At 43.0% G+C, this 144,179-nt stretch overlaps 1 protein-coding gene across 1 annotated transcript; it reads right to left on the bottom strand.

Annotated features, from left to right (window-relative positions):
* Positions 1-43,000: 43,000 nt before the first annotated feature.
* jmy (junction mediating and regulatory protein, p53 cofactor) lies at positions 43,001-142,157 on the bottom strand. The gene is made up of 10 exons (XM_078214974.1): positions 140,910-142,157; positions 130,327-130,500; positions 85,449-85,599; positions 69,884-70,053; positions 68,997-69,162; positions 65,150-65,337; positions 51,437-51,520; positions 49,848-49,940; positions 46,538-47,096; positions 43,001-45,635 (listed from the first exon to the last, which is right to left on the bottom strand). Exons 1-10 carry the CDS (start codon positions 141,813-141,815, stop codon positions 45,325-45,327), a joined length of 2,802 nt encoding a protein of 933 aa, XP_078071100.1. The 5' UTR covers positions 141,816-142,157; the 3' UTR covers positions 43,001-45,324.
* Positions 142,158-144,179: the final 2,022 nt, after the last annotated feature.

Raw genomic sequence — 144,179 nt, 5'->3', positions numbered from 1 at the left:
GAACGAGCTCCTACAGCTAGCCAGGGGCTGTAACTGCAAAGCAGTGTCGGCAGACCAGAACATGAACGACCTCGCTCGAGATGCGTTTGTGGCGGGAATCGGATCATCTTCTATCCGACTCAGACTGTTGGAGCAAGGTAATCTTGATCTCACTAAGTCGATAGAACTAGCGGATACGTTGGAGACGGCCTCCAAAAGCCTAGTATTGTATCCCGAAGATCACGTGGAGACAACGTGGCAGGAGCAGTCGCTGATCCCTCTTCGTCCCTCGGGTTCGAAAAGCTGCGTGATGGCGTGCCCACACTCGGGCCTGACGACGGCAGCAGCTCCGGGCGGCCCGCGGTGTTACTTCTGTGGGGGAGTGAAGCACACTCGGCAGCGATGTCCCGCTAAAGCTGTGTTGTGCTCCGCCTGCGGTAAGAAGGGGCACTATTCGAAGGTATGCCGATCCAAACTTACTTCCAGGAACAGCAGTGCGGCCTGCGACTCCCTGGAGCCCGGTTCTTCGTTGTCGGCATCGTCGAGGGTTTCGTCCACGTGCGAGGCCAGGACGCCGCCATTACAGTCGACGGAGTCGCAAGAGATGCGCGACCACCAGGGGTCACTGATTTTGGCGCCATCACCCACGTGTGACCTATGGGAGCAGCCATGTTGGTCGGCACCGACCGCGAACGACCAGCAGGGGTCATCTTCATCTATCTCAGCTGCCTGCAGTGGCACTCACGAACCAATGGTGGCGTCGATCATCCTGGACCAGGCCAAGCCTCACAGACTCGACAAGTCTATGATGGACATTCAGGTAAACAAACACTTGATTTATTGTCTGTTTGACAGCGGGAGCACTGAGTTTTATTCACCCAGACGCTGTGAAGCGGTGTGGCCTCCAGATCCAACCTGTCAAACAGACGATTTCGATGGCATCAAGGTCCCGGTCTGTCACCGTGCTAGGGAGTTGCGTGGTAAATTTAACGGTGCAGGACACGGTTTACGAGCGCTTCAAGTTCCTGGTGTTACCGCACCTTTGCGCGCCAATATTCCTCGGACTAAATTTCATGGTCCACTTGAAGAGTGTAACCCTACAGTACGGTGGGCCAATCCCTCCGCTTTCAGTGGGAGAACAGCAGCTTCCAAATTGCCCAACGCGCCCCGCCTGTAGCCTCTCGACGCTGAAGATTACCACACCCTCCCTGTTCCAGAATCTTGTGCCAGGCTGCAAGCCCATCGTGACTAAGAGTAGGCGTTACAGCGCTGAGGATCGGATCTTCATTCGATCTGAAGTTCAGCGGCTCCTCAAGGAAGGGATCATACAATCTAGCGCTAGTCCATGGAGAGCGCAGGTCGTGGTGGTCAAGAGTGGGAACAAACCCCGGATGGTCATTAATAGATACACGCAGCTGGATGCGTATCCCCTCCCGCGCATATCTGACATGGTCAACCAGATTGCGCAGTACCGGGTGTTCTCCACCATAGACCTCAAGTCTGCCTACCACCAACTCCCCATTCGCCCAGAGGACCGACAATACACGGCTTTTGAGGCGGATGGTCACTTGTATCACTTTCTCAGGGTTCCTTTTGGTGTCACCAATGGGGTCTCGGTCTTCCAGCGTGCTATGGACCGAATGGTGGACCGTAACGGACTGCGGGCTACCTTCCCGTACCTGGATAACGTCACCATCTGCGGCCATGACCAGCAGGACCACGACACAAATCTCCTTAAGTTCCTACGCACTGCATCTCGCCTGAATCTGACCTACAACAGGGAGAAGTGTGTATTTCGTACGCGCCGTTTAGCCATCCTCGGATACGTGGTGGAAAATGGGGTCATTGGCCCTGATCCAGACCGTATGCGTCCCCTCCTTGAACTTCCCCTGCCCACTAGCGCAAAAGCACTGAGAAGATGCTTAGGCTTCTTCTCTTACTATGCACAGTGGGTTCCCAATTACGCGGACATAGCCCGTCCGCTCATCAAGTCCACCTCTTTTCCCCTAACACCAGAGGCTCGATTGGCCTTTGATAAACTAAAAGCCAACATCGCGAAAGCCACGATGCACGCTATCGATGAGTCCATCCCCTTTCAGGTGGAGAGCGATGCATCTGATTTCGCTCTGGCCGCCACACTTAACCAGGCGGGCAGGCCCGTCACCTTTTTTTCCCGCACCCTCCAAGGCCCCGAAATTCGACATTCAGCGGTGGAAAAGGAGGCCCAGGCCATTGTGGAGGCTGTCAGGCATTGGCGCCATTACTTGGCGGGAAAACGGTTCACCCTGATCACGGACCAGCAGTCCGTGGCGTTCATGTTCAATAACACGCTGTGGGGCAAGATCAAGAACGACAAGATCTTGAGGTGGAGAATCGAACTCTCCACCTATAATTACGACATCATGTATCGTCCAGGGAAACTCAACGAGCCCTCAGATGCCCTGTCGCGTGGAACATGCGCCAGTATACAGGAGGACCGTTTGCAGGCTCTCCATAATGACCTATGCCATCCTGGGGTCACTCGGCTCTACCACTTCGTAAAAGCCCGCAATCTGCCCTACTCGGTGGAGGATGTCAGGTCCATAACGAGAAGTTGTCGGGTATGCGCGGAATGCAAACCGCACTTTTACCGACCTGACCGGGCACAACTAGTCAAGGCCACTCGTCCCTTCGAAAGACTGAGTGTCGACTTTAAGAACAAAGAACAATACAGCACAGGAACAGGCCCTTCGGCCCTCCAAGCCCGCGCCGCTCCCCGGTCCAGGATTGAATCCTGAATCCAGGATCCCCGCCCAATTTTCCAGCCTATCTACATACCAATATCCTATCCACCGAGCTGTCCCCCACAGCTACGATGCTTTGTTCATTACAACCTATTAACTCACCCCCACCCCCCCATTCCAGACCATGTGATCTCCAGGGAGAGGCGAAAACCCAGAGTGAAAAACCCCAGGGCCCCCTTCCCTCGACAGATCGGAATGTGTACTTCCTCAACATCATTGATGAGTACTCAAGATTCCCTTTTGTTATTCCCTGCTCTGATACATCCGCTGCCACGGTTATCAAGGCATTCCGTGATCTTTTTACTCTGTTCGGGTACCCCTGCTACATTCACAGCGATAGGGGCTCGTCGTTCATGAGCGATGACTTGAGGCAATACCTGCTCTCATACGGGATTGCCTCTTGTAGAACCATGAGCTACAACCCTAGGGGTAACGGACAGGTGGAATGTGAGAATGCTACAGTCTGGAAGGCTGTCTTACTGGCGTTGAAGTCAAAAAGCCTTCCAGTCTCCCGTTGGCAAGAGGTGCTCCCTGATGCGCTCCATTCCATACGCTCACTCCTGTGTACGGCAACCAACGCTACTCCTCATGAGAGGCTGTTTTCATTCCCTCGGAAGTCTTCCTCTGGGACCTCATTACCGTCTTGGTTGACGTACTCAGGACTAGTCCTCCTGCAGCGACATGTAAGGGCCCGCAAGTCCGACCTGTTGGTCGAACAGGTCCATCTCCTCCACGCCAACCCTCAGTATGCCTATGTGGCATACCCTGACGGGCGAGAGGACACGGTCTCAATTCGAGACCTGGCGCCAGCAGGGGACGTAGAAACCCCTGTCGCTCCCATACCTCCTGTTAGAGACCCCCCAACTATTGTTACCCCTCCTGACACGGCGCGGGCAGCATCGGGACCATTACTTAACCCTTTTACTCCCGTGTACAGCTTGCCTGAGTCCAGGAGATGGTCACCACTTCAGGGCGTGTCGGAACTCAACGGATTATCATCACCTCGGGGTCAGCCGGCCTGTGAGACTGTGGAGGAACCGTTGGACATCGCCTTGGGGAGAACGCCACCCCGAGTGCCTACTCCAGTGTCATCACCGGTGTTGAGGAGGTCACAACGACGGTGCGGTCCCCCTGACCGTCTGAACTTATAGACTGATGACAAATTATTCTGTTTTTTTTGTACCCCGCCGGCCTTTGTCTTCAAAGGAGGGGTGAATGTGGTGAACCATCGTTGGTTCCCACTAGGTAGTACTGAGCCAGGGTCTGGCCAGTACTACGAGTATGTATATATGTTGCTGTTGGGGTTAGGAATGGGTTGTTCTACTTGTTGCTGTTGGGGTTAGGGTTGGGCTGTTACACCTGTATTATAGTTATTATGGTACATCCCAGTCGGGCTCCGCCTCCTGGGAGAGGTATAAAGGTCACTGCTCTGTCTGGGACCCCTCAGTCTGGGATCGTGTACTATACATGGTAGCTTCGTTGTAATAGTAAATAAAAGCCTTTATTCCCTTGAGCATCTCAAGCCTCGTGTGTGATAACGCGCATCAGTCCCCACATGCAAATCGTTGATAAAGATTGTGAATAGCTGCTGCCCAAGCATTGATCCTTGCAGTATCCCACTTGTTACAGTCTGCCAACCTGAGAATGACTCATTTATTCCTATTCTCTATTTTCTGCCTGTTCACTGATTCTTAATCCATGCAAGTATATTACCCCCAATCTCATGTGCTCTAATCTTGTTTACTAACCTCCTGTGAAAGCCTTCTGAAAATACAGATACACCACATCCATTGGATCCCCTTATCCCACTCGTTACATTCTCAAACATCTCCAACAGGTTTGTCAAATATGATTTCCCTTTCATAAGTCCATGTTGACTCTGCCCAATTCTACCCATTCCCAATTATCACATCCTTTATTGTAAATTCAACGATTTTCCTACTTCTGTTGTCAGGCTGACAGGTCTGTAGATTTGTATTTTCTCTCTCCCTCCTTTCTTAAATAGCGGGGTTATGTTTGCTAGCTTCCAATCTGCAGAAATCTACAGACGTTTGAAAGATGATCACTAATGCGTCCATTATCATTGCAGCCACCCACTTTAACACACTAGGATGCAGATCATCAGATCAAGGGGATCTACCAACTTTCAGGAGTGACCTAATAGAGATCTTAGAAAAATTATGAAAAATTTTGATAGAGTGGACACGGGAAGAAAAGTAAAGTTAAAAGTTTATTTATTAGTCACAAGTAAGGCTTACATTAACACTGCAATGAAGTTACTGTGAAATTCCCCTAGTCACCACAGTCCAGCACCTGTTTGGGTCAATGAACCTAACCAGCATGTCTTTCAGACTGAGAGAGGAAACCGGAGCACCCGGAGGAAACCCACACAGATACGGGGAGAACATGTGAACTCCACACACAGACAATGACCCCAAGCTGAGAATCGAACCCAGGTCCCTAGCGCTGTGAGGCAGCAGTGCTAACCACTCTGCCACCATGCCACCCAGGAGTATAAATACAGGCTATAAATATAAGCTAGTCACTAAGAAATCCATTAGGTGTTTCAGAAAAAACTTATTTTACCCAAATAATGCTGAGAGTGGAACTCACTACTGCAGGAAATGGTTAAAGTGAATAGTATGGATGTATTTAAATGCAACTGGACAAGTATATGACGGAGAAGGGAATAGAGAGTAACAAATATATATTTGGATGAGGAAAGATCAGAGGGAGGCTAAAGTGGAGCATAAATGCCAGCATAGATTGGGTGGGCAAAATGGCCTCTTTCTTAACACACCACAAATCCTATGCAATCTTATGATGGTAATTATTGTAGTACAAAGTATTGCTATACTTGGTTCAGTTTTGAAAATGTCTGAGAAGTGAAGAAACATGATGCATTGAAAAGCCAGACAATACGGTTATTGTGAGCATATATTTCCCCAAAGACACACTGGAGCAATACAACCAAGCAAAGGTCCATTTTTAAACATAATTGTTTACACTATTCCATTAGTTTTAGACTGTGTGGTAGATGGAATATAGAGAAGAATAAAATAGTGCTTAGTTAGGGGATACTTCGAAAGTCTAATCTGTGCCATGTTATGTAATTCAGTCTAGGACTCATTGTAGAATATCTGCTATTGAAGTTTAAGGTTTACCTTTATTTTACTTCCTATAAAAAAGTGATCACTTTAAAAGCTGTTAATGCTTTCAATGCAATTGCCACACAATGGAGATTTTTGCCTGATAATGAACACATTTTAAAAATTCATTCATGGGATGTGGGTGTCGTTGGCTAGGCCATCATTTATTACCCACCCCTAATTGCCCTCAAGAAGATGGTGGTGAGCTGCCTTCTTAAGTTGCTGCAGTCCATGCAGTGTAGGTACACCCACAGTGCTGTTAGGGAGAGAATTCCAGCAACAGTAATAGAACGGCAGTTCAAGTCAGATGTGTGTGGCTTGGATGATGTGATGGCGATGTTCCTATACTATCCTTGTTCTTCTGATGGTAGCAGTCATGCGTTTAGAAGGTGCTGTCTAAAAAGGCTTGGTAAGTTCCTGCAGTGCATCTTGTAGATGGTTAACACTGCTGCCACTGTGCAGCATTGCTACACTTGGTTCAGTTTCAAAATATCTGATAAGTAAAGAAACACCTGGAGTATTGTGTGCAGTTTTGGTGTCCTTTATCTGAGGAAGGATGTCCTTGCTATTGAGGGAGTACAGCGCAGGTTTACCAGGCTGATTCTTGGGATGGCAGGTCTGTCATATGAGGAGAGACTAAGCTGGTTAGAATTATATTTACTGGAATTTAGAAGTGAGAGAGGGGATCTCATAAAAACTTATAAAATTCTAACAGAGTTAGACAGGGTAGATTCAGAAAGAATGTTCCCAATGATTTGATTTGATTTATTATTGTCACATGTATTAACATACAGTGAAAAGTATTGTTTCTTGCGCGCTATACAGACAAAGCATACCGTTCATATAGAAAGAAACGAGAGAGTGCAGAATGTAGTGTTAACAGTAATCGAATCATAGAGTTTTACAGCATAGAAACAGGCCCTTCGACCCAACTTGTCCATGCCGCCCTTTTTTTTAAAAACCCCTGAGCTAGTCCCAATTGCCTGCAATTGGCCCATATCCCTCTATACCCATCTTACCCATGTAATTGTCTAAATGCTTTTTAAAAGACAAAATTGAATCCGTCTCTACCACTACCGCTGGCAACTTGTTCCAGACACTCACCACCCTCTGTGAAAAAAATGCCCTTCTGCACTTTTGTATCTCTCCCCTCTCACCTTAAACCTATGCCCTCTAGTTTTAGACTCCCCTATCTTTGGGAAAAGATATTGACTATCTAGCTGATCTATGCCCCTCATTATTTTATAGACCTCTATAAGATCACCCCTCAGCTTTCTACCCTCCAGAGAAAAAAGTCTCAGTCTATCCAGCCTCTCCTTATAACTCAAACCATCAAGTCCCGGTAGCATCCTAGTAAATCTTTTCTGCACTCTTTCTAGTTTAATAATATCCTTTCTATAATAGGATGACTAGAACTGTACACACAGTGTGGCCTTACCAATGTCTTGTACAGCTTCAACAAGACGCGCCAACTCTTGTATTCAATGTTCTGACAAATGAAACCAAGCATGCTGAATGCCTTCACTACTCTGTCCACCTGTGACTCCACTTTCAAGGAGCTATGAACCTGTACCCCTAGATCTCTTTGCTCTGTAACTTTCCCCAACAACCTACCATTAACTGAGTAAGTCCTGCCCTGGTTCAATCTACCAAATTAAAGGTAATGCATTTTGGAAGGTCTAATACAGATGGGAAATATACAGTAAATGGCAGAACCCTTAGAGTATTGATAGGCAAAGGGATCTAGGGATACAGGTACACAGGTCATTGAAAGTGGCAATGCAGGTGGAGAAAGCAGTCAAGAAGTCATACGGCATGCTTGCCTTCATCGGCCGGGGTATTGGGTTTAAAAATTGGCAAGTAATGTTGCAGCTTTATAGAACCTTAGTTAGGCCGCACTTGGAATATAGTGTTCAATTGTGATTGCCACACTACCAGAAGGATGTGGAGGCTTTGGAGAGAGTACAGAAATATTTACCAGGATGTTGCCTGATATGGAGGGCGTTAACTATGAGGAGAGGTTGGAGAAACTTGGTTTGTTCTCACTAGAGCGACGGAGGTTGAGGGGCGACCTGATCGAAGTCTACAAGATTAAGAGAGGCATGGATAGAGTGGATAGTCAGAAGCTTTTTCCCAGGGTGGAAGAGTCAATTACTAGGGGGCATAAGTTTAAGGTGCGAGGGGCAAGGTTTAACAGAGATGTACGAGGCAGATCTTTTACACACACAGTGGTGGGTGCCTGGAACCCGTTGCCGGGGGAGGTAGTGGAAGCAGATATAATAGTGACTTTTAAGGGGCGTCTTGACAAATACATGAATAGGATGGGAATAGAGGGATATGGTCCCCGGAAGGGTAGTGGGTTTTAGTTCAGTCAGGCAGAATGGTTGGTGCAGGCTTGGAGAGCCGAAGGGCCTGATCCTGTGCTGTAATTTTCTTTATTCTTTGTAAACTCCATCTGCAATTCATCAGCCACTGGCCCGATTGATCAAGATCCTATTGCAATCTTGCAGGTGGAGGCTACCTCGCTGAATATGTTTAAAGCGCGGATGGATGGATTCCTGATCGGTAAGGGAATTAAGGGTTATGGGGATCAGGCGGGTAAGTGGTACTGATCCACGTCAGATCAGCCATGATCTTATTGAATGGCGGGGCAGGCTCGAGGGGCTAGATGGCCTACTCCTGCTCCTATTTCTTATGTTCTTATGTTCTTATAATCCGAGATAACCTTCACTGTCCACTATGCCACCAATCTTGGTGTCATCTGCAAACTTACTAACCATGCCTCCTATATTCTCATCTAAATCATTAATATAAATGATAAATAACAGTGGACCCAGCACTGATCCCTGAAGCACACCGCTGGTCACAGGCCTCCAGTTTGAAAAACAACCCTCTACAACCACCCTCTGGCTTCTGTCAAGAAGCCAATTTTGTATCCATTTAGCTACCTCACCCTGGATCCCATGAGATTTAACCTTGTGCAACAACCTACCATGCGATACCTTATCAAAGGCCTTGCTAAAGTCCATGTAGACAACATCAACTGCACTGCCCTCATCTACCTTCTTGGTTACCCCTTCAAAAAACTCAATCAAATTTGTGAGACATGATTTTCCACTCACAAAGCCATGCTGACTGTCCCTAATCAGTCCTTGCATCTCTAAATGCCTGTAGATCCTGTCTCTCAAAATACCTTCCAACAACCTACCCACCACAGATGTGAGGCTCACTGGCCTATAGTTCCCAGGCTTTTCCCCTGCAGTCCTTTTTAAACAAGGCACAACATTTGCCACCCTCCAATCTTCAGGCACCTCACCTGTGACTATCGATGATTCAAATATCTCTGCTAGGGGACCCGTAATTTCCTCCCTAGCCTCCCACAATGTTCTGGGATACACTTCATCAGGTCCCGGGGATTTATCTACCTTGATGCGCTTTAAGACTTCCAGCACCTCCTTCTCTGTAATATATACACTCCTCAAGACATCACTATTTATTTCCTCAAGTTCCCTAACATCCATGCTTTTCTCAGCAGTAAATACTGATGAGAAATATTCATTTAGGATCTCACCCATCTTTTGTGGATCCGCATGTAGATGACCTTGTTGATCCTTAAGAGGCCCTACTCTCTCCCTTGTTACTCTTTTGGCCTTTATGTATTTGTAGAAATCATAGCTCGTCATAGAGAAAGATCAACGTAATGCAAAGTAAGTCATTTGTTCCAGAGGAGCAGCTAGAGTGGTGGTTCAAGTCATGAGAGCTAGTAGGTAAGAGGTATTTTTAACTTACTCTTTTTTTTGTGTCCCTGACAACGACACCTGCAGGAGGTGCATCCAGCTGCAGCTCCTAACAAACCGCGTTAGGGAACTGGAGCAGGAGCTGGATGACCTCCGGATCATTCGGGAGAATGAGGAGTTTATAGATAGTAGCTTCAGGGAGGCAGTTACGCCAAAGGCACAGAGCACAGGTAATTGGGTTACTGTCAAGCGAGGGAAAGGGCAGGCAGAGCAGGGTTCCCCTGTGGCCATTCCCCTCCACAACAGGTATACCGATTTGGATACTGTTGTGAGGGATGCCTTACCTGGGACAAGCTGCGGCAGCTGGATCTCTGGCACCGAGTCTGGTTCTGCAGCACAGAGAGGTGGGTGGAAGAAGAGGAGAGCGGCAGTGATAGGGGACTCTATAGTCAGAGGTACAGACAGGAGGTTCTGTGGTCGTGACAGAGACTCCCGGATGGTTTGTTGCCTCCCAGGTGCCAGGGTCAGGGATGTCTCTGATCGGGTGCACAGCATTCTGAAGTGGGAGGGTGATCAGCCAGATGTCATGGAACACATTGGTACCAATGACGTAGGAAGGAAGAGTGAGGAGGTCCTGAAGAGTGAGTATAGAGAGCTTGGTAGGAAGTTAAAAAGCAGGACCCCGAGGGTAGGAATCTCAGGATTGCTACCTGTGCCACGTGCCAGTGAGGGTAAGAGTAGGATGCTCAGGCGGATGAACACGTGGCTGAGGAACTGGTGTAGGGGGCAGGGTTTCAGATTTCTAGATCCTTGGGACCTCTTCTGGGGCAGGTGGGGCCTGTACAAGAGAGACGGGTTACACCTGAACTACAAGGGGACCAATATACTTGCAGGGAGGTTTGCTAGTGTTATTGCGGAGGGTTTAAACTAGATTTGCAGGGGGATGGGAACCAGAATGCCAGAGCAGATAGTGGAGCGGGGGTGAAAATAAATGATGTTAATAGTTCATGCAAAATCACAAATAGAAGGTTGTGTGTGGTGGTAATAATCTTCTGAGGTGTGTCTATTTCAATGCCAGGAGTATTGTGGGGAAGGCAGACGAGCTGAGGGTGTGGATTGACACATGGAATTATGACATTATAGCCATTAGTGAAACTTGGCTACAGGAGGGGCAGGACTGGCAGCTCAATGTTCCAGGGTTCCGATGTTCCAGACGTGATAGAGGCAGAGGGACGAAGGGTGGGGGAGGTGTGGCATTGCTAGTCAGGGAAAATGTTACAGCAGTGCTCAGGCAGGACAGATTAGAGGGCTTGTCTACCGAGGCCATATGGGTGGAGCTGAGAAACAGAAAAGGTATGACCACATTAATGGGGGTGTATTATAGACCACCCAATAGTCAGCGAGAATTGGAGGAGCAAATCTGCAGAGAGATAGCAGACAACTGCAGGAAACATAAAGTTGTGATAGTAGGGGATTTTATTTTTCCACATAAAGATTGGGACTCCCATACTGTTAAAGGTCTAGACGGGTTAGAGTTTGTAAAATATGTTCAGGAAAATTTCCTAAATCAATATATAGAGGTACCAACTAAAGAGGATGCAATATTAGATCTCCTATTAGGAAACGAGTTAGGACAAGTGACGGAAGTGTGTGTAGGGGAACACATTGGTTCCAGTGATCATAACGCCATTAGTTTCAACTTGATCATGGATAAAGATGGATCTGGTCCTCGGGTTGAGGTACTAACCTGGAAAAAGGCCAAGTTTGAAGAAATGAGAAAGGATCTATAAAGCGTGGATTGGGACAGGCTGTTCTCTGGCAAGGATGTGATTGGTAAGTGGGAGGCCTTCAAAGGAGAAATTTTGAGAGTGCAGAGTTTGTATGTTCCTGTCAGGATTAAAGGCAAAGTGGATAAGAATAAGGAACCTTGGTTCTCAAGGGATATTGGAATTCTGATAAAGAAGGAGAGAGAGATGTATGACATGTATTGGCAACAGGGAGCAAATAAGATGCTTGAAGAGTATAAAAAGTGCAAGAAACTACTTAAGAAAGAAATCAGGAGGGCTAAAAGACATGAGGTTGCTTTGGCAGACAAGGTGAAGGATAATCCTAAGAGCTTCGACAGGTATATTAAGAGCAAAAGGATAGTAAGGGATAAAATTGGTCCTCTTGAAGATCAGAGTGGTCGGCTACATATGGAACCAAAAGAAATGGGGGAAGATATTAAATGGGTTTTTTGCATCCGTATTTACTAAGGAAACTGGCATGGAGTCAATGGAAATAAGGCAAACAAGGAGGGAGATCATGGAACCTATACAGATTAAAGGGGAGGAGGTGCTTGCTGTCTTGAGGCAAATCAGCGTAGATAAATCCCCAGGACTGGACAGGGTATTCCCTCGGACCTTGAAGGAGACTAGTGTTAAAATTGCAGAGGCCCTGGCAGATATATTTAAAATGTCAGTATCCACGGGCGAGGTGCTGGATGATTGGAGGATAGCTCATGTTGTTCCGTTGTTTAAAAAAGGCTCAAAAAGTAATGCGGGAAATTATAGGCCGGTAAGTTTGACGTCAGTAGTAGGTAAATTATTGGAAGGAGTACTAAGAGATAGGATCTACAAATATTTGGATGGACAGGGACTTATTAGGGAGAGTCAACATGGCTTTGTGCGTGGTAGGTCATGTTGAACCAATCTATTAGAGTTTTTCGAGGAGGTTACCAGGAAAGTGGATGAAGGGAAGGCAGTGGACGTTGTCTACAAAGACTTCAGTAAGGCCTTTGACAAGGTCCCGCATGGAAGGTTAGTTAGGAAGGTTCAGTCGCTAGGTCTACATGGAGAGGTAGTAAATTGGATTAGACATTGGCTCAATGGAAGAAGCCAGAGAGTGGTAGTGGAGGATTGCTTCTCTGAGTGGAGACCTGTGACTAGTGGTGTGCCACAGGGATCAGTGCTGGGTCCATTGTTGTTTGTCATCTATATCAATGATCTGGATGATAAAGTGGTAAATTGGCTCAGCAAATTTGCTGATGGTACAAAGATTGGAAGTGGAGTGGACAGTGAGGAAGGTTTTCAAAGCTTGCAGAGGGATTTGGACCAGCTAGAAAAATGGGCTGAAAAATGGCAGATGGAGTTTAATGCAGACAAGTGTGAGGTATTGCACTTTGGAAGGACAAACCAAGGTAGAGCATACAAAGTAAATGGTAGGACACTGAAGAGTGCAGTAGAACAGAGGGATCTAGGAATACAGATACATAATTCCCTAAAAGTGGCGTCACAGGTAGATAGGGTCATAAAGAGTACTTTTGGTACATTGGCCTTTATAAATCAAAGTATTGAGTATAAGAGTTGGAATGTTACGGTGAGGTTGTATAAGACATTGGTGAGGCCGAATTTAGAGTATTGTGTGCAATTTTGGTCACCTAATTACAGGAAGGATATTAATAAGGTCGAAAGAGTGCAGAGAAGGTTTACAAGGATGTTGCCGGGACCTGAGAAACTGAGTTACAGAGAAAGGTTGAATAGGTTAGGACTTTATCCCCTGGAGCGTAGAAGAATGAGGGGAGATTTGATAGAGGTGTATAAAATTAAGATGGGTATAGATAGAGTGAATGCAAGCAGGCTTTTTCCATTGTGGCTCGGGGAGAAAAAAACTAGAGGACATGGGTTAAGGGTGAAGGGGGAAAAGTTTAAAGGGAATATTAGGGGGGGGCTTCACATGGAGAGTGGTGGGAGTGTGGAATGAGCTGCCAGATGAAGTGGTGAATGCGGGCTCACTTTTAACATTTAAGAAAAACTTAGACAGGTACATGGATGAGAGGGGTGTGGAGGGAGATGGTCCAGGTGCAGGTCAGTGGGACTAGGCAGAAAAATAGTTTGGCACAGCCAAGAAGGGCCAAAAGGCCTGTTTCTGTGCTGTAATGGTCTATGGTTCTATGGTAATTCAAAAGTCTGACAGCAGCAGAGAAGAAGCTGTTCTTGAGTCAGTTGGTTCGTGACCTCAGACTTTTGTATCTTTTCCCCAATGGAAGAAGATGGAAGAGAGAATGTCCGGGGCGTGTGGGGTCCTTAATTATGCTGGCTGCTTTGCCGAGGCAACGAGAAGTGTAAACATAGTCAATGGATGGGAGACTGGTTTGCGTGATGGATTGAAGTTTCAATAGTGGGAGAGTCCAAAACTAGGTGTCATAGTTTGAGGATAAGGGGTAAACCTTTTAGAACTGAGGTCAGAAGAAATTTCTTTGACCAGAGGGTGGAATTCACTACCACAGAAAGTAGTTGAGGCCAAAACGTTGTCTGATTTCGAGAAGAAATTAGATATAGCTCTGGGGGCTAAAGGGATCAAGGGATATGGGGGGAAGGGGAGATCAGGATATTGAGATCGATGATCAACCATGATCCAAATGAATGGCGGAGCCAGCTTGACGGGTCCATCAGTTTCTGGTCAATGGTAACCCCCAGGATGTTGATAGTGGGGGATTCAGCGATGGTAATTCTATTTAATGTCAAAGGATGATCATAAGATTCTGTTTTGTTGGAGATGGTCATTGAGTGGCATGAATGTTACTTGACACTTGCCAACCCAAATCTGTAGTGCCACATCATAATGGAGGATATCCTCAATAAGAAGCTGGGACATCATCTCAATAAAGACTGTTCAGTGGTCACTCCTACCAATACTGTCATGGATCGATGCAGCTGTTGTAGGCAAATTGGTGAGGATGAGGTTGAGTATGTTTTTCCCTCTTGGTTCCCTCATCACCTGCTGCAGACACAGTCTAGCAACTCTGTCCTTTAGGACTCCGCCAGCTCAGTCTCTAGTAATGCTACTGAGCCATATTGAAGTCCCTCACCCAAGGTTATTCTGTGCCCTTACCCATCAAGTGTTTCTTCCAAGTGGTGTTCAATATGGAGGAGTACTGATTCATCAGCTGAGGAGGCAGTACGTGGTAATCCGTGGGAGTTTTCCTTTCCTGTGTTCAGCCTGATCCCATTAGATTTCATGGGGTCCAGAATTGATGTTGAGGTTTCCTCAGCAACTTCTTCCCAACTGGCAAGTGTCAAGTAACATTCATGCCACTCAAGTACCAGTTGTGTCGCCACTTCTGCTACGTCTGTCCTGCCTATGGGACAGGCTGTACCTAGGCATTGTGATGCTAATGTCTGGGACATTGCCTATAAGGTATGATTCCCTGAGTATGAATATGTCAGGCTCTTGCTTGACCAGTCTGTGGGACAGCTCTCCCAATTTTGGCACATGCCCCCAGATGTTAATAAGGAGGACTTTGCAGGATTGACCAGACTGAGTGTGCCATTGTTGTTTCTGTTGCCAAGCACCAAGATATAACTAACATATATCATTATATAATTATCATTATATATTACCATGTAGCTAACATAAGCATTTTACATTTGAACATAAATATTCAATCACAGGCGATTGTGATATTTGCATTATATAATACCTTAATCCATTAAAACACATCTCCAAGTGCTTCATGCAAATTACTTTTGAAATAAAGTGTCTGCCAAATAATAATATTCAACACGTTTCAATGCCAGCAACATCCCACAAATAGCCTTGAAATTAATTCTATAGTCTATTTTTTAAAAACATCCTCCATGGTATTCATTAAAAGAGGAATGCTGTCTTGTTGAGCAGAAAATTCCTTCATCCTTAAATTCAATGGAGTATTCACTATCCACTAGAACGGGTGGAGAGGTCATTTTGACTTCATTCAACAAATGTCACCTCACCAAGGTCACCTTCCCAAATCAGTCTAAACTATGAACTCAAATTAAAACCATTGGTTCATCTGTCCCTGAACCTACAATCTGTTGAAAGGATGTAATTCGGATAACTACTGGGTGAGGAGTACAATACTGTCTGGCTGATTTTTTTTCAGCTGGAAAAGTTTGGGCATTGTTTTTGCTTTCTTGGCATTTCTGTGCAATATTGGAACATGCCAATTGTTATGATCTCAGCTGATGTTACTACTGGACAAGTCAGACCCCCGAGTGAAACCTGGCTTGGTAAGATCCTAAATTTCTTTTGAAACCCTGGAGGAAAGTTACTGAACAAATTCACAGGAGTCTGGTGATGAAAGTTTAACACACAAAATGAAGCATTTATTAAACAAAGAAAATAAACTATGTTACACTAGACATAACAGTTGGAAAAATCTCAATAGAAACATAAAAATATTATACAAATATTTGCTCTTCCTTCACCCCACCCATATCTTTATAGACACATACAAATTTGGGAACATAAAGCAATTTACCATATCTATCTTATATTCTTACCATTCAGGGTAGATATACAGTACATGTGAACAAACTGGCAAACAGTGGTCAGACACACCACACTTCAAAGTAAGTGACGGACGTGACCAAAGCCGATCCTTTGGATTTCTCAATAACCCACCCAGACACTTCACATTGTGAGCCAGTCTCACTGAAACACTTGTCCTTCTCATGAGGATTTCCAATCACCACATTTGAAGAACTTGCCTTGAAACTTTCTCCAAAAGTCACTCCCACTCAATGGCTTTAACAAGAATCCACCTCCAGGGTTTCAGTCTCACCTTCTGTGATTTATTTCTCCTTGATCTCTGAATACACTCATGTTTCATCTTCTTTCACGCATTCAAATCTTTGGCTGTGCCAAGAAGAACATCACTACTCCAAAAAGGTACCTTTTCCCTTACAGCCCGCAGCACAGAGTCCCCCTGTCTTTCAGCTGTCCTATCAGACCTTCTGGGCTTCTCTTGAACCCACTTTGCTCCATGTCTGCTTCCCAGAGCTCTTTATTTAACTTGGAGCTTTTATTCTCTGCTCCTGTCGTTTATCTTGACTCTGGGAATTATCTCTGACTTCTGTCTTTATCCCTGCCTGGAGCTTTCACCTGAGATCTCTTTTGTCCCACTCCCTGGTTTGAGATCTTTCGCTGACCTTCTCCCTGACCTCCCCCATCCCTTTGTCCTACTCCATAGGACACCTTCCTTGGAATTGCACTCTAGTTCAAATCAAACGACCTCCAGTTTTGCGCTGTTTAACTTCTTTTCCTCCTGCTCGTGTGCAGGCCTGGTTCCTGGTCTAAATAATCTAATGACAAACTGCACATCTGTGTCCAACTCCTGGCCTGTGCATGTGCAGGAGGCCCATTGGGAACTGGTTACTGGCATAAGTCGAGAAACTTCACAGTCGAGATGGAGAGCTTTAAAAAGGGAGATCCAGGGAATGGGATAAAGTAGTCGAAGAATCTCACCAATTGGCTGGCAAGGGGAACACACAGATGGCCAGAGTCAGAGGAACAAAGCATTCTGTCCAATAATTAGGTCAGAAACGCACAAAAATATAATGGGGGAAAAGTCATGGAGGGCTTTATAGGACAAGGATTTTGAATTTTAGTGCTGAAGGATGAGGAATTAGCGGTCAGTGATGATGAGAGTGGGGTGGTGGCTTTAGTGTAGAGCAGTGTATTTGGAGGTTATGGGGAGAGGTGGATGGGAGTTGAGTTAGAAGTTTTGGTTATGAAATTAATCTGCATAGCACTGTAAAGACCTAACTAATCACTTGCATGCAAAAATCCACTAGCTGCTTTGTGCTACATGACGTTATGGAGTGGAATTTGGTGTGGCTCCTGCATGTATCCACAGATATTAAAGATGCATAATCATGATGTAATTGCTGTGAATGGGCTGATACTACACCAAGAAACCAAGATTGGTCAACACTAGTGAAGACATCACCTTTTCTATTTACTCCTCAAATAACAAGTATAACGAGTGAACTGAAATCCTTGTACCCTTCCCCTTACAGTCCATAATCAAATAATTTTTTGGAGAGGAAGATGTGTGTGTTTCTTAGCCCTTGGATGTGTAGTCAATTTAATAACACGTTTTGTGAATCTAAATACCATGGACAGGACTTTCCAGCTGTACTCGCTTCAAAACCAGAAAATCTCGCCCAAGATCAATGGACCTTTGTATGATCTGTGTCCACCCCCCCACACCCCCTCTCCTCCCACTATCACACTCACACACAACACAAAATATAGTGAGAAAGAATAGTATACTGTTACAAGTTGTAAACAAATTAATAATTCATAGTCCACATGTCTGGCTTGTTATAGCAGAACAGTTGTTGCAGGCCCAATAAAGAAAGGAGTCTTCTTCACTCTTGATAGGTGAAGTCTTTTACAGATGCACTATACAAAACTTTTACAGATGCACCATAGAAAGCATTCTTTCTGATTGTATTATAGCTTGGTATGGCTCCTGCTCTGTCCAAGACCGCAAGAAACTACAAAAGGTCGTGCATGTAGCCCAATCCATCATGCAAACCTGCCTCCCATCCATTGACTCTGTTTACACTTCCAGCTGCCTCAGCAAAACAGCCAGCATAATTGAGGACCCAATGCACCCCCGACACTCTGTCTTCCACCTTCTTCTGTCGGGAAAAAGATACAAAAGTCTGGGGTCACTTACCGACTGACTCAAGAACAGTTTCTTTCCTGCTGCCATCACACTTTTAAATGGACCTTGCATTAAGTTGATCTTTCTCTACACCCTAGCTATGACTAACACTACATTCTGCACTCTCAGTTTCCTTCTCTATGAACGGTATGCTTTGTATAGCGTGCAAGAAACAATACTTTTCACTGTATACCAATAAATGTGACAATAATAAATCAAATCAAATCAAGTCAGTATGTGGATTGTTGCAGGATTCCTTCTGAGATGAATGTCAGCAGGTCTTGAAATTAGGCACTTGTGGTTTTCTTATCAGGTCATCCAATTTCTTTACAGATGAACTTGGATTTAGGAAATTGGATAGGTGGCTTTTTAGATTTTCCAGCCTCTTGTCTTTAACGGCAAAGCTGGCACTGCCTTTTCTGCAGCTGTTGTCTTGCAGTGTTCTCTGCAGACTGCCCAGGTCTCTCTGCGTCTTCAGATAAAACCTCATTATTTCCAGCCAGTTTTGGTCACTGGTCTACCCCAAATAGCTTCAAACTGAAAGCCATTGCTGTACAGTAGGGATGATGGATGAAATGGTTTCTGCCCAGTTCTCATTGCTACGGCTCTAACTTGAAGATATGGGGTGGAATTTTCCCTAAAAATGGCAGTGTGAGATGGCAGACAGGAAAATCAGCATTTAGCCCGCTGATGGTGATGGGTTTCTGCACTGTATTTTTAGCATAGGTTTCATGCTGCTTCTGCAGTGGGTGGCCTCTGATTCACCCACTCCGCTATAGGCAGGGCTTTCAATTTAAAGATCTTCCCAGCGCTCCCCTGCCATTTAGTCTAGGTCCAAGGCAGAGAAAGGCAACAAGGAAGTCAACGCCCAGATTCTCTGAAGCTTCTCTCACCAGACTGCACTATGCATTGGAGATATGAGGCACAGGAAGGAGCAGGGACACCAACCCAGCATTGGGAGGCGGTGGCAGGACTGGTAAACACCAACTCCCTGCAAAGGAGGACAGGAATCCAGCGTCGGAAAAGAATAAATGACCATCTCCATTTTACCAGGGTAGGTCACTCTTTTCATCACTCTCAACTCTCACACTCATTCATACACTCATCACACATCTACAGAGAGCTCATTCTCTGCTGGTTCAAGAGAAACCACTAGTCACTCCCCCCCACATATTCTCATTTCCCATGTGTTTCATCTCCTCATCACCATCCACACATGCCAGGCGCCCTAACCTTCTGCCCTGGCACACATCCTGCTTACACTGTCTCCATCTGTTTTCATAAGACCATAAGAAATAGGAACAGGTGTAGGCTGTTCGGCCCCTTGAGCCTGCTCCGCCATTCAATAGGATCATGGCTGATCTGACATTCCTCATATCCACTTTCCTGCCCTTTCCCAATAATCCTTGATTCCCTGACTGACAAATCTATATAAGCCTTAAATATACACACTATCTCTGCCCCCACAGCTCTTTGTGGCAAGGAATTCCAAAGACTCTCAACCCTCCAAGAAAAGAAATTCCTCCTCATCTCAGTCTTAAATTGGTGCCCCTTTATTCTGAGACTATGCCCTCTGGTCGTAGAAACTCCCATGAGGCGAAACATCCTCTTAGCATTTACTTTGTCAAGCCCCTTAAGAATCCCATATGTTTTATTGAGATCACCTCTCATTCTTCTAAATTCCAATGAGTCCCAACCTGTTTAACTTTTCTTCATAAGACAATCCTTCCACCCTGGGGATCATCCTAGCAAACCTTCTCTGAACTGCCTCTGATGAAATAACATATTTCCTTAAATAAGGGGACCAAAACTGCTCACCCTACTTCAGATGTGGTCTCACCAGGACCTTGCAAAACTTCCCTACTCTGATACTCCAACCCCCTTGAAATAAGGACCAATGTTCCATTAGCCTTCCTGATTACCTGCTGCACCTGTATGCTAGCTTTCTATATTTTGTGCACAAGTCCTTTTATGTTGCAGCTTTCTGCAGTTTTTCTTCATTTAAATAATACTCTGTTCTTTTCTTCTCCTTTCCAAAATCAACAACTTCACATTTTCCCACATTATACTCCAGTTGCCAACTTTTTGCCCACTTTACTTAATCTATCAATATCTCTTTGTAAACTGTTCGTATTTCTCTCGCAACTTGCCTTTCCACTTACTTTTGTGTCATCTGCAAATTTGGCTACAGTACATTCGCTTCCTTCCTCCAAGTCTTGTAAGCATTGCAGTCCCAGCACTGATCCCTGTGGAACTCCACTAGTAAGAAGATGCTCTCTCCACTCACATTGTTTTGTTTCTTAAAGACTTGATTAGTTGTAAGTATTCGCATTCCAACCATTATTCATGTAAATTGAGTTTGTGTCTTTATATGCTCTGTTTGTGAACAGAATTCCCAGTTATAGATGGCAGAGGGAAGTTATGTGTGGAACCGGAGGAGATTGGTGAAGCATTGAACCAATATTTCTCTTCGGTGTTCACGCAAGGGGACATGAATATAGCTGAGGAGGACACTGGGTTGCAAGGGAGTAGAATAGACAGTATTACAGTTGATAAGGAGGATGTGCAGGATATTCTGGAGGGTCTGAAAATAGATAAATCCCCTGGTCCGGATGGGATTTATCCAAGGATTCTCTGGGAGGCAAGAGAAGTGATTGCAGCGCCTCTGGCTCTGATCTTCAGGTCGTCGTTGGCCTCTGGTATAGTACCAGAAGATTGGAGGTTAGCGAATGTTGTCCCATTGTTTAAGAAGGGGAACAGAGACTTCCCCGGGAATTATAGACCGGTGAGTCTCACTTCTGTTGTCGGCAAGATGTTGGAAAAAATTATAAGGGATAGGATTTATAGTTATTTGGAGAGTAATGAATTGATAGGTGATAGTCAGCATGGTTTTGTGGCAGGTAGGTCGTGCCTTACTAACCTTATTGAGTTTTTTGAGAAAGTGACCAAGGAGGTGGATGGGGGCAAGGCAGTGGACGTGGTATATATGGATTTTAGTAAGGCGTTTGATAAGGTTCACCATGGTAGGCTTCTGCAGAAAATGCAGATGTATGGGATTGGGGGTGATCTAGGAAATTGGATCAGGAATTGGCTAGCGGATAGGAAACAGAGGGTGGTGGTTGATAGTAAATATTCATCATGGAGTGCGGTTACAAGTGGTGTACCTCAGGGATCTGTTTTGGGGCCACTGCTGTTTGTAATATTTATTAATGATCTGGATGAGGGTATAGTTGGGTGGATTAGCAAATTTGCTGATGACACCAAAGTCGGTGGTGTGGTAGACAGTGAGGAAGGGTGTCGTAGTCTGCAGGAAGACTTAGACAGGTTGCAAAGTTGGGCCGAGAGGTGGCGGATGGAGTTTAATGCGGAGAAGTGTGAGGTAATTCACTTTGGTAGGAATAACAGTTGTGTTGAGTATAGGGCTAACGGGAGGACTTTGAATAGTGTGGAGGAGCAGAGGGATCTAGGTGTATGTGTGCATAGATCCCTGAAAGTTGGGAATCAAGTAGATAAGGTTGTTAAGAAGGCATATGGTGTCTTGGCGTTTATTGGTAGGGGGATTGAATTTAGGAGTCGTAGCGTTATGTTGCAACTGTACACAACTCTGGTGCGGCCGCACTTGGAGTACTGTGTGCAGTTCTGGTCCCCACATTACAGGAAGGATGTGGAGGCTTTGGAGAGGGTGCAGAGGAGGTTTACCAGGATGTTGCCTGGTATGGAGGGGAGATCCTATGAGGAGAGGCTGAGGGATTTGGGATTGTTTTCGCTGGAAAGGCGGCGGCTAAGAGGGGATCTTATTGAAACATATAAGATGATTAGAGGTTTAGATAGGGTGGATAGTGATAGCCTTTTTCCTCTGATGGAGAAATCCAGCACGAGGGGGCATGGCTTTAAATTGAGGGGGGGTAGTTATAGAACCGATGTCAGGGGTAGGTTCTTTACCCAGAGGGTGGTGAGGGATTGGAATGCCCTGCCAGCATCAGTAGTAAATGCGCCTAGTTTGGGGGCGTTTAAGAGATCCGTAGATAGGTTCATGGACGAAAAGAAATTGGTTTAGGTTGGAGGGTCACAGTTTTTTTTTAACTGGTCGGTGCAACATCGTGGGCCGAAGGGCCTGTTCTGCGCTGTAATGTTCTATGTTCTATGTTCTATGAAGGGGCTTGCAGCTCCGAAAGCTTGTGTGGCTTTTGCTACCAAATAAACCTGTTGGACTTTAACCTGGTGTTGTTAAACTTCTTACTGTGTTTACCCCAGTCCAACGCCGGCATCTCCACATCAGAACTCCACTAGTTACAGGTTGTCAAGCTGAAAAAGAACCCCTTATCCACACTCACTGTTTCCTGCCCATTAGTCAATTCTCTATCCATGCCAATATATAACCTCCAATAGCATGGGCTCTTAACTTATGACTTAACCTTTTATGAGGTACCTTGTCGAACACTTTATGGAAGTCCAAATACAACACATCTACTGGTTCTCTTCTGTCCACTCTGATTGAGACTTCCTCGAAAAACTCAAATAAATTAGTCATGATTTCCCTTTCATGAAGCCCTGCTGACTCTGCTTGATTAGATTATGATTTTCTAAGTGTGCTGCTATTGCTTCCTTAATAATTAATTCCAACATTTTTTCCAACAATAGATTTTAGGCTAATCAGCCTATAATTACCTGCTTTTTGCCTCCCTCCCTTTTTGAATAGGCGTGTTACATCGGCAGTACATCTCCAGAATCCAAGGATTTTTGGAGAATTACAACCATTGCATCCACCATCTCTGTAGCTACTTCTTTTTTAGGATCCTAGGATGCAAGCCATCAGGGCCAGGGGACTTATCTTCTCTCATGATGGTGCCTAATTTCTCCCCCGTATTCTTTAGTGTTAATGGGATGTTCAAAGTATCTTCCACCGTAAAGGCTGATGCAAAATATCTGTTTAACTCCTCTGCTTTTCCTTGTTCCCCATAACTATCTCCCAGATTCATTTTCTAAGGGGCCGATGATCACTTTCACCTTTCTCTTCCTTTTTATATATTTAAAGAAGCTCTTATTGTCGGTTTTTATATTCCTCGCTGGTTTGCCCTCATAGTTCATTTTCTCTGTTTATTATCTTTTTAGTCCTCCTTTGCTGGATTCTGAATTTATCCCAGTCTTCAGGACTGTCACTGACTTTTACCTCCTAATATGCTCTGTCTTTCTTACTTGGTTAGCAATGGTTGGTTTATCCCTCTCTTAGAATCTTTCCTCCTTAGTTGATTATATTTTTGCTGAGAGTCATGAATTATCTCAAGTGTCCACCACTGCTTGGCAACAAATCCAGCGAGGATCCAAGACACCAAACTGATGAGTCATGTCTCCAGTATCTGTAGGCCCCTGCCATGCACTACTGACATCTCCCTCCTCTTGCAGGCACATGAGGCGAGCAACTCAGGGCCTCCGCAAACCTCCAGCTCAGCGACCAGCTGTTAAGATTTCTCAAAAATGGAGATTGAAGAGCCGTCACAGCTTTCACCACATCCACCACCAGCGCAGAGACACACATCTTGTTGTGACTTAGGTTTAGAGAGGCCTCAGGGTCACAATCAAGTGGCCACCTCATTATGTCTGATCCACAGGAGGTTGTCCCAGGGAGTTGGCACTCGGAGAATTGCTAGAGGCCAGGACTTTGCTGAGACCCAGTCAGATAACATCCCTCATGACTTGGTCATGCCTCAGTTGCTGGAGCTCCAAAGGCATAGTTGAGAACATCAGGAAGGGGTGTCAGCTACATTCCTTGGATTGAAAGGCTGAATGGAGGAATCCTACCACTTTCTGTCTGAGAAGATAGTGCAAGATATCCAAAGCAACCAGATCAATACAACAAGGGTGCCGGCAGCATCAGAGAGCTTGCTGCAGGACTCTGTCCTGCACTGGTGCAGGACATGCACTCAATAGACCAGTAAGCCTAACATCAAAAGTGGGGAAAATTCTCAAATCCATTATCAAGGACTTTATAGCAGAGTGTTTAGAAAGCAGTGGCAGGATCAGACAGAGTCAACATGGATTTATGAAGGGGAAATCATGCTTGACGAATCTGTTGGAATTCTTTGAAGATATAACTAGTAGAGTTGACAAGGGGAGCCAGTTGATTGTGGTATTTTGGACTTTCAGAAAGCATTTGACAAAGTCCTGCACAAGAGATTATCGTGCAAGGTTAAAGCACATGGAATTGGGGGAAGTGTATTGAGATGGATAGAAAACTGGTTGGCAGAGTGGAAACAAAGAGTAGGAATTAATGGGTCCTTTTCAAATTAGCATGCAGTAACTAGTGGGATGCCACAAGGATCGGTTCTGGGACTCCAGCTGTTCACAATATATATTAATGATTTAAGGATAAAGGGGGAGGTGGCTAGATGGGTGGAGAACTGGCTTGGTCACAGAAGACAGAGGGTGGTAGCGGAAGGGTCTTTTTCCGGCTGGAGGCCTGTGACTAGTGGTGTTCCGCAGGGCTCTGTATTGGGACCTCTGCTGTTTGTGATTTATATAAATGATCTGGAAGAAGGAGTAACTGGGGTGATCAGTAAGTTTGCGGACGACACAAAACTGGCAGGACTTGCAGATAGTGAGGAACATTGTCAGAGGCTACAGAAGGATATAGATAGGCTGGAAATTTGGGCAAAGAAATGGCAGATGGAGTTCAATCCTGATAAATGCGAAGTGATGCATTTTGGTGGGAATAATGTAGGGAGGAGCTACACGATAAATGGAAGAACCATAAAGGGTGTAGAGACGCAGAGGGACCTGGGTGTGCAAGTCCACAGATCTTTGAAGGTGACGTCACAGGTGGAGAAGGTGGTGAAGAAGGCATATGGCATGCTTGCCTTTATAGGACGGGGCATAGAGTATAAAAGTTGGGGTCTGATGTTGCAGATGTATAGAACGTTGGTTCGGCCGCATTTGGAATACTGCGTCCAGTTCTGGTCGCCACACTACCAGAAGGACGTGGAGGCTTTGGAGAGAGTACAGAGGAGGTTTACCAGGATGTTGCCTGGTATGGAGGGGCTTGGTTATGAGGAGAGATTGGGGAAACTGGGGTTGTTCTCCTTGGAAAGACGGAGGATGAGGGGAGACTTAATAGAGGTGTATAAAATTATGAAAGGCATAGATAGGGTGAACGGTGGGAAGCTTTTCCCCGGGTCGGTGGTGACGTTCACGAGGGGTCATAGGTTCAAGGTGAAGGGGGGGAGGTTTAACACAGATATCAGAAGGACATATTTTACACAGAGGGTCGTGGGGGCCTGGAATGTGTTGCCGGGCAAGGTGGTGGAGGCGGACACACTGGGAATGTTTAAGACTTATCTAGACAGCTATATGAACGGAGTGGGAATGGAGGGATACAAAAGAGTGGTCTAGTTTGGACCAGGGAGCGGCGCGGGCTAATTGTTCTTTGTTTCTCGTTTCAAGGCTTCATTCTATGATCATCTTGCTGGTGCCAGTACAGAGCGAGACTGCGGATAGTTGGGAACCTGTCTCGGGGGCAGGGAATTCAGATGGTGTTCGTAAAGCAGAAGTGGAAATGAATAGGGTTGGGAAGCATTTTCTGATCAGGGCCAGTGTGATCTCCTGGACTCGTTTCGATCGCCACAGGGGGTTGGAGAGGAATTTCCCAGATTTTTTTTTCCCCATATTGGCCCTGGGGTTTTCACTCTGGGTTTTCGCCTCTCCCTGGAGATCACATGGTCTGGAATGGGGGGGTGGGGGTGAGTTAATAGGTTGTGATGAACAAAGCATCGTAGCTGTGAGGGACAGCTCGGTGGATAGGATATTAGGATGTAGATAGGCTGGAAAATTGGGCGGGGATCCTGGATTCAGGATTCAATCCTGGACCGGGGAGCGGCGCGGGCTTGGAGGGCCGAAGGGCCTGTTCCTGTGCTGTATTGTTCTTTGTTCTTTGTTCTTTGATTTGGATGAAGGAACAAAATGTAACATCTCAAAGTTTGCAGATGATACCAAGTTGGGTGGGAGGGTGAACTGTGACGAGGATGCAGAGATCCTTCAGCATGATCTGGACAGGTTGGGGTGAGTAGGCAACTCAATGGCAGATGCAGTATAATTTGGATAAAGGTGAGGTTATTCACTTTGGAAGCAAAAACAAGAAGGCAGATTACTACCTGAATGGCTGTAAATTGGAAGAGGGGAGTGTGCAGCGGGACCTGGGTGTCCTTGTGCACGAGTCACTAAAGGTAAGCTTGCAGGTGCAGCAGGCAGTAAAGAAGGCAAATGGTATGTTGACCTTCATTGCGAGAGGTTTCAAGTACAGGAGCAGGGATATGTTGTCGCAATTACACAGGGCCTTGGTGAGGTCACACCTGGAGGATTGTGTGCAGTTTTGGTGTCCTTTTCTGAGGAAGGATGTTCTTGCTCCCGAGGGAGTGCAGCGAAGGTTTACCAGGCTGATCCCAGGGATGGCGGGACTGATGAATGAGGAGAGATTGACTAGGTTAGGATTGTTTTCGCTGGAGTTCAGACGAATGAAGGGGATCTCATAGAGACTCACAAAATTCTAACAGGTCTAGACAGGGGAAGATGTTCCCAATGTTGGGAGTGTCCAGAACCAGGGGTCACAGTCTGAGGATTTGGGGTAGACCATATAGGATGGAGATGAGACATTTCTTCACCCAAAGAGTGGTGAGCCTGTGAAATGCATTACCACAGGAAGTAGTTGATGCCAAAACATTGAATGTATTGAAGAGACAGCTGGATATAGCACTTGGGGTGAATGGGATGAAAGGTTATGGGAAAAAAGCAGGATTAGGCTATTGAGTTGGACAATCAGCCATGATCGTGATGAATGGCGGAGCAGGCTCGAAGGGCCAAATGGCCTCCTCTTGTTCCTATCTTCTATGTTTCAATGGCGCAGCCAATTGGATTCCCCTCTGCCTGTGACCACCTCAGCACCAGCACCATTGGCAGAAGAGGGTGACATTATCATACAAGGACCCCGAAAGCAAACCGAGGCTCTTCTCCAGGTCTTGGTTCTCCAGATGATGCCCACCAAGGTCATCATAGACAACAGGGAATAGCAGACAGCAGGCTGCCTCCACCTCCGCTGGGGATACACCAAGATATAGTAGCAGGGTTAGAAAGGGTAAGTCATTAGACTGAGTGGGCACGGGTGCCAGGCACTTATAGATAGTATCCATTTATGTAAATAAACTCTCATTTATTGCACCCGCTCTTTGGCAGCTTGTTCTGATGCAATGTCTTCCTGTAGTGCTGGCTAGACAACTGGATTCCTGCACCAAAGAACGGCTGGGTACTCATTCCAAAGCTTCCTTCATATGTTTTCTATAACATTGCCAGCACATTGGTGGCTTCCCCTCACAGAGACAGGACACATCAAACATGTGTGTTTCTCATTGAGAATGAGGACATCTCGCAGAATGTGCAGGGTTACCATCACTCGTTCCACTCATTGTCAATATATGCTTTCTGTACATGTTATCCTGCTGCTTGACTCCATAGAATGTTAGCCTCAGCCTCCGATGATGCTGAACCTCAGAGGCACAGATCACTAAGGAGGACTGTAGATCAGGAGAGGTGATATTCTCCACGCAACATCACCGTGATAGGACCCTGGTCATTGAGAGTAAGTGAGCTGTCTTCCAACAGTCGCAGAGGATCTATATACTGTCCCCAATGCAACATCTTCCTCCTGCAACATGGAGACCATGGGCAAACGTTCCCTCCCCATGACATGAACCTTATCATTGATTGCATGCACAGACAGGACAACCATGCTCGTGGAGAGGACATGAGGATGATGGATTGTGCTCAATGGTTCGCGTCATCAGCATCCATTAATCAGGTGGCTATCAGCGTGTCCCGCGTTCATCTGGCCATCGCACTGCCTCATTGCCGGCCTCCAGAACCACCAGCTCCTCACCCAGTTCAATGCCCTCTTCATCCAAGGAAATATGACACTACATCTCTATGTAATGTCCTGTTCCGCAATGGAGCCAGACTCCTAGCTGGTGGTGGCCATGGGAGATTTTCTGACAGGCCAACCAGTATGCCACGCATCCCAGTACGCATTATCAGTAGTCAGCGGTTTGTGTGTCAGTGTGGTTGGATACCTGTCTTGAATAGCTGTAGGTTTGGAGAAGCGTGTAGAGACGTGTGTGTAGCTGCCATGATTGGAAGTCGTGTGCAGGTCAGGTGTCATATAAAGATGTTTGAATGAGTCCTGAGTGTCAGGCCATTGGGTGAGTGATGAAGATGTGGGTGCATTGAGCTGTATGAGAGATAGGTCAAAGTTGTGATATGCAGATGCATTTACCTTGACCACCCGAGTGAGGTCATGAAACCTTTCCTGGCACTACAGCCAAGTTCTGGGTGCTGCACTCTGGGAATTAACTACCCTTGTCATTTGCACCCATTTCCTGCGGGAGAAGTTCACAGTCAGCCGGCTTGTTTCCAATGGGCAACTGTGGCCCCCACATTCAAAAACAAATTTCTAGTTCATTGTCTCTGGAGGTGAGAAAAACAAGCCATAAGCTTTCCAGTAGTGTAAGTAGGGGCTATTGTAAGACAGAGGTGAAAGTAAATGGACTTAATGTAAAATAAGATATGGAGTTTAAAGCTCAGATCATGATTGAACAAGACACCAAAATGTGAATTGGTCTACTTCCATCTGATTGTTGCTAAGAAGCAGATGGAATCAGTAGCAAGGGAGCAGAGTTTGCGGGGGAGATGGCTCGATACCAGTGACTACTCTCTGATGTTGAGCTGAAGAAAGATCTGACTCATTCAAGATTTAATGTTGAACAAGAAGTCTGAGAGTGTGAAGGTGTCTAGAACAGCAGTTCACAAGCTTTTTGGTTAAAGGACTGTTTCCCAAATTGATTAATAAACCTTCTTTCTAATATTCATTAGATGAAAATGCTTTGTGCAAAGAATGCTTCAATAATGCTTTTAACAAAACAGGCATTTGCAAACATACAGATTACTAATGAAGCAGTGATCTTCTTGCCTCCTGAATGCATGCATCTGTCTGGATATGTATCTTTGTGGAACACCTTTGCTCCGGCCACAAGCATGACCCCAACTTTCCTGTTGCTTGTCATTTCAACTGGCCTCTTTCCCTCATGCCCACATGTTCATCCTTGGCCTCCTGCAATGCTCCAATGAAGCCCAATGCAAACTGGAGGAACAACACCTCATTTTCCGATTAGGCACATTACAGACTTCTGGACTCAACATTGAGTTCAATAACTTTAGACTATGAACTTTTTCATCAATCTTGACCCCTCTTTTGTTTTTGTCCCAATGAAAAATCCCCTTCCCCACAAGGCCATCTTTTTAGTTTTGCTGTCACTTGAGTGCTAACCTTTGTTCTCCTATTAACACAATCTGCTATTTTACCTTAATGTTACTATCAGCACCTCCTTTAGTCTTTACTGTTACCGTTAACATTCCCATTGTCTTGTGTCCATGTTAATCTCTACTTAGCTCCCATCTATCCCTGACCTTCTATTCTGCTCCACCTTCTCCACCCCCCTCTCCAATGATATAATCCAGCACATTTCTCCCCTTCAACTCTGAAGAAGTCATAAAGACAAAATGTTAACTCTGTTTCTGTTTCCAAAGATGCTGCCAGACCTGCTGAGTTTATCCAGCATTTTCTATTTCATTTGTATGTCTCTGCCATGTCTTTATTAGGTTTACTTTGGCTACTTTCCTCCTTTTTACATACTTTTAAAAGCTTGTACAATCTGCTTTTATATTTCTTATAGTTTACTGTCATATTCTATTTTATCCCTTTATATCAGGAGCACTTTGCTAGTTTCTAAAACACTCTAATCCTCAGATACACTATTCTTGGTAACATTGTAAGCCATCTTGTTTAATTTAATACTATCCTTAACCTCCTTTTAGTAAGCCACAGATGGATTGTTCTTGCGGTGGTTTTGTTTTTTTAATCGAATGTAGTTTTGTTAAACATTTTGAATTGTTTCTTCAAATGTTTCCCACATTATTTATTGACTTAACTTTTAGTTTATTTGCCAATCAACTTTGGCTACTATCTCTCCATATCTATGTAGTTGGCTTTTTTTTTAAATTTGGGACCGGAGTTTGTCTTTTTCAAAGTTAATATGGAATTCAGTTGCATATTAACTTTGAAAAAGACAAATTCCGGTCCCAACACTAGATCTAAACTAGCTAAATCCCTAGTTGTTTTAACAATATATTACTACAGGAAATTGTCATAAAAGCACTCTTCAATCTCACCTTCCAAACTGTAGGGTGGCACGGTGGTTAGCACTACTGCCACTCAGTGCCAGGGACTCGGGTTCGATTCCCAGCTAGGGTGTGGAGTTTGCACACTCTCCCCATGTCTGCGTGGGTTTCCCCTGGGTACTCCGATTTCCTCCCACAGTCCAAAAAAACGTGCTGGTTAAGTGCACTGGCTATGCTAAATTCTCCCTCCGTGTACCTGAACAGGTGCCGGAGTGTGGCGACTAGGGGATTTTCACTAACTTCATTGCAGTGTTGATGTAAGCCTATTTGTGACACTAATAAATAAACTTAATTTAAACTTTGCCAATTTGGCTTGTCCAGTGAAGGTTAAGGTTTTCCACAATAATTACATAGCGCCAGTTACAACTCTAGTTATTTCTTGTTTAATGTTCCATCTGATGCTATAACTACTGATAAGAGACTTGTAAACTATTCATGGAATAATAGTGCAGAAGAGGCCCTTCAGCCCATCGATTCGGCACCATCAGTGTTTACTGACCGTTGCTATTCCTAATCTCCACCCATACTGATTCTATCTCTGGTTATCTGAGCCAAGAGCCTTTCTCACCAACATTTTTACATCATCCTATATTATCAGGGCGATACCTCCTTTCTATTCTGTCAGTCTTTTGATTTGTGTACACTGGAATATTTATTTCACAATCTTGGTTATTTTGTAACCATATCTGTAATTAGATCTAAACCATTTATCTTTACTTGTGCCACTTTTTCATCTTATTGTGGATGCTTCACGCTTTCAGATAAAGAATATTTTATTTTATTGCTACTATTCTCTGCCTTATTCACTGACACACCATTACCATTAAACGATCTGTTCCTACCTGTCCCACTCATCTTATCACTATACTGTTCAATTGTCTTGACTTTTCTTTCTGAATTTCTAATTCTCCCTTCACCTGAACCCTCCCCCTGTTGTTAAGAACATAAGAACATAAGAAATAGGAGCAGGAGTAGGCCATCTAGCCCCTCGAGCCTGCCCCGCCATTCAATAAGATCATGGCTGATCTGACGTGGATCAGTACCACTTACCCGCCTGATCCCCATAACCCTTAATTCCCTTACCGATCAGGAATCCATCCATCCGCGCTTTAAACATATTCAGCGAGGTAGCCTCCACCACCTCAGTGGGCAGAGAATTCCAGAGATTCACCACCCTCTGGGAGAAGAAGTTCCTCCTCAACTCTGTCTTAAACCGACCCCCCTTTATTTTGAGGCTGTGTCCTCTAGTTTTAACTTCCTTACTAAGTGGAAAGAATCTCTCCGCCTCCACCCTATCCAGCCCCCGCATTATCTTATAAGTCTCCATAAGATCCCCCCTCATCCTTCTAAACTCCAACGAGTACAAACCCAATCTCCTCAGCCTCTCCTCATAATCCAAACCCCTCATCTCCGGTATCAACCTGGTGAACCTTCTCTGCACTCCCTCCAATGCCAATATATCCTTCCTCATATAAGGGGACCAATACTGCACACAGTATTCCAGCTGCGGCCTCACCAATGCCCTGTACAGGTGCATCAAGACATCCCTGCTTTTATATTCTATCCCCTTCGCAATATAGGCCAACATCCCATTTGCCTTCTTGATCACCTGTTGTACCTGCAGACTGGGCTTTTGCGTCTCATGCACAAGGACCCCCAGGTCCCTTTGCACGGTAGCATGTTTTAATTTGTTTCCATTGAGATAGTAATCCCATTTGTTATTATTTCCTCCAAAGTGTATAACCTCGCATTTCTCAACGTTATACTCCATTTGCCATATCCTCGCCCACTCACTCAGCCTGTCCAAATCTCTCTGCAGATCTTCTCCGTCCTCCACACGATTCACTTTTCCACTTATCTTTGTGTCGTCTGCAAACTTCGTTACCCTACACTCCGTCCCCTCCTCCAGATCATCTATATAAATGGTAAATAGTTGCGGCCCGAGTACCGATCCCTGCGGCACGCCACTAGTTACCTTCCTCCACCCATTTATTCCGACTCTTTGCTTCCTGTCGGATAGCCAGTCCCCAATCCACTTTAACACACTACCCCCAACTCCGTGTGCCCTAATCTTCTTCAGTAGCCTTTTATGGGGCACCTTATCAAACGCCTTTTGGAAATCCAAAAACACCGCATCCACCGGTTCTCCTCCATCAACCGCCCTAGTCACATCTTCATAAAAATCCAACATGTTCGTCAAGCACGACTTTCCCCTCATGAATCCATGCTGCGTCTGATTGATCGAACCATTTCTATCCAGATGCCCTGCTATCTCCTCTTTAATAATGGATTCCAGCATTTTCCCTACTACAGACGTTAAGCTGACCGGCCTATAGTTACCCTATAGTTATTGTTGAAGGACTAACCATGGCCCTAGTTATATGATTCACCAGGACAGTGATTCCAGCCTGGTTTATATAAAGATTACATAAAGTTTATATACAGAACAGGTTCCTCTTTTCTCAGCATTGGTACCAGTGCCCCATGCATCAAACACCTTCTTCCCACACAAGTATTTCCAGATGACTGATGCCAGGATACCTGGTTCCATTTCCCATCTCCTTCCTTTCTTCTATAATTGTTACATTTAGTTCACTGAAACTGGTATAGAATCCAGGGAGTTTTTGGAAAATCACAACCAATGCATCCATTATCTCTGCAGCTATCTCTATGGATGTAGGGCAACAGATCATAGATATTTGATGGGTTTTAGTCTCTTAAATTTCTCCAATACTTTCCTCTGTTGTTATTAATTAATCTTCAATCTTATTAATCCCTTAATTACCATTTGTGTAACGTAACATGTGTATTCTACTATGAATGAAGACACCAAACATTTCTCAAATGTCTCTGCCATGCATTTTCTCATTTCCGGTCTCTCCTCCAAGGGACCAACATTTATTTTAGCTACTCTCCTTTTTTTGGGTACTTGTAGAAGCTCTTACAACCTGTTTGAATATTCTTAACTAGTTAATTCGCATATTTTGATATTTCTCCATTTTATCATGTTTTTGGTGACACTTCGCTTGTTTCTTAAACTTTTCCAATCCTCAGGCTATTATTTGCAACATTATAAACCTCTTAATCTAATACTGCTCTTAACTTCCCTATTAAGATATGATGGATTTTTTTATGGAATGTATTTTTGTTGAACAATTTGAATTGCTACACACTACATCTCAGCCTGCTTTCCCCTCATACCTATGCATCTGACTGAAGATGTTTTGAGACCAGAGTATGTCATTATGAAATTTAATGACCACTTTACTATGACTTTATTAATTAAATCTGCTTCAATGCACGATACTAGGAATGAAATAGCCTAATCCCTAGATGGTCCAATAATATATTATTCCTGGAAACGTGTTGCAAAAGCATTCCACAAACCTATCTTCCAGACCACGTTTGCCAATTTGTTTTTTCCAGTCTGTATGAAGATTGAAGTTCCCCATGAGTGTTACAGCCTTTGTTGCAAGTTCAAGTTATTAATTTCTTAATGTTCTGTCCAATTGTACCTGCCCTTGACTGTTTGGGGGTCTATAAACTATTCCCATCAGTCTTCCTGACCCATGTTATTCTTGATCTCCACCCATACTGATTCTACTTCCTGATCATCTAAACCAAAATCCTTTTCTCACTACCCATTCTCATATCATTCTCTAATGTCAAGGCTACTCCTCCATTTCCATTCTGCTTGTTATTTTTGAAAAGCTGTGCAGTCTGCAATATTTATTTCACAACCTCATCACCTGGTAACCATGATAGGTTTAGATGGCAACCATTTGCCACTAGCTCATCTATCTTTTTAAAGTCCTTTGTAAGGTCATATAGTCTAATTTTAGTTTACTACTCTTTGCATGAACATTATTTGCTGAAGCATTGTTACATTAAACTCTGTTCCTTCCTGTCCCATTCTTCTTGCTTTTATCTAAATTGATATACTGCTTTGATTTTTCCCTTTAGATTGCTAGATCTCCCTTCACCCAATCTCTGCCCCCCAGACCAACGCCATTCTTTCAGAGACCACTAAACATCTTCTCAGCCAAAGTTGCATCAAGTCTCCCTGAAACTAGGATGTGGCAAGTTTTTAACCCAGAGATATTTAATTCCCTCCTCTAAGGGAATTAAATGATAGATTCCATACTCACAAATCAATCCTGGAAATTTTAGTCTGGGACTTGAAGATTTGATGAGTTTTTAATTGTTCATGGGGTGTGGGCGACACTGGTAAGACTAGCATGTATTTGCCCTTGCAGATGATGATAAAACCACTTTTTTCAACTGCTGCAGTATAGGTACAGCCACAGAGCTATTACGGAAGGAGTTCCAGGATTTTGACGTGATGACAATGAAGGAGCAATGATACAATCCCAAATTTTGAATGTATCCCAATACATGTGAGAAGATAAAATGAAAAAGTGTTGTTTCTTACGAGCGGTTACAGACAAAACATACTGTTCATAGAGGAAAAGGATAGGGCGCAGAATATAGTGTTGCAATTATAGATAGGATGAAGAGAAAAATCAGCTTAATATATGAGAGGACCATTCAAAAGTCTGATGACAACAGGAAAGAAGCTGTTCTTGAGTTGGGTTGATATGTTTTTTCAGACTTCTGTATCTTTTTCCCAATGGAAGGCGGCGAGTGGGGGCAATTTTGACAAAAATAAACTAAGTGCTCAATGGGTGGGAAAACAGGAGATTTTCCTGCTTTTTTGGGGGGGAGGAGTAGGGCGCGAGGGAAACATGAGTGATCCCAGACGATATCACTTATGATATTGAAATGTCAATTTCAATATGGTACTCAGCCTGGAGCTGTTTTCTGGCATGAGGCTGGCATTTCCTGGCCCACTGCATTGCTCAGAAAAATCACACCAGAATGTCCAGGATGTATGGATAGTTTGATTATGCCGACTGCTTTCCCTAGGCAGCAGGAAGTGTAGATGGATTCAATGGGAGGATGGTGGTGTGTGATTAGAGGGGGATTTGCAGGTGGTGATATTTCCATGCATTTGCTGTCCTTGTTCTTCTAGGTGGTAGATGTCATTTGTTTGGGAGCTGCTGTTAAAAGAGCCTAGACAAGTTATGTACCATCTACATAACAGTGTGTGTGTTATGTATATGGTACCCACTGCTGCCACTGTGTATCAGCATTGCAAGTGTAAATATTTAAGGTGGTGGACAGGCTATTAAGTGGGCTGCATCATTCCAGATGCCATCAAGTTTCCAGGCAAGTATTCCATCATACTCTCAATTTGTGCCCTGACATTGGACAGACATTGGGGAGTCAGGTGAAGTACTTACCACAGAAATCCAACCCTCTGATTTGTGGCTGGTCCAGTTAAGTTTCTGCTCAATGGAATCCCTCAGGAAAGTGATGGTAAAATTCAATTAATGGAGGTTAATATAACACACGTTACTTGTCACTTATCAGTCCAAGCCTGATACTGCTTCAGTATCTGATGAGTTACAAATGGGACTGAACAGTGGGCAATCAGGAGTGAATGGGACCATTTCTAACCTAATGTAGCATCTGAAAATGGTTGGGACTAGGACACAAGTCTAATGGAAGTTTGAACATTTGACTTGAAACACATTCATTGTTCCTTCATTATCATTGGGTCAAAATCCTGAAATTCTCTTCCACGACAGTGGTTCAAGGCAGCTCCAGGGCAATTAGAGATGAGCAATCAATGCTCTTAAAATAATGTGTTAACACTTTTTCAATTGCTTCTCCACTTGGTCATGTAAACACCTTAAACGATGGTCCCTTTGTGGTGAAAGATGAAGCAGCTCTAGAAACAGTTAATTGATTTTAAAAATTCTTTGCTATCAAAGAACAAAGTACAGAAATTAGGGAAATTTGATTCAAGTATTTAAAGAACAGACTATAGTGTGTTCAAATGGATAAGTTATTTGAATTACTTACGTTAAGAGGACTTAACAGCCTTTTCTTTTTGCAATCACTCCACTGCCGAGTTAGTGTGTGGGATTTGATTCAAATATCCAAAAAGGAGCTGTGTGCTTTCCCAGAGGAAGCTGCTATCACAGCTTACAAAAATTAGGTGGTTATGTTGGGTGATGTTCGTCTCATCTCCTTGATTTTACTTTTGATCACTTTGAAATTAGAAAAAACTTCCCAGAATTATTTTTCTTTTCAAAAAAGGTTTTAGGCAAGTGGAAACAAACCTTCTACCTTTTCCATGAGATTAGTTAACTGTAAGCAACGGGGAACAATAGGCAAGGCTGGCTGGATGGACCAGCTTGCCTTTCTCATATGTTTGTATGACACTTATCTGCATTTTGGCCTTAGGTTTCACCCATTCAGTGCTTTCTGGTGCTGAGGACCGAGTTCATGACCATAATGTTCTGGAGCAAACCTTCATCGTACCTTCAAATCACTAGAAATCCTCTCCAACAAGTAACAGATGCACACCAAAAAAACAGGAAATAAATATCATACTTTATTGAATGAAACAAAAGTAATTTCTTTCAGCACCAAAACTGTGAATACAATGTTAAAAGAGGTGATTGCAGTACTTTTGAGGCTTTCAGCCTTCAATATGCCAGTAAAAATTAATAAAATAGAACATATCAAGATTACATGACAGAAGTCAGAGTCTTAAAGCATTGGATAAGCAAAATAAAACAGGAAAAGGAAAAAGTCAGAGCAAATATTTTACATTTTATAATATTGCTATATAAATGCTTAAGTTTAAAAATTCATTTATACTTATTTGTTGCTCAATAAATACTTTATTTCTGGATTATTATTAAAAGCAACTGTTTTGTGCAGTGGATGTCTTAATTATAACCAGAATACAGCTTTTTAAATATGATGTTAAAATATTGTGCTAGTGTGTTTCGTTGAGTGAGTTCAAATATTGCACAAAGCCAGTCACTCTGTCTTTTCTTCACTCCATTAGTATCTAAAAACTACAGAACTAAGCAGCTTCTCATTGGGTGGATTTGGAAATGCTGTACCTTAGGTATTACAAGCATGGTATGTAGTATGATACACAAGGGCTGTTATTTCATTTCTTGGAGATGTATAGCAGGTGCACACAAAAACATTAAATGATAGTAATAGGTAGTCTAATTCTGTGGTGAGGTCACACCACAAAAATACAGTACCTGCTTAATTGTGAACGTATCAGGAATAAACAGCACAGCACTAGAAAAGAATAAATAAAGCACACAGGCTGTCTATCCCAGCCACCCTTAAAAAGAAAAGAAATGCTTACTAGTGTTTTCAATAATGTCAAAAGGACAGTGCGGTAAAATAAATGGAAAAATACCACAATTTCAGCAGAATTACTGCATAAATGGTGGATGTTACCTAGGTTAATTGCTTACAAATTATTTTAATTGTCAGTGAAAGCACTTCACATTTTGTGCTTTGTTATCTGACAAGCCTTACAGAGCTTGATATGGACCAGAAAGCTTGATTATTTTCTAAACTATAAACCTACTTTTAAAGAATTAAGCTTGGATTTACTGGTCCTAACAGCCACACCAGCCCTTAAAAACTATTTAAATATTATGGCAAAATATCAAATTATTGTTCAGGAATGTTACTTCAAGTTTGAAATGAAGAAAAATCATTTATATACCTTTGCTTCTATGGAACTGAATTTTAAAATATCTTGGAATGTGAAAGGGGGAATAACATGGATCCATTGTTGCATAATATTCGAACAAATTAATTATTCTTCAACACCAAACTATCAACTTGGAAGAGTGTCAAGATGCGAAAACATCAAAAACGACCTCATCTACTATTGCAGTGTTCTTAGCATAAAACATATTCAATTTGCACTATATAAATGTGCATCCGCCAATCTTTCGTCGAAACTATTGCAGAGTATGCAAGATCCAGGTTTTAAGGTGCATGGCGTGAAGCATATAGTTTCAAACTACCTTTATCTCAACTCTCCCGCGATCAGTCTCAAGCAAATGCACAACTACCCTCAATGCCATAAAAATATTTCTGCATTAATCATATTGTGAAGCAAAATATTTCTATATTACCAATATATATTAAATTATTTTCACTCTGACAGGGCTAGGATTTATTTTTAAAAATACACCTGATTAATCTAAATTAAGATTCCAAAACATCATGAACTCCTAATTTGTCAGGCCAATTAGGAGACGAGCTATTTCAGCAAGTCAGAAGCTAGGGATCATTCAGGATGCCACAGAAGATCTCCACTTATTGATGGACTAATAAGAGCATTCCAATCACTGGCATCCTCACACTGGTCTTAATTTCTCATTAATTGCACAAAAGTTCTCACTTTAATTATCAGAACATTTAAAATGTCTGCCCGTACAGAATAAATAAATAAATTCTTGATTTTTATAGGAAGAAAATCTCTAATTCTTATACATTTTTGATGTGGTTCAGTTCAACAACTGATTGCCACACACAGCTGAATTACTTCACTCTTTGCGACAAAGTACTCTTCTCTGGAACCCTATTAATGTAATCCATGGCTTATTTTTGTAACTATAATTTCAACATACCAGTCCACACGAATTAAATAGCAATGATACTAATCAGTGCCTTTAAGCTTTAGTTTTAGGCAAAATTTACAATTTCTGTGACAAGCTTTAAAGAACACATGAACATAGTTCTACAGTAAAGTTTACTGTCTGGTAAAAAGGTAATACAGAATCTTCAGATGTAAAAACATCAAAAGCAGGCTCTATGAACTTTGTATAATTTCAAGCATTCCCTCTTTCTTGCCTCCACTGAAATATTACATGTTTACTTATGTCTTAGCAGAGAGGAGAAAATGACAGAATATTTTTCCATGGACAACAGATTCCCTCCATACTCTGCATATCCAATGCAGAAAAGTACAGATGTGAGCTATTAATTCTTTATATATAGTAACCTCCAATTAGTTTTACGGGTTTCTGATTCTGTGAAAGGCATTCATTCACAGTGGTTGCTAAGTAAGGTGACTTGGTGATAATTTTATTTTGTCCAATTTAGTAGTGATTCACAATGGGTTATTTCATGAAAAATTAACTAGATTAAAATCAAACATTTATTCAATTTTTACAACATAAATATTTCAGGACATAATTGATTGCTACCAAATGAGATTTGTGTAACTAAAAGAACCCACTTAACTTTGAAATAAAAAGACACCTTCATATAGGAAAAAGTGAAAATTCAAAAGCAGAGTAACTCAATCACCGAAACAAGGGACAAAGTATGTGTTCTGCAGGTTAAGATTTAATTAGATTCACTAACATTTGTGCATTAGGTGATGTTGTAAACTAGATCACCTAGTGAGGAATGCCATTTACCCTATCTTAGCTCATTAATCCATACAGTTCTGACCATCACTAAATTCAACCATTAAATGATTCCAAGTTTTCTGAATTCATTAAAGAACATCCACATCTGAACATTCCTTGTTTAAAAAAATGAATTTTCTGACATCAATCCTAAATTTAGTTCTTGCCAGCTTGAATCTATGCCCCTTTCTACTGGCCTAAATATGTATAGCATTAGGCTAAAAGCCCACGTTTTATCAGATTTTCTTCATAACTCAATCATTTGGTTGCTATGAAAGAACTTTGCAGCTCTTTGTTTTGCCATTAGGTTACAGACTATAATTAAATGAAGCACTTCTTTCCAAATTATTTTTAATGCAGAGCCCAAAACAAACACAACTAAACCAGCATCTGACAAAATAAACGTCAGTATCATTCAACTCAAACAGCTATACACTGAAACCAGACCATAATTGGGAATATACTAACATATGATGCAAGCATAATATTTACAAGGAATAGGAATTGTGTCCGACTCAAGACCTTGCCAGTTAAAGGCCCTGTAGCCATTACTATAAACATTAAACTTGCTTTTATTTCACATATACTCAAAATTCAGTCCTTTGTTTAAAAATAGGCTGCAAAGATTTAAAAAGAACCTGCCAAGTACAATTCTAAGAAAACCAGATCACACTGTATAATTTGATTTTTCCCTCGCCTCGATGGAAATATTTTTTCATATAGAAAAATGAATTATGAACTAGTCCAGCACATGAGAGATAGGACAATATTTGGAACCCCAATCCAGTTAGTTAACTTTGCTCATATCAATTGTTTGCTGGCTGAAGCTGAACTTGATTCATTTTTTTGTAAACATTGAATTGTAACTAATTTATATCACTGATCAAATCACATGCACAAACATTGGAACAAACTCCTTTCCCATCCATTTATAGATTTTCAAAGTTGGAACAATTCTATTATAATACTGTAACTTTTTAAATCAAATCAAAGAATTTACAAAAACAGCTTCCACTAGCAATGCTGTGTACAATTAACAGATTAGAAGACAGGTTTTCTACAGCCTGACCTGTTGACTAGCAATTATGATTTCAGAAAAAGCAAAGGAACAGCGAAGACAGAGATCCAAAAATTTGTAGAGACATGTACCTAAACTAGCCTGCACTTAAAGGGGGTATGTATATGTTTCTGCACTATAGGGATTCTATGAGTAATTTTTCAAGACAATATGTCAATGAAAGAATGATCAATGTGTGGAACAGGCTCCTTAAGGTGATGGTAGAGGCAGTTTGAATTTATGTATTCAAAAGCAAATTAGATAGATTTCCTTCAGAAAATGTTTGGGATATAGTATTGAGCAATTTGAGAAATGCCATGTGGAAGTGTAGAATACTTGGGAATAACAGGTGCTTTTGGACCTATGGTTTTCTAAACTTTCCACTCCTAGTGTTTTCCTTGTCATCATGGCTGGATCTGTTGAAGACTAGGGATTTATTTCTGTGATTAGTTACCAATTCTATTATTGGTGCATCATTCAACTACTAGGATGGTAGAATGCGAACTGGATAGATCTTGGCTTTTGTTCAGCAATTCCTATGCTGCCTTCGGTTAATTCTTCCACTTTTTATTTTTTCTATGAATTAAGCGAATCGGATAAATATTTGGAATTTTCCTTAAACAACTACATCGTTTCATGTTAAGTTTGAAATCTGTCTTTATCAGCATTTCAAAATGGGGAATGGATGTGAAACAAACACAAAGCTAACTGTAGCATTTACAAACTACAGCTCAAACAGTTCATAAACATAATCACTATTGGAAAAGTAAGCACTAACAGGAATAATATTAATTGAACAGCAATAACATTTATGTAAGCTTTTTCTTTCTGCAATTTGTTTTATTCTCCTACACACACCAGTTTACTACTGCAATCTAATTCTTGCATGTAATTAATATCAACACTTTGGGTTTAACAGGAAATAAACTCAAGTTTACATCAGTAATCAAAGAATAAATGATTACCAACCAGATAAAGGAATTGTAACTATTAAAAATGTCAGTCACACAATATCAGTTGACGTGCTGAGTAGCTCGGAGACAAAACATTCTAAAAGACTGCTTAATTTAAATTAAAGCAACCAATGAATACTGTACTGGAAAATATCATGCAAATGAACCACACCACTGCACAAGTTCCAAATGCTTGTAATTATTACATAAGCACCTGAAACTACAACCTAATTGCAAGGTTAACATTGTGCTGCCTGCAGTCACATTATGCTGTCATTAAAGTTAAGTCTGAATTTAGGAGGTCAGATAAAACATTCCAAGTTATTTAATGCATAATCAAGGCTTAATTATGGAATTTAATCTGATTTTCTTTCCCCCACCCCCTCCCCAAACTGTCTAAAGCAACATCTGTAAATTGCAAGCTGAAATTGTATTAGTCCCAAGTTTGGATGTCATTTCAAACACTGAAAGATTTTGTTACTTGTAACTCTAGATAATTGCAAACTCTTCGACTACATCTAGTATAGTATTACAAAGCATGCAAAAATTGCATAATGCTTTATGTTGATAGAACAAACAAAGCAACCTGCAGTTGTCATTTTATAAAATTGCTATGTTCATGCTGAATCTGCCAACTTGTGCTCACTTGGGTATTGTCAATTGACATCTAGAAACACGACTGAAACAAATTCATTATTTGGGAAACAATTCCATGCACAGTACTTACTCACCATCAACCTCAGAACTGAATCAGTTTATCTTAAAAAAAGATTGACCTGGGTTTAACTAAACAAGGGCTTAAACATGCAAAAAAAATCATCAGGTCCACCAGGAGGTTCTTTTTAAAAAATATATATAGGGGATACATTACTTACAGTCATCATAGTGTCAGGGACAGTTTAAAAATGTATAGTGTTTTTAAAATGCTTACTAAAAATTTAGACTGGCTTTGTCATTAACAATAAAATAAAACCTGATTAACAAGCAAGTCTATATAGTGTTTTTTTTCCTAATACATACAGAATGCCTGTGAAAATAAATAATTGCTCTTTTATAAGTCAGATTTATGCTAAATAAGCAAATGATTCACACATGCAGAAAAATATAAAACAAACCTAAAATGCACTCTCAGCACTAAAGCCTAGTTCAAAAAGCATATTATTAAATTATAAACATGTAAGAAGCTACAACATAGTAGATAAACTTAACAGCCAAAGCAATTGATACTTTGATATCCACATGCTGTTTCAGAAGTTAAAATTTTCTTCTTTTTCAGTTAAGGATGTTTGATCAGTGCACTAAAAGGTACAATGTGGCACAACAGTTAATGATGTTTAGATTCAGAATTCATAGCAATTCTGTTCAGCAACGTCCTGACAAGGTTTTACTTGCTTTCTTCCTCCCCAATTGGTTATTCATGCTATTTTAATTGATAATAGTCATTTATAAACACATTATTTTCTTCATAATTTTATGGGTATAACCAAGAGATACTTCTGGAATCATGCCTTTGGTTAGAAGTATAACAATATTTTAAACCAGCTGTGAAGCAGTTAATTTGCAGGAATGTCAGAGTTTCCTGTTCTTCATTGTTGAACACATCATGGTTCATGATCCACTATTGGTATGTGAATGCCTACATCAAACTCAGACGATCTTGATCCAAGGAAAAAGACAGCCAAGTTTGATTCCTAAAAGTTCCATTTGCCCAACACCGATCCCAGTTTCCTTCCTTAACAGCAAGTAGTTCTACAGTCTATGATACACATTTAATAAATAAAATAAATACAAATCTGTCAGTGTTACTTAAAACCTAGATTTTAGACCAGCAATTCCTATCGAGTCTAAATGAAATTTTCCTCTCATATACAAGTTTTCTGAAATGATTTAATTCTATGCTATTTGAATCAGGGCTATGACAAAGATTCCTCAAGGGTTTTTTTTTCAATTAATACAATTTTGATATTCATTGATTATAGAGGAAGCTTTAACCCCAACAATTTAAACATTCTCCTCTTCCTGGCCATGCCATGTCCTTGCTTCTTCGGGTTCCAAACTTAAAGGCAACAAAGCCATTCATATATGATCTGCCCACTGCTTCAGCCCTCAAATAGATGGGTTACACCCACAAGATGAATATCAAGAAGTAGCCCCCTGAATAGACATTTAGATGATTAAATCTATGCCAAGAAACTGATATTCTGAGTTAGTACTCATTTGTGCACAGGTGCGGTGCTATACTAGGTGCTATTTAAGTGCATTTCTTCACTGTAACACAGTCAGAACCAGAATTCTGCATTTAAAATATCCACATAAGCAGTGCATTTTGACTCCAGCCATGTAACAATGTTTCAGAGCCAAGCCTTTTCTTTTGTATAAAGCTAGAAGCCCAGGAGAAGGGCTAAAGCTCATAAAACAGGACATGGCCAATTTTTTAAAAAGTCAGAGAGAAAAAAATAAATCAAGATGTAGTGACTAAGTAGTACCAAGCTTCAGTTTTAAAAGGCTCGGGAATTAGCTGAATTTTGTCAGTCAAATTGGTTTGTTACTGTGAATAAAACTTCTTTAAAAAATCTTTCAGACATACATAAGGCAATCTGTTTATGCACGTATAGATAACCTAAACAAATTATAGATCAGTCAGCCCACAATTTAACAATCAAAATGACGTTACTATATAAATAGGTTTTAAAATCAATGTGCTGTATCATTTCACATAATCTTAAGTTCTGTAAAACTATTATTTTGCAGTGAATTATTTTAGCTCCTATCCCTATTGGCCCATTTTATTAATTACTAAACTTTCACAGTACCAAATACAGTAATTAATGACAGACGGTAGGCTATTCGTACAGGTATATTTTTGTAAAGATCAACTGAGGGGTACAAAGAAAACATGAATGCAAAAATGTTTAACTTTACAGCACACAAGATAAAATCCATTAATTTGTAGAACAAACAGCTAAAACTAACCTGCATGTATATTTTGTGTCTGTTTATTAAGGCAACTGAACTCTTATTCTTCCACAGTTTTGCTGGGTGTCTAGAAATCTTCAAAATCTTTTGGACTTTGATGAAAATGAAGGTATCGTGGTAGTAAAGGGAGCCTTTGAGGATAAAGTTACACTTAAACCATGTTTCCCAGGTCAAACTCTACCCTCCACTAATGTGCAGAAGAAAACTGGAGCTGTTTTTAATGAAACTGGTATTTTCTTTATCATGCTCAATGAACATATCAGATATTAATGGCAAAAATATCATGCTGATTATGTTAAAATGGGATCTGAATAAATTTACAGAGAATAGAACTCAACCATGATCACAGAACAGCAACTTTTGACTAGACAATTGTTCAGTGCCATTACACTTTTCAACAACTTGTGAAGAGGGATTGTGAAAAATGTTAAATGTTATATAGTATACACACTTATTAGTTTAGATATTAGAAGACTTCATTTTAGGCACAGCTTCAAAGGAAACATCTCTCTACCACTCAGTGACCACCAACCCTGCTACGGGACCACTAACAATTAATTGCACAATGGAAGGAAGGGCAAGGTTATGTTTACAACATGTAAGCCTTATAGCCTTGGCCTATAACAGTTAGCTCTCCCAATCAGTGTACGGTAAGCCTTCATCCTCATCATCGTCAGATTCTGGCGACGCCTCTTTAATTCTCCTTAAAGCTTCATGGATGCTGCGTGTTAGAGGATCAGCATCATGCAAATCTATGGAGGATTCCCTCAGAGCCTCTTTCCGAACCTTCTTCAACTTTACTCCTTTCCGAATTTGTGCAAGTATATTATTGCTGTCATCTTCATTTGGAAATGGAGGCAGAGAACGCAGGTCAACTTTTCGCAAGTGGAAACTGCCCCGCTTCAGAGAGGCTAGAACTTCATCCATCGGTGAGCTCACTGCAACAGGATCAAGTTCAGACATCAGCAGAGAAACAAAATTACTTAAAATTATATAAATGTCTTCTGAGATACAGCCTCACCGAGCAAGCATCTTTAAACAATCCTTAAAAAAGATGCAGTCTCTATGGGACATGGGCACTGCTGGCTGGCCAGCATTTATTGCCCATCCCTTGTTGCCCATGGAGGGCAGTTAAGCGTCAACCACATTGCTGTGGCTCTGGAGTCACATGTAGGCCAGACCAGGTAAGGATGGCAGATTTCCTTCCCTAAGGATATTAGCAAACCAGGTATGTTTCTCTGACAATCAGCAATGGTTTCATGGTCATCGTTATTTTAATACCAGATACTTTTTATTCAAAATTCCACCGTCTACTGTGGCGGGATTTGAACACGAGTCCCCAGAACATTAGCCGAGTTTCTGGATTAATAGTCTAGCAATAATACCACTAGGCCATCGCCTCCCCCATGGCCACAATTAATGGCCAGTGATCAAACATGCAACTATGCAGCTTTGCTGAGCAGAGATGGTGATAGATAATCTGCGTTTTGAGTTGGGAAGCATCTAGATATCCGGGCACTTTTCCTGTTAGCTCACTCTCTTTCAAAGAAAGGGCACCCCATACCAATCCATTACCCTCCTAAACTCTGTTTTGGTCAGTGTGCTACCTAATTCCAGCACCCAAGAAGCTTCCTGTCAGAAGCCAATTGACAAGAATGATCCCAGTCTTATCAGAATCTGGTCATTTTCAATGCATATTTGTGTAAGTCGCATATGGCCAACAACAATCCAAGTATTGTACCATGATCTAAGGAAGAATTTACTCTTTCTAAAGTAAGGAATAATTACAAAGGACCAAAGAAGGTTGTCAACATTTTAAACCGCAAAAACAAATATTTACCTCTTTGTTTTTTCAGCTCATCACTTGATGCAGTTTTCTTTAATTTTTTTCTGGCATTTAATAGCTGCTTGCTGTCAAATAAGTGAGGTGTGGGTGAACTGACAGATTGCAATATTTCTTTGCCATCACCTGACTGAGCAGATTTCTCTGCTTGTTGCTGGGCATCAGGTGATTCTTCATAAACTGGCATTGGTGGAGGAGGGGGGGGTAAAGGTGGTGGGGGTGGTGGCAGAACTACATCAATATTACTGAACTCTTCATTACAAGGGCTTGGAAGTGAAATAGGTTGCAACAGTTCAGGAGTGGCATCATCTCCTGACTGGAAAGAAACACATTCCTGTTCTTGTGCTGTGGAGCTCAATTCTGCTGCTCCAGTGAACTTTGTTTCCTTCTTTACAGGTGAGGTTCCTTCCTCAGCTGTTTCTTGTACTTGTAATGTTCCTGGAAGAGAGTGTGTTTGGTCTTTGCTAGCACAGGTCACTGAACCTGTATTACTTTTTCTTCTGACATTTGTGAAACGTAGTCTTGTGGATTTAAGCACAACTTGCCCAGGGTACTTCTGAAAGATGAATGAAAAGGATTCATGTAATAATTGTAATAGAGTATGATACAAAGGATATATATTTTTAAAACACCTTTAACGAAATAAAACTTGAATTCAAAAATCCTTCATTTTGCAGGACATTGAAAAGTGCTCTAGGAAACATGGAGTCACTGTTGCAACGTAGGTGAATGTAGTAGTCATTTTTCACATAGCAAGGTTTCAAAAACAGAAATCACAACAAGTTCGATGAACAGCAATGAATGTCCAGTTAAGCTAGCTCTATTTTATGGTGTTGATTAAGGGAAGACTATCTGGCCAGGACAATTATTGGTTCTTCTTTCTATAGTGCCATGGGGTCTTTTAATGTTAAACTAAGACTAGCTGAGGGAAATATACTTTGTGAACATGCTAATAAAAGTACAGGAAAAGACCAAACAATGCTGAAAATACTCAGCAGGGCAATCAGCACCCGTGGAGAGAGCAAAACAAAGTTATTGTTTCTGGTCTAACTGAAATGTTAACACCGTTGGCCTCTCCACAGATACCGCCCTGACCTACGTTTTTACAGCATTTTCTGTTTTTATTTTAATTTTCTGCAGCCAAAGTATTTTGCTTTTCTACAAGATCAGTTGGTCAATTAAACCAGTCACACCATGTACCTAAGCCCACCCATCACCCTTCCTGCCCTTACACAGTCGCACAATCTGGAAGAGGCAAAATACAAGAAAAGCATAGACCATTTTGGAAAAACTCTGGGAAATTTATCGCCTATCACCAAGAATCTGATATGATTCTTCTTCAGAACCCAAGGTTTCATATTCCTTTTACAGATATAATTGCTTGTCACTCAGCAGAACACATTCAGTTCTCCCTTGAATGCTTCCAGCAAATCCACTTTTGATGCGTGTTGAAAAGTCATTGAAGGTCAAGCACTTCCTGGCAAAGTAAATACCAAAACCTAACCCCATGTTTACTGAAATTATACTTGTAACTGCGGCCCTCCCTAAACTATCTAATTCAACCTTACTTACTGGAACCAAATCATGTTCTATTATTCTGAAGATTTCAATTACATCCACAGAATGTCTACCCTTCTGTGAAGTAAAAGAAGAACCCTATCTCCCCACTAAACCAGCCCAGATAATTTGGTATCAATCTGGTGGAATAAAAGAGAAACTGCTGAAAATACTCAGCAGGTCAAGCAGCATCTATGGATAGAAAGAGTTAATGTTTCAGGTTGTTGACCATTTCATTAAACTGATGACCATTTTCTAGGCCCTACGAGACCAGACCAAAATTGTGCTTAGGTAAGATGCTCTTTCGGAGAGTCAGTGCAGACGTGATGGGCCAAATGGCCTCCTTCTGCACGGTAGGGATTCTATGATTCTATTAATATATCAGGAAGGGCAGGTTCAAATAACAAAATAGTAGGAAATCCACTACAAACCTTCCTCCAGCCCGAAAAAACACCCATTAACCACTACACACTGTTTCCTGTCACTCACCCATGTTAACTATTGTCCCTTTGATGAGTTTATATACAAGTTTGCTCACAAGTCTGTTGTGCAGCCTGGCAAGTCTATGTACACCACATCAATAGCATTCCCCATCAACCCCCTCTGTTATCTCTTTGAAAGACTCCAACAACTTAAACATGATTTTCCCTTAAATACATGCTGGCTCTCCTTAATTAACAGACATTTGTCCATGTGACTATTAATTCCGTCCCAAATTACAGTTGTCCCACCACCAAAGTTAAACTGACTGCTTTGCACTTGCTGGGTATATCTATACGCCCTTTTTCAAACAAGGGTGTAACGTTTGCAATTTTCCAGTCCTCTGGAACCACCCGAATCTAAAGAAGACTGAAAAACTATGACCAGTGCCTCTGTAATTTCCACTTCCCTCATTATCCTTGGATACATCTCATCTGGCCCCAGTGCCTTGTCCACTTTAAATACAGACATCCCATCAAATAGCTCCTTCTCTTCAATTTTAAACCCTTCGCATGACTGAATTTCCTCCTCTCTCCATGGCCTGGATAGCATCTTCTTTCTTGGTAAAGTATTCATTTAAAATTTCAGCTATGCTCCCTTGCCTCTATGCACAAATTCCCCTTCCCAATTGACCCTACCTCTTTTTTAAAACTATTTATTCACCCAAAGAAGAGTTGGGGATTCCTTTTTATGTTAGCTGCCAGTCTCTTTTCATACTCTCTTTTTGAATCATAGAATCCCTACAGTTCAAAAGAGCCCATTCAGCCCATTGAGTCTGCACCAACTCTCTGACAGAGTATTTTACCCAGGCCCTCTCCCCTGACCTATCTCTGTAATCCCACACATTTACCATGTCTAATCTACTTAACCTACACATCTTGGGACATTAAGGGGCAAGTACACATGGCCAATCCACCTAATCTGCACATCTTTGGACTGTGGGAGAAAACTGGAGCACCCGGAGGAAACCCATGTAGACATAGGTAAAACGTGCAAACTCCACACAGTCACCCAAGGCTGGAATTGAATCCGGGTCCCTGGAGCTGTGATGCACCAGTACTAACCATTGTGCCACCGTGTCAAATTTTAATCTCAGATGAACAATGGCATTATGTTAGCCCATTTCAGTGGTGTGTGGAGAGAATACATGTTATACAAATTAAAAACTTTACATTTACCAACCATTATATTAGCTGTGTTGCAATTAGACGTGCTTTAGTGGAAGGCTGCAATATAGTCAAATGCTTCACCAAGTTCATGCTCTTCTCACCTGTTTAAAGTTACGAAGCCTATCCAAAGTTTTCTGCCTCTCCTGGCTGACCCATTTACTGTTTTTCTCTTCCTCCTGTTGTTGATTATGCATCTGAAACAAACCAACATACAATGTACAATATAGATCACACAGAACAAACAGATCTAAACTCGTCATTATATTTTGGAAGGAAGTTGTGCCCATATGGGGTGGAAAGTGCTCATTTCTGGCACACAATATTAGCATCGTGAAATCACAATTAACATGAAACATCACTGTATGTCGAGCAAAGCTTCCTCTGTCCTGCCCAATGAAATTGCTTCCGTCCAACTTCAGAAAGGCACCAATGAGACATTTTCCCCATTTTAGACACAGCCATACTCTGAAACCTTCTTGACTGAGATTGCCAATTTAGCACCATTAAGATTCAATTATGGGAATTCCTCTGCAAAACATTTTTTGTTAGTAGAGGAGATTTTGATTGCATCTGTCTGGGCTGAATTTGAATTCGGGGCATAGCGGTTATGTTACTGGATTATTAATCCAGTATGGTTGAATGAGTTCAAATGTCATGAAAGCTTGGGAATTCAAATTCAATTATATAAAGTCTGGAATAAAAACCTAGAATCGGTAATTATGCCTATAGTACTACTGGAGACTGTTGCAAAACCCCATCAGTAATATCCTTTAGGAAAGGGATCTACCATCCTTACCCAATCTGGTCTCCAGACCTAGAGCAATGCATGCTGAATATGAACTGCTCTCTGAAATGGCCAGGTTATTCAAGGTGACAGTTCATCATCACCTTATCAGGGGCAATTAGGGATGACCAATAAATACAAGAGGAACACTCTTGTATTATGAGGAACACTCACATCCCATGAATGAATTTTAAAAATCTAAGTTACAGATTCAAAATGTCAGTTTGATACCCGGTCCCATTAAAAACAAATAGATAGCAGTGTTTCAGTTTTTAAAACATTATTTTTGGAGCAAATTTAGTTTCTCATCCGTCTACGTGGGAATGGCAAGATTTCACACTCAGCATCAAAGGAGCCCCAGCAAGCATTAGTCTTTTGTCTTTCAAATTCTGATTAACTTTGTACTTGAGGAATTTGTTTATTTTATTTCAAGTAATATAGGACAAAACAGATTAAATGTGGTAATAAGACTCCACCTGCTCTTTTCTCCTCAATTCCAACCTTGGAACAACAATGTTGATTTTGCATCTTCAATGCAGTAAAATGGTCCAAGACAACATTTGGCACTGAGCCACATCAGATTCCCACACGATCAATGTGACATTTCCATTCCCATGTCAAATTTTGAGTAATTCTGCCAATTTCAAAATCGTAATTTACTGTAGCTTCAAGAATCAATCTGGAATGATCGATTCCAAAAAATTAATGCTGCAATGTTATAAAATTACGCAAGAATGTTGGGCCTGTTTTTAAGAAATGAGGATTCCTTTAATGGCATCCAAATGAGAGCATCTCTGCGTTCATGTTAATCTTTTCACCACATGACTACAGTACCAGGGGGCAGCAGTGAGAATAGTGCGACCTATCTACCACACAGAAAATATTATAAACAACAATTTCACACACCTTTCTAGCATGGTGGCTTCCGTACTCCTCTTCCTTTTGTTTGTGCTGCTTCATCTTGTCATTGTGACTTTCAATACAGATTTCCTATAGAAATAAGTAAACATGAAAACAAATAAAACTATAGAGCTGATCCTAACCAGTCTTAGCTGATCCTAACCAGTCTGAACTAATTTTGGGCAGTTCTGTTAGAAGGGTGATATGGACTCGAAACATTAACTCTGTTTCTCTCTCCACAGATGCTGCCAGACTTGCTGAGTTTATCCAGCATTTCTATTTTTATTTCAGTCTGAACCAATACCTTCAAAGGTATTCGGCTATGCAATCTTTAGACAAGGAAGAAGAATCTAATAAATAAAGCAGCAACTTTGCTGTGAAGCAATGGTCCTTATCTTCGCAGGAAAGAAGCATGAATATTGAGATGCATAGGGCAATCTTAAAACAGCAACGTTTAAAGCAATAAGTCAAAAAGGATGAACATTTACTTCTATGTAAACAAGTTTACAGCTTGTAAACCACTGCCGAGAACGCAGCAGCACAGACACAAAAGATACCAGTATCAACGCTCGTGAAACCCAACAGATTCAAGGTAAGGATTTAGTGGATTCAGAAAGCAAACCATACTCCCCCCACCCACCCACAAAAATCTCTGATATCAACACAACGCTTCCCCCAATTCCATTTCCAACAACCTGCCTTAAGATCTTTCATCTCCCTGACCATTATCTGGTATAGTCCCTGATCTCCAAGCTTCCAACCTCTCCCTGAGACTTCCCCTCCCAACTTTGCCTAGATGTGTAGCTCCAACAACACTCAAGAAGCTTGACATCATCCAGTACAAAGCGGCCTACCTGATTGGCAACCCAGCCACAAACACTCACCCTCCACAACCAACACACAGTGGCAGTAGTGTCATCTACAAGATGCACTGCAAAACTCAACAAGCCTCTTCAGACAGCACCTTTGAAGCCCACAATCACTACCACTAAAAGGACAAGTGCAACAGACACATGGAACACCAGCGGAAGTTCCCTTCCAAACCACCACCATCCTGACTAAGTATATCACCGTTCCTTCACTGTCACAGGATCAAAATCCTGGAACTCCCAACAGCACTGGACTGCAGCAATTCAAGAGGGCAGCTCAGCACCACCTTCTCTAGGAAAATTAGGGATGGACAGTAAATGTTGGCCTAGCCAGGGACACCCATACCTCAAGAAATGAATTTTTAAAAATTAAGGCACTCGAGTAATTTTCTTACACGACATCTCTGCATCCAATTCACTGTTTCTTAACCCCAATATCCCCACCCCAGCACAAAGCCTCCAACCTCCCTCACTCAAAATTGGAACTCACCTCTTCCCCACATAGGGCCCTGACCCACCCCTTGGGATCAGCAGTTCACCTGACTGACACTGCCCTCCTCCCATTTGAGGATGCCATCACTTCCTCCATCCCCAAACAGCACCGCCTCGCCCCCCCCGATTCTAGACTTGTCTGCTGCTGCACCCTTCACTCACTAGCTTCCTGCTGAATTGGAGGCCAGTTCTGTCCATCAAGCAGAGCTTACAGGCAGGGAATTGATCAGTGACCTCACAAACATGCTGCAGAGTTAAACCATCACAGCGTATGGAAGAATCTCGAATGACAGTTTCCTCAAGGCCTGAAGTTTCAGGATAGCGGACACTCAGCCCCCATCATCCAGAGAGTCGGCAAGGAACGCAGCCCTACCAGTTCTGATAGACCCATCGCCACCTCACCAGTTCTGATAGACCCATCGCCACCTCACCGGTTCTGATAGACCCATCGCCACCTCACCGGTTCTGACAGACCCATCGCCACCTCACGCTCCGATGAGCATTGATTGGCAGCCGGCAGGACTTCCTTCAGTACTTGGGATGAAAACCTGCTTTGGAGAGCTGTCGGCCAATCAAATCAGCCGACAGCTCTCAAGCCCAGCCAGGCACAGCACTGCAGTTGCTGGACAATTCCTGAGGCTAGTGTCATTCCTGAGGCTAAGTCCCAGGCACCACAGTGCTGGCGAGAGGATGGGGAATGCTCCAGGAGAGGTTATTGGGTGGCACAGTGGTTAGCACTACTACCTCGCAGCGCCAGTGACCCGGGTTCAATTCCTGGCTTGGGTCACTGTCTGTGTGGAGTCTGCACGTTCTCCCCGTGTCTGCATGGGTTTCCTCCGGGTGCTCCAGTTTCCCCTCACCCTCCAAAGAGGGCCATGCTAAATTGCCCCTTAGTGTCAGAGGGACTAGCTAGGGTAAAAGCATGGGGTTACGGGGATAGGGCCTGGGTGGGATTGTGGTTGGTGCAGACACGATGGGCCGAATGGCCTCCGACTGCAATGTAGGGATTCTATGATCCCATGATCGGGAAATAAGCTGGGGGGGGGTTTGGCAGAGATCCATGGTCCATGAGAAGAGGGCGCCCTCAGTCTGAAAAGGCCTTCTGATGGAGGCACAATGTATAAGAAAGTGAGGCAATGATAATGGGAGTAAATGTGATACTTAAGAGTGAAGAACTGCAGAACAGAGAATGTATTTCATAATGGAGAAAAACATAACGAATTCTGAAATATTTGAGAGATCTTTCAGGCATATTCAGGCGGCACGGTAGCACAGTGGTTAGCACTGCTGCTTCACAGCTCCAGGGACCTGGGTTCGATTCCCGGATTGGGTCACTGTCTGTGTGGAGTTTGCACATTCTCCTCGTGTCTGCGTGGGTTTTCGCCGGGTGCTCCGGTTTCCTCCCACAGTCCAAGGATGTGCGGGTTAGGTTGATTGGCCGTGGTAAAATTGCCCCTTAGTGTCCTGAGATGCGTAGGTTAGAGGGATTAGCGGGTAAATGTATAGGGATATGGGGTAGGGCCTGGGTGGGATTGCGGTCGGTGCAGACTCGATGAGCCGAATGGCCTCTTTCTGTACTGTAGGGTTTCTATGATTTCTATGAAACAATTGCTTCTTTAACTCCACGAATGTGACATTTCTATTTCTCTTCGAGAATTTCTTTGTTCGAACAAAAGAGATTATAGGTGGTGTTCAAAAGCTGACCATTCCAGTGATTGATGGGATTAGGAGGAGAGGACATAGATACAAGGTTAAATTACAGAAAATTAGGACAGAGACCTTTTTATTTAAACAATTAAGGTTGAAACACTCTGGAATGCATATGTGGCAACTGACACAGATCAAATCAGCAGTTCTAATTTTTTTTGGTTGAAGGAAAAGGGAATAAAAATTGAAACAGAGCAGACTAATGAAATGGGACTGCAGCACGTATGTAGGATAAACTCAAACATCGACTGGTTGGTCTAAACAGCCCGCCTTTGTGTTCTAATTTCTATGTAATTCCATGTCGTATTCCATCATTCGCAGCAGAATCTTCTAGTTACACAGTATGCGACTTAAAAAATAAATCTGTTTTCAATGAGGATTATCAGACATCAAAAAAATAATCTGAGCATTCTCTTTCACTGCTATCCAGCAAAAGCAACATTAATCTTGAGGAATGAATAATAAGATTCATAAGGCAGTCTCAAAATAGGAGAGATTTCCCTAATCCTGCGCCTGGGTGTACTGGATCAGCCTGGGTGCGGTAAACTCAATGTAATTGGGCAGGCTGGAGTGCGTAAGGAAGTTCACCCAAATTTTCCTTTCACTTAATGTAACGGCAGAAAATCAAACCGTCATCTTTATAACAGATACGCACTCTAAATTTTCCAATTGCAAAATTCAATCTCAGAATGTGGATGTTGCTGCCATTTTTGTCCATGGTGGTAGCCATTCCTGAACCAGTGAGAGGTTTGATAAACTCAGTGGCTTGCTATGCCATTTTAGAGTGCAGTTAAGAGACAACCGTTTTGGTGCTGCCCTGGAGTCAGTCACATATAGTCCACACTCAGCATGGACAGCAGGTTCTTTTCCTTCACTACAGGAAATTTAAAAAAACAGTTGACTTTTTATGACAATCCAACAACTCCATGGGACACGGTTACTGATAGTACCTTTTTATTTCCACTGTTCTGAAAGACTGAATTCAAATTTTTTAACTGCCGCGGTGGGATCTGAACTTGCTTTCGCTAGATTACAAGTCCAGGCCTCTTGATTATTAGTCTAGTAATATAACCACTACATCTCGATCTACTATCATTTTCATCAGACCAAATCACAAAGGAAAGTTTTTTTTTTAACAGCTGTACCTGTGCTGCATAGAGAAGGAACTTTATCAAATGTCTTTATTGGAAGACGTAATTCAAAATAGTTTCTTTCTACTTATTGCATTCAACAGTTTTTTTAAACAGGCAGTTAAATTCAATTGGTTAACGAATGGAGACTTTGTCAAGGATTCAAGTCCTGAAATACATACAGCTCCACAAAAGATTTATGTTTAAATTGCTTTTTGCAAACATGAATCTGTATTTAACGAAGCAGCAAAGAAAATACAACTTCAGTGACCAAGGATCTGACAAGTGGATGAGTTCAGTTGACTAAGAAGCCTCAGTACGGGCTTTCTTCAAGGGGAAAAACTACTCAAAATACCAAGCCTTCAAAACTGTTACATTTCCAGAGCATTTTACTTTCAGTTGCTATTTCTGATCAGCTAATTTTGCTCCCAGTCATGACTGACAGGGAAAAAAAATTCCAAGTACAAATTTAAAGGACATGCTGTTTGAGAAATTTCCATAGCTCTCCTGGTACTTCTCTATTGTCATAATGATTTGCACTTTAAATTGCCTTGAACTTGCCTTTTATAGAACAGCTTGTGCAAGACATTTCTGCTTCAAATCAAGGAAAACCTTTCAGTCTTTAATCACTTTAGCTTTCGTGGGGGCCTGGAATGTGTTGCCGGGCAAGGTGGTGGAGGCGGACACACTGGGAACGTTTAAGACTTATCTAGACAGCTATATGAACGGAGTGGGAATGGAGGGATACAAAAGAGTGGTCTAGTTTGGACCAGGGAGCGGCGTGGGCTAATTGTTCCTTGTTTCTCGTTTCAAGGCTTCATTCTATGATCATCTTGCTGGTGCCAGTACAGAGCGAGACTGCGGATAGTTGGGAACCTGTCTCGGGGGCAGGGAATTCATATGGTGTTCGTGGAAGTGGAAATGACTAGGGTTGGGAAGCATTTTCCGATCAGGGCCATTGTGATCTCCTGGACTCGTTTCGATCACCTCAGGGGGTCGGAGAGGAATTTCCCAGATTTTTTTTTCCCCATATTGGCCCTGGGGTTTTCACTCTGGGTTTTCGCCTCTCCCTGGAGATCACATGGTCTGGAATGGGGGTGTGGGGGTGAGTTAATGGGTTGTGATGAGCGAGGCATCGTGGCTGTGAGGGACAGCTCGGTGGATGGGATGTTGGTATGTGGATAGGCTGGAGAGTTGGGCGGGGATCCTGGATTCGGGGTTCGGTCCTGGACCGGGGAGCGGCGCAGGCTTGGAGGGCCGAAGGGCCTGTTCCTGTGCTGTATTGTTCTCTGTTCTTGTTCTTTGTTCTTTCCAATTGATTCAATATATTCACACAGTGCAAGGTAAACTTTAAATAGTTTCCAGGTTTGATCAGGAATGTTTTAAGCTTTACTTTTAAAATGTTTAGTGTTGGAAAAGAGTTCGCATTCACTAACAAATTTCAAACAGCACTTGAAATGCCAGTGAGTGAGTGCCTGTTACAATTTATTTGGCTAGAATCATAGAATCCTGATAGTACAGAAGGAGGCCTTTCAGCCCATCGAGCCTGCACCAACAACAATCCCACCCAGGCCCTATCCCCATAACCCCACATATTTACCCTGTTAATCCCCCTGACACTAAGGGACAATTTAGCATGGCCAATTCATGTAACCTACACAACTTTGGACTGTGGGAGGAAATCCACGCAGACATAGGGAGAACGTGCAAACTCCACACAGTCACCCATGGTCAGAATTGAACCCGAGTCCCTGGCGCTGTAAGGCAGCTGTGCTAACCATTGCACAGGTTAGAGCTAAATTTACACTGCAACTTGGCCCTGTCAGCTACGCAGAACTTTAAAAAGCTACTAGTCTCAAACCAGTACATGCAACAATTATTGAGGCATGGGTTCCATGATTTGGATGTTCAGGTTCTTTGCCATCAATTTACTTAATTAATTCTCATCAGCATTATGCTTTCCTGGCCATCTGTCCTGACACGTTCAAGGACTTGTGGACATGCACTTGAGTATTCTTTTGCTTTGTCTGCCTTTCCAAATGCATCATCTCTCACTTTTCAGGATTAAATTTCACTTGTTACTTCCCCACCCACTTGACCAAACCATTGATATAATTCTGGAGTCGACAGCTATCTTCTTGATATTTTGGAGTGGCCATTCCTCTCCCTGACCCACCCTATCAACGAACATCATACTCAATGACTCAGTCTGTTTGAATGTTTCTTTTGGATTTCACATCAGAATGGGAGCCTTTGGGGAGTCCTGTGGTATAACTTTCGTGACAGCAGTTCTTTGCCTCAGGTTACTGGATTTTTACAGTTAAAATCGTTAAGGGGACTTGTTGCCAAGAAGGCAGTTTACTTGTGCATTCTGACCAAGCACTTTTTTTGTGGTGGGAGTGTTGTTCTGTCAGATGTTTTAACTGTGAATCTTTAATCTTATGTGCTTATGCTTTTTCCTTGTTAATAAATCTTTTAATCTTTAAATTCCTAAAGATGTTACTGGAGCGCTATGTTTTTGGGATCAATAGCTTTTTCTCCTTGTTTTCAAGATATGTTTCCCTCTGGGATCTGGCTTGCTCAGCAGATAACATCTGCTGTGGTTGTAACAATCCAAGTAGAGCTCCAATGTTGTACAAGTACAAGTCCTGATGGTGCAGAACTGCCGAGCTGGGGCTGCTACAACCTTTCTGTCTTTAAAATGCTAAAAAACATGGATTGTACCAGCCCAGCTGGGCACTTCTGCACCATTGGGACCTGCACTCATACAACATAGAGCTCTTGCTCAGATTGGATCTGGATCTGCAATGGAAACTAAAGTCCAGGAGAGGGAAGCAGTGAGAGAGTGACTTGAAGTGGGAGGTTCAGTGAGAGGGCAGGTCAGTGAGCAGAGGTGCAGGAGGAAGCCACAACTCAGAGATCAAGGAGGGTTAGAATCTGCAGTGACCAGGAGGTTCAGGAAGCAGGGTCAGTGGCAAACTGGAGTTAGACTTTTCTTTATATCTTTAAATGTATTTTATTTTAAGAGTTATTTCATTTACCAATGCAGGAATTTAGTGATGTAAAATATTTCAACTTAAACAGTATGATGTTTTAATATGTGTTTTTCTGATAAGGCCCTACAGAATATAACTATCATTTTAACATGGATTCTTATGGGAACCAATGTTTCACTTAAAGTTGCGATTTTTCAGGAATGCAACCACAACTTTAAGTGAGGACTTACTGTATTAAAGATATCAAGGGAAATGGCTGTACTATGGGAAAATGGCATTGAGATGGAAAATCAACCATGATCTAGTTGAATGGCAGAGGAGGCTCGAGGGGGCTGAACTACCTATCCCTGCTTCTATGTTCTTAAAATAGTGTAATTATATAGCGTGTTAAATATGAAGCTCAGTTACTTTCTATATATATTGATAAAAAGCTGGCATTTACTGCTTTTAAGATAATTAGTTCACAACTTTAAAATCTTGTAATATCTTAGCACCTACATATCTAATGCTGCAAGCTTTCATACTGGTTTTGATTGGGTATCTGCAACTGAAAGAAAGAAGCTTTATATCGGCATGCTGCTCCTGACAAGAGCCAAGCTGTCAAATGGAAGCTCTGAGGAAGTTGTGCCACATCTGGTCCTCCATCTGTGCTAATCATTCCTGTCTGCATGGCAACTCCAATGGGTGATTATATGTATTAAATTGGGGTAGACAGGCCTTCTGGAGCTAGCAGCACCACAGTTGTCTCCTCTGTGCCGGCCTTTGAAGGAAAGTTGGAAAGACTATGGCGAACGTTGAATACATTCCTTTATCAGAGATTGGCAAATCAACTGGGTGGAACATTTAAGTTGCAAAGAGAGGTTGTGTAGACTTGGGTTGTTTTCGTTGGAACAGAGAAGACTGAGGGGCGACCTGATCGAGGTGTACAAGATTATGAGGGACATGGACAGAGTGGATAAGGAGCAGCTATTCCACTTAGTTGAAGGGTCAGTCACAGGGGGACATAGGTTCAAGGTGAGGGGCAGAAGATTTAGGGGGGATGTGAGGAAAAACCTGTGGGCCATATACAGACCATCAGGGTTCTGAGTGCGGCCCACGAAACATTTTGTTGACCACTGCCCATGCACAGAGTTGCCAGATTCTATTGGCTTCTATCTGTGTAGTTTTATTCCTACTGGTAATACTAGAGCGATGCACATGTAAAGCAAGGGCATGTGAGGTGCATACTGATTGCACAAAATGACTGAGAGCCATGTACGTCCAATCAAAGCACACTGTGTACAGTATAAGAGAAGCAGAAATATTTTTTTTTACCATTTGAAGTTGATGACAGTTCTATTAGTATGAATGAATGATTAACGGATTAAATGTATTTAATCTTATTCATGGGGTCAGTTAGTGCACGTGCCCCATTTCAATCTTACAGCCTATTGAGATGAAGGAGGTGCACTCATACAGCCCACTCAATAGCCTAGGTTGCCCTTCACTATCATAGAGAGGTTTAAACACAGGGATGAACATTCTAAAACTGAAACTGGGCTGGAAGCCAATACGTGTTAGCAGACACAGTGATGATGGGTCAATGCGACTTGTTCTGAGTTAGGGTATAGGCAGTAGCATTTTGGATGAGCTCAAGTTCAGAGAATTAAACGTGAGAGGCCAGTGAAGAAATTAAAATTGTTATGCATTGCTGAAAGGGAGCTGAATGTTGGTTCCAAAGTGAGTTTGAAAAGGAGTTTGGATCTATATTTGAAAAGGAAACATATTACAGGTTTATGGGGAAAGAGTAGGGAAACGTGATTAATTCAAATTCAAAGAACTGGTACAAACACCATGTATTCCCAATGACTGCCTCTTGTGCTGCTTGAGTCTATGATTCAAATACTCAATAACATTGGTAAGGCCACACTTGGAATAGTGTGTGCAATTCTGGACACCCTATTATAGAAAGGATATTAAACTAGAAAGAGTGCAGAAAAGATTTACTAGGATGCTACCGGGACTTGATGGATTGAGTTATAAGGAGAGGCTGGATAGACTGGGACTTTTTTCTCTGGAGCGTAGGAGGCTGAGGGGTGACCTTATAGAGGTCTATAAAATAATGAGGGGCACAGATCAGCTAGATAGGTCAATATCTTTTCCCAAAGGTGGGGGAGTCTAAAACTAGAGGGCATAGGCTTAAGATGAGAGGGGAGAGATACAGAAGTGTCCAGAGGGGCAATTTTTTCACAGAGGGTGATGAGTGTCTGGAACAAGCTGCCAGAGGTAGTAGTAGAGGCGGGTACAATTTTGTCTTTTAAAAAGCATTTAGTTACATGGATAAGATGGGTATAGAAGGATATGGGCCAAATGCGGGCAATTGGGATTAGCTTAGGGGTTTTTAAAAAAAAGGGCAGCATGGACAAGTTGGGCCGAAGGGCCTGTTTCCATGCTGTAAACCTTTATGACTCTATGACTGTCTTCAATCCCTGCCCTAAACTCTTTTCCCAAGCGATTGACTCCAATCCTCTTCCTAGCAACTGTCTGAGATGAAACCAGACTGTTTGCAACCTTGGTGTAATTTGACTCCGAGATTAGCTTCCCGGCACATATCCATACCATCTCTAATAACATCTATTTGTATGTCTGTGATATTGCCTAACTTCGCCCCCAGTCTCAGCTCATTCCTGCTACAATTCTTTTGAGTTCACAGACCTATACTTTCAAACAACCTTTGATTTTAAATTCTTACCCTTGTTTTCAAAACCCTCTCCAGCTCTGTAATCACTTTCAAACCCATAACCCTCAGATATCTGTCTTCTGGTTGGCCAGGCCTTCAGCTGCATAGCCCTAAGCTCTGCAAGTGCTTTCAATTAGAGTCATTGAGTCATAGAGGTTTACAGCATGGAAACAGGCCCTTCGGCCCAATTTGTCCATGCCACCCTTTTTTTAAAAAACCCCTAAGCTAATCCCAATTGCCCACATTTGGCCCATATCCCGCTATACCCATCATACCCATGTATCTATCTAAATGCTTTTTAAAAGATAAAATTGTACCCGCCTCTACTACTACCTTTGGCAGCTTGTTCCAGACACCACCCTCTGTGAAAAAAATGCCCCTCTGGACACTTTTGTATCTCTCCCCTCTCACCTTAAACCTACGCCCTCTAGTTTTAGACTTCCCTACCTTTGGGAAAAGATATTGACTTTGTCTGTGCCCCTCATTATTTTATAGACCTCCATAAGGTCACCCCTCAGCCTCCTACGCTCCAGAGAAAAAAGTCCCAGTCGACAACTCTTTCTTAAAGGTTCACCCTAAAAACTACCTCTTTAACCAATCTTTTAGCCATCTTCCCTCATATAATTTTACGTGGTATAATTTTGATTTATAGTGCTCCTGTGAAGCATCTTGAGACATTTCATTATGCTAACAGCGTTTTATAAATACAGGCTTTTTATCACTTAGCCAGTTTTGTGGACAGAGGTGGATGGTAATAAATCCTGAGTGTGTTATTGGTGAAGAGTCGGGCATAAAAAGTTAAAAGTCTTCGCGTTCAGTGCCAAGAATTTTGACTTGCCTTGGAAGCTGATCTTCCATGTCTGAAGAGGATTCGGTTTCAAAGATGCATAATTCGAACCCTTAACATCTACCATCTAGGACAGGGAGAGCAAGCTCGTGGGAACACTACCATCTGAAAGGTTCCCTCCAAGTCACAAACCATCCTGACTTGGAAATATATTAGCATTTCTTCATCATTGTTAGGTCAAAAATATGGAATTTTTCTACTTAAAGACACTGTGAGAGTATCTTCACCACATGGACTCCAGCAGTTCAAGAAGGCGATCAGCCACTATCTTCTTACGGGCAATAAATGTTGGGCTTGTCAATGACATCCACAGGACATGAATGACATTATCTTTATTTGAGTGGAACCATTGTCAATATCAACCTGGTTCAGACACTAGCGGCACAGTGAACCTTACTTTGACAAATTGCTTTAACTCAATCTCAGAAAAATGCTCCTTTCAAAACCAACTCAATGAAGTTACAGCTTTAGCAGCAATCAGTGCCACACTGATAACCAAGTTGAGACTGCCTAAGCCAGTTTGATGTGTGACCCTTAAAACCTGAGAGGAGTAGCCCATTAGTCTGGAATGGACAGCTTTAAATTCACATCTCAGAGATGAAAGCAGATGGTTCAAATCTAAAATTGCCAAGTTCCAGTATGTTTTTTTGTTACATGCAGAACATGTCAATTTTCATAAAAGCAAAACCTTTAATTCAATGATAAGACTCTAAGAGAAAAATGCACTGCTCTTGGCTATGAAGTTAAAAATAGTACAAATTAAAAGAAAAAGCATACAATTCTGCAAAGATTATTGGTTGCTCAGAGGATTGTACAGAATTTAAAAACTAGCAAAGAATGACAAAAAGAGGGAGAAATTACAGTACGAGACAAAGCTAGCTTGAAATATAAAATCAATAGCAAAGGTTTCTACAAGTATTCAAAAAGGAAAGTAGAAAATGGGAAATAATGGACGCATTGACCAGATATTATGTCTGTATTCACTGTACAAGACACAAATAACATCCCAGAAATACTTGTAAATCAAGAGATGAAAGGGAGTGTGAAATTATAATCACCAGGGAAAGGGTACTGAGAAAGCTACTGGAATTAAAGGCTGACATATCCCCACGACCTGATGGCCTGTATCCGAGGGTCTTAAAGAAAAACCATAGAACGGTTATGGTGCAGAAATACACCATTCTGCCCACTGTGTCTGCACAGCCAAGAAAAAAGAAACTAGCTGCTCATTTTAATCCCATTTTCCAGCACTAAGTCCGTAGCACTTCAGATGCAGGTCGAGGTACCTTTTAACTGAGTTAAGTGTTTCAGCCTCAACCACCAACTTAGGCAACTGCTGAGATAGTTGATAGCCATTGAGCTAGTAGTTAGTTATGATTTTTCAAAATTTGCTAGCTGCTGTTTCAAAAATGCAAAGATTAAATCTGAAAATAGTGAATGTAACCCTTCTCAAGAAAGGAAGGAGGGAGTCAGAAAGCAGGAAACTACAGGAGGACGTAGGTCACTTAGAAAATCTTAATGCAATCAAGCAGTGTCAACATGGCTTTGTGAAGGGGAAACTACGTTTGACTATTTTATCGTAAATCTTTGAGGAAGTAACACACGACATGGACAAAGAGAAACCTGTAGACATGATGTATATGGATTTCCAAAAAGGGATTTGATAAGGTGCCACACCAAAAGTTACTACACGAAGTAATAGATCAGTGTAGAGGATACTATATTAGCATGGATAAAAGATTGGTTAGTTAACAGGAAGCAGAGTTAAATGGGTCATTTTTGGATTTGCAAGCTGTATCTTGTGGAGTGACTCAGGGATCAGTGCTGGGATCTATTTAATATAATCTATATATCAATGATTTGGATGAAGAGATGGAATCTATGGTTGCTAAGTTTGCTGCTGACAAAGATTGGTAGGAGAATGAATTTTGAAGAGTACATAAGGAATCTGCAAAGGGACATAGATAGGTTAAGTGAGTTGGCAGATGAGAAAAAATGTGAAGCTGTCCACTTTGACAAGAACAGCAGAAAGGCACTATATTTAAAATGGAGAGAGATTGCAGAGGGAATTTGGTGTCCTGGGCTGAGTTAGATAGATTCTTCATTTCCAAGGGAATGAAAGGTTGTTTGGATAGACAGATGCGTCAAGGACACAATCAGATCAGCTGTGATCTTAACAAATGATGGAGTAGGCTCGAGGGGCTGAATGGCCTACTACTGCTCTTAATTTGCATGATCATAAAGTCAAAATACCTCATCTGGAAATTTGATGGTTAACCTTTTAATAACACTCGAGAGGTTAGGGTCCCACATGCAACAGAACATATATTCAGTTGGGTGTGATGAAGAGAGGATGTTAACTGAACTGCACTGTCCAAAATGGCAGATTGTTTGCCAAATGTGTGTTACAGATGGTTCGATGCCAAGAATTACCCATTTGGCATTTTTCCGGTATACTCAGGACCTGCCTATACTAACATCCTTGCAGTCAAGGCATGCTATGTGAGCTACACTGGAAGTGGCCAGATATGTTCGTGTGGCATTTCTGCAATTTCATGGCCCTAGTATCTTTTTCCTTTTAAAACCACCTTTAAAGTTTATTATTAGTCACAAGTAAGGCTTACATTAACACTGCAATGAAGTTACTGTGAAATTTCCCTAGTCGCCACATTCTGGCGCCTGTTCAGGTCAATGCACCTAACCAGCATGTCTTTCAGACTGTGGGAGGAAACTGGAGCACCCAGAGGAAACCCACCCAGATACGGGGAGAACGTACAAACTCCACACAGACAGTGACCCAAGCCGGGTTCCTGGAGCTGTGAAGCAGCAGTGCTAACCACTCTGCTACTGTGCCGCCCTTTAACAAATAAAAATATTAAACGAACGCTGGACTGTATTAAAACAATCAAATTCAATTTGCAGAGTGAGAAGCCAATGTTGCTCTAATTGGTATAATTACCTTCTTGTTTCTGAGGTAGGCTTTCTTGGCTGAGATGCGACTTCGTCGAGCCTCTAGTTGCCGAACTTTCTGCTGAAGCTTCAGCAGTTCCATTTTCTGTGGGATTATCGACGCTGCCGTATCTTCTGTTGCATGCATGGCTTCCATGCTTTCATAAGTGTCATAGTAAACAACTTCTTCTCTTTTTTCTTTAATCGAAAGCAAATAGTCAAGCCATTAAAAATGGTTTACTCTTTTAACCTGGGATAAGAACGCTAGAACTTTGAAGGGAAATTAATTAGCTACTATCCCCATATCTTTCTAAATCAACTTCTCCAAGAACCTACCCTCAAGCCCTCTTTCCCTGCATACTTGTAGTGTATCGCCAACCTCCTTTTACTCACCAAAGTCCTTAAACAGCTCATCAACTCCCAAATCAACATCCAATATTCCTGCAACTCATGTTTGAATATGCCCAATCAGGTTTTCACTCCTGCCACAGTACTGCCAGGCCTTAATCAAGTTCACAAATAACATTGATATGTGACTTCACCATTGTGAACACGCCCTCTTCTTGAACTCTCTGCAGCATTTGAAATGGTTAACTAACCATCCTCCTCCAATGCTCAGCTGAACGGTACTTTTTAGTTCCACTCTTACCTAACCAATCATATCCAGGGCATTTCTAACAATAGCTTTTCCTGCTGCCCTATGTACCATTATCTCTGGAAACTGCGAAGAATTTACCCTTAACTCCCTATTCCTCATCTACGTGCTACCCCTTTGCAATGCTATCCAAGGACAAGTTGTCAGTTTCATCATACATGCCGATGACACACGGCACTATTTTTCAACAGTCCCTCCACTGCTGTAGTGTTACCACATTGCTTCTCTGGCATCGATAGGGACATAGGATTTAGGAGGAGTCCAGTAATGGAGGAGAAATTTCATTGGGAACAGAAAACTAATATTCACCACAATAAACCAGCTCCTGCTTGCCAAACACAAAACATGATGCCTAACATTAGATACAAGCCCATGATTAGATAGCATTTGCTGAACAATCCTGTGTGCTACGAGTTACCCTCAAAGCCAAATCAAGCTCGTCAGTCAGGCTCGCAATGTGACTCATTTACGCTTGCTGGAAGCATACATGCAAATGCAGGGTACTGCCCCCTGCAGCCAAAAGAAAAATGTCCAATCATTGCACCTTTTTTGAATTAAGCAACAGCATTGGGCCAATAGTTTCCTGATGCATTTCCGTGGCAATCCCTCGATCAGAGTTAACTTGCCAGCCAATTGGAACCCTTTCTGTGACTGTCCTGGTGGGTTATGTGACCCCCCACTCCACAAAGGGACACATCACCAAAATATTCCTGTCGTGCTTTGTGTACAATTGTTTTATGGAAAGAGGAGGAAAAACTACAAAAGCTGATGGGAAATAGACCGGTCTTGGTAAGTTCAAGGCCATCAGGTATAACTGCCAAAGTTGCATAGTTACACAAGTAGGACTACTCTTTATAAAATTTGCCGTTGCCTGAAAACCAGATTCTAATACCAAAATTATAAAACCCCTTTGAGTATTGCTGAAAACGTGACAGTTTTTACGGAAGCTTTTCATCTTGCACTCATCAGGATATTTTACAAGATTACCAAATGTAAAGGGAACAACAACATAAACTATATAAAAGAGTGCTGATTGGTTAGCAAGTGGGCTCTGATTGGGAAAGGTGTTGCCATGGATAATGCACCAGTTGATGGTGACTGACAATTCACTGCCAAGCATTGTTTGAAGTTTAAACCGGGCCGCTGAATTCTGATTGATCAAGGCATTGCTATGAGGAATGAACCAGCAAACCAGTGTTACTTATTTTGTTGATCTGGAACAGGCACAATGTATGTACGTGTTCTTTCTGTCTGCAAAGAACAGGGCTTATGTGTAGCTTCCGGTACACGCAAATGTGCCAGACTGCAAACCTGACTGACAATCTTGAACTCATTGTCAGCGTAATTCTAAGCTCAATGAACAATTGTGGAATCACATTTAATGTAGGAAATTGTGTTTTCAGTTTTGCCAGCACGAGCTGGTTGGGTAAGGTCAGTACCTTGCTTGTTGTGAACAGCAAAAGGGAAATGCTGTTTGATATGATCTGTAAATCTTTGGGATGTACTGCCTACATTCCTACCATTGCACCAATATTGAAATTTATATACCACTATACTTATTTGCGTGTTAGGCAGAACATCCTTTTAGCTTAATGGCAGCATCCTGTTCTTGGCAAATACCACTTGTGTTACTACTGCACAGTATCAGCATGTAATAGCTAGCTTCACCTGTTGCTCAAATAGGTGACAGCCATTCGCTGGTTCATTCCTCAGGGCAATGCCTTGACCAGAGTTAAGCTGCCTGGTTTAAATTTCAAACAACATTTGGCAGTTAACTGTCAGTCACCATCCACTGGTGTATTCTCCATGCAAATTCCTCACCACTTGCCATTCAATCCTTTACAGTTGGTAATCTTGCAGATGAAAAGCAGATAAAGAATGTTTCTTTTTCCAGCAATACTCAAGCTCTGTAGTACCAAGCAACTACTTGAAAACTATTCTAGGGCCCTTATTTTTTGCTCAATCTTCCAATTCACTTTAGCTTCTTTTCACGTAAAATTTAAGTTAGAAAAAATATCTGTCTTAAAATGGTACCTCTGCAATACATTGAATACTCATAATACTTGTAAAACTGCAATTTATTTTAAATAATAAAAATATTAAAAGATACCAAGTGTAATGATTTTCTCAGGATCATGTATTTAGTTATATTGACCACCCATACTATTTAATGGAGATTGTGTGTTATAAATCATTAATTATACTCACTAATAGAGCATATATATAATTTTACATGTTCCATCCTCATTGTTACATTCACTACCACAAACAACTTTGTTTTTTCATGGTAGAAAAATGTTGCAATGTCCCTTTTTATCTTTCCATACATATCTTGCCAAGTCTGGTTTTTCCAGTGGATCAGCATAGCAGGCAAGCAGATTTCTCCCAAGCTTTTTCTAACGCTGGTCTCTAGGAGATGGGCAATAGAGCTGTGATAATTAGCTACTCCTCTTGTTTGCTTTTTGCAATAAGGTGTGGAAATTAAGTTACAACAACAAGGCAACTCTGTCAGCAAGGATGGAAAAAGCTTATTATCAAAGGCCTCGTTGAGGTCAGCGGTTGCATATTCAGGAAAGAGACTAATCTAATTTTGTGTCAGTTTCATAAACACTGCATTCCCAGCCTTGGTCACAGGATGAAACAAAGACAAGTTACCCCGACAAATATCAAAAAACAAGATATGTTGACATATTACGCTAATGAAGGAGACGGTTTTCTATTGGCTAAGGGCAAAAAGCTATGCTATGATTGGTGGACTATGCATGTAAATGAAGGATTAGAAAGAAGCTCATTTCTAATTTGCTATAATTAACTATAATTGCTAATTATCTGTCTGAATCGCGAGAACACCTAGCACTGCATTGCACTGAATATGTGTTCTCCTTGCTAGCAAGTAACAAGCTTGGAAAGACTGAGTGCTCACCATGCATTGTCTGGTTAATCCTCAAAGGGGAAGCACTTTCTCCATAGCAAAGCAACTTTAGTGAAAGATTTAGTGGTGTGGAGCTTTGAGAAAACAAACCCATGTCCTACACTTCACAAATTTTGTGCTTCATCATGTTTACTCAAAGTTAATATAATTATTAGAAAATGCAGTGCCAGAATGGAGAACCAAAGAATATACACCAAGATGACTCCCAACCTATTTGAATCATTCTTTTTCTACTGTACAAAACTAGGATAAATTAACTTTCCACCACACCTGCAATGAGTCTTTTAATGCTTTCAAGTTGTGCTGTTAACAGTAGCTCCTCGCATTTCAGGATCTCAAACTGCACCTCATACAACTGAAGCTGCATGTCATAATAGTCAGCCTCCAGCCGGTCCAGCCGTGCTATGGCATCTGTGCCACTCTGAAGGCTTTGCATCTATTTGAAAAAAGAATAAGTAAACAGGTAAGAACAGAAGTCCACTATACTGCAGCAGGGGGCGGCGGTGGGTGTTGCAAATAACATTGGTCCAACACTCATAGTAGTGTGCTCAACTGTATTAGCACAACTCAGCAAGTACAGGACTGTACTATAAATTTTCTGATGCAGATTTTGGGTGGAATTTAATGGAACTGTCAGTAGCCAGGTAATCAGGAAGAACATTTGGTGTGAGGGCAGGCACAGAGTGGAGTACCCATCGCCTTCCCTACACTATCAAATTCTCTCTACAGTGCAAAGGTACAGGAAGGCTTTCCTGCCCAGAGGCCCTTATGTAGGCAATTAAGGTTGCCTTGTCCCCACTGACACTAACAGCAGCAGGAAGGGAAAAAGGTCCTTCATGAGTAGGTTGCTAGATAAAACCTGATCGGGCATGCAATGCTCCAAGGAGAGCATCCCCAGTGGCAAAGGCCACTAACACAGTAAAACACACCCCTTCACCAAGGCTGGCCTGACTGGCCCTGGTGACCCTGAGCATACTTGACTAGATCCCAGGGCAGTCTAAGTGGCAGTGCTGCCAGACCTCCAACTGACTGCCACAGTGAGAATATAGAATCACTGACTATAGATCCCAGGAAAATCTAATTTACTGTCCCAATATTTTATGCACTATTTTCATTTAGTTTATATGTAGATCATTGCTGTAATGCTATAAACTTACTTCTTCTTTAAGTGCCCGTTTTCTCTGCTCCAGGCAGATCTCCTTTGCTCGCATTAACTGTAGTGTTTCCTTAGCAACTGCATACCGAAGTTTTTCCATCCTCTCTACTGCCACAGCCCAGGCTGCCTTCCCACATTTCTTCTGGTCGGCACGCATCCGATCGTACACAGCTTGAAGAAAAAATAAATAAGATCTTTTAAAATAAGACATCAAGGGGTAGTTAGGTTATCATTACTTGCGCATCTCTGTGGAGTGCTGCCTAAAATATCAGTTCTAATCTATTTTTGTGTTTGCCAGAATGCTCTTTGTATGACTATAGCTTCTTTGATGATTCTGGTATTCCTCCTGCAATCTTTCCTGTAGAATTTGTAGACTCCCACTCTGTTGCCTACCCCGGCTGGTTTACAAAGAACAGTTCAATCTTGTCTTTGAGCTATGAAATATTAATCACTTAACCAGTTTTGACAAGTTGTTTTATTAAATGCAGATATTGTAATTTTCTACACCCCATTTAATTCTCCTTTCAGAAAGGTCACTATCCAACATAAGTACAGCTATATGTTGGATTGTGGATTAAAAGTAATAAAGAAAGTCTCCTGCATCTGCTGGTCACACAAGGGCCAAAATATTCATTTGCTTTTATGCATTTCAATGTTGTAACACTATTTGACAGGTGGATGAAGTTAAGATAAACATCAGCTGTCATCTAACTGATTGGTAGTACAGGCTCAAGGGGCTTAAATGATCTATTTTCCTATCACAAGTTAGATTAGGAAGGGATTTTGATCCATCCTAGTTCATACATCCCAAAAAGGCTTTCGAAACCCCCCCATCATGGTATCCAAACTTTTTCTGTCAATCATCTTAACTGTGTTCTAAATGTTGATTGTTGTTCTTGTGCAAAAGAAATGTCTGCTTTTACTAGTTTTAAACTGCAGTCCTTGTCCTACTGACAGTTTAAACTTAATTTCCAAATCTACCTTTCCTATGTTTTAACTTGTATATCTGCACAATGTCACTTCTCAGTTGTCTCTTTCAAGGCTTAAAAGTTCAAGTTTATTCATTGTTTGCTTCCTCACACCATGATCTTTTGACATGCAAGAGGCTTTTCCTGAACTGCCTCTGGGACCTGAATGCCGCCTTTGTAACTTGGCAACCACAACTAATCACAGTACTTATTCAAGATGTGGTCCGAACAGAACAGTTGGTTTTGCTGAAACATTGTGTTCTATCTGCTTGTTGATTGCTGCTATGTAGTGATCAGACTGTTGCAAATTGAGTCTACTTTCAACTCCAAAGTACATTTTGCCAATTGATGACTGTTTACGTCACTCTTCTTTCCTTCCTTATTTCATCTGCCATTGTTACTTAGGCTACCTTGTCATTCTTGACCTGCCCCTTCAAATTCCATTGACTCTACAGGTTTAAAGAATCCCAATACCAATCTCTGCGCAAATAAAGAGAAAAATGGTGGATGTGTTGACATTTATTTTCTGAAATAGTTTTTCATGAGTGCACAGAACTACACATTCAAATTGTTGATCGCTTTTGTAGTGTTAGTTATTGGTAATTAGCCAGAATCCACAAAGGACCATAGGCATCTCCCTCTCCATAAGATAGACAATTGGTTATATAGCTTGAGGGTCACCACTCCACATTAAGGGCAAAGCAAGACGGCAAGCCTCGATGAACTAGCATAATCTTTGAGGTATGCATTACCCTGTCACTTTATCCTCCTACAATTTAAAATCATTTTCTGGATTTACTTCTACTCTACTATGAACTATCCTACTGGCCTCTATAATGTTACTTTTCAGACTCTTTTGGTACGGTAGTGTGTTATGTTAATAAACTAATATTCAAGCAGCCGGGGCTAACCATAGAAGATATTGGGTGGAATTTTACGTACTTGTTGCACCCGTTTTACGGCGGGAAAATGTTGTAAAATCAGGTGTAAAGTGGCTCGTGGGAATAGCACCCGTTTTCGTGTCCATTCCCATCTTCCCACAGAAAAAAAAAATCAGTGCAATCGGGAGCCCGCCCAAAATGGGCAAGACATCAACTTACATGTTTTTGCACGCATCATAATGTCATTAGTGAGCTTCACTCCCAATAATCCCAGCTCACCTGCCTTTACGACCTCGTTCACCGCAGTCGGATCGGTCTCGAAAATACCTCATCTGTAAAAGTCGGATTCTGGCTCTTGATCAGTGAGGGTGAGCGAGGAGGTAAGTGTCTGTGTTCAAACTGCTCTGTGCTGCTCAGATGCACAGAGGGGGTTGTTTTGTGGTGATCATGTTGCATTTCGGGTCCGGGGGAGGGGGGGCACGAGAGAGCGCACGTGTGGACTGTTGTTGCTTATGGGGTCCAACCTCAGAGCGGAGGTCAGGTCAGAGCGCTGACCTTTCTGGGTGTGTGTCTGTGAGTGGGGGCTGTGATGCCATTCTGGAAGCTGTGGGGAGGGGATGGGCAGTGTGTGTTGCTGGGGGGCTGTGTGCGCGTGGGGGGGGGGGGGTTATGGGCAGTGTGTTGCTGGGCTGGAGGCGAGCAGAATTCTTTACCCTCTCCATCTGTTGCTCCCCTTCTCCCAAATTTCACCTCCCCATTCAGATTGACGAGATGGCTTTTGCAATGCAACCCATTGATCTTGCTGTTCTTTTGGTTGCTGCTGGAGCTGAGGAGGAGGAGCAGGGGGATGAATTGCGGGCAGAGAAGGCCCAGGCCTTATCACTCGCAGGGGGAGATGAGGATGTGGCCACCACTCACCCGGCCGCCGGGGAGGGGGGGGGGGGGGGGTGCAGGAGAAGGAGGGAGAGGAGACCCCAGTAGTTCTGCATGTGAGTGGCCTTTGAACAGCTGTCGGACATCGCGTGCCGCCAACAGTTCCGAAATGAGACAGTGCAACACCTGTGCCGTTTGTTGCAGGACCTTGCACCTCGGGGCACGGGAGGGAGCACCCACTCCCAGTGGCTGTGAAAGTGACAGCTGCCTTACACTTTTAACTCCACTGGGTCTTCCAGTCTGCCAGTGGAGACCTTTGTGGCATTTCACAATCATCCATCCACAAAGTATGTGAAGGTGGTCACAGATGCCCTGTATGTCGAATTTGACCTGGTCAGGCCCAGCAGGAAGGCCAGGCTGCAGGATTTGCAGCCATCGTGGGGATGTCAAATGTGCAGGAGCTATAGACTGAACTCACGTCGCCCTCAAGGCCCCGGTCAAGAATCCAGGAAGATTCATGAATAGAAAGGGCTTCCATTCAATAAATGTGTAATTGGTGTGTGACCATCGGCTCAACATTATGCATGTCTGCGCCAGACGCCCTGGCAGCATGCATGACAGCTTCATATTGAGCAGTTCTGATGTCCTGGAGGTCTCTGAGGAGCAGCCAAGGGTGCAGGGATGGTTCATGGGGGACATGGGGTACCCCCTTGGGACTTGGCTGATGACGCCTCTGCTGAGGCCTGAGACGGAGACCCGATATAATGAGGCCCACGTTGCCACCATAGTGCAGCGGAGCATAGGGCTCCTCAAGATGCGATTCAAGTGCCTGGCGAGGCCCCACAATATAGACCCCACAATATAGTCCCCAATTTCTTTCCACGTTGTGGTGGTGTGCTATGCCTTGCACAACCTGGCACAGCAGCAAGGAGACCTTCTTGAGGAGGAGAACATGAAGGCCGACCAGCTGGGTGTCGCTGGGAGGCTGCCGCCAAATAGGAGGAGGAGGAGGATGACGACGACAAAGCGCAACACCACACAGGCGTGGAGGGCTAGTGGCAGCAAGGGTCAGGGATGCAGATGATAAGTGACAGCATGGTCAGGCTGGAGTCTAGAAGTGAGCATCTGCACCCCCTCTTCTCCAGCAAGCTCCAGCGCCTGCTTTTCAAAGGAGATGAGGATGCGGATGCCAGCCTCAACACCCTGTCTTTGCCCTCTCCTGGCAGTTATGGGGATTCTTCTCCTGTGGGGACAGGAGGAGGTAGGAAAAATCTTATGGCACAAGTCCTGCAGGGTATCAGGGTGTGAGCCCTCAGAGAGCAAGCACTGTGATACTCTGCGGGGGGGGGGGGGGGGGGGTCAGGGGCTAGAAGCATGCAGGGTGCTGGGAGTGGGGGTATCTGCTGGTTATTTATGGAAAAGATGCTAGATGAGCTAAACACTCAACCTTGCTGCCTGGATTAAGTCATTCATTGTTTTCCGGCACTGCTTCCCAGTTCCCCTGGCCAGTGCCTTGGCACCAACACATGCGGCTACAGCCTCCCAGGCTGCTTTTCCATTGCTTCCCCTGGGATGACATCCTGCTCGGGTGCAGAGGGTGTCCCGCCTTGCCTCCACCACCTCCAGCAACCTGGCCAGGTCAGATTCCGAAAATCTGGGTGCTGACTTCCTGGAGGCTATTTCTTCCTGCACTGCCTGCCTGTCTGTCCATCCTTGGGGTTTTTATGGAGCTGTCCCTTGTTAGGGCAAATCAGCTGCAGGCGGTTTGGGCAAGTCACGCGCCCATTAGAGCATTCCAGCGAATTTAGTTAAGTTTGCCTTGTTAGCGTGGCAGGGAAGCCAAGTCAGCACTTGCAGGTGTGCTGATGGGGCAGGTCGGGGGAAGGAATTTGTGTCTCTATGATGATCGGGGGCAGGGGAGAGAGGGGGTCACGTCAGGCAGTCATCAGGGCCAGGGGGTGATGAGGGGGCCATGTGCAAGTAGGTCAAGGGAGGGTGGTCAGTAATGTTGAGGGGGGCTCTGATGTCCACGGGGGGAGGGGGCTGTATCTGGCCTGGGCGGGTTCTGCCAGGACAGCTGCTTTATTTTTCGCTTTTTCTGCGCATGCGCAGTTTGTGGCTCTGATCTGAGCTGCTGGCTTTCTGGTGAGTTAAGCCCCGCCCACTGTCTCTTGTGGCCAGAAATGGTCTAGCCCAAAATTTCAAAGACAGAGTGCATAAGATTGGGAGAGAAAACTCGCCCAAAAAACAGATCAGCAACTCTCCCATTTTCACGCTAGCTGGGCACTTAGGAAAAAATCTCGTAAAATTCCACCCATTATGTTTTTCTCTTTCGAATGCAAATGTCATCTTGGCTCAGTGCCACACTTCCACCTCTGAATCAGAAGGTAGTCGGTTTAAAACCCACTTTAGAACTTCAGTACATTTTTTTTAAGTGAGCATGAACGCATGCCAGTGACATAACAAGAACATATGTATTTGACACTTTTAATGTAATACCATGTTCCTAGGTATTTCACAGAAGCATTATAAAACAGTACAACACTAAGCCACATAAGGAGATAGGAGGTCAGATCACCAAAAGCTTGATCAAAAAGACACATGTTAACAATTGTCTTCAAGGAGAAAAGCAAAGTAGAAAGGTGGAGAGATGCAAGATGGGATTTTCAGAGCTTGGGGCCTAGACATAGCCACCCATGATAGAGCAATTATAATTGAGAATTCACAAGAGGCCAGAATTAGAGGAGTGCAGGTATCTTGGAGAGCTGTGGGGCTGCAGGAGATTACAGGGTTAGAGGTAGGATTACATAAATAAGAATGGAACCATGAGAGTAGCTCTGTTCAGCTGGAGAACAGCAAATTAATCGGATGGAGATGGTGTGGTCAAAGGCCATCTATGACTCTATGAGATAGGCAGAGAAGGATGAGGTGGGACAGTTATTTGTTACTTCAATAAGACTGTTTTGGTATTGCTGCGGGGCAGAAGTTTGATTGGAGGGATTCAAAGATGGAGTTCTGGGAATGATGGGAAGAGTTTTGAGAAGTGTTCAAGGACTTGGGAGAGCAAATGGAGGTTGGAGATGGAACAGTAGTTTGCAAAGACAGTGGGGTCAAGGGTTGGTTTTCTGAGGAGAGGTGTGATGATGACAAATTTAAAGGCGAGAGGAAAACAGAAATTAATAAGCACCATCTTTCAAACAGATGTTAAACCAATGCAATGTCTGCCTGCTTCGGTGTACATATAAACTCCCAAATACTATTCAGAGGTGACAAATGGGTATCTTCTGGCATCCTGGCCAACATTAATCCTCCAATAAATATTATCAAAAGTCCCACTGATAATGAAACGTGCAAAGTGAATGCACATTTATCGACACGAGTGTTTGTACCTTAAAAATATTAATTGGTTGCAAAATGTATTTGGATGGGCTGAGGACCTGAAAGTAACACTTATAATAATATTACTGGACCAAGAAATCATTTAAACATATCTCGTACTGATTCTGTTTCTAGTCTGCATGCATCCTTTATGGTTATCACTTTCAGTTTGACTGCTGTCTTACTGTTGCAAAGTACTGAAAAAAAATCTTACTATCCTGTTGTACCTCTGTAGCTATGCTAGGGGGCCATCTTGTGTTTTGGATGTACATCAGTTGGGTGCTGGATACAAGGATAGCTCGATCCAGTCAACTGAACCTCAAGAAACCCAAGCTATTTTCGTGATCTTAGATCAGGGTTTCCCAAACTCTTCCAGCCACGGAACCTCCCAAGCGCACTGACAGAACCTCTAAGAAACATTCTTCTTAGGTTGACCAGTTAAACAATAAAAGAAAATTGTGCAATAGGTGTAAACATTCAAAATCAAGTCTGTACAAGTCTATTCTAATTCTTATGCAGGGCATTCTGGCCAGCTGTTGTGGTGCATATAGACACCAACGATATAGGTAAAAAATGGGATACGGTCCTACAAGCTGAATTTAGGCAGTTAGGAGTTAAACTAAAAAGTAGGACCTCAAAGGTAGTAATCTCAGAATTGCCACGTGTTAGTCAGAGTAAGAATGTCAGGATAGCCAAGATGAATACGTGACTTGAGGGATGGTGCAAGAGGGAGCGATTAAAATTCCTGGGACACTGGAACCAGTTCTGGGGGAGGTGGGACCAGTACAAATTGGAACGTCTGTACCTGGGCAGGACTGGGGGGAGTGTTTGCTGGTGCTGTTGGGGAGAGTTTAAACTAATGTGGCAGGGGGATGAGAACCGATGCAGGACATCAGAGGGAAGTAAAGTGGGGACAGAAACAAAAGGCAGTAAGGGGAAAAAGTGGTAGGCAGAGAAACTAAAGGCAAAATTCAAAAAGGGCAACAGTGCAGAGTACAGAGACTGTGGAGAAGTCAGTGAATTGGTCCAGTCAGGAAATAAAACAGTGTGTGTACAAAACATGACAGGACAGATGGTCTGAGGTGCCTGATAATCTATATCCCAGAGTACTTAAGGAAATGGCTCTAAAAATAGTGGATGCATTGGTGGTCATCTTCCAGGATTCTATAGACTCTGGAACAGTCCCTGCAGATTGGAGGGTAGCGAATGTCACTCCAATATTCAAAAAGGGAGGTAGAGAGAAAACAGGGAATTATAAACCAGTAAAGCTTAACATCGGTAGTGGGGAAAATTCTTGAATCCATTATTATCCATTATCCAACAGAACTGGAAGAAATAGCAGAGGTGCTTAGTGAATATTTTACCTCGGTATTCACGGTGGAAAAACACCTGGGTGGTTGTACTACAGGATTGAGGTGGACTGAAAAGATTGAGGATGTGGACATTAAGAAAGAGGATGTGTTGGAAATTTTGATTAGCATCAAGATAGATAAGTCGCCGGGACCGGATGGGATGTACCCCAGGTTACTGTGGGAGGCGAGGGAAGAGATTGCAAAGCCTCTGGCGATGATCTTTGCATTGTCGATGGAGACGGGAGAGGTTCCGGGGGATTGCGGATGTGGTTCCTATATTCAAGAAAGGGAATAGGGATAGCCCAGGAAATTACCGACCAGTGAGTCTAACCTCAGTGGTTGGTAAGTTGATGGAGAAGATCCTGAGGGACAGGATTTATGAACATTTAGAGAAGTTTAGTATGCTCAAAAGTAGTCAGCACGGCTTTGTCAAAGGCAAATCGTGCCTTACGAGCCTGGTGGAGTTCTTTAAAAATGTGACTAAACACATTGACAAAGGAAAAGCGGTAGATGTGGTTTACATGGACTTCAGCAAGGCGTTCGATAAGGTCCCCCATGCAAGACTTCTCGAGAAAGTGGGAGGGCATGGGATCCAAGGGGCTGCTGCCTTGTGGATCCAGAACAGGCTTGCCTGCAGAAGGCAGAGAGTGGTTGTAGATGGGTCTTTTTCTGAATGGAGGTCGGTCACCAGTGGAGTGCCCCAGGGATCTGTTCTGGGACCCTTGCTGTTTGTCATTTTCATAAATGACCTGGATGAGGAAGTGGAGGGATGGGTTGGTAAGTTTGCCGATGACACAAAGGTTGGTGGTGTTGTGGATAGGTTAGAGGGATGTCAGAAGCTGCAGCGTGACATAGATAGGATGCAAGACTGGGCGGAGAAGTGGCAGATGGACTTCAACCCGGATAAATGTGTAGTGGTCCATTTTGGCAGGTCAAATGGGATGATGGAGAATAATATCAAGGGTAACACTCTTAGCAGTGTAAAGGATCAGAAGGACCTTGGGATCCGGGTCCATAGGACTCTAAAATCGGCCTTGCAGGTAGAGGAGGTGGTTAAGAAGGCGTATGGTGTGCTGGCCTTCATCAATCGAGGGATTGAGTTTAGGAGTCAGGAAATAATGATGCAGCTTTATAAGACCCTCATCAGACCCCACTGAATACTGTGCTCAGTTCTGGTCGCCTCATTACAGGAGGGATGTGGAAATGATTGAAAGGGTGCAGAGAAGATTTACAAGGATGTTGCCTGAATTGGTTGGCATGCCTTATGAGGATAGGTTGAGGGAGCTCGGTCTTTTCTCCTTGGAGAGACGAAGGATGAGAGGTGACCTGATAGAGGTGTACAAGATGTTGAGAGGTATAGATCAGGTGGATTCTCGGAGGCTTTTTCCCAGGGCTGAAATGGCTGCTACGAGAGGACACAGGTTTAAGGTGCTGGGGAGTAGGTACAGAGGAGATGTCAGGGGTAAGTTTTTCACTCAGAGGGTGGTGGGTGAGTGGAATCGGCTGCCGTCAGTGGTGGTGGAGGCAAACTCGATAGGGTCTTTTAAGAGACTTGTGGATGAGTACATGGGACTTAATAGGATTGAGGGTTAACGGTAAGCCTATATATAAGCCTAGGTAGGTAGGGACATGACCGGTGCAACTTGTGGGCCGAAGGGCCTGTTTGTGCTGTATTTTTTCTATGTTCTATTATCAAGGACTTTATAGCAGAGCATTTAGAAAGCAGTGGCAGGATCAGACAGAGTCAGCATGGATTTATGAAGGGGAAAACATAGAACATAGAACATTACAGCGCAGTACAGGCCCTTCGGCCCTCGATGTTGCACCGACCAGTGGAACCAATCTAAAGCCCCTCTAATCTACACTATTCCAATATCATCCATATGTTTATCCAATAACCATTTGAATGCTCTTAATGTTGACGAGTCCACTACTGCTGCAGGCAGGGCATTCCACGCCCTTACTACTCTCTGAGTAAAGAACCTATCTCTAACATCTGTCCTATATCTCTCACCCCTCAATTTAAAGCTATGTCCCCTCGTGCTAGCCATCACCATCTGAGGAAAAAGGCTCTCACTATCCACCCTATCTAATCCTCTGATCATCTTGTATGCCTCTATTAAGTCACCTCTTAACCACCTTCTCTCTAACAAAAACAACCTCAAGCCCCTCAGCCTTTCCTCATACGATTTTCCCACCATACCAGGCAACATCCTGGTAAATCTCCTCTGCACCCTTTCCAACACTTCCACATCTTTCCTATAATACGGCGACCAGAACTGTACGCAATACTCCAAATGCGGCCACACCAGAGTTTTGTACAGTTGCAGCATGACCTCCTGGCTCCGAAACTCAATCCCTCTACCAATAAAAGCTAACACACCGTACGCCTTAACAACCCTATCAACCTGGGTGCCAACTTTCAGGGATCTATGCACATGGACACCCAGATCCCTCTGTCATCCACACTACCAAGTATCTTACCATTAGCCCAGTACTCTGTATTCTTGTTACTCCTTCCAAAGTGAATCACCTCACACTTTTCCGCATTAAACTCCATTTGCCACCTCTCAGCCCAGCTCTGCAGCTTATCTATGTCCCTCTGTAACCTGCCACTTCCCTCCGCACTGTCTACAACTCCACCGACTTTAGTGTCATCCGCAAATTTACTAATCCATCCTTCCACGCCCTCATCCAGGTCATTAATAAAAATGACAAACAGCAGTGGCCCCAAAACAGATCCTTGCGGTACACCACTAGTAACTGAACTCCAGGATGAATATTTCCCATCAACCACCACCCTGTTTTCTTACAGCTAGCCAATTGCTGATCCAAACCACTAAATCACCCTCAATCCCATGTGTCCGTATTTTCTGCAAAAGCTTACCATGGGGAACCTCATCAAACGCTTTGCTGAAATCCATATACACCACATCAACCGCTTTACCCTCATCCACCTCTTTGGTCACCTTCTCAAAGAACTCAATAAGGTTTGTGAGGCACGACCTACCCTTCACAAAACCGTGCTGACTATCCCTAATCAAATTATTCCTTTCTAGGTGATTATAAATGCTATCTCTTGCTTGACAAACCTGTTGGAATTCTTTGACGATGTAACCAGTGGAGTTGACAAGGGGGAGCCAGTCGATGTGATATATGTGGACTTTCAGAAAGCGTTTGACAAAGTCCCGCACAAGAGATTATCGTGTAAGGTTAAAGCGCATGGGATTGGAGGAAGTGTATTGAGATGGATAGAAAACTGGTTGGCAGTGAGGAAACAAAGAGTAGGAATTAATGGCTGCTTTTCGAATTGGCAGGATGTAACTAGTGGGATGCCACAAGGATCGGTGCTGGGACCCCAGCTATTCACAATACAAATGATTTGGATGAGGAAACAAAATGTAACATCTCAAAGTTTGCAGATGATACCAAGTTGGGTGGGAGGGTGGACTGTGACAAGGATGCAGAGGTCCTTCAGAATGATCTGGATAGGTTGGGTGAGTGGGCTAATCAATGGCAGATGCAGTATAATTTGGATAAGTGAGAGGTTATTCACTTTGGAAGCAAAAACAAGGCAGCAGATTACTACCTGAATGGCTGTAAGTTGGGAGAGGGGAGTGTGCAGTGGGACCTGGGAGTCCTTGTTCACCAGTCACTGAAGGTAAGCATGCAGGTGCAGCAGGTGGTAAAGGCTGCAAATGGCATGTTGGCCTTCATTGCTAGAGGTTTCCAGTACAGGAGCAGGGATGTGTTGTTGCAATTATACAGGGCCTTCGTGAGACCACACCTAGAGTATTGTGTGCGGTTTTGGTGTCCTTTTCTGAGGAAGGATGTTCTTGCTCTCAAGGGAGTGTAGCAATGGTTTACCAGGCTGAATCCAGGGATGGCAGGACTGATGAATGAGGAGAGATTGACTAGGTTACGATTGTTTTCGCTGGAGTTCAGACAAATGAGGGGGGGATCTCATAGAGACTTATAAATTCTAACAGGACTAGACAGGGTAGATGCAGAAAGGATGAACCAATAGTGGGGGAATCCAGAACCAGGGGTCACAGACTGAGGATTCAGAGTAGACCATTTAGGATGGCGGTGAGGAGACATTTCTTTACCCAAAGAATGGTGAGCCTTTGGAATTCATTACCACAGGAAGTAGTTGATGCCAAAACATTGAATTTATTCAAGAGGCGGCTGGATATAGCACTTGGGGCGAATGGGATCAAAGGTTATGCAGAAAAAGCAGGATTAGGCTATTGAGTTGGATGATCAGCCATGATTGTAGTGAATGGAGGAGCAGGCTCGAAGGGCCAAATGGCCTCCTCCTGCTCCTATCTTCTATGTTTCTATGTGTGTTTGCTTTAATGATGTGGAGATGCCAGTGTTGGACTGGGGTAAACACAGACGAAGGAGCAGCGCTCCGAAAGCTAATGGCATTTGCTACCAAATAAACCTGTTGGACTTTAACCTGGTGTTGTTAAAACTCTTACTGTGCTTGCTTTAACACAAGGGATATGACAGTTAAGGCGGATGAACTTAAAGCTTGGATTACTACATGGAACTATGATGTTGTGGCAATTACGGAGACTTAGATGAAAGAAGGGCAAGACTGGCAGCTTAGCATTCCAAGATTTAGATGCTTCAAGCAAGATAGAGAGGGTGACAAAAGAGGTTGGAGTGTTGCTTTACTGATTAGGAAGAATATCACAGCAATACAGAAGGAGGACACCTTGGTGGGATCAAGTAGTGAGGCCATGTGGGTCGAACTCAGGAAGAGGAGTGACGCAATCACACTGTTGGGGTTGTACTACAGACCTCCCAACAGCCAGCATGAGGTGAAGATTACGGACAGATGTAAAAATAACAGGGTTGTTGTGATGGGTGATTTTACCTTCCCCAACATGTATTGGGATTCCTTTAGTGCCAGGGGCTTGGATGGGGCAGAATTTGTTCAGTGTGTCCAAGAGTGCTTCGAGGCAATATGTAAATAGTCCAACTCCGGAAGGGGCTACCTTAGACCTGGTTCTAGTAAACAAGCCCGGACAGGTGATTGATATCTCAGTGGGGGACGTTTTGGGAACAGTGATCACAATTCTATAAGTTTCAAGATACTTGTAGAAAAGGTTAGAAGTAGTCCCAGAGTGAAAGTACCAAACGGGGCGGGGGTGGGGGGGCTAACTACCACAGTATTAGGCAGGAGCTAGGGCTTGTAGACTGGGGGCGGCTGTTTGAGGGCAAATTCACATCCGATATGTGGGAGTCTTTTAAAAGGCAGTTGTTAACAATTCAGGACAAGTATGTCCCTGTAAAAACGAAGGATAAAGATTGCAAGATTCGGAAACCCTGGATAACAAGAGAGATTGTGAGCTTAGAGAAAAAGAAGAAGGAGGCATACATAAATTTCAGGAAATTGAAAACGGATAAGGCTCTTGAGGAATACAAAGATAGCAGGAAAGAGCTTAAACAGGGACTTAGGAGGGCAAAAAGGGGCCATGAAATGAGCTTGGCAGGCAGGATTAAGGAGAATCCCAAGGCTTTTTATGCATGTATAAAGAGGAAGAGGGTAGCTAAGGAAGGGGTAGGAATTTGTGTGTAGATTAGCAGGGTAAATACATGGGGTTATGGGGATAGGGCCTCGGTGGGATTGTTGTTGGTGCAGGCTTGATGGGCCAAATGGCCTTCTTCAGCACTATAAGGATTCTATGATATGAGTATGGAGTAATGGGAGGTTGTCCACTTTGGTGGGAAGAATAGAAAAACAAAATATTATTTAAATGGTGAGAGACTACAGAATGCTACTATATAGAGGGAACATGGTGCCCTAGTACATGAAGCAGAAAATATTAACATGCAGGTACGATTTTAATTAGCAAAGCTAATGGAACATTTAATTTTAATGTAAGGGGATGGAACATTTTCACCTTCCCCCTATAAACTTTCACCTCCTTGTTCATTAAGAAGCCATCTATATCTGCCTTAAAAATATTCAAAGACTCTGATTCCACTGCCTTTGAAGGAAGAGAGTTCCAGACTCAGAAAAAATTCTCATCTCTTAAACAGATGACTGCATATTTTTCACCCCTAGCTCTAGATTTTTCCACAAGAGGAGACATCCTCTTCATATCCACCTTGTCCACATCCCTCAGGATCTTGTATGTTCCAATCAAATCACCTCTTACTCTTCTAAACTCCAGCAAATAGAAGTCTGTCCAACCTTTCCTCTTTCCAGATTAGTCCAGTACTTGCATTAGTCTATTGAACTGCTTCGAATGTATTTACACCTTTCTTTAAATAAAGAGATCAATACTGTACGCAGTACTCCAGATGTGGTCTGTATATAACTGAAGCATTAACTAGGGCAGCAAGGTGGCACAGTGGTTAGCACTGCTGCTTCACAGTGCCAGGGACCCGGGTTAGATTCCCCACTTGGGTCACTATGTGTGGAGTCTGCACGGTGGGTGGGTTTCCTCCGGGTGCTCCGGTTTCCTCCCACAGTCTGAAAGATGTGCTGGTTAGGTGCATTGGCCATGCTAAATTTTCCCTCAGTGTCGGAGTGTGACGACTAGGGGATTTTCACAGTAACTTCATTGCAATGTTAATGTCAGCCTACTTGTGACTAATAAATAAACTTTACATTTAATTTAGTGCCTAGCTCATGGTATTGTCACTAGACTAGTAATCCAGAGACCAAGGGTAATGACCTGGGATCCAGATTCAAATTCTACCCTGGGAGATAATGAAATTGGAACGAAATTTTAAAATCTGGATTTAAAAGTCTAATGGTGACAATGAAATCATTGTCAATAGTCAAAAAAAACATCTATTTCACTGATGAGCTTCAGGGAAGGAAAAATGCCATCCTTACCTGGTCTGGCTTACATATGACTCCAGATCCACAGCAGTGTGGCTAACTCTTAAATGCCCTCTTGAAGTGGCCTAGCAAGCCACTCAGTTCAAGGACAACTAGGGATGGGCAATAAGTGCTTGCCAGCGACGTCCTCATCCCATGAAAGAATTTTTAAAAAGCAAGAAAGTGGAGTTAAGGCCGTAATCAGATCAGCCATTATTTAACTGAATAGTGCAGAACACTCAAGGAATCAAATGACTATTGCTGCTCCATTTCTTATGTGAGGAAGTTATTCACTTTGGTTGCAAGAATAGAAAACCAAAATATTTTCTTAAAGGTGTGAAATTTATAAATGTTGATGTTCAAAGGGAATTGGGTATACTCTTATAAGGAAACAAAGTTAACATGAAGGTACAGCATGCAATTAGGAAATAAATGGCATATTAGCCTTTATTTCAAAGGGATTAAGAATGAGAATACTTACTTGCATTGTATTACATACTTGCATTGGAGGTGATACAGTGCAGGTTTGCTAAAATGGTCGCTGGGATGAGAGACTTGTGTAAATTGAGTCTATATTCTATGAAGTTTAGAAGAATGCAAGGTGATCTCATTGAAACACATGGAATTATGAAAGGCCTAATAAGGCAGCCACCAATAAGTTGATCCCCCTGGATGTGGAATCTAAAACACAGGGGCACAACCTACTTGTGACTAATAAATTTTTAAAAACCTCAGCGCTGGGGTTGATCACCCAGGACTGAGATGAAGAAGGATTTCTTCATTCAAAGGATTGTGAATCTTTGAAATTCTCTACCCCAGAGGGTTGCACATGCTCCATCGTTGAACATCTTTAAGGCCGAGACAGACAAATTTTTGGTCCCTTATGGAATCAAGGGACGTGAAGAGTCAGCAGGAAAGAAGAGTTGAAGCCAAAGATCAACCATGATCACAGTAAATGGTGGAGCAGGCTCGACAGACAGTATGGACTACTCCTACTTCTTATGCTCCTGTTATCCTCATCAATTCCCCTCTGTTACCTTATCAAAAGACTCAACCAATTTAGGGAAATATGATTTGCCTGTAACAGTGGAAGCAACATTTGTATTTCTCTAGTATTACATACCCAAATATCTAAAATCATTTAATATGCATCTAAAGTTTTGACATCCTGTTTCACCGCACAGTTTTACATTTCATTTACTTTCAGGTTAAACATGAGTATTTCTGCCGAAGGGCCTGCTATTGCTAAATGCAGAATCCAATACACTACCTTTTTGTGCTTTGGCTGTGATCTCAAAGTACTTCACTGTCAAATCCTGTATAGATAGTACAGCCCTGTGGGCTTTCCTTTGCCAATCGGAATCCTCTTTCTTCAGACTCTCAATTCTGCGTGGGCCAAGATAATCATTCTCCATTGAGATCTGCGTAACAAAACAAATATATTAAGTTTGTCATTTAAAATAGAAACAACATTGCCTGGAATAGATTGTCAGCATAATTTTTCCTTGAACTAAACAAGGATAAGCTAACGGTAACTTAAGAACCGCGATAAAATTCTAAAATGTTCACATGAACTTTGGCATTTCAAATCTGTATATATTCAAATTAGTAGCATATCAAATTGATTCCATCAATACCAACACCAGCTATAAGTCCTCTCATCAATGGTACCTCACCCTGGTGTCTTGTAGCTAAAATTACACCTTAAAAAACAGTTTAGCACGGTAAAATTTCAGATTGTGTTGCTGGATGTCTTTCAAAGTTCAAGTGGACTGAGTAGGAAACATTCCGGATTTGTACAATGTTAACCTTTACCTTCATCCAGGTGACAAAACTGCAAATGTTTAATTTATTCCATGGCCACAACTCAGAATCTACACTATTGAAAGAGAATTGGTAGGTCAGTAACAGAAGCATTTAAATTCCGATCACAAGATCAGGAGTTGGGAGTACCAAGTCAGCTTTGACTGATGTGAATGTTGCCAGCTCCCAAAATACTCAGTTCATCAACAGAAAAATTGATTTTCTTCAGTGATGATCAAATTTAAAAACAAGCCCAACCACCTCAAATGGCACTGCCTGCTAACTATTTTGGAATGGTAGTGACACCATACAAGCGATACTTACTCCTCAGATCTTCTGGGTTGAAAGAGAGCGCTTGATTGTAAATACTAAAGTTCCAAAAGAAGCAGGAAAGAAAGAAAAATAACTGGACACTTGGGAGTAGGTTACAAAACTATAATAGTGCATCATATGGAACAGAACTTATGTTCCTACAGTTTTAACTCTAGTAATCTTGCAACAAGTAAGATTGCCAAGACAAGTATAGACGAGGGAGGCTATTTGGCCCACCTACTTCATCCTACCACAGACGGATGCCACAATCTCCACCCCATCCCAATCACATCATCAGGCTACATTTTGAGTAAATATTATTGCTTCACTATCTCATCCATAAGATCACTGCAATTACTAATTATTCTGTTTCAATAAGTACTTCTTTACACTCATCTACTTTGTTTTAAACTAATTTGCATTCATTGTCCTGTAATCAAGAATTAGCGTTAAATAATGTTCAGGGTTAACATAGAACATAGAACAGTACAGCACAGAACAGGCCCTTTGGCCCACGATGTTGTGCCGACCTTCATATTGTGTCAGGAAACCCTCCTGCACACACTGCACAAAAAGTGCCCCATCCAAACTATTCGACCTACAAAGGTTCCAATCAATATTTGGAAAGTTAAAGTCCCCCATGACAACTACCCTGTGACCCCCACACGTATCCATAATCTGCTTAGCAATTTCTTCCTCCACATCTCTATTACTATTTGGGGGCCTATAGTAAACTCCTAACAACGTGACCGCTCCTTTCCTGTTTCTAACTGCAGCCCATATTACTTCAGTGTGCATATCCCCCTCAAAGTGCCTTTCCGCAGCCGTTAAACTATCCTTGATTAACAATGCTACTCCTCCACCTCTTTTACCAGCTTCCCTACACTTACTGAAACATCTATACCCCGGAACGTCCAACAACCATTCCTGTCCTTGTTCTACCCACGTCTCCGTAATGGCCACAACATCATAGTCCCAAGTAGCAATCCACGCCCCAAGTTCATCCACCTTGTTCCGGATGCTCCTTGCATTGAAGTAGACACACTTCAACCCACCTTCCTGTCTACCGGTACCCACCCTTGACCTTGATACCTTCCCCAATACCTCACCACCCTCAACACTGACTTCCGGACTACAACTCCTTTTCCCACTCCCCTGACAAATTAGTTTAAATCCCCCTGAAGAGCCGTAGCAAATTTCCCTCCCAGGATATTGGTGCCCCTCTGGTTCAGGTGCACCCCGTCCTGTTTGTAGAGGTCCCACCTTCCCCAGAACATGTTCCAATTATCCACGTATCTGAAACCCTCCCTCCTGCACCATCCCTGCAACCACATGTTTAAGTGCACTCTCTCCCTGTTCCTCAACTCGCTATCACGTGGCACCGGTAGCGTACCAGAGATGACCACATGTTTTGTCTTTGCTCTCAGCTTCCAGCCCAGCTCCCGAAATTCCTGTTTTAAATCCCCGTCCCTTCTCCTATTCTCTCTTAGCAGATTATATACCTTTCTAAGATCTCCTCTCATATGCTACCTTTCAAGGATGAAGCATCCACGTTTTTCTAACTTCTTATTTACAACAAAGCTTGGGCGGTATTTACTCATTCATAAGCATGCAGGGAGTGGATGAACTGTTTTGAGGTTGAAGACCCAGAATCATAGGACAGAGCAGAAGCAACTAAGCTGGATCCAGCAATCCTTGCCCCGCTTTAGCTGTTGGGTTTAATTTAAAATTGAGATTAAATGTACAGCGAGGGTGTCCATCATTATCTACCTATAAGAAGCTATAAGCTAGCAATTCTGAAAAAGACCATCATAAAAATTCCATTAGAAATACAATAAGTAGTCTCACAACACCAGGTTAAAGTCCAACAGGTTTATTTGGTAACACGAGCTTTCAGAGCGCTGATCCTTCATCAGGTGAGTGCAGGATTTGTTTCACAAACAGGGCATATGTAGACACAAACTCAGTTACAAGATAATGGTTGGACTACGAGTCTAAACAGGTAATCAAGTCTTTACAGGTACAGACAATGTGAGTGGAGAGAGGGTTAAAGAGGTGTGAATTGTCTCAAGCCAGGACAGTGTAGTGAGATTCTGCAAGCCCAGGCAAGTCATGGGGGGTTACAGATAGTGTGACATGAACCCAAGATCCCTGTTGAGGCCGTCCTCATGTTTGCGGAACTTGGCTCCGCTCCAGGGAAGTACTGGACGACGAAGGGTACTCTGTCCGCTGTGTCCCGTATTTGTCTTCTGAGGAGATCTGTACGGTTTTTTGAGCGGAGAAGCTACGACATCTTCTCCGGAGCCTTCAACATATCATCGATGAAGATGAACATCTCGCCAAGGCCATCCCCACACCCCCACTACTTGCCTTCAAACAACCGCGCAACCTCAAACAGACCATTGTACGCAGCAAACTACCCAGACTTCAGGAGAACAGTGACCACGACACCACACAACCGTGCCACAACAACCTCTGCAAGACGTGCCGAATCATCGACAGAGATGCCATCATCTCACATGAGAACACCATCCACCAGGTACACGGTACATACTTTTGCGGCACGGCCAACATTGTCTACCTGATACGCTGCAGGAAAGGATGTCTTTAGGCATGGTACATTGGCGAGACCGTGCTGACACTACAACGGATGAATGGACACTGCTCGACAATCACCAGGCAGGAGTGTTCCTTTCCTGTCGGGGAACACTTCAACAGTCAAAGGCATTCAGCCTCTGATCTTCAGGTAAGCATTCTCCAAGGCAGCCTTCAAGACACACAACGCAGAATTGCCAAGCAGAAACTGATAGCCAAGTTCTGCACACAAGGACGGCCTCAACCGGGATCTTGGGTTCATGTCATACTATCTGTAACCCCCCACGACTTGCCTGGGCTTGCAAAATCTCACTAACTGTCCTGGCTTGAGACAATTCACAACTCTTTAACCTGTGCTTAACCCCCTCTCCACTCTCATTGTCTGCATCTGTAAAGACTTGATTACCTGTTAAGACTGAGTTTGTGTCTATATATGCCCTGTTTGTGAAACAAATCCTGCACTCACCTGATGAAGGAGCAGCGCTCCGAAAGCTCGTGCTACCAAATAAACCTGTTGGACTTTAACCTGATGTTGTGAGATTATTTACTGTGCCCACCCCAGTCCAAAGCCGGCAACTCCACATCTTAGAAATACTAGTCATTCATATGAGTTGCAGAATCAAACAATTATGTTGAAGATAAAATAATTTGTTTGCATTTCTGGTTGAGTTGTTCCAAAGTATGCCACATTGTTACAGAGATAGTAATTCAGGATGAAGCCTTTATTAGAAGATTTTTTTGTGCAATTTTTGTTGAATGTTTGCTGACAGAACCAAGTAGTTCAGTTTGGGTTTCATGAAGGAAAAGCAGCTGGAAGATTTGCTTCTAGTGGAAGAAATCCACGAGAACCACTTTGTCCTCGCAAAGCCTTTTGGCAGGAAGCACTCAGCACAAATAGTTGGAAAACTATGGGAAGGAAGTTGGTTGGATAACTGCTGACAAGCCAAACAAGGAGCTGAAGAATCCACAGTAATAAGAGGGGAGCGATTCTCCCATCCCACTGCACTGCTTTTGTAGCGCAGCAGGCCGGGAGACTGGAGTGGAGGTCATTTCGTGGGCTCCCCACTGGACATCATGGCCTCTGCGAGTCTCCAGCAGCCGGATTTCCAGTGCCATCAGCTCCGCGCTAGAAATCGGTGCAGAGCTGCATAAATTATGTTAATCTCCATTATTGTATATTTTAAAATATTAGCAGGCTCGGGACCAAAATCTTTGGGCCTGCTCGTGTCTACCCTGCTGCCAGGAAGGGTTCACTCCAGCGGTGTTTAGTATAGCTCCCCACTTGTGGGAGCTAGCGGCCCAACCCCACTAGAGTGAAGGGGGTCAATCAAGGACCCCCAGAGGGTCAGGCGCTGGGGAAGGGGGTGCCCTCTGAGCATTGCTCACCTGGGACCCCTGGCACTACCCAAGGGGCAAAGTGCCAATGCCCAAGGGGCATCAGGCACTTCGCCCTTGGGGAAGAGGGGGAAAGGAGGAGAGAATTGAGGTGGCCCGGACAGATCCAGAGGGTCAACGTTCGGGCCGTGGGGGATGTTGCATGGCCGGCCAAATGAGCTGACCAGCGATCAGGAGGCCGGCAGAGCGGGCTACTGCCATGTGCCAATCACAGCACTGACAAATCGGCACGTGCGCAGTGGCCCGCTTAGCGCTATGCTGCCAGCCTCTCCAGTGGGAATAGGCCCCTCCCCCAGATTTACAACGGGATTCACGCTCGTGCACTGAGTGTAGGAGATTCATTTTGAAACTCCCGCTGGAAAAAACCAGTGTGATTTACTCCAGTTTTTACATGGATTTGACATTTAGAATTGTTTTGGAAGAATCACCCCCAAGGTCTGGAAACAAAAGGTAGAGTCACATAACCAAAAAGCTAATGGAAGCATCCCGATAAATTCTTACCTCTGAGAAATAACTAAGGAAAATTAAATAAACTCGGAGGGCTTTTTTAATATTGTTCATTCATGGGATGTAGACATTGCGAGCTAGGTCAGCATTTATTGCCCACCCCGTTTGCCTTTGAAAAGCAGTTGGTGCATTATCTTCTTGAACCGCTGCAATACATGTGTTGTAGGTGTAGGAAACATAGAAGGAGGAGGCCATTTGGCCCTTCGAACCTGCTCCGCCATTCATTTTGATCATGGCTGATCAAAATTAATATCCTGATTCCACCTTCCCCCATATCCCTTGATCCCTTTCGCCCCACGAGCTATATCTAATTTCTTCTTGAAGTCACACAATGTTTTGGCCTCAACTACTCTGTGGTCGTGAATTCCACAGATTCCACACATTCACCACTCCTCACCTCAGTCCTAAAAGATTTACCCCTTATTCTCAAACTACGGCCCTGGTTTGGAGGGAAACTTGCAGGTGGTATGTTCCCATGCACCTGCTGCCTTTGTCGTTTTAGGTGATAGAGGCTTTGGAAGGTAGTGTCAAAGGAGCCTTATTGCATTGCTGCAGTGCATCTTGTAGATGGTACACTGCCACTGTGCATCAGTGATTGAGGGAGTGAATTCTATAGCGCTGGATGAGGTGCCAATCAAGCGAGTTGCTTTGAAACATAGAAACATAGAAAAACTACAGCACAAAACAGGCCCTTCAGCCCAAGTTGTGCCGAACATATCCCTACCTTCTAGGCCTACCTAATAGAAACATAGAAAAACTACAGCACAAAACAGGCCTTTTGTTTGGTCTCCAAACTACAGCCCGCGAGCCACATCCGGCCCGCAGCGGGCCGCTTCCGGATCGGAGTTTGGAGACCGCTGATCTAAATGCTGTTGAGCTTCTTGAATGTTGTTGGAGTCGCAGTTGGAGAGCATTCCATTAGACTTGTACCTCATAGGTGGACAGGCTTTGGAGAGTCAGCTCCAGTGGAGAGTTACTCTCCACAGAATTCTGACCTGTTCTTGTAAACACATTATTTATATGGCTAGCCCAGTTCAGTTTCTGGTCAATGGTAACCCCCAGGATGTTGATAATGGGGGATTCAGCAATGATAATGTCATTGAATGTCATGGGGCGATGGTTAGCTTCTCTCTTGTTGGGAGATGGTCGTTGCCTGGCACTTGTGTGGCTAAATTTTACTTGCCAACTTAGTCCAAGCGAGTATTGTCCAGTTCTTTCTGCATACGGACATGGACTGCTTCAGTATCTGAGCAGCTGTGTATTGGGAACATCATGCAATCATCCACACTCGACCTTATAATGGAGGGATGGTCATCGATGAAGCAGCTGAAGATGGTCGAGGCTAGCACACTGCCCTGAGGACTGAGATGATTGACTCCAACAACCACAACCTTTGTGCTAAGTATGACTCTAAAAGGACCTTGAGAATCAAACACGAGGACAAAAGAACCAATATGAGAGTCCTCCAAGCCACAGACATGTAAAGAACAGACCTGAGCAACCTCAAATCGACAGGGATGGAATGGAATGGTCATGTCATCAGAAAGCCCGACTCAGAGCTACATTAAGGAGCCAATTCACAAATGAAACATCTCAAAGCTGAGCTCAAAGCTTCCATGAAGTCCTGCTCTATTAACATTGGCACATGGGAAGCATATGCCCCATTGCAACCAAAATGCCAACACATATCGAAAATGCCCAAGACATTCCAACCAACAGGGTTAGCCACCGAGAGAACAGCAAAAAAGAGATAAAGAGGGCAACTGCTTGAACCAGCAATCCACGAACACCTCGACCAGCCAACAATTGATGTCCTCATTGTGAGAGACTGAATGGCTAAGATAGGTTCATTAGCCATTTGCAAACCCACAGCCAACACTGACATCTCTTCCACTCAACGATCCACAAAAAAATCATCTTCAACATTGCCAATAGACAAATCCTAATCATTGTAACCATCTAAATTATGGAATCAATGAATGAGCAATGTAGCCAAAATTAATTTCCAAATGGACAATGACAAATTGAAATTAAGTTTAAACTGAATCAATCTAAAGTTAATGGCTATGTTACTTTTCTAAGACTAATGGCTATGTTGCTTTTCATCTTTCTTGAAAATAAGTACCAGAGCATGGAGAGAGGGGCGAGACTTCAGTCAAGAGTGCAGGGAGAGAGCGAGCGCAGGGAGAGAAGAGAGACTTCAGTAAGGAGCGTGGAACTTACCTTCCGGGAGTAGAGACAGCCAGACCTGGACGGGGACACACTGACATCACAGAAAAACGGTAATTTCATCGGCTGGGAAGTATTGTGGGAGCTGCACTTTGTGACATCACAAGTTTCAAAAGTGACATTTCTGGACAGAAGAGCTCCTGATTGGTAGGTAGTGGTCAGGTTTCTTACCTTCAATTTCCAGTGAACTTTACTACCCATAAATTTTCAGAGCAGTAGTCCAGCCAAAGGGCCTGAAAGTGACAACACAAGTGGATAGGGTGGTCAGGAAGGCGTATGGGCATGCTTGCCTTCATCGATTGGGGTATAGAGTGTAAAAATTGATAAGTCATGTTGCAGTTGTATAGAACTTTAGTTAGGCCACATTTGGAATATAGCGTACAGTTCTGGTGGCCACACTATCGAAGGATGTGGAAGCTTTGGAGAGGGTACAGAAAAGGTTTACCAGGATGTTGCCTGGTTTAGAGGGTATTAGCTATGAGAGATTGGACAAACTTGATTTCACTTGAGCGTTGGAGGCTGAGGGATGACCTGATAGCATTTTTAAAAATGATGAGGGGCATGGATTTTTCCCAAGGTAGAAATGTCAGTTACCTGGGAGATAGGTTTAAGATGAAGGGGAGAAAGTTTAAAGGAGACATGAGAGGCAAGTTTTTTTTTTACACAGAGGGCGGTAAGTACCTGCTGCCAGAGGAGGTGGCAGAAGCAGATACAAAAGCAGCGTTTAACAGACATCTTGACAGATACATGAGTAGGCAGGGAATAGAGGGATACGGACCATGTAGAAGCAAGAAGTCTTTAGTTTAGAAAGGTGTGTGTCGGCGCAGGCTTGGTGGGCCAAAGGGCCTGCTCCTGTGCTGTACTGTTCTTCATTCTTTATATGTTGGCTTGTTTCAAATCTAGACTATTGTATAGTCCCCAAGACTTGGTGTACACATTGGTGTTGTGATTTTCCCACTGTAACTGTTGAACTATTTATATTTTAACGTTAATAGCCCTGTGCAGATGAACTATTTCTGCACTTTTGTTTCTTATGCTGGCTGCCTAACAAAATTAAACATTTATGTAAGGGGTTTGACACAATATTCACTAAGTACTGAAAACGAACGTAACTTTCAGATATTGCTTTAACATGTGAAATCCTCCATTAGCAACTATTTTTTTTAAAATCTAACCGAGGTTAAAAGCTGCCACTGTTCACACAATTGCCAATCACTATCTTCATAATTTCTTCAATTACCTTCAATATTAGCCAACATCACTTAAATGTTATTTAATAAATAATTGCATTTTAATGGGGTGCAAGTTGCACACTGAACACCAGTACCTGACTGAACTAACAACTTTGTTCATATTCTATGTGGCGACTGATTGATGTAATAATAATAGAAATGGTTGATGCTACATTCCCAATTTTAAACGTGGGAGGTTTAGGTGTTGGAAACTATTTACTGATTTGTTAATGCAGTGCAGCACTATATTTGCTCTGTTAATTGTTACTCTGCAGTATCAGCACGTCAGTGTTGCATCTTCTGCCACCCCCTCTTTTAGCCTCTCCCCATGTTGTTAAATATCCCTTTTTTGCAATCTGTACAAGCTCAAGTGAGATAGATTTTATACAAACATTCACTTTTTGAGAAATTTTATACAGAATAACACATACAGAAACAATTCAGTATTGAATTTCTCAGCTAATTTTATGACTACATGTTCACATCACTAACTGGTACATTCTGCTGCTCTGTCAGCTAACAAATAGACAGTGTGACTGGTCCTGGCAAGATCAGAAAACAACTACCTCAAAATAATCAAATCAAATGGATGAGATTTTACTTAGGATCTGGATATTATTCAAATTTGTAGATAAAATATAGGAATTTATTCAAATCCAAGGCGTTCGATAAGGTCCCCCATGCAAGGCTTCTAGAAAAAGTGAGAGGGCATGGGATCCAAGGGGCTGCTGCCCAGTGGATCCAGAACTGGCTTACCCAAAGGAGGCAGAGAGTGGGTATAGATGGGTCTTTTTCTAAATGGAGGTTGGTCACCAGTGGTGTGCCCCAGGATCTGTTCTGGGACCCTTGCTGTTTGTCATTTTCATAAATGAACTGGATGAGGAAGCAGAGGGATGGGTTGGTAAGTTTGCCGACGACACGAAGGTTGGTGGGGTTGTGGATAGTCTGGAGGCATGTCAGAAGTTACAGAGGGACATAGATAGGATGCAAGACTGGGCGGACAAATGGCAGATGGACTTCAACCCAGATAAATGCGTCGTGGTCCATTTTGGCAGGTCAAATGGGATGAAGGAGTACAATATAAAGGGAAAGACTCTTAGTACTGTAGAGGATCAGAAGGACCTTGGGGTCCGGGTCCATAGGACTCTAAAATCAACCCTGCAGGTGGAGGAGGTGGTTAAGAAGGCGTATGGTGTGCTGGCCTTTATCAATTGAGGGATTGAGTTTAAGAGTCCGGGGTTAATGATGCAGCTATGTAAGACCCTCGTCAGACCCCACTTGGAGTACTGTGCTCAGTTCTGGTCGCCTCACTATAGGAAGGATGTGGAAAAGATTGAAAGGGTGCAGAGGAGATTTACAAGGATGTTGCCTGGATTGAGTGGCATGCCTTATGAGGATAGGCTGAGGGAGCTCGGTCTTTTCTCCTTGGAGAGACGAAGGATGAGAGGAGACCTAATAGAGGTGTATAAGATGTTGAGAGGCATAGATCGGGTGGACTCTGAGGCTTTTTCCCAGGGTGGAAATGTCTGCTACGAGAGGACACAGGTTTAAGGTGCTGGGGGGTAGGTACAGGGGAGATGGTAGGGGTAAGTTTTTCACACAGAGGGTGGTGGGCGAGTGGAATCGGCTGCCGTCAGTGGTGGTGGAGGCGAACTCAATAGGGTCTTTTAAGAGACTCCTGGATGAGTACATGGAGCTTAATAGGATGGAGGGTTATAGGTAGGTCTAGAAGGTAGGGATGTGTTCGGCACAACTTGTGGGCCGAAGGGCCTGTCTGTGCTGTAGTTTTTCTATGTTTCTTCTATGTTTGAACCGAGGGATAACAAAATTATTCCTGTCTTCAGTCAAAAGAAGAAAACTAGACATCAAGCTTGAGAATGAGATGGTTGCAGTATGCAATTATGCAGATGATACAGTAATTCATAAAGTAATTTTTAAACACATGTTGTACGCACTTTGTTCAGACCTTCCTGTATCAAAACGTGGCATTCCAAAGACAAGATGTTCGGGACTACTTATTGTCAAACTGTAAATTTCTCCATGCAGAAGTCACTTGGCATGTCCGCTACACCTCTCACCAACTTCTACAGATGCACCATAGAAAGCATTCTTTCCGGTTGTATCACAGCTTGGTATAGCTTCTGCTCTGTTGAAGAACACAATAAGCTACAAAGGGTCGTCAACAAAGCCCAGTCCACCACTCAAACCAGCCTCCCATCCATTGACACGGTCTACACTTCCCACTGCCTCAGAAAAGCAGCCAGCATAATCAAGGACCCCATGCACCCCGGACATACTCTCTTCCAACTTCTTCCGTCAGGAAAAAGATACAAAAGTCTGAGGACACATACCAACAGACTCAAAAACAGCTTCTTCCCTGCTGCCATCAGACTTTTGAATGGACCTACTTTGTTTGCATCAAGTTGATCTTTCTCTACACCCTAGCTATAACTGTAACACTACATTCTGTACTCTCTCCTTTCCTTCCCTATGTACGGTATGCTTTCTCTATATAGCACAAGAAACACTACTTTTCACTGTATACTAATACATGTATCAATAATAAATCAAATAATTGACTATCTAAATTTTATGGCAGCAATACAATTTCACTGGCTGAATGGGCCATGTGAAAACAGCTTTACATTTATAGATAAATCTATCCAACACAGCGTTCAGGTACATCTGAAGGTTCTATTTTATCTAAAATAAAAACAAAATACCATGGATGCTGGAAATCCAAAATAAAAACAGAAAAAGCTGTAAAAACTGTCTGGTTGCATCTGTGGTTATCGTTTTGAGTCCATATGATTCTTCATCTTCCTCTGAAGAAGTTATTCAAATTCAAAACATTAACTGTTTCGCTCTTCATAGGTGTTTCCAGACTTGCAGGTTGTTTAAAATCTTTTCTGTTTTTAGTTCTATTTTAACCATTCAAATAACCACAAGCAATGCCCAGCATGGTACCATTCAATGATGCAGCACACTGGTGACAGTTCCTCACCACCAGTCCAGTCATGTAGCTTCTAAACACAGATGAATTGTTGCTGTTCCATTCAATAAAAAGACTTCCCTTGAAAAGTGCAACATGTTTCTGTTGGAATTAATGTTGTGAACAGTCATCAATAATGAGCTGAAATTTCACAGAGGTTTCTCTGAGGGGAGTGAATGCGAAGTATGACAGAAAATAGTTGGGATATGTCAAATAGAAACAGAATGCATGTGATTTCCAAACTTTGAAGTTGCTGGAATCCAAGAACAATAAGTATTTAAGCACATTGCATGCGTGATGACTGCATCTTTCATGACTTTTCAACTTTCAACAGATCAACACTTCCTCAAAAGTCACTCTTCATATCCAGGTCCATCCCAAGTTAAAGTCACTATGACGCATCCGAGAATTGAGAATTCAATGAACAGCAGGTTTACAGATGTGGTCACCTTGCAGTTTAAATTTTTTTAAACCTTTAGTAGGATATCAACGTCACTGGCAAAGCCAACATTTGTTGCTCAATTTGGGGGGGCTTGCAGGTGGTGGCGTCCCCATGTGCCTGCTGCCGTTCCCCTTCTCTAGATGGCAAAGGTCACGGTTTGAAAGGTACTGTTGAAAGAGGCTTGCTGAGTTACGCCAGTCCATCTTGTAGATGGTACACACAGCTTACCAGTGTGCATCGGTGGTAGAGGGAATGAATGTGTAAGGTGGTCAGTGGGGTGCCGATCAAACTTGGTGCTTTGATCTGAATGGTGTCAAGCGTCCCAAGTGTCGTGAGAGCTGTATTCATCCAAACAAGTAGCAAATCCTCATGCAGGCAAAGCAGGAAAGGGTGACTGACTGCTAGGCAGTTACGGTAGACAATGCAGTTAGTGCAGCAGTCCCCTTGATTGTATGATGAATGCTCCAACCAGCATTCCATGCTGAATACTGGTGAGAGTGATGATTTCTATAAGCTTAATCCTGCCTAACTACACAGGGCAATAGGGGAAGATTGGAAAAGCGTTAACAATAGGGAATTGGGCAGTTAGGGGAACTAACAAGCATTCCTGCGGCTGCAGACATGAATCCAGGATTGTCTGTTGCCTCCCTAATGCCAGGGTCAGGAACGTCACTTAGTGGCTGTACAGCACTCCTGAGGAAGGAGGGTTAACAGCCAGCTGTCGTGGTTTATATCAGTACTAACAACATAGGGAGATGGTGGGATGAGGTTTTGCAGGCAGAGTTTAGGAAGCTAGGAAAGAAACCAGCAAAGGACCTCAAAGTTAGCCATCGCCAGATTATCCCTAGTACCGAGTATGATTATAGAAACAGGAGGATAAAGCAGATGAAATGCATGGCTGGAGCAATGGTGCAGGGAAGATGATTTTAGATTCCTGGGATATTGGGACTGACTCAAAGGGAGATGGATCTGTAGAGGCCGGACAGGGGCCGCATCTGAAAAGAGCTGGGCTCAACGTCCTTGCACCGCGATTTGCTAATGGTAATGGGGTGGGCTTAAATTAAGTTGGCAGGAGTATGGGGACCAGGAGGTAACATTAGAAAGGAAAATCAAGGAGCATTGAAAATGGAAAAGACAAATAACACAGGAGTAGGAAATAGTCAAGTATTAGCTCGGTTCAGAGTAAGAGGGAATGTAGTAAGATCTAAGTTAAGTTTACAATGCATACATGTGAATAAGTGGAGTGTGAAAAATAAGTTTGGTGAGCTGCAGGCACTAAGACAGTCTGAATTCATGTAGAAGGCATGTAGGTACTGGAGCAGCTGGGGGGCCGCCGGCCTCAGTACAGTTTTTCCCTTGTTAATGAATAGCTTTTGTGTTGCTCAAAAAAAATACCCATGTGGAAATACAATATTTTGGCAATGAGAGAGACCCAATTAAAAAAAAAAGCAGGGTACAAAATATTCCTGGATACAGCTGTTCGGAAAGATAGGGAAAGAAAGACAGGAGGAATGATAGCAGTATTGATGAAGGAGAGTTCACAGTGCTGGAGAGAAAGGTTGCCTATTGTCCTGGGGGGGGGCGGGCGGGGTCAACAACCAAATCTATTTGGTTCAAGCTAAGAAACAACATACGTACCATTATAATGTTTGGCATAGTCTATAGGTCACCAACCATGACAATAGAGGGGAACAAATTTGCAAGGAAGTACAGAGAGGTGCAGAAATTTAATTTCAGTGGTAGGAAAGATTTTAGAAATGACAATTTGGGACAAAATTAACAGCCACTTGGATAAATATGGATTAATTAATGGAAGTCGGCACAAATTTCTTAAGACAGAGTTTTTCTGATGTGACATCAGAAGACTGATGAGAGTAAGGTTGTTGATGTGATATACATGGACTTCCAAAAAGTATTGGATAAAGTGCAACATAAAGAGGCCATGGAATAAAAGAGACTATTGTAGTAACATGGATACAAAATTGGCTAAGTGACAGGAAGCTGAGAGTACAGCAGTAAATGGCTGTTTTCCAGACTGGTAGAAGGTTTATAGTGGGGTTTCCCAGGGGTTAGTTTTAGGCCATGTACTTTTCTTGATGTACATTAGTGACCTGGACTTGGGTGTGTAGGACACAATTTCAAAGGTTGCTTCTAACACTAAACTTGAAAGTATTGTGAACTGAGGAGGACAAATATAAACTTCAAGAGGACATAGGCTGGTGGGATGGCACCACCATCTGGAGGGAAAAAGGATGTAAGGGCGCGACAGAAAGAGTAGAAAAGATTGACCAGAATGGTTCCACGGTGAAGAAACTTCAGCTAGGTGGATAGATCGGAGAAGCTGAGGTTCTAACCCTTGGAGGAGATGACTCAGAAGAGTTTTGATAGAGGTGTTCAAAATCATACGGGTCTGGACTGGGTAGATGGGGAGAAACTATTCCAACTGGTAGAAGGATCGAGAACAAGGTTTAAGGTAATTAGCAAAAGGAACGGAGACATGAAAAAAAAAGGTTTTTTCATGCAGCAAGTGTTTGGCACCTGAAATGCACTGCCCAGGAGCAGGTTCAATCAAGGAATTGAAGAGGGAATTGGATTGTTATCTAAAAAGGAAGAATATGCACAGCTACAAGGAGCATTGCTCCTTCAGAGACACAGCGCATACATTTCCTTCTGTGCTGCAACAAAATGAACTTCCTTGAACATTGACCCTATGGATTACTAAGTACCCATTTGCCATGGCTCTTCACCAACATTACATTTTTGGTTCCCCCTTTGAAACCTTAATCATTTTTGAAATTCAAAAACATGGACATATTATTCACCAATAATAATGAACAGCTCAATTTGAATCAATAAAGTTTCAAATGCAGCCCCTCCCTAATGCGTATTTCAAGCTAAGCAAGGAACAAAAAAAAATCAAACTAGACAAAGCATGCCTGCAACCTCAAATTAAAAGAGACAACACTGGTGCGGAATTTAGCAAAAGGAATCAATAATTTTAATAGATATTCCCAATATTAGGAATTATGGGTTATGCCATGCAACTTTAATACATTAATAATCATTTCAACAGATTACTCTGGGGGATATTGATTCAAATCTCAACTGGTGGAATTTAAATTCAATGAATAAATCTGGAATTGAAAAGCTAGTCTCAATAATGGTGACGATGAAACTATTATTGTTGTAAAAATCCATCCAGTTCACTATTGCCCTTTAGGAAGAAAATCTGCCATCCTTACTTGGTCTGGCCTGATGTGACTCCAGACCTACAGCAATGTGGTTGACTCTTAAATGCCCTCTGAAATGGCCTAGCAAGGGACGTTAGGGATGAGCGATAAATGCTGGCCTAGCCAGCAACACCCACATCACATTAATTTTTTTTAAAAAAAGCCCTATTTTCATCCATGCCATGGCTCCTTTAAAAGAACGCCCCAAACTATGACCGGTACTTCACACGAGGGGGCACCAGGTCGACAGCATCCAAAACCCTGCAACTTTTTATCCTTTTCTTCTAACATTTTTCCCAACTATACATCTCCACTGAGACTGTACTTGCTTGTATTTTGTTTGTCTGTGTGAATCTCACCCTGTGTGTTAGGGAACATTTTAAATGGGAGAGATAGTTACACTTCAGATTACAATTGTGTGCACACCAGTACTTGTAATTTTTTAAAAAATGTGTTTAATCAATCATTGAGATTACTGAAAGAAGCCCAGTTGCTGTCTCTTTTGTTCTGGTTCTAACAACAGCGAAGGTAAATAACTAGCGATTGCGGTGAGTGAAGTAAACTTTTAAACGAATGGTGCAACCTGTGGATGAGTGGGGCTGCAAAAACTGTGCACTCCTCCCATTCAGGTCTTAATACTGGTTTTAAACAAAACAAAGCAAGAGACCTGCCTTCATAAAAGCTTTACTTTCACCTTCAATGCCTAGGTGGTAATCTACAGGAGTGGATCGCCCACGCGGCTGTATAGAAACCATTCAATTTTCATCTCGATGAAATCTACCGCAGCAAAATTACCACCCTCGTGGCAAAATTGAAAACAGTCATAATGTTCCGCTGATCATTCAAAGTTGTTATATGCACTGAAAACAAAATTGTACAATACTTCAAACTGAATACAAAAAAAGCAGTGTACACCAATTGCTAAAAAAAATTGGAAATGTGAATAAATTCCCACCTTTTAATTATTTAAAGTTGTTTTATTCAACTATTGGACTATTCAGTTTTTTAAAACATTAAATTTGGGGAGGTTATATGACATAAGCGCATGAACAGCTGTATTTTTTTGCAAGGTCTGGCACTACTCATCTTTTAATCCTTTTATATATCCTGAGGCACAACACAATTATCTAATCCTGGGGTGGAGATACCGTGCTATATTTCTAGAAGATCTCGGTTAGGTTTGGGTGACGGGGAGCTGAGCAAAGTCAAGAAAATCCTCGTTTAAGTCAGTCTGAGGCAGCCGGGGTGGGGTCTTGTTCACAGTGGTGGTTCGACTGGCGATGTTATAGACATTGAGATGATGGCTGCCATTGTGAGTAAAGTTGTGGATGACAGACTCGACTTCCTGGCACATATCATTGGTGTTCACATTAATAAAATGCAAAATATCCAAAAGAAAATGAGTGAAACGGAGGAAAGAATCCGGTCAATCGAGGGCATTTTCCTTGGTGGAGACTCACTTTCAGTTCTTTGAAAGCCTGCTACATGGTATGTCATCATGTCATCCCTGGTTAATTCAGGGAAAATGGGGCTGGAAAGCAGTGTCCTTGCGCTCGATCTCCCGAGCAGAGAGGAGGATAAATTCCCGGCTGAATTTGAGAACTGGCTACCGTGCTTTCGTAATCCGATTCCAGGGATGGGCATTCCAAGTTTGAAGAGGCATACTATATCCAGTCTTTGAGGTTTTTTTATATATCCCGATCGCTGGTCTTCAGGTGTCTTGACCTTAGTGTTTGTTGAGAAGGGCTGGAGGTGGCCAGAAGTGATGGAATCTCACCACATGCAATAGCTCTGATCTCTCTCTGCTGAGGCTTCTGAGCGACGACACAACAGAGGTGCAGAGACCTTGGTGAAACTATGTTTGGATCTTTGATATTGCTCCACAATCCTGTCAAGGTTTTGCCCTTCGAGTTTCACGGATGTCTTTATTATTCTGCAGCTCATCATTAATCCTGAACTAGTCCGAGTGATTGTAATCCTGATTTTGTTTTTTATCCTGACAAGGGTGTTTGATAAAAAAGCGTATGTTGCCTGTTATCCTGTCATTCTTTGGAAGCCAGGGATATCCATTTATTTATAATGGAATTTATCCACTGGTATGCTCTGGCAGTGGAACGAGAAGGACCTTAATTTGAAGTGTGTCACTGTTTACATTCAATCTTGGTCTTTCCCTGTGGAGCAAGCGGGGTGGATAAGGGTGTCTACCCACCCTGCTTCTAGCCCTATCAAATCCCTAGGGTCTAGTGTTTGCAATATGGAGATATTTTTGCTCGAGGGCTGATAAATGGATCTCCATTGGTCTACTGGGGAACTTGTTGGAATGATTGCATGGCAAGAGGCTTGTACAATATTTACTCCTTTTTTGTATTGTTATCCTGGCATTTATAATGGAGGATTACATCCTTTACTTTGATTATGCATAACATGAATAGTGCCACAGCAAGCAGGTATAGAAGTGATGGATATGGTCTCATAGTGGGTGAGGAAAATCCCCGTCAGAACTAATTAATGGTGTTACTTTTTTCTTCTGTATTTGTGTTATTTTGGGGTTAAAGAATCCTTTGTTGGTCTCTTGTGAAGGTACAGACAGATCATATATCCTGGAAAAGATTGAGTTTTGTTGTTGGCACTTCTGGCATAGCTGGTTTTGGAGGAAATATTTACTGGTGCATGCCCAAACGTGGTCAGGGAACCCGTGGCTGTGCAGCCTTTCTTGGGTAGATTTCCTATAGTTTCCTCAACGGTTTGGATGTTGGTAGTTTTCCTCCTGGAACGTACAGTGAATGTACAGGTGGTCCGCATCCTTCCCTGGAATATCCCAGCTGTGGATGTCCGGATGACTCTTCTTTTTCCTGTTACTTGGGTTTCCTTGATTGTGGGGGTGAAATGGGTGGAATCTTGTTGATGGCAGGACCTGAGTGGTGTCTCCAGAACTTGACTGGAGATAGGGGAAGTTTGCTTTGTTTGAAGTCCAGGAGTGACATGAGTACTCCTGGCCGGTCAGCCCTTCTTTTAATTGTGTTGTTGCTCTAAGCTCATCGGTGGCACAGTGGTCAGCACTGCTGCCTCACAGCACAAGAACCCGGGTTCGATTCCCGGCTTGGGTCACTGTCTGTGTGGGGTTTGCACGTTCTCCCAGTGTCTGCTTGTTTCCCCCCCGGGTCCTCCGGTTTCCTCCCACAGTCCAAAAGATGTGCTGGTTAAGTGCATTGGCCATGCTAAATTCTCCCTCAGTGTACTGTGGTTCCTATTTTCAAGAAGGGGAATAGGGATAGCCCAGGTAATTACCGACCGGTGAGTCTAACCTCAGTGGTTGGTAAACTGATGGAGAAGGTCCTGAGGGACAGGATATATGAGCATTTAGAGAGGTTTAGTATGCTCAAGAATATTCAGCATGGCTTTGTCAAGGGCAGATCGTGCCTTACGAGCCTGGTGGAGTTCTTCGAAAATGTGACTAAACACATTGACGAAGGGAAGGCGGTAGATATGGTTTATATGGATTTTAGCAAGGCGTTTGATAAGGTCCTCCATGCAAGGCCTCTAGAAAAAGTGAGAGGGCATGGGATCCAAGGGGCTGCTGCCCGGTGGATCCAGAACTGGCTTGCCCAAAGGAGGCAGAGAGTGGGTATAGATGGGTCTTTTTCTAAATGGAAGTCGGTCACCAGTGGTGTGCCCCAGGGATCTGTTCTGGGACCCTTGCTGTTTGTCATTTTCATAAATGACCTGGATGAGGAAGCAGAGGGTTGGGTTGGTAAGTTTGCCGACGACACAAAGGTTGGTGGGGTTGTGGATAGTCTGGAGGCATGTCAGAAGTTACAGAGGGACATAGATAGGATGCAAGACTGGGCAAAGAAGTGGCAGATGGACTTCAACCCAGATAAATGCGTCGTGGTCCATTTTGGTAGGACAAATGGGATGAAGGAGTACAATATAAAGGGAAAGACTCTTAGTACTGTAGAGGATCAGAAGGACCTTGGGGTCCGGGTCCATAGGACTCTAAAATCGGCCCCGCAGGTGGAGGTGGTGGTTAAGAAGGCGTATGGTGTGCTGGCCTTTATCAATCGAGGGATTGAGTTTAAGAGTCCGGGTATAATGATGCAGCTACACAAGACCCTCGTCAGACCCCACTTGGAGTACTGTGCTCAGTTCTGGTCGCCTCACTATAGGAAGGATGTGGAAAAGATTGAAAAGGTGCAGAGGAGATTTACAAGGATGTTGCCTGGATTGAGTGGCATGCCTTATGAGGATAGGCTGAGGGAGCTCGGTCTTTTCTCCTTGGAGAGACGAAGGATGAGAGGAGACCTAATAGAGGTGTATAAGATGTTGAGAGGCATAGATCGGGTGGACTCTGAGGCTTTTTCCCAGGGTGGAAATGTCTGCTACGAGAGGACACAGGTTTAAGGTGCTGGGGGGTAGGTACAGGGGAGATGGTAGGGGTAAGTTTTTCACACAGAGGGTGGTGGGCGAGTGGAATCGGCTGCCGTCAGTGGTGGTGGAGGCGAACTCAATAGGGTCTTTTAAGAGACTCCTGGATGAGTACATGGAGCTTAATAGGATGGAGGATTATAGGTAGGTCTAGAAGGTAGGGATGTGTTCGGCACAACATTTGGGCCGAAGGGCCTGTTTGTGCTGTAGTTTTTTCTATGTTTCTATGTACCCAAACAGGTACCGGAGTGTGGTGACTAGGGGATTTTCACAGTAACTTCATTGCAGTGTTAATGTAAGCCTACTTGTGACACAAATAAAAATAAACTACACTATCTTGGCCAGGTTGGTTCGGGCAGTAGCTACTTTGATTAGCCATTCCCAGATCTTGTGGAGAATATATTAGACTGGAGAGTAGGTTGTCCACCCCAAGATACCCCCTTTTGGGGACTTCTAGATAACTCTCCTTCTTGAGGTTTAGGTTCCCCTTGAGGATAGTAATCCTGTTGCCTATAGGGCCTCAATGTGAGCCCAGATACTTGGGCTCCTGGTTAGCTGAGTTTCTCTGTTATGTAGCTCTGTTCCTAATAGCCTGCATGCGAATGTATACACTGTCAAACCACATCTTGTGTCCATGATCTTATCCTTTCTCTCTGAGATTTCCTTTCATTATCAGGAGTGCTGATATAGGCTCTGACTTGTCATATTTAGTCCTACAGGGTTTCCCTCATCTTGTCCGGAAGAAGGGGATTGTATCTCTGGGATATCACTTCTGTGGATGTCTCCACTATCCTTCCGGTTGGTGGAGTATCCTTGGTGGGAAATGTTAAATTTTTCAGCTGATAATGGTGCTTGAGCAGCATCTGCAGTGTGACTGGAGATAAGTGAGGCTTGTTTTGTTGTGAGCCCAAGTGTGGTGTGAGAATCCTTGGTTTATTTGCTCTTCGTTTATCTGTCTTGATATCTCTTACTTTCTCTAGCTGTGGCAAGGCAGCTATTTTGAAAATTTGTATTCGGAAGTTGTGGAGATTCTACCATATTATTAAAAGGTGAGTAGTCTGTCCTCCCCAGAGATACCCCCGTTTGGGGGAACATCTGGACAGCTCTTCTTGTTAAGGTTTAGGTTTCCCTCGTGAAAGGTATCCTGTTATTTGTGGAGCCTGAGGGTGAGTTTATGTACCTAGGCTTTGTTTTATCTGCACTCTTCCCATGAGGCTGTGTAGCTCAGTTCCTGTTATCCTGTATGTGAGAATGTACACTGTCATGCCACGTCTTGAATTTGGGATTGCATCCTGATGCTCCCCCTCTTTCTGGGGGTAGACGTTCATGGTTTGGAGGTTTTAGGGTGCCGTTTTAGGCTCCAATTGATTATATCTGACCCCAGAGAGGCTCCCTTATGCCACGTAGCACAGTTCTTGTTATCCTGTGGGCGAGGGTGTGTACCACTGTGCCATGTGCTCATGGCCTTAACCTGTTATCCTGATATCCCCCACTCTTCATAATACCCTTTTATTATCTGTGCGTAGGGAGGCACTGATTACAACGAACTATAATTTCTAATCTGAACCAATTGTAATGATATTTGCCAATCTTTTCTGTATTTATATGGAGAATGATGACTATTCTGTGCTGTAGTGGACTTGAGGTTTGTTGCATTATTTAGTAAAATGGAAAATTTTCAATTAAAAACAATTTTAAAATCAATAAATTTGATCAAAACTGCCTTTGGTTTCAATAGTCATTTCTCATTTGTTTGAGTGTTAAGATTTAAACCCTACTGTTCTGCAGACTTAAGCTAATGACTGTGATAACACATCCAAGGCTGCTGCAAGTAATTATTTTATTAATGCAACATTTTGATTACACTGGAAGGACTTGTGAACATTCAGCTACATGTAAAGTTTTATAAAACTACCAAACAGTACAATTCATGTTGTTAGAGCAATCACATTATTGCTACAAGGCTATATCCCAATTACATTGCTTGGCTCCAACCTGCAAGAACTCTAACTGTCCTTCCCAGGAGAGATATTCATTACAGCGTGAATTAAAAATCAGCCAAGGAGTACATTATACCCACCTGCGCACTTTGTAAACCAAGTTTGAAAGTGTACTTTGTGCATTTGCAGTGCCAATACTACGCCAGTGTCAAACTTCCACCTCGGGAGTTAAGTCATGCCTTAACTTTAAATTTCTACTGTAAATTTAGCAATGTGAACTTTTTGATAAATGCGTGATACAAATGCACATTTATTCCTTGCATGAGAATGGACAATGTTCACATGGAATTAAATAATAAATGCTCCTTCAATTAATTATCAACTTCCCCAAAAAATCATAAAGTCATTAGTCATCTGTATAACAGGAGCTGAGAATGTCTTCAATACTATATCTATCTAGCCTGATAGACCATTTTTGTAAAACTTACAATGGATTGCTAAGAATCAGGTCCAAGATTATGTGCTTGAATCACAATCTGATAAGATTGATGCACGAGTAGTGAGTCTTGAACATTATTTGAATGATGAATTAGATCACAGCCTTTATAGGCAAATTACTCAAAGTATCTTTATTCTCATTCTCTGAATCAATCATCATGAATCTTGCAAGGCCTTTTAAAATGATTGCCTGACTCTTTTGGAGACGTCTCCCCATACCTACCCCCTATAAAATTCAGAGTTTTCTGTTGTCTGGGTGGTTGCTTGGTTTAAGATTTTGAAATCCTAGGTGCCAAATATGAACAGACAGGTTGGGTGCAAGAGTAGGCCATTGAACCCTTGAGCCTGCTTCACCATTCAATAAGACCATCATAGAATCCCTCCAGTACAGAAGGAGGCCATTCGGCCCATTGAGCCTGCATTGACAACAATCCCATCCAGACCCCATCCCCATAACCCCACGCATTTACCCTATCAGTCCCCCTGACACTAAGGGGTAATTTACCATGGCCAAACAACCTAACCCGCAAATCTTTGGAGTGTGGGAGGAAACTGGAGCACCCAGAGGAAACCCACGCAGACACGGGGAGAACGTACAAACTTCGCACAGTCACCCAAGACCAGAATTGAACCTGGGTCCCTGTGAGGCAGCGGTGCTAGTCACTGTGCCATTGTGCCCCCATGGTTGATCTGATTGTGGCGTCAACTCCACAATCCCAATAACCCTTGACTGACTTGTTTGTTCAGAATCTACCTACCTCTACTTTAAAAAATATTCAATGACCCTGCCTCCAATGCTCGCCAGGGAATGGGGTTCCAAACTCAGGAAAAGTTTCTTTTCTTCTCCATCTTACATGCAAGACCCCTAATTTTTAAAACCATCTCCACTAGTTTTAGTCTCCCACAAGGGGAAAACATTATTTCAGCATCCACCCAGTCACATCCCCTCCGGATTTTATTTGTTTCAATATCATCTCTCATTCTTCTAAACACCAACAGATACAGGCTCAGCCTGTCTAACCTTTCCATATAAGATAATCCTACCCATTCCACTATCAGTCAAGTGAACCTTCTGTCAATTGCGTCTAATGGGTCTAATGGGTCCTGGGTTCGATTCCCGGCGGCACGGTAGCACAGTGGTTAGCACTGCTGCTTCACAGCTCCAGGGTCCTGGGTTCGATTCCCGGCTCGGGTCACTGTCTGTGTGGAGTTTGCACATTCTCCTCGTGTCTGCGTGGGTTTCCTCCGGGTGCTCCGGTTTCCTCCCACAGTCCAAAGATGTGCGGGTTAGGTTGATTGGCTAGGTTAAAAAATTGCCCCTTAGAGTCCTGGGATGTGTAGGTTAGAGGGATTAGCAGGTAAAATATGTGGGGATAGGATGCCTGGGTGGGATTGTGGTCGGTGCAGACTCGATGGGCCGAATGGCCTCCTTCTGCACTGTAGGGTTTCTATGATTCTAATGCATTTATATCCTTTCTTAATTGAGACCAAAACTGTACTCCGTACTCCAGATGTGGTCTCAACTGTAGACAAACATCACTGTTTTTATATTCTATTCCCCTTGCAATAAATGACAACTTTCCAGTTGCCTTCTTAATCACTTGCAGTATCTGCATACTAACCTTTTGTGATTCACGTACCAGGATACTAGATTTCTCTGTACGTCAGTGTTCTGCAATCTGGCTCTATATATAAACATGCTGTTGTTCTATTATTCCTGCCTAAGTAGACAAGTTCACATTTTCCAACATTATGCTCCATCTTCATTTTTATTATGTGATGAGAGTGTTGCTGGCTAGGCTATCCCTAAGTACCCCCAAGAAGGTGGCAGTGAGCTACTTTCTTAAACTGCTGTAGTCCATGTGGTGTAGTAACAACACCCACAGCACTGTTAGGGAGCGGGGGTTCCAGGAAAAAAAGACTGCATTTCTAAGTCAGGATGGTGAGAGGGTTGGAGGGGAACTTCCAGGTGGTTGTGTTCCCATGTGTCTGCACCCACATCCTTCAAGAAGGTAGCGGTCATGAGTTTGTGAGGTACCGGCTAAAGAGGCTTGATGAGTTGCTGCGGTACATCTTGTAGGTGGTAGACGCTGCTGCTACTGTGCGTCGGTGGTGGAGGGAGTGAACCTTTGAGGATGGAGCGCTAATCAACTGTGTTGCTTTGTCCTGGATGGTGTCAAGCATCTTGAGTGTTGTTTGAGCTGCATTCATCCAGGCAAGTGGAGTATTCCATCGCATTACTGATGTGTGCCTTGTAGATGGTGGACAGGTTTTGGGGAGTCAGGAGGTGAGTTACTCACCGCAGGATACCTAGCCTTAGACCTGCTCTGGTAGCCACAGTATTTATATGGTTACTCCAGTTCAGTGTATGATCAAAGGTAACCCCCTGGATGTTGATAATGCAGGATTCAGCAATGGCATTGAATGTCATGTGGCAATGGTTGGTTTCTCTCTTGTTGGAGATAGTCATTGCCTGGCAGTTGTGTGGCGTGAATGTCACTTGCCACTTGTCAGCCCAAGCCTGGATATTGTCCAGGTCTTGCTGCACTTAGAAATTGACTGCTTCAGCATCAGAAGAGTCGCAAATGGTGCTGAGTATTGTGCAATCATCAGTAAAAATCCCTACATCTAACCTTGTGCTGGAGGGACGGTGATTGATGAAGTAGCTGAAGATAATTGGGGCCTAGGACTCTATCCTGAGGAACTCCTGCAGTGATGTTGTGGAACTAAGATGATTGACCTCCAACAACCACAACCATCTTCCTTTGTGCCAGGTAAGACTCCAACCAACAGAGAGCTTCTCTCTCTCTTTCCCCCCCCCCCGATTCCCATTGACTCCAGTTTTGCTGGGGTCCCTTAAAGCCACGCTTGTTCAAATGCTGCCTTGATGTCAAGGGTAGTCACTCTCACCTCACCTCTGGAATTCAGTTCTTTTGTCCATGTTTGAACCAAAGCTGTAAAGAGGTCAAGTGCTGAGGAACTCTGGCAGAACCCAAACTAAGCACCAGTGAGCAGATCATAGAATCCTTCCAATACAAAAGGAGGCCATTTGGTCCATCAAGCCTGCACCACTAACAATCCACCCAGTTCCTATCCCCGTATCCCCACGTATTTACCCTGCAAATCCCCCTGACACTGAGGGGCAATTTTAGCATGGCCAATCCACCTAACCTGCACGCCTTTCGGACTGTGGGAGGAAATCTGAGCACCCAGAAGAAACCCATGCAGACATGGGGAGAACGGGCAAAGTCCATACAGTCATCCAAGGTTGGAATTGAGACCCAGGTCCCTGGTGCTGTAAGGCAGCACTGCTAACCACTGATCCTCTGTGCCCCCTTACTGCTAATCAAGTGCTGCTGATGACCCCTTTCATCACTTTGTAATGATCTAGAGTGGACTGATGGGGCAGCAATTGGACAGGTTGAATTTCTCCTGCTTTTTGTGTACAGAACATTACTGCGCAATTTTCAATGTTGCCAGTTAGATACCAGCATTGTAGCTGTACTGACCAGCTTGGCTAAGGACACAGCACATCCTAGAGCACAGGTCTTCAGTAATATTCTAGAATATTGAGAGGACCTATAGCCTTTACAGTATCAAGTGCCTTCAGCTGTTTCTTGATATTACATGGAGTGAGTCGAATTGGTTGAAGACTGGCATCTATGATGCTGGGGACCCAAGGAGGAGGCAGTGATGGATCATCCACTCGGCATTTCTGACTGAAAATTGCAAGTGCTACAGCCTTATCTTTGGAATTGATGCGCTGCGTTTCCCCCACCATTGGGATGGATAGTTGCGAAGCCTTCAGTCCAAAGATGTGCGGGTTAGGTTGATTGGCTATGCTAAAATTGCCCCTTAGTGTTCTGAGATGTGTAGGTTAGAGGGATTAGCGGGTAAATATATAGGGATATGGGGATAGGACCTGGGTGGGATTGTGGTCGGTGCAGACTCGATGGGCCAGATGGCCGCTTTCTGCACTGTAGGGTTTCTATGATTCTAAGTGAGTTGTTTAATTGTCCACCACCATTCAAGATTGGATGTGCCAGGCCTGCAGAGCTTAGATCTGGTCCATTGATTGTGGAAGCATTTAGCTCTGTCACTTGCTACTTATGCTGTTTAGTATGTTAGTCTTATGTTTAGATTGTCCAGGTTAACACCTTGTTTTAATGTATGCCAGGTGCTGCTGCTGGCATACTCTCCTGCACTTTTCATTGAGCCAGTGTTAATCCCCTAACTTGGTAGTTGTGTGCAAATTTTGCTGTTGTTGATAGCCCACAGCGACTCAGTCGAGTTGCTAGAGCTGTCTGAAATTTATCTCATTTGACACGGTAGTAGTATCGCACATGATGGAAGGTATCTTCTGTGAAGATGGGACTTTGTCTCCATAAGGACTGTGCGATGGTGACTCCTACTGTCACTGTCATGGACAGATGCATCTGTGGCTGTTGAGGATAAGGTCAAGTATGTTTTTCCCTCTCAATGGTTCCCTCACCACCTGGCACAGACCCAGTGTAGCAACTTGCCCTTATGGACTCAGAGCTCAGTTTGTAGTGGTGCTACAGATGAACATTGAAGTCCAGACCCAGAGTAGCCACCCTCAGTGCTTCTTCCAAGTGATGTTCAACATGGAGGAATACCGATTCCTCAGCTTGGGGAAGAGAGTAGGTAAAAATCAGCAGGAGGTTTCCTTGCCCATGTTTCACCTGATGCCACAGAGTCAATGTCGAGGACTCTCAGGGCATCCCCTCCCAACTGTATACCGCTGTGCCGCCACCTCTGCTGGGTCTGACCTGCCGGTGGGACAGGACATACCCAGGCATGGTGATGCTGCTGTCTGGGACACTATCTATAAGGTATGATTGCTGTTGTTTAACAATTCTGTGAGATAGCTCTCCCAATTTTGGGACTAGCCCCAGACGTTAGTAAGGAGGACTTCGCAGGATCAACAGGTCAAAGTTTGCTGTTGTTTCCAGTGCCTAATTTTCATTGCTTTAAGACTTTTTTGCGATTTGATAAAGTGAATCGCTTGCTAGGCCATTTAAGATTCAACTATATTGCTGTGAATTTGGAGTCATGTCTGACCAGGTAAGGACAGCAGATTTCCCACTATAAAGGATACAAATGTTGACAAATAGAGTGCTTTTCAATAGGGAACTTCCAAGAAAGCAGACTTTGATGACCAAAAGGTGAACAGAATTTTGCAGAAATAATTCCAGCTACTGAAAACATAGACCACACGCAATCTCTGCAGGCGTTAGCATTATCGTTACCTCATATCTCCCCCAACCTCCCTGGGTGAAGATATTCAAGTTCTTACAGAAATAGTAAAGAAAAAGGAGTGGCCAGTTGGCCCCTTGAGCCTGCTCTACTATTTAATATGATCCCAACTCCACTTTCCTGCTTGCCCCCTTGTTTTCCTGGTGGATCAAAAATCTGTAATTCAGCCTTGAATATATTCAGCGAACCAATTTTCCCTGCTCTCTGGGGTAGAGAATTTAAAGACACTCAGATGAAATTCCTCATCTTAAATGGGAGACCCTTACTTTTGAAACTGCAGCCCAAGTTCTAGATTCCCACACGAGGAGAAACATCCTTCCATCCAATCTTTAGAACATTCTATGTCATTATTAGGTAACATGGCTCAATGCCCTTTCACAACAGCTAGAAAATATTTCTTTATACGAAAAAATTAAGCTAGTGTGCGCCAATCCTGTGACTAAGCTCTTTCTACATTGCTTAAGTGGTTTTGTCCTGTTTGCTATTTCTTTTTAAGTCAGACATATCTATTTTAGCTGACAGTTACAGCGAATGTATTGAACAGGCCATGACTAGCTGTGTAAATCTGTCAACCATTTTATTAAATTTAGTAAAATATCCGTGCTGAACCCCAAAAATATGCTTCAAAAACACATACTACAAACTAAAGATTTGTCTCAGCTTTTTTCAAATGACAGATGGACAGGCGCACACAGACTGTTTATTCCTACAAGGAGGCTGCCAACATTTTGAAGATAAAATACACACTAATGAAATCAGGTCAAGCAAAATGCAATGTTATATTACAAGTCATCAATGATAAAAAGGAAAGTTAATCAAAAGTCATTAACAACAGCCTACGCTCTCTTTTCTTGTCCTGCCAATTCTTTCCCAACTTTTTCTTGATAATAAGTGTTTTTCTCATTCAATGGATAATAAATCACCTGATGCTGTGGGATACCAACCAATATGCCATTACATTAAGCAATCACATAGCAATTTCAACCCTGCTATTTGTACAATTGTTAAGCATAGTAGTATAAATCAAAGTGATTAACAACAGAAGAAAAACTTGTGTTTGTGTGTTACAGTACGACAGTAACAAAGAAACTTGTCTGACCTGGCAACTGTTTGCAGTATTTACTGACATTATTCCTCGTTTCCATCACTACAGTATTTAGTTTTTGTCATTATCATTTAGCATCCTCAATTTAGGAGATGCCCCAAGGTGTTTTGCAAACAGATGTGAAGAAATGGAATCTTAGCCAGAAGTGAGATTGGTAAGAATGATCAAAAGCTTGGAAAATTGGATCTTGGGAGTTTTCTCAGAAAACAAAATGGCGAAGTGGGATTTGACATCATTGCACACAAGTTTTTTTTCTTATATTGTTTATAGTGACATTATGACAGTTAGGGCTCTTTGCATGTGTGCTTGCCAAAAGGTCAAGGCCAATCCTGTACATGTATAGACTGTTTATCCCCCACCCCCTACACGCACACAACCCCACAGTGCAGCTAGTTTACAAGCAGGCTGGAGATACAATACAAAATAAATGGAGCATCCAAGCATCCAGAGGTTTAGTATGCAATGTACTTAATAAAGCACTTCATAAACAAGAAATTAATCTAAAGTACAGTAACTCTTATGCAAGCAAACATGCATAGAAATAATCTAAACAAAGGATTCAAATTTCATCACACCAAACAGAGAATGAGGGCAGTGGTTCATAATAATTGCAACAGCCAATCGGATAAGGCACTCATTTGTGTAAAAAAAAATTCTGGTGTTCATTTTATAAGCCCAATTTTCTTGTGCTTTTTGTAATTTCATAGAATCCCTGCAGTAACGAAGGAAGCCTTTCAGCCCATCAAGTTTGTGCTGACTCTCCAAAACAGCACCCCATCCACGCCTCCATTTTAGACTGCGCTCTTTCCCCATTGACAGCAATTTTAAAAAATTACAATGATAAGTATCTTTAATGGCCTCAGTCATGCCAAAATGCTATGGAATCTTTTGTCGCCGTGGTTTAATTTTTTAATCCATAAAATGGCATCTTCAATAGTATGCACCAGTGTGGAAAGGTTGGACAGGCTAGGCTTGTGTCAGCTGGAGTTTAGAAGAGTAGGAGGTGAACTGATTGAAACAAATAAGATTCTGAGAGGTCACAGAATGGTTGTGGGGAGGATGTTCCCCCTTTTGGGATAATCTAGAATTCGGGAGTCTTTGCTTAAAATAAGGTATCGCCTATTTAACCAGAGATGAGGAGAAGCTTTTTCTCATAGGGTCTTGAGTCTTTGGAACTGTCATCCTCGAAAGGCAGTGGAAGCAGAGTTTTTGAACATTTTAAGGCAGAGCTAGATAGATTCTTGATAAGCAAGTGGGTGAAAGGTTATCAGAGGTAACTGGGAATTGGAGTTGAGGTTGCAGTCAGATCACTGGTTTCATTGAATGGTGGAGCAGGCTCAAAGGGCTGAGTGGCCTACTCCTAATTTGTATGTTTGTTTACTTGTATGTATCCCTAGCTGAACTCTCCCAACACATCCAAGAAAGAAAACTTTCCCCTTCCCAGGACTGGATGAAGCAGCTTTCCCTTCGAAGGGAGGAGAACTGACCTTAGTGTTGTGCATCCTACCTTCCTCATTCATTGTTACCCTCCCTCCTTCGCCTTCTGGCCTCCTTTTCATTCTTTGCTCATCTCCTTTTCATTCCCCGGCTTCCACTGTGGGAAGGAAAAAACCCTAACACAGCACCATGAACAACTTCATTCTCTCTTCATATGTATTTCTCCCTTCCTCCTACCTTGTCCTCCTCCTCTTCCCTCATTTTTATTCCCATTTCCCTCTAATTCCTTCCCCTCATCATTAGCCTCAGCTGAGTCTAATATTTAACCTGTTTGACTTCAATACTGAATTTGAGTTTGACTTCATGTGCTTTACTAATTTCATAGTAGTTGATCATAGTCGACTTTTATTCATTGCTGTAAAAACAAATAAAAGTGCACACACATCCATAACTTTTACATCAGGCAGCCAAATATCACCTCCAGCTCCATGAATCATTAAAACCTGCACGATATTGTGACATCTGCAGAAAACTTTACCACAAATAGTCTGACAAAGTACAACCAGTCGACTAATTGCTGACAACGCATAAAGTCTCAAAATTGCAAAGATGCAAATACACGTGGCAAACTATAATTTTAAAAACTGTAAGTTGAAAATATATGTCTGCTCAGTTGTTGTCATCTATGCTTCAAAATTTAGGCTCTACTAGTAGTGTAGGAACAAGGCTGTAGGACTTCATGAATAAAGTGGTTAGAAACCAATTTAAATTGAAAGACAGCCCAAAAGGACTATAAGAATAACAATGAAAAAAAAAGAGAAAATAAGAGAATGAATGGGATGTGAAAAACTAAGAGGGGAGTATGAGGGGAAGAAAATCTATGCCTCTACTTTCCCAGAAGACTAAGGAAATTTGGCTTGTCAGCTACGACTCTCGCCAACTTTTACAGATGCACCGTAGAAAGCATTCTTTCTGGTTGTATCACAGCTTGGTATGGCTCCTGCTCTGCCCAAGACTGCAAGGAACTACAAAAGGTTGTGAATGTAGCCCAATCCATCACGCAAACCAGCCTCCCATCCATTGACTGTCTACACTTCCCGATGCCTCGGCAGAGGAGCCAGCATAATTAAGGACCCCATGCATCCTGCACACACTCTCTTCCACCTTCTTCCTTCAGGAAAAAGATGCAAGAGTCTGAGGTCACGTACCAAATGACTCAAGAACAGCTTCTTCCCTGCTGCTGTCAGACTTTTGAATGGACTTACCTTGCATTAAGTTGATCTTTCTCTACACACTAGCTATGACTGTAACACTACATTCTGTACTCTCTCATTTCCTTCTCTATGAACAGTATTCTTTGTCTGTATAGCGCGCAAGAAACAATACTATTCACTGTATGTTAATACATGTGACAATAATAAATCAAATAAAAACAATAGAAACAGCAAAGTCGTAATCAGGAACCCCCTCCCAACACAAAGTTTAATCTGTCTCCGATCCTTCCCCAACCCTGGAGTGACCGGACTACCTTCCTGCAAATATCTGATATGCACAATGCCTGCAACTCCATGTCAAATCCCCTGTTACTTAGCTCCGCCCCCAGTGACTGCTCTTGCAGATCCAAAACTATGGCCTTAAGTCACAGGTCTAATCATTCATTAGACAGCCAGCTTTCAATCTATCTGGCTGCAATCAGGAAATAAAGGCTAAAACAAAAACTATATTGTAATTAAATTCACTAAAACACTGCTACATTACCTTCCCACCTCCATGTTATTACTGGACCTAATTCCCATTTGATACTTTAAAACAGGTCAATTTGCCAGTCGATGGCTGTTGTAAAGCCAATAGCCTGCTGGATCTGGCACTTGATACCTTTTTCAATTGTTGGGTTTCCAAGGCTAGGGACATTTTCCTGCTAGATGTTATTGTAAAATGAAGGCAAACGCCCATTTAAAAGATTTTACAACTGACCTGACCCCTAAAAGCAAGCTGGTTGCTGCCATTAATAAAAAGCGGGTAATTGCGAACAACTTGCTCATTTTATTTGCTTTTAAAGCGCCACATGCTTTCCACCTGCACTTTGGGAAGTGGAGGTGGGGTTAAAGTTACCTCCTTGCATATAATTCTAGCACTAAATAGTACACATAGGTTGTTGCACATTATATCCAATTACAAAGAATAAACCTCTCATTTATTTGTCTTTCTGCCAAAAGATTGGAAAGTGTAATTTAAATAGCAGATGCTGGTACGGATCAATCAATAGATTGACTTGGAGAAATTACAGAAAGTGACTGCGAAGGAGTTCAAATATCTTCAATATCAAATGGCAGCCTCAACTTTATGTTAATGTAGCATGTTTTCACTGTACGTTTCTTAATTTTCTCCAAGCTACTTCCTCCCCTCCCCACCAGTCATGATGTAATTAACATGCACTGTTTACATAAGCAACAGCTTACTTACACACACATATATATATCCACACACACACACTTTTAATATAATGAACCATCCCAAAGAGCATTATAAAACAAAGTATTACACAGAGGCACATATTAGGCCAGAACAACAAAAGCTTGGTCAAAAAGGTAGGTTTTATTTGTGGAAAAGGAGGCAAGCAAGATAGAGGGGTGCAGAGATTTAGGGAGGGAATTTCAGAGCTTAAGGCCTAAGCAATGAAGGCATGGTCACCAATGGTGGAGCAATTATAACTGAGAAAGCAGAGGCCAGAATTAGAAGAGTGCAGATATTTTGAGGACGGTGAGGTTGTAGGCGATTACAGAGATAGGAAGGAGCTAGGCAATAGAAGGAATTTGAAAACAAGAATGAGAGCTTTAAAATCAAGACATGGCTTGACCTGAAGCCAATGTAGATTAGAAAGCATAGGGATGTTTTTTTTGGGGGGGGGGGGGGGGGGGGGGCTCTGACCGTAAGTTAAAATATAGCCAGCAAGAGTTTTGGATACCATTAAAAACCCAGGCTTAATATGATTTATGCTTACATAAAATCAAAATTAAATCATACAGCTCCAAATAAAATTTTAAAAGCATTTTCCCGGTCAGTCAGTAACAACCAGAATGACATCCATGCACAAAATAAATAAAACCCAACATGTCCACTCGGTGCATCCTAAGATTAAACATTCGAAGGAAAAATTCTTCTTTTTGAAAATAAGAAATGAGAAATTCTTCCTGCATTTACAGAACAATCCATGTTTGTGGTGAGTACTGATTAACATGCAATCATAAACACAAATTTTAAATTATCATTCCTTAAAAAGAATTTCTGCACAGTAATTATATTTCTCAAGAGTTTTCATACGTATATTGTAAGCTGTAGGATCAAACACAGATTTACAAAGTTGATCTTTACTAAATCTTGCATGTTGTCAGGCAATTAATGCAAAGTTTACAACCGTTAAACTGTACCATACAATAAATACTTTCTAAAATGATCTCATATTGAATGCCGGGCTATCCGTAATATGGACCAACTTCTTTTTAATATCAATGCAGTTTTACACCCATCCAATGGAAACAGTAAAACTGCTAAATGCAAATGAAATATCAGTCCCAAGCACCGTATGTATAATAAATACGCAACAGAGCAAGTTGGGCATTTAAAGGATGCAACACATTAAACGATGTTGATAAGCCACATATTACAAATTACATTGCAGCTGTGAATTTTGCCTGGTTCCAGTTACATTGTACATTTGGCAATGGTTCACACCATCATGTTGTTCATTGTCTGTTATAATGCTGGCAATTTAACAGAATCCAGAGATTTTTTTGTGACTGACTGGAATTTCATCCATCAAATACTGGGTGCTACCAATTGGCCAGAGACTTAATTAGACCAGCCATATAAATACTGTGGCTACAAGAGCAGGTCAGAGGCTAGGAATTCTGTTGTGAGGAGCCCAATTCCTGACTCCCCGAAGCCTGTCCACCATCTACAAGATCAATGGCTTTGTGTCATAAGTTGCTGTAGTGTGCCAATGGTGAAGCAAGTGAATGTTTCAGGTGGTGGATGGGATGCCAATCACGTGGGTTGTTCTGTCCTCAATAAATTTGATTGCCTCAAGTGTTGTTGGAGTTGCACTTATCCAAGAAGTGGAGAGCATTCCACAACACTCGTTATGCTTTGTCGATAGTGGACAAGCTTTGAGGAGTCAGGAGGCAAACTACCTGCTGCAGAATTCCTAGTCACTTACTTGCTCCTATCATTTTCTTCAGGAACTACACTATTATCTGGACATTGTATCTCCTCAGGAACATATTATGGAGGTAGTATACAGATTTTTAGCTACAGTAGGAAAGCTCCATTTTAATAAATTAGCATTTTTAACATATTGAAGGCAAGTTTTCTTCTTTTTGCTGGTCCGCCCATCACAGCTGGCCCACTGAGTTCGGCAAGTCACACCTGGCCCACAATTATCAGCAAAAAAGATTATTTTCTATCTATCGCTGTGCAAATATTTAAACAACCATAACAAAAATCACTGCAGTTCAGATTTCATTCAATAACGGACAGGGTTTTTTCACAAGCTCTAGTCAATAAAAATGTACAACAGTTGTACAACAGTACAAAAATAGGGTTGTTGTAGTGGGAGACTTTAATTTCCCTCACAGACTGGAAATCGCTTTGGGCTGGGGGCCTGGACGGGGAAGAATTTATAAAATGCGTACAGGAAGGCTCTTTGGAACAATATGTTGACAGTCCAACTAGAGAGGGGGCGAAACTGGACCTAGTACTGGGGAATGAGCCCAGTCAGGTCATCAAAGTTGCAGTAGGGGAACATGTGGCAAATAGTGACCACAATTCTGTAAACTTTAGGGTAGTAATGGAAAAAGACGAGTGTTGTTCTATGGGTAAGGTGCTGAATTGGGGGGAAGGCTAACTACAGCCAGATTAGGCAGGATTTGATGGCTGTTGATTGGGCGAGGCTGTTCAAGGGTAAATCCATATCTGGCATGTGGGAGTCTTTTAAGGAGCAGTTGATAGGACTGCAGGACAGGCATGTGCCTGTAAAGAGGAAGGATAGGAAAGGTAGGATTCGGGAACCGTGGATAACCAGTGAAATTGTGGGTCTAATCAAAAAGAAAAAAGAGGCGTACATGAGGTACAGGCAGCTAAAAACAGATGGAGCACTGGAGGAATACAGAGAAAGTAGAAAAGAACTCAAACAGGGACTTAGAAGGGCAAAAAGGGTCACGAAATGTCCTTGGCAGACAGGATTAAGGAGAATCCCAAGGCATTTTAGACATACGTTAGGAACAAGGGGGTTGTTAGGGAAAGAATCGGACCTCTCGGGGACAAAGGAGGGGAATTATGCTTGGAACCAAAGGAAGTAGGTGAGATCCTAAACGAATACTTTGCATCAGTATTCACAAAGGAGAGGGACATGTTGACTGGTAGTGTCTCAAAGAGATGTGTTGACCCGTTAGAAAAAATCTCAATTACAAGGGAGGAAGTGTTAGGTTTTTTAGGAAACATTAAGACAGACAAATCCCCAGGGCCAGATGGCATCTATCCTAGACTCTTCAGGGAGGCGAGAGATGCAATTGCTGGGGCTCTAACAGAAATCTTTGTCTCTTCACTGGACACTGGAGGTCCCAGAGGATTGGAGGATAGCAAATGTGGTCCTGTTATTTAAGAAGGGTAGCAAGGATAACCGGGGTAATTATAGGCCGGTGAGCTTGATGTCTGTGGCAGGGAAGTTGTTGGAGAAGATTCTTAGAGGTAGGATATATGCGCATCTAGAACTGAATAATCTCATTAGCGATAGACAGCATGGTTTTGTACGAGGGAGGTCATGCCTCACAAATTTGGTTGAGTTTTTTGAGGAGGTGACAAAAACGATTGACGAGGGAAGGGCCATGGATGTCATCTATACGGATGTTAGTAAAAAGTTTGACAAGGTCCCTCATGGCAGGCTGGTGCAAAAGGTTAAATCTCACGGGATAAAAGGTGAGCTAGTTAGATGGGTGGAGAACTGGTTTAGCCATAGAAGACAGAGGGTAGCAGTGAAGGGGTCTTTTTCCGGTTGGAGGTCTGTGACTAGTGGTGTCATGATGTGGAGATGCCGGTGTTGGACTGGGGTGAACACAGTAAGAAGTCTCACAACACCAGGTTAAAGTCCAATAGGTTTATTTGGTAGCAAATACCATAAGCTTTCGGAGCACTGCTCCTTCGTCAGATGGAGTGGAAATGTGCTCTCAAACAGTGCAAACAGACACTGTCCCGAGGCATGGTACATTGGGGAAACCATGCAGACGCTACGACAACGGATGAATGAACACCGCTCGACAATCACCAGGCAAAACTGTTCTCTTCCTGTGGGGGAGCACTTCAGCAGTCACGGGCATTCAGCCTTGGATCTTCAGGTAAGCGTTCTCCAAGGCGGCCTTCACGACACACGACAGCGCAGAGTCGCTGAGCAGAAACTGATAACCAAGTTCCGCACACATGAGGACGGCCTAAACCGGGATGTTGGATTTATGTCACATTATCAGTAACCCCCACAGATTGCCTCCTGGGCTTGCAGAATCTCACTAGCTGTTCTGTCTGGAGACAATACACATCTCTTTAACCTGTGTTTAATGCTCCCTCCACCCACATTGTCTGTACCTTTAAGACCTGGCTGGCTGTAGGGATTCGCATTCTAATCAGTATTCTGCAACTTGATTTTGTGTCTGTTTGCACTGTTTGAGAGCACATTTCCACTCCATCTGACGAAGGAGCAGTGCTCCGAAAGCTTATGGTATTTGCTACCAAATAAACCTGTTGGACTTTAACCTGGTGTCGTGAGACTTCTTACTAGTAGTGTTGCGCAGGGCTCTGTACTGGGATCTCTGCTGTTTGTGATATATATAAATGATTTGGAGGAAGATGTAGCTGGTGTGATCAGTAAGTTTGCGGACAACACGAAGATTGCTGGAGTTGTGGATAGTGATGAACATTGTCAGAGAACACAGCAGGACATAGATAGGCTGGAACATTGGGCGGAGAAATGGCAGATGGAATTTAATCCAGATAAATGCGAAGTGATGCATTTCGGTAGATCTAATGTAAGGGGGAGCTATACAATAAATGGCAGAACCATCAGGAGTATAGACACACAGAGGGACCTGGGTGTACAAGTCCACAGATCCTTAAAGGTGGCAGCACAGGTGGAGAGGGTGGTGAAGAAGGCATATGGCATGCTTGCCTTTATTGGACGGGGCATAAAATATAAAAGTTGGCATATGATGTTGCAGCTGTATAGAACGATAGTGAGGCCACATTTGGAATACTGCGTTCAGTTCTGGTCACCACACTACCAGAAGGACGTGCGGGCTTTGGAGAGAGTACAGAGAAGGTTTACCAGGATGTTGCCTGGTATGGAGGATCTTAGCTATGAGGAGAGATTAGGTAAACTGGGGTTGTTCTCCCTGGAAAGACGGAGGATGAGGGGCAACCTAATAAAGGTGTATAAAATTATGAAGGACATAGATAGAGTGAACAATGGGAAGCTTTTTCCCAGGTCGGAGGTGACGAACACAAGGGGTCACGGGTTCAAGGTGAGGGGGGCAAGGTTCAACACAGATGTCAGGGGGACGTATTTTACACAGAGGGTGGTGGGGGCCTGGAATGCACTGCCAAGCAAGGTGACTGAGGCGGACCGCTGGGATCATTTAAGACTTATCTAGATAACCACATGAACAGACTGGGAATAGAGGGATACAAAAGTATGGTCTAGTGGGCACATGAGCGGCGCAGGCTTGGAAGGCCGAAGGGCCTGTTCCTGTGCTGTATTGTTCTTTGTTCTAGTTAAACTGGAAGTACTTCCTCCATCCTTTAAACAAATTTCACTTAGAAAGCCCAATTATTATCACAGAGAATCACATGCAAACAATCCTAATCATCATACTTAATGAAGACCTTTCACTGTTGCTCACAATATTACTGAATTTAATTGACAAACCTAGTCTTAAGTATAATCTTGGGCACAAACATTCACTCAAATAGGCAGGATGTTATAGAATCATATAATTATACAACACTGAAGCAAGCCATTCAGCCCGTCAAGCTTCTATCTTTGGTGAAGATATCCAACTACTTCCCTGCTTGCTCCCCATTGTCCTCCAGCACTTTTCCCTTAAGAATTTATTCAACTATCTTTTGAATGTTACAACGGAATCTGCTTCCACTACTTTTTCAGGTCGTGCATTCCAGACCACAACATGGTACCTTGAGTTCTTTTGCCCACCACCATAAATCTATACCCTCAGGTTACTATCCCTCCTTATTTATTCTATCAAAAACATTTATGATTGTGAACATCTCTGTAAGATCTACTCTTAACCATAAAACCCCATTTTCTCTAATCACTCCAAATAACTTGGTAGCATCCTATTAAATCTCTCTGCATCCTATACAAAGCTTATTCCCCATGTTATTGTAACAAACACCACTCTAGGGACAGAACTGAAACAGGCATTTAACCATGGACTAGATAGATAGATCACGTAGTCCGTCAGTGATCACTTTGATAGCTTTAAAAAAATTAAAGATTCTGCTTTTGTGCACAATAAGATGTTAAGACACTCAATTTAAATTACTAACAACATCTGATCTCGCACCTCAAACAATGCAATTAAAATATCCCTAAATAAATTAGTTACAGACAAAACTAGATTTCTCTAAAAATCTGCAAACAGTATTAAAAATGCCATTCTCCATACAGGTAACCATATACAATGTCATAACAGCACAAGTCAAGCTACTCTTTATTCACGTTCGGACATAGATTTCAAACGATATGTGCAATTCATACGACAGATGAACTAAAGTGGAAAGAAAGGCATTTTTTGCATTTTGCACAGAAACAGCTGGTGTTTTGTTTTGGCTTTGCTGACAGATTGAAAGCCAAATATTTAAACTAGCGCAACAACTTATTCACAAAGTAGTTTATCCAGCATCCAGAATAGGCCTGTGAATTCAGAAGCTCACTTCCATAAAGGAAAATTATAAAATGATACAGAATAAAACTTCACCAGGATTAACTTGTCTCATCTCCTTCTTAGACAGTCCCTTGAGATGCAGGAAGACTTCCTTCTACTTTGGGTTGAAAAGTTCTGAAATGGCTCATAAGTCCAATGCACAATCTGAAAACGCAAATATGTGGGGTAGGTGATGCTTGGACGATCAAACAGGTGAGGTGTTTGGAAATTTGTGCATTCTCTCCGATGCCTCGAATTTGCCTCTACATAGACCCAAAGTCTCTCGATGTATTCGGTGCCTTCCCAAATGAACCTTCCCCATTTCGGTCAGTCACAACTAGAGAGTCCCATTAGTCAGGAGGGATGTTTGACTTCCTCAGACATGCTTTGAGGGAACCCTTAAAGCATTTCTGCTGTCCTCCTAGAAGTTTCCTGCTGAGACAGAGTTCCAAGTAGAATAGTTGCTTCGGCAGTCTGGTGTCAGGTATATGACGAACATGCCCTGTCTAGACGGGCTGATTTTGAGTAATTAGCACCTTGGCTTGGGAGAAAATGCTGTTATTGGACTTCTTTGCTTTACCGCTGGATTTAAGATTCTGCGAAGGGATGCTCCTTGAGTACTTGAAGGTGCCTGCTGCAGGTTGTCTGAGATTCTGAAGTATCTAGGAATGTGCAATCTGAACCGACAACATTGGATGCAGTGAAGAATTTTGTCATCTATTCTTGCCTATGGCAACAGGAAACTCAAAGTATGTCTTACATAGGAGAATGGAAAGTAATAAAGCACCTTTGATCTATTTATTTTATGAAAATTAGTTCAACAATAAAAGTAAAAGAAATTTCCATTATGCAAACAGTAGTCGTAAAATACAAGCACAAACAGAAATAAACTGCATTGCAAGTCGAAATCACTCTGCCTGACGTTTCTACCTATCTTTTTCTTTTCTTTCATGGGATATTGTCATCACTGGCATGGCCAGCATTTATTACCCATGCCCAATTGAACTGAATGGTTGGTTGGACCATTTCAAAGGGCAATTAACAGTCAACCTCAGTTCTGAAGTCATACGTAGGCCAGAACAGGTAAGAACAACATCTTTCCTTCCCTAAAGAACACTGGTGAACCACATGTTTTTTTTAAACAACAAGTGATGGTAGTTACATAGTATCGTATTAACAGTATAAGTGATTAAAGGTGAGCCAGATAGGATATCAGGGCCACCACACAAACAAGAGGCAAGAGCAGGGCTTTTTGGAAGAGTTGTTTGACAGTGACTTGGAGACAACGTCTAGTCAGGTTGATGAGACAAAAGTCTCTTCTGTTTACCAGTGCTAAGTGGCTTAAAGATTTGGTCAGTATCAACTAAGTCTTTAATAGACTTTCAGGAAAAAAACGCACTAAATAATCTTACTCAATGGACGTGTGTGGGGAAAGGAAAAATGTTATATTGCTAGAATAAGGGTGTTGTTGAGAAGTTGAAGCCAAGATACATTTATAATAGACGAGACACCCATGAATACTTGACACCAATGCTCCATACAGTCCTAAACTGCAATGACAATGTTGTGGATAATGTCAGATCTGATTTAGTTCCTTTGAAGGATCATCACGATGACACAATCACAGAAAGAACATAAAATGTGGATTTGATCTCCAATTCTTCACATTCACTCTAACATATTCAGGATACAGAAGGAATCCGGCATATTAAAAGCACCAGCATATGCCATTCTGTTTTTGACACAAGACTTTAAAAAAATTATCCCATCCATCAACAAAGCTAATTTCCTTCCACCTCTGCAACATGACTGACTCCCATCTCTACATCATCTCCACCACAATTGGAATCTTAACCACATCTTTATCACCTCCAGATCTAATTTCTCAAACATCCTACTCACTGGTTTGGCCTCCACTCTCCATCAATTATAATCCTGCTGCTGCTATCTGATCCTACGCTAAATCAAACTCGTCTATTATTTCAATCCTCACCTGGTGTACACGGTCTGCCTATCCAACAACTAGCGATTTAAAATCCTCACCCCGGTCCAGAAATTCTTCCCAATACTTTATTCCTTTTTTTATTCATTCAAGGGATATGGGCTTCATTGATTAGACCAACATTCAATGCTTTTTATACATATATAAAGAGCAAGCTGTTAGCCAGAGGGTTGGCCGACTCAAGGACAAGGGAGGGAATCTATGCGTGCAGCCAGAGGAAATGGGCGAGGTATTAAATGAGTACAGTGCAGCCCCGTTATAACGCGATGGTTGGGGTCCATAAAAGCGGGGTCGTGCTAAATTTGCCAATTATTAGCGGCAAAAAAAGGGTCCAATGATCATCGCGTTATATCCGAATTCGCGCTAAATCGGGACGCGTTAAATCGGGGTTCCACTGTACTTTGCGACAGTATTCACCAAAGAGGAGGACTTGGTGGATGATGAATCTGGGAAAGTGTGTGTAAATAGTTTGAGTTATGTTGAGATCAAAAAGGAGGTGGTTTTGGGGTTCTTGAGAAACATTAAGGTAGACAAGTCCCCAGGGCCTGATGGGATATACCCCAGAATACTGAAAGAAGCAAGGGAAGCAATTGCTGGGGCCTTGAGAGAAATCTTTGTACCCTCACTGGCTATAGGGGAGGTCCCAGAGGATTAGAGAATAGCCAATGTTGTTTTTTTGTTTAAGAACGGTAGCAAGAATAATCCAGGTAATTACAGGCCGGTGAACCTTATGTCAATGGTAGGGAAATTATTGGAGAGGATTCTTCAAGACAGGATTTACTCCCACTTGGAAATAAGTGGACGTATTAGTGAGAGGCAACATGGTTTTGTGAGGGGGGAGGTCATGCCTCACTAACTTGATCCGAGTTTTTCAAGGAAGTAACAAAGACGATTGATGAGGGTAGGGCAGTGGATGTTGTCTACGTAGACTTCAGTAAGGCTTTTGACAAGGTCCCTATGGCAGACTGGTGCAAAAGATGAAGTCGCATGGGATCAGAGGTAATCTGGCAAGGTGGATACAGAACTGGCTCAGTCATAAAAGACAGAGGGTAGCAGTGGAGGGGTGCTTTTCTGAATGGAGGGCTGTGACAAGTGGCGTTCCTCAAGGATCAATGCTGGGACCGTTGCTGTTTATATATATGATATATATAAAAATAAATGATTTGGCGGTTTGATTAGTAAGTTTGCAGACGACACAAAGGTTGGTGGATTTGGGGATAGTGATGTGGACCATCAGAGGATACAGCAGGATATAGATCAGTTGGAGAATTGGGCAGAGAGATGGCAGATGGAATTTAATCCAGACAAATTCCCTCCTTGGAAAGACGGAGGATGAGGGGAGACTTAATAGAGGTGTATAAAATTATGAAAGGCATAGATAGGGTGAATGGTGGGAAGCTTTTCCCCGGGTCGGTGGTGACGTTCACGAGGGGTCATAGGTTCAAGGTGAAGGGGGGGGGGGAGGTTTAACACAGATATCAGAAGGACATATTTTACACAGAGGGTCGTGGGGGCCTGGAATGGGTTGCCGGGCAAGGTGGTGGAGGCGGACACACTGGGAACGTTTAAGACTTATCTAGACAGCTATATGAACGGAGTGGGAATGGAGGGATACAAAAGAGTGGTCTAGTTTGGACCAGGGAGCGGCGCGGGCTAATTGTTCTTTGTTTCTCGTTTCAAGGCTTCATTCTATGATCATCTTGCTGGTGCCAGTACAGAGCGAGACTGCGGATAGTTGGGAACCTGTCTCGGGGGCAGGGAATTCATATGGTGTTCGTGGAAATGACTAGGGTTGGGAAGCATTTTCCGATCAGGGCCATTGTGATCTCCTGGACTCGTTTCGATCGCCTCAGGGGGTCGGAGAGGAATTTCCCAGATTTTTTTTTCCCCATATTGGCCCTGGGGTTTTCGCCTCTCCCTGGAGATCACATGGTCTGGAATGGGGGGGTAGGGGTGAGTTAATAGGTTGTGATGAACAAAGCATCATAGCTGTGAGGGACAGCTCGGGGATAGGATATTAGTATGTAGATAGGCTGGAAAATTGGGCAGGGATCCTGGATTCAGGATTCAATCCTGGACCGGGGAGCGGCGCGGGCTTGGAGGGCCGAAGGGCCTGTTCCTGTGCTGTATTGTTCTTTGTTCTTTGTTAAATGTGAGGTAATGCATTTTGGAAAGTCTAATACAGAGAGGAAACATACAGTAAATAGCAGAACCCTTAAGAATATTGATAGGCAAAGGGATCTGGGTGTACAGGTACACAGGTCACTGAAAGTGGCAATGCAGGTGGAGAAGGTAATCAAGAAGGCATATGGCATGCTTGCCTTCATCGGCCAGGGCATTGAGTTTAAAAATTGGCAAGTCTTGTTGCAGCTTTATAGAACCTTAGTTGGGCTGCACTTGGAATATAGTGTTCAATTCTAGTTGCCACACTACCCAGAAGGATGTGGAGGTTTTGGAGAGGGTGCAGGAAATATTTACCAGGATGTTGCCTGGTATGCCGCATAGCGTTAGCTACGAGGAGAGGTTGGAGAAATTTGGTTTGTTCTCACTGGAACAACGGAGGTTGAGGAGCGACCTGATAGAAGTCTACAAGATTATGAAAGGCATGGACAGAGTGGATGGTCAGAAGCTTTTTCCCAGGGTGGAAGAGTCAATTACTAGGGGACATAGGTTTAAGGTGCGAGGGGCAAGGTTTAAAGGAGATGTACGAAGCAAGTTTTTTTTTTAAAACACAGAGGGTGGTGGGTGCCTGGAACTTGCTGCCGGGGTGGTAGCAGAAGCAGATATGGTAGTGACTTTTAAGGGGCGTCTTGACAAATACATGAATAGGATGCAAATAGAGGGATACGGTCCCTGGATGGGTAGGGAGTTTTAGTTCAGTTGGGCAGCATGATCAGTGCAGACTTGGAGGGCCAAAGGGCCTGTTCTTGTGCTGTAATTTTCTTTGTTCAATGCCTGCTCCTAATTGTTCTCGAGAAGGTGGTGAGCTGCAGTCCATGTGTTGTCGATACACCCATGGTGCCCTTAAGGATGGAGTTCCGAGATTTTGACTCAGCAACAATGAAGGAATGGCGACATATTCACAGGTCAGGATAGTGTGCGACTTCAAGGGGATCTTCCAGGTGGTCGCATTCCCATGCATCTACTGCCCTTGTCCTTCTAGGTGATATGGGTCAGAGGTTCAGAATGTGCTGTCGAAGCCTTGGTGTGTTGCTGCGGTGCATTTTGTACATGACAGAGGGTTCTGCCACTGCTCATCAGTAGTGGAGAGAGTGAATGTTGAAGGTTTTTGCTGGAGTGCCAATCAAGCAGGCTACTTTGTCCTGGATGGTGCCGAGCTTCACACGTGTTGTTTGAGCTGCACTCAAGTGGAGAATATTCCATCAAACCTCTGACTTGTGCCTTTTTGATGGTGGACAGGCGTTGGGAAGTCAGGAGTTACTCTCTGCAGGATTTCTAGGCTTTGACCCTGCTCTTGTAGCCACAGTATCTATATGGCTAGTTCAGTTCAGTTTCTGGTCAATGGTAACCTTCTAGGACATTGATAGATAATTCTATAAATACAAATTGTTACAAACAGAATGAAAAACAGGACACTGTCAATGACTTGATTTAAGGCAGGCCTGTATAAAGCACATTAGGTCTCATTTATGGAATAAGTTGCATATTTCACTTTCCCATGTTACAAACCCTTTATGTACTTCTCTACTAACATACCAAGTTAGACTGCAATCGCTTACCTTTATCTGCTGACGTCGGAGCATGGCCAGTTCTCTCATATCTCTGAACGGTTGCAGTAGATATTGGTAGAGTTCTGTAGTTGCTTCAGATAAAGCAATATAGGCATCATCTTCTTCCTGGTAAAGTTCCAGAAGTTCCACCATAATCTCTGTAATCTTGTGCTTCTCCAGCAGCTATGTGCAAATCAGAATGTGTTTTACTATTTGAATTTCTCAGTCAAACTAAAGTCTTGACTACTTTTTTTAGTTTGTGCGTTGAGTCTGGCAACCTCTCTGGTGATTGATATATTTGAACATGAACATGAAATGCAAGTGTAAGAAATGCAAGCAGTGAAACACGTAATGACCTTAATGTAACACTTCATTACAAACTTGTATTTTGCATTCAACTTCAACATCAACCACTAGAGACTTCTGTTGTGGGCAATTTAATTCTTTACTGGGAACACTACAAACTCTTCAAGCTGCCAGATTCATTAGGTAGAATATTAGGAGAAAAAAATAGATGTAGTTGAATGAAGATACAGTACTAAGTTTGACAGAAAGTCACACACAAAATGAACAACAAAAATGAGAGGCCATAAATACAAAATTAAATACATGAAACTTATTGCAGAGATAAGATCTTCTGTGTCTCAGAATTGTGAAGCTATGGAATATTATTGTTTACACTATTTAAGACAAAAGTACTGTTAACTCAATTTGGTTGGATAGCCGGATAAAGGCAGAGAGAGTAAACAGATATAGGAACAAGGTAGATAAATATGATTAGAATCAATGGCTCACGTGGAGGGTAAACACCAACATGGACTCACTGAGTTTAATGACCTATTTCCATGTTTTAACTTCCATGCATTCATATGTATGAAATTTTTCATACCAGTTAGAACATCAGTTGCTTCAGTGGCTCTGATAGAAAGATCACAAAAGTGAAAAAAGCAACTGGTTCGAAGAAAAGCAGCAAACAATTCTTGAAGACCGCACCAAGTTATTGTGCTAAATGACAACATCTAAAGACAAAACCTTTATTGTTATAAATGACCTCGAACAATGTGGCCTTTAGCACATTCCCATCTCTAATTACTAATTCAGCTAATCTCCCTCTCCACAACTTGCTATAAACCACAATTTGATGCCATCAGCAAATTCTAATACTGTTCCTTCAATTCCCAAGACCAGATCACTTTCTATGTAAAGAGCAACTTCTAGCTGAAGCTCATTTGGAATATCAATTGCAATGTGTCCCCAGTTCAGGAAACATCCTTTACCAATACTGTTTATTCTCTGCCTTCCATCCATCTCCCCGTTCATGCAGCCACATCCTCCTAACTATCTGTGTATTATGACCTTTCAAAAATTCATTTTAAAATCATAATGCAGCATATGTTGTAAAAGTGCAATGCCACGTCACATCTAAGACAGAGATAAGGAGAAACTTTTTTTCCTCACAGAGCAGAGTGTTTTTGGAACTCCTTTCATCAAAAAGCAGTGAAAGCAGAGTCTTTGAATATTTTTAAGGCAGAGACAGATTCTTAATAAAGAAGGGGGTGAAATATCAGAGTGGTTGGCAGGAGGTTGCAATCAGTTCAGCCATGATATTATTGAATAGTGGAACAGACTGAGGCACTGACTAGCCTACTCCTGCTCATAATTCATATGTTCATATTATTTTACAGTATTAGTGTGCAAAACATTTATATTTATTTATACATTTAGTCATCTGTCTTAAGTTACAGCTAACAGTCATGCCCTGCACTGTAATATAACCAGAAGGATTCTAGTGGCTGGAAGGAAAACCATTTCTCCCATGCCAATAAAGGCCACAATCATCCGAAGCCAACTGCATAGAATCCTTATAGTGCAGGAGGCAGCCATTTGGTCCATTGAGTCAGTACCGACTCTCTAAGAGATCATCTTACCCTCAATCCCTGTAACCCCTGCGGCTTATCCATCTAACCTACACATCTTTGGACACTAAGGGGCAATTTAGCATTGCCAATCCACATAATCTAGGTACTTTGGGACTATGGAAAACAACCAGAGCACACGGACGGACGACCCCCCCCCCCCCCCCCCCCCCCCCCCCGCCTCTCACCCATGCAGACACAGGGAGAACGTGCAAACCCCACGCAGATGGTCACCCAAGGCCAAGATCAAACCTAGGTCCCTGGTGCGGAGACAGCAGTGCCAACAACTATATCACCCTGTCGCCCCAATTCCACTGGATCAGCTATGCGCTTAGGATGTCAGAGTCCTGACTGCCACAGCAAATCTTCTTCGCCTAGCTCAAGGAAGGCTCCTGAACAAGAGGACGACAAAGGTAGCCTTCAAAGACACCCTGAAGATTTGCCTCAAAAAATGCAACAGAGACATCAATGCCTGGGAGATCCGTGCTCAAGAGACCTACTTAGAGGAACCTCCTGATTGAAGGGACACAATTCTTTGAGAACACCCGGTGGCAAGAGGAGGCCCAGAAAAAGAGCCTGAGAAAGGAATGTCAGCGATCTAGAGTTGGAGAACCGAACCCACCTCCTGGAAACACTTACGGTTCTGGTACATTACTCTGCTAACTCGAGTACAGCCTGTTCCTTTCATGGATCTATAACATATTGGTTCCAATATTAAGACAAAGTTTTGCAGGTCAAAAAGTCCAAATTTCATTTTGACTAAATAATTTCTCTTCTTTTGGGTTTTGCTCACCAAACTGCAGATGGATGTGATACATACCCACGAGGCATTTTCAACTCAACTAAAGATTCAATGCAAATGTGCAACTTTGAGGAAATAAGGTAGTTTTGGATGCCGATGGTGAAGGTTAGTGACCATGTATACTAGTTGAGCGACCCAGGACATTACAGCCATTCCCCTGAGAGTGTGAGTAAGAAGTCTCACAACACTAGGTTAAAGTCCAACAGGTTTATTTGGTAGCAAATGGTATATAGATGGTATTTGCTACCAAATAAACCTGTTGGACTTTAACCTGGTGTTGTGAGACTTCTTGCTGTGTTCACCCCAGTCCAACGCCGGCATCTCCACATCAGTGTAAGGAGTGACAGAGATGATTGCAAGTGAAAGTCATAGCCATAGGTCAAAGCATTTCAACATCTCACCCATTACGCCCCCATCCCAACCAATACCTAACATACCACTTGCATCAACAACTGTGCACAGGTGTAGGTGCCCTCACTGCAAAACTCAAAGGGTGTAGGCCAAACGCATCTCAGCACCTTGACTCTTACCTCTGCTGAAGCCATAGCCATGCTAAATTGTCCCTTAGTGACACAAGAGGTAGATTAGGGGGATTAGCGTGGTAAATACATGAGGCTACAGGTTAGTGCCTGGGTGCAATGCTCTGTCAGAGTCAGTGCAGACTCGGTGGATCGAATGGCCTCCTTCTGCATTGTGGGGATTCTACAAGAGTTGCTGGGATCTCTAGAAATGAGAAACTTGTATGTTATCTTCACTGCTTGAGGATATGTAAAATCTTGCTTAATAAATTCTACTTGATCCACACATACTAGTTGTTCATACCTTATAGATCACGCACAACCAAAGTCCCCCCAATATTCTAAAGTTGACATGCACCTAGTATTAAAAAATTTAAAGTTGGATCTTGAGTTTTTTTAAATTAGAAGGGCATAAACCTCAAAACCTTGCATACCACAAGATCACAATATTGCTGCCATAGTCTTAAGTGATTCCTCACCCATTATCATTTAGGGGCGGCACAGTGGCACACTGGTTAGCACTGCTGCCTCAGCACCAGGGACCCAGGTTCAATTCTAGCCTTGGGTGACTGCCTGTATGGAGTTTGCACATTCTCCCCGTATCTGCTTGGGTTTCCTTCGGGTGCTCCGGTTTCCTCCCACAGTCCAAAGATATGTAGGTTAGGTGGATTGGCCATGCTAATTTTCCCCTTGGCATCTCAAGATGTGTATGCTAGATGGAACAGTTATGGGAAATGTGTGGGGCACATGGATAAGGCGGGGGAGAGACCTAAGTAAGACACTCCAGAGAGTCGGTGCAGACTCGATGGACCAAATGGTCTCTTCTGCACTGTAAGGATTCTATGATTCATTCCAAAAGCATCAATGGTATGTCACCGTAAAGTTGTCCCTTTGAAAGACATGTTTCAGAAGTTTAGAAGCCCGGATCACTAGAGCCCACAAAGCATTTGCCATAGTAACTGAAGGCAATAAGCCTTCAGAGCCTTTATTCATATCAAGCAATCAGAATTTTAAACACCCCATGAAGAGTTACTCAGAGACTTGCTGGTGTTTCACTGCTAAGTCTCCAGATCCCTGGGAAACCCAGAACATTAAAATTCCCCCCAATATTCTAAAAATTAATGATTAACGACCTTTACTAATTGTGCTGGTTTGCTTCTTGCAGTCCATCTGAAAATTAAAATCTCCCAATGTAACCATTTTATTTTTGCTACATTTTCCTTGATGTCTATCTAGAGACCCTGCCCAAAATTACATAAAGGAAGCAGAGTAGAGTGCATCATTCATCTGTTCAAACTTTTTCACCATTCAATTTGATCATGTCAATATTTATCTTAATGACACTTATCCAATTGGTTCCACAACCTTTACTATCCTTGCCTAACAAAGATCAATTCCAATTTTTAAATTTTCAACTGACCTAGCCTCAATAGATTTTCATGAAGGGAGTTCTATATTTTCACTACCAAGGAACATGGTAGACTTCTATCTCAGTATTGTATTTCTTAACTCTGCATTAATCTTTCCATTGCCTGATTATTCTTACTGATATCCCTTGCAATAGATTTCATTAATCAATATTGGTACTCCATCTTTCTTCCCAAATTTCAGCTTTTAAAGATCCAATATCCTAAAATACACAAGATTGTCCATTATACAATCATGCTCCGATTTTATCTGTATCTCTACAATGGGTATTACATTGCGCCCTCTAACATCCAAAAATCTGTTTACCCATATCCAAATTCACATGACGTCCCATTCATTTATCATCCCTGTGCTTACTTACCCACGGTGGCTCCCAGTTAAGCAAAACCTATTTCAAATTCTCATCTTCGTCTTATCTCTCCCAATAACCCTCCAAGAAATCTGTGCTCCTCCAACTCTGGCCTTTTGTGCATCCCAATTTTAATCACTCCACCATTAACAACGTTAATTGGGACAGCACGGTGGCATAGTGGTTAGCATTGCTGCCTTACAGTGCCAGAACCCAGGTTCAGTTACAGCATTGGGTGACTGTCTGTGTGGAGTTTGCACATTCTCCCCATGTCCTAGTGGGTTTTCTCCAGATGCTCACATTCCAAAGATATGCAGGTTAGGTGGTTTGGCCATGCTAAACTGCCCCTTAGTGTCCCAAGATGTGTAGGTTGGGGGATTAGTGGGGTAAATGTGTGGGGTTATAGGGATATGGTGGAGGTGGCCCTGGGTAAGATACTCTGTCAGAGGGTCGGTGGAGACTTGATGGGCCAAATGGACTCCATCTGCACTGTAGGGATTCTATGATTCTATGCCTTGAGCTGCCAAGACCCTATGTTCTGCAGTTACTTACAGAATCATCCCGAAAAGGGAAGGTGGCATAGTGGTTGGCACTACTGCCTCACAGCACCAGGGACACAGGTTCAATTTCAGCTTTGGGTAACTGTGTGTGTGGAGTTTGCATGGTCTCCCCATGCCTGCATGGGTTTCCTCCAGATGCTCCAGTTTCCTCCCACATCCAAAGATGAGCAGGTTAGGTGGACTGGCCATTCAAAATTGCCTAGCAGGGTAAATATGCAAGGTTACAGGGATAGGGCCTGGGTGGGATCGTTGTCGGTGCAGGCACAATGGGTTGAATGGCCTCCTTCTGCACTGTTCGGATTCCATGAAAATGACCTTTCTGACTAAACTTTTGGTCACATCCCCCATCATTTACTTTTGTGGCTGTGTCAATTTTATTTGATAATACTCCTGTGAAATCTCCTGAAGCATTTTGCCTAAGTTACGGTGCTATATTGATCCAAGCTGTTCTCAAAGTTGAATTTGTACTTCTAGCTCATCTGTTTTCCATCTTATGCTATACATATTCAAGTACAGAACTCTTTATAGAACCATAGAAAATTACAGCTCAGAAACAGGCCTTTTGGCCCTTCATGTCCGCGCCGAACCATTTTTTGCCCAGCCCCACTGACCTGCACTTGGACCATTTCTCTCCACACCTCTCTCATCCATGAACCCGTCCAAGTTTTTCTTAAATGTTAAAAGTGACCCCGCATTTACTACTTTATCCGGCAGCTCATTCCACACTCCCACCACTCTCTGTGTGAAGAAGCCCCCCCGTAATACTCCCTTTAAACTTTTCTCCTTTCACCCTTAACCCATGCCCTCTGGTTTTTTTTTCCCCTAGCCTCAGTGGAAAAAGCCTGCTTGCATTCACTCTATCTATACCCATCAAAATCTTATACACCTCTATAATATCTCCCCTCATTCTTCTACGCTCCAGGGAATAAAGTCCCAACCTATTCAATCTCTCTCTGTAACTCAGCTTCTCAAGTCCCGGCAACATCCTTGTGAACCTTCTCTGCACTCTTTCAACCTTATTTACATCCTTCCTGTAACTAGGTGACCAAAACTGTACACAATACTCCAAATTCGGCCTCACCAATGCCTTATATAACCTTACCATAACACTCCAACTGTCATACTCGATACTCCAATTTATAAAGACTAATGTACCAAAGGCACTCTTTACGACCCTATCCACCTGTGACGTCACTTTTAGGGAATTCTGTACCTGTACTCCCAGATCCCTCTGTTCAACTGCACTCTTCAGAGTCCTACCATTTACCCTGTACGTTCTACTTTGGTTTGTCCTTCCAAAGTGCAATATCTCACACTTGTCTGCGTTAAACTCCATTTGCCATTTTTCAGCTCATTTTTCTAGTTGGTCCAAATCCCTCTGCAAGCTTTGAAAACCTTCCTCACTGTCCACTACACCTCCAATCTTTGTATCAGCAGCAAATTTGCTGATCCAATTTACCACATTATCATCCAGATCATTGATATAGATTGCAAACAACAATGGACCCAACACCGATCCCTGCGGCACACCACTAGTCACAGGCCTCCACTCAGAGAAGCAATCCTCCACAACCACTCTCTGACTTCTTCCATTGAGCCAGTGTCTAATCCAATTTACTACCGCCCCATGTATACCTAGCGACTGAACCTTCCTAACTAACCTCCCATGAGGGACCTTATCAAAGGCCTTGCTGAAATCCAGGTAGACAACATCCACCGCCTTCCCTTCATCCACTTTCCTGGTAACCTCCTCGAAAAACTCTAATAGATTGGTCAAACATGACCTACCACGCACAAAGCCATGCTGACTCTCCCTAATAAGTCCCTGTCTATCCAAATATTTGTAGATCCTATCCCTTATCACACCTTCCAATAACTTGCCCACCACCGACATCAAACTTACTGGCCTATAATTTCCTGGATTTCTTTTGGAACCTTTTTTAAACAACGGAACTGGTTGACTGTCTCCTCCCTTCATATATATCTTATCTGTGACTTAGATTCTATGGTTTACAGAATTCCCTGCACATCTGGTCCTCCTACCAAAATGGATAACCTCACATTTTTCCTCATTATATTCCATCTGCCATGTTCTTGCCCACTCACTAAGTCTTGTCCAAATCCCTTTGAAGTTGCTTTCCATCTTCCTCACCACACATTTTTCCACCTAGTTTTATGTCACCAGCAAACTTGGAAAAAACTACATTTGATTCCCAATACCCAAGACATTGAAAGTTGGAGCTCTTACTCTCTATTTTCTGTCCATTATCCAATCCTTAATACATGCCAGTATATTATTACCTCCCATCCCACATGCTTTCATTTTGCTAACCAACTTCCTGTGGGGGACTATCTGAAAATAAAAATATAACTTCACTGCGGTGCTCACGTAAGCCTACTTGTGACACTAATTTTAAAAAACTATGTCCACTGACCTCCGTTTATCACTTATGTTTGTAACACGCAAAAGTCCCAATAGGTTCATCAGATATGATCCACCATTTTGGAAGATGATCACCAATGCAACCACTACTACTATTACCTCTATCTACACTTGAGAATGTAGAATATCAGGTAAAGACTAAACCTTCAGTTCCATTAAGTTCTCCAATACAACCTTCTTTCTAATACCAATTTCCTTCATTCCTCATTTTCTCTGGTCCATTGGATCTCTAATTCTGGGATATTTCTTGCATCATCCTCAGAAAATCTACATTGATAAAGATACCACCAAGTGCGGTAGATAAGTGGTTGAAAGTGGTTTGAACACACATGCTGCGCTACAATGACAAAATCAATGCAATGATTTTTTTTTTAAAAGCTTGACCACTTCCAAGAAAGTGAGGAAAAAGGAACCCACAAATAGAAATGCAAGCATCCAAAGGGAAAACAATAAACTAAGTCATATACAGATACTTCTACTAAAATAAAAATGGCAATGGCAATGGAAGGAGGCACACGTGAATTTTAGCACAAGGAATTTTATAAAACATAAATTTGATGCATCTAAAGCAAAACAAAAATTTTAATGACCCAAGTCATCAGTGCACTAAATTCTGCAACTAGAAGCAGGATGCAGTTTAACACCTGTAATTTAACACCTGTAACACCAGTTTAACACCGGTTGGGGCGGCACAGTGATTAACACTGCAACCTCACAGCGCGAGGGACCCGGGTTCAATTCCCAGCTTAGATCACTGTCTGTGTGGAGTTTGCACATTCTCCCCGTGTCTGCATGGGTTTCCTCCGGGTGCTCCAATTTCCTCCCACAGTCCAAAGACATGCAGGTTAGGTGGATTGGCCATGCTAAATTGCCCCTTAGTGTCAGGGGGACTAACTAGGGCAAATGCATGGGGTTATGGGGACAGGACCTGGGTGGGATTGTGGTCGGTGCAGAGTCGATGGGCCGAATGGCCTCCTCCTGCACTGTAGGATTCTATGATCTAAATAGCATTTCATCTCAATGGGTAGCTGGAAAAAGGTGAACAATGAAGGTAAGCCACTTTCCCATGAAGGATGTAGTCACAGATGTATCAACTCACACTTATACACCCACTAGTGGCTGGTATGACCAATAGACAACAGAAACAGATCTGTTGGTTAAGATAGAAAATTGTGTTGCACGGTGGGGGGAGCAACAGTGCCTAGAACAGGATATTTTGCCAAGTGGCTTTTATTGCAAAATTCTTTTCCAGTGTATAGTACATGCACAAATGTCAATCTAATTCCACAAGAGAGACTCAACTTTATTGACAACCATAAAGTTAAGTCAATGAGACAACAAAATAATTCAATGAATATGCAGACGGTTGAAATGCAAAGTACAGGACATGAGGTTAAACATATGATGTTTGATTCCTCCGTAAAAAGGTTAAAATCTAAGGCATTGTACATTTCACAGGTGGGAAGAACAGCTGGTTTTATTTGTCACTGCCAGCCTCAGGCTGTTCTATGAAGATATAAGCTCATGTTTGCGGAAGAGTTTGACCTCCCAAGGTTGGAGATCACATTTCCATCATGTAAATCAACAGATGGCAGACAAAATATCTTAAAACAAAGATGCAACGGTTCACAAATGTCCACATTGTGCTCTACGGTCATGTTCAGACTTAGGTTTGATGTAGGATTAAGAAAGGCCACTACTAATAGCGAGCATGGTTAAGAAGGGCTTTTAAGTGAATCAATTTGTAGAATGCAAGTCCCATGGCTACCTTACTAGCAAATAGACCCAAGAAACCAATCTAAACTTACATTTATATGGCACCTTTCCTGGCCATAGAACTCAGAAAACTTTACAGCCAGTGAAGTACCTCCCACTCCCCCCCCCCCACCCCACAGAGTGTAATAATTACTGTAATATAGGAAACATGGAAGGGAATTTGTGCACAGCAATCTTCCACAAACAGCACTGTGATAATGTCCAAACAATCTACTTGTGATGTTGGCTGAGAGATAAATATTGACCAAAACACCAGAGATAACTCCCCCGATTTCCTTTTTAAAAGAGCAATGGAATCGTTCACATCCATCTGGGGGTGGGGGTGGGTGGGGGGGGGGGGGCGACAGGTTCTCTGTTTGAACATCTCATCTGAATGAAGGCACATTCAAACAACGGAGCACTCATTCAATATTGCACTGGTGTATCAGCTTGAATTTTTGTGCTCCTGTTCCTTCAGTGGGATTTGAAGCTGTTTGATTCAGGGGCTACAGCCACAGCTGACACTCCAATTACAGACAATGACAAAAACAAAAAGTAGTTGCTCTCCACTCCAACAGCAAACATATCAGATTGCTTCTGACGCAATTAGTGATTCATCATATGGAAGTTGCAAAATCTTATGTAAAAAAAGATTGATCGCATCAATATTTAATTGATAAACATAATCAATTTATATTATAAATTATTTTTTAATAATTTGGATGGCCATCACTATCCAGTTGCGATGGTATTGAGAAAGTAAGACTAATGTCATGAAAAGGATTAAATAAAATGACTACCATATAAAAAAGTAGTCTCACCTCCTGCAATCGCTTCTTGGCTCTGTGCAATACCTCCTCATATCCTTTCTGCCTCAGCTCACTCAAGCTCTCATAATACTCGTCTGGGTTATCGTTTTCAGTGAACAGGAGATGAGAGAGGATTTTCCATCCACAAACATCCAGAGCGTGGCCAAGGTAAACTTGAAGTTGTAGGCAGAGCGAGTCCATCTCTCCGTCAATCACTTCAGAGGCTCCAAAGAGCACTGACCACATCCCCGAGGGCTCTTCGGGAAACACTGGTAAACAAGGTTCTAACTCGGAATTTACGGCACAAAGTTGCTGATGGATGGATCGCAAATCCTGAAAGGAGAACAGTCCAGCCCAACTGCAGTCATCCGGCATCACAATATCCTTATCTTGGTCCTGCTGCTCCCTATCAGCTGCTGTGGCAGGATCTGGAAGACGGGCGGCATCGCGAACTGGGCCTAAATCAGCCTCACTTGTGGTGTAGCCCATCACTTTGGTGCCCCCGCAAGCAACCTCAGGGAGCCCCGGTCCTCCTTGAGGGGGACTCCCGACTCCAGTCTCCGTCGGGCTCTTGATGCTGCTCCCTCCCCGGGCCGGGCTTCTGAGGCCAGTCCCACTCCCAGCTGAGCTCTTGACCCCAGCATCCCCCCGAGCCTCCGGAGGACTCCCGCCGGCCGGGGCAGCCTGTGATTTCTGGGCCCCTTCCTCCTCCTCCTTGCCCCCTCTGGGCCCCTGCTCCCTCGCCCCTATGCGCTTCCTCTGCACCGTCCTGTTGTGGCAGGTTATGGCAAACTTTCCTTCCACTTCATTCCAGGCCACGATGAAAACAAACTTGTGTTTCTCCTTCTCGTCGAAGGCGTTGGGCCGCACGGCCACCCAGTCCGACTCCAAATTGTCTTCCACGGCGAAAGACATCATCGACTCCGTCTCCGCCACAATCTGAGGAGAAAGGTGAAAGGCCGGGAGCGAAGAGCAGACACAACATCCGTTACAAGTTCAGCGCTGGACCAGCCATCTTGGCTCCGACCGTTGCTCCTCCACCTGCCCCCCTCCGCTCTAAGTGTCCCACCATCCAGACCCGCTGCGGGCTGCTCCCCAGTCCCTCTCTGGGCCGCCCTGCGATGTTCTGGCCCGCTGCTCGAGCCGACGGGATATTGTTTTTTTTCTCCCTCTCTTCCCCCTTCCCCCCCCCCCCAACTCCTCGGTTCTCCAGAAAAATCTCCGAGACAATGCGGACTCCTACATCACGTGTCAGCATCTGTTTACAAGCCGACGCGGCAGCGCTCGCGACGTGGAGCCCCGGCAACCCCGCGCCACAATGGAGCGCTCCCGCGCGCGCGCGCCCTTCCATTTTCCCCTCCTCCCCTCGCCGCGTCCACTTGCGCAGAGACTGCGTCCACTACGCGTGCGCGCTCTTCCCCACGTCCGCTTGCGCAGCACGCCTGCGCGCGCTCCTCCCACCGCGTCCGCCTGCACAGCCCCGCATACATTGCCCCGCCCCCTTCCCCGCTTGCGCAGCACGCGTACGCGTACTCCTCTGCCGCCGCGCACGCTTTGCACAGCGCGCATGCTCGTTCCCCTCCTCCATTGTGTCGCGCGGCGGGCCAGTCTCCGTCACCAACGCCGTCTTCGGGACGCCCCCGTGACGTAGCGCGTAAAGGCGGCACGCACGCGCGCGCGGGTATCCTCCAATCAGAGAGCAGGCTCAGGGTAACAAGAGCAACAGCTCAGCCCTATGCGGCTCAGACTGGAGCAAGAGGTGGAGGACATGTCAGAAGTGGCAATTCAATGAGATGATGTTGGGCATTCATTGGAGGTGTTCTGTGGACTATAGGGCGGGAGTAAAAACAAATACTTCTCCTCAGGGAGTCCCTTGGGGTCGAGGGTGACTTGCTTCCACACTAAAAGTTTAGACAGTTTAGGAAAGTGGTCCAAGAAGTGGCTGATGAAATTCAACGTGGGCAAGTGCGAGGTCGTACACTTTGGAAAAAAGAATAGAGGCATGGACTATTTTCTAAACGGTGACAAAATTCATAATGCTAAAGTGCAAAGGGACTTGGGAGTCCTAGTCCAGGATTCTCTAAAGGTAAACTTGCAGGTTGAGTCCGTAATTAAGAAAGCAAATGTAATGTTGTCATTTATCTCAAGAGGCTTGGAATACAAAAGCAGGGATGTACTTCTGAGGCTTTATAAAGCACTGGTTAGGCCCCATTTGGAGTACTGTGAGCAATTTTGGGCCCCACACCTCAGGAAGGACATACTGGCACTGGAGCGGGTCCAGCGGAGATTCACACGGATGATCCCAGGAATGGTAGGCCTGACATACGATGAACGTCTGAGGATCGTGGGATTATATTCATTGGAGTTTAGGAGGTTGAGGGGAGATCTGATAGAAACTTACAAGATAATGAACGGCTTAGATAGGATGGACGTAGGGAAGTTGTTTCCATTAACAGGGGAGACTAGGACGCGGGGGCACAGCCTTAGAATAAAAGGGAGTCACTTTAGAACAGAGATGAGGAGAAATTTCTTCAGCCAGAGAGTGGTGGGTCTGTGGAATTCATTGCCACAGAGGGCTGTGGAGGCCGAGACGTTGAGCGTCTTCAAGACAGAAATTGATAAATTCTTGATTTCTCGAGGAATTAAGGGCTATGGGGAGAGAGCGGGTAAATGGAGTTGAAATCAACCATGATTGAATGGTGGAGTGGACTCGATGGGCCGAATGGCCTTACTTCCGCTCCTATGTCTTATGGTCTTATGGTCTTAAAAATAAGTTCTCGGGTGACTGAGGAATCCAATGCATAACCTCCAGTCTCTGTCTCAGGTGGGGCAAACACAGTAAGAAGTTTAACAACACCAGGTTAAAGTCCAACAGGTTTATGATGGGGTATAGGGACATAGAAGTGGGGCACTTGCCACTGACCCAAGGGTCAGGTGGGGCACTCAGTGATTGGAGGAGTGGATGGGGAGTACTTGTTTTGCTGTTGGCACTTGGCTTCAGCTTGCTCTCGGTGATGAAACTCGAGGTATTCAGCTCGCTCCTGGATGCCTTTCCTCCTCTCCAGGCAGTCTTAGGCCAGGGTTTCCCAGGTGTCGGTGGGGATTTTGTACTTTTTCAGGGAGGCTTTGAGGATATCCTTGAAGTGTTTCCTCTCCGCTCCTGGAGCTCACTTGCCATGTTGCAGCTCCGAGTCGAGCGCATGTTTCGGGAATCTCATGTTAGGTAGGCGGAGCTGATCGAGCATAGTCAATGCTTTGATCCTGGGAATGTTGGCCTGAGCA

Source organism: Mustelus asterias, chromosome 6 (assembly GCF_964213995.1).
Source record: "Mustelus asterias chromosome 6, sMusAst1.hap1.1, whole genome shotgun sequence".
NCBI lineage: Eukaryota > Metazoa > Chordata > Chondrichthyes > Carcharhiniformes > Triakidae > Mustelus > Mustelus asterias.
The sequence above is the reverse complement of the archived record's forward strand: the minus strand, read 5'-3'. Positions and strand labels throughout refer to the sequence as shown.

What these genes read in the sequence shown, in the direction of transcription:
- jmy (XM_078214974.1), bottom strand. Translation starts at nt 141,815, where the DNA reads ATGATGTCTTTCGCCGTGGAAGACAATTTGGAGTCGGACTGGGTGGCC. An exon ending in CATTAAAAGACTCATTGCAG is followed by an intron (nt 65,338 to 68,996) that starts GTGTGGTGGAAA and finishes TTTCGATTAAAG; the next exon opens with AAAAAAGAGAAGAAGTTGTT. An exon ending in CCTACCTCAGAAACAAGAAG is followed by an intron (nt 51,521 to 65,149) that starts GTAATTATACCA and finishes TTATTTCTATAG; the next exon opens with GAAATCTGTATTGAAAGTCA.